The 144,179-nt window shown below is 33.7% G+C and overlaps 2 protein-coding genes and 1 non-coding gene across 3 annotated transcripts; 1 reads left to right on the top strand and 2 right to left on the bottom strand.

Annotated features, from left to right (window-relative positions):
• Window positions 1-17,233: 17,233 nt before the first annotated feature.
• On the bottom strand, window positions 17,234-18,327 carry LOC135128959 (uncharacterized). The gene is made up of 2 exons (XM_064056039.1): window positions 17,407-18,327; window positions 17,234-17,354 (listed from the first exon to the last, which is right to left on the bottom strand). The coding sequence occupies exons 1-2, from the start codon at window positions 18,302-18,304 to the stop codon at window positions 17,332-17,334; spliced, it is 921 nt and encodes a 306-aa protein (XP_063912109.1). The 5' UTR covers window positions 18,305-18,327; the 3' UTR covers window positions 17,234-17,331.
• A 48,388-nt stretch (window positions 18,328-66,715) lies between these two features.
• On the bottom strand, window positions 66,716-129,251 carry LOC135129261 (toll-like receptor 6). Its single transcript, XM_064056421.1, has 2 exons — window positions 125,002-129,251; window positions 66,716-67,559 (listed from the first exon to the last, which is right to left on the bottom strand). The coding sequence occupies exon 1, from the start codon at window positions 128,865-128,867 to the stop codon at window positions 125,019-125,021; it is 3,849 nt and encodes a 1,282-aa protein (XP_063912491.1). The 5' UTR covers window positions 128,868-129,251; the 3' UTR covers window positions 66,716-67,559; window positions 125,002-125,018.
• Window positions 117,906-117,977, top strand: Trnad-guc (transfer RNA aspartic acid (anticodon GUC)). Its single transcript has one exon. It is a non-coding gene; the product is annotated as a tRNA-Asp (tRNA).
• Window positions 129,252-144,179: the final 14,928 nt, after the last annotated feature.

Raw genomic sequence — 144,179 nt, 5'->3', positions numbered from 1 at the left:
TAAATCACAAAAAAAAAATTGGTTCGGTCCACAGTGAGACCTTTGTGGGATGTAACACCAAAAGTTTGAGATTTCAAATTGCCAATCTTAACTTGTTGATATCTCTGAGATAGAAACGAATGTAACCATTTGATTTCGTTTAGAAATTAATACATTGTGATTGAGTCTATCAAAGGACTTCGCGAAGTCTGTTTACATTAAATCAACTTGTAACATTTCTTGAAATTATTCATTAATCAATGAGTAATAGAGCTGCAAATTAGAAAGGGAGGATTTACTCTTAAGAAAACCATGCTGATGACTACATAGAATCGAAGATAATATACACTACAATTATACGAGAACTATTTGATATAGAATCTTTGGGATTGTCAACTGATTACAAACTCCTCTGTAGTTTTCAATTGTTGGCTTAACACTAGATTCTAAAATAAGAGTTACTTACAAAACTACCCTTCTACGCATCGGGAAACTTTGAATTAGATGATTCGAACAACAGAAATAACGCTATAGTCAAACTACAAATACAGTTTTACAGGAGTACATTATATAGCAAAACGTTTTGAGATTGTTGATGGCTTGAAACCCATCAGAAATTGCAACTTTTAAACCATTGTTACAAACTTCCAAATTACTTTGCTCAACACCATCGACGTCAACATTAGAGCTATTTACATATACAGAAGAAAAATATTCTGCAAATAAACATGAAATCTCGACACCATCGTCTTCTGATTTATCTCCAAAAGGGACTTATATGTAATTAAACACTTCAGGATCTTTGTTTTTATCATGAATATACTTCCAAAAATATTTTGGACTACATGCAACGATGGTATCTACTCCGTCACTCAAAAAGAGTGTGGCTGAGGTGTTGACAATTTGTAAAGATAATCTTCAAGTGGGCTAAGTTCTTTTGCTGACACAGATTTCTGATGTCTCTGTTAAACCATCGAGGTAAGGTTTATTGATTTTAATGGTTTTCTTTAGAATTCATACATGGTTCAATACCAGCAAACAGAATAGAGTAAAAATAAGAAAGTTTTTCCTCTAAGCTCAAACCATTAAAGTGTGTTCTCCAATCAACGAATGTCAAAAAAATATTTAAGAAACGATAATCACCTTTAATAAAGTCATATGTGGTAAACTTAAAAGGTTTCTGAATATTATGAAAAAGACCAACCATATACAGGGTGATGACTAATGAAATTAGATAACAGATCGATTGCAAAAAAACAAGGAAGTACTAATGGAGAAAACAAGGTCCAGGTAAAACATCTCTTTGGTTAAATTCTGTACTCATTTGGTAGATTCAAGAATGAATAAGAGAGAAAATAAGAATAACCAGCTAGAAGACAAACTTCTTCACACCTGTAGGGTTTGTTAGGGTGACTCATAATTATAAACCAACAAAAGGGTAGAACACGGTAAAGGGCAAAGAAATTAGACACGGATATGGAAGAAAAACGAAGTAAGTCACTCTAAAAATAAGCAATTACATTTAAAAAGGGAAAAACTTACAGATGAGGTTATTTTTTGGCAGAAACCAACCAGCAAACGTCACAGTTTGACCATTTATGCACTTTCTTGGTCAAGAGACAAAACCAGTATCTTTTTCTGATCTCTTACAATTTTCTGTAAAGTTCTCCTACTAACGTTCTCTTACACCATGATCGATTTTCACCACAAAATCTATTAACGTTTCTGTTTTACTTGGCCGACAAAATACTCCAGAAATACATTGAATATTCGTCTCTTTCTTTGAGTACAAGACTCACTTGACACGGATTCGAGTCTTCCTTTTGTGCTATTTTCACTCCTTCGGTAGATGATGGAAAGCAAATTATGTTCAATGTTATTTCAATTTGATAGTAAAATTCAAACATTTCTATTTTTGTTAAATAGTGCAGAAATAAAATGTTTTAATTCTATCTGTACAATCCTCTTTCACTATTTCAGATCACCAGACGAAACTTGACGAAACATCGACAACTATCATCTTCTAGAAATGCCACTCTTTTGCAAATTTTTTAAATATACCCCAACTATTTTCTCTCTCTTTACTCAGAAACGGAATGTTTCCAAATCTTTTGACGTCTGCTAGTTCTTTCTTCACCCTCATCTTAGCTTTTAAGAGAAATTGTTGTTTGTTTTTCTCCAGTTTCCCTTAATCCACAGTTTCACTAACACGTTCCAAATTCAAACACTGGCCCTACGATTGTTAAGTTTCCAGATTTAATATTGCTCGAAATTCTGCAATCTTAACAGTTTGTATTTATGACATATTCTCACTCTCAATCGTTCCTCAGTCCATATTTCCAAATCTACTACTGAACTTGCTCTGGCGTCAAACGAGATTTAAAATATTGTTTTTTTCTGGAATGCTTTCTTGGCACGATACTTCTGTTATCAGAGAGTTTTCTCATCAGTCATTATCATGACTGGAAAAACAATTTCCATCAAATCAAGATTTATCAATCACTTATCAATTGTGCAGTAATAATAATTGCTTTTCATTGATTAAGTTGTTTTTAATCAAGTAAATAAAATTCTGTACGTGTCCATTGACTATACAATTCGGCTGCGACTTACTTCACACTCGTACGATAATGACGGTTTTATACCACTTGTGACGGTAATATATTATCTCACCCGGTGAAATTGCACACGCAAACCTTAGCAAATACCTCTTATTATTACTAATGCCATTAGGGTAAATGTGTACAAGAGTACGCACTTAGTGTAAAACTGTCAACAACTTTTTAATTTTTTTGGATAGACAAATTTTATGATATGGGTTCGTTATATACATGTTTAGAGATCAGATATATTTAATTGTACGTCCCAAGACCACTATATTTTAAGAGTAATTTCAATTTTTGTCAAGATGTGTAAATGCGCACTCTTAGACAGTTCATTGCACAAGAGTGCGCATTTGATCGCTTATGAGTGCGCATTACATTTTATGAAAAAATATTTGTTTGTAAGGTGAAAATAAATGGAAATAAGTGACTACAGACTACATATAAAACGGGAGACCTATTTCTTCATACTCTAGGGGTCTTGAAAAGTCGAGAAAACGTAAAAATAAAGAGTCGGTCGACGGACTCGATTACAACGCGCTCAGGAAGTAAAAAAAAAAAAATTACCATAACCACCACCACACAACTTGAGAAGCAGTACAAATTAGTAGAGTTAAATAATTCATTATCGTATGATATGTATCTCCAAGACTATTAGACTACGTATTGCAAGCAATGCGCACTCTTATACAATACCTCGCTGCGCACTCTTGTACATTTGTACATAACCTAATGTTTTCAAAGTTAAAAGTTTTTGATGGATAGAAAGTATAAAACTGTTAGTGTATAACGAGACCTTAAAAGTTACAACTAATGAAAATTATTACTGTAAAATAAAAGAACTGGTACGTACCTTACAAAAAACTAAAACTATGAGCGGTAAAAATTACATCCACACAATGTGTGAACATAAAATCGTCAGTACGACCAAACTATAAACTATATTCAGGTCACTTTTGCACCTTTATCTCAGGTTTAGCATTAAATTCTGAATGGTATAACTTGATCTTACCCAGATGGCACTAATAAGCAGAAATCATCACTGCGTACTCTTATACATATTCGCACTCTTGTACACATTTACCCTATCATTATTGTCTAGGGTTTTGATGCAATAATTGCTCGGGTAGAAACCCACTGTCCAATTTCAATATTTATAGTGGCAGGGGGAAGATAAGAAGGCTTGGGCCTTTTTCTTAATTTATAAGACGCTCTCAGCTTGATCCAACGCCCATTTCTCTTTTTTCACGTCTCATGCGATATTTCAATTAATCAGCGCATTTCACTTAAGCCGATCGTTTTGTTCGTATGCAGATCGTCACTGCCCCTCTAATGTAAATGTTTGGATGTTGTATGAGAAGTGCCTGAAAATGTTTGTATGTTCATTAACTAAATTACGTTTATAATGTGTTTATTTATCACAGGCCAGACTTATGTCGGCTATAAACTTCTGTGTTTATGTGTCGTACACTAGACGTTTTAAAGATATTGCGTATACGCATAGGCCATGCCATACATTAAGTTTTAGACAAGATATGAAAGTAAATTTTATAACGTTCACTTTAAAGTTGTTCATCCATTTCGCTGTCAAAAATTCTACACACCTCGTACCGACAGATTTATAACAACATCGGAATTTGGAAACAACGATATAAAAAAGAAAATCACTATTGACAACATAATTAAACTAATTAAACAAATTTTATAAAATAAAAGTCTTCCGAGCCCCGTCGATTTACATATTTGTCATCTTGATAAGACCCTACAGCGGTTCCTAGAATCAAGGTCAAATTAATAATTTGTAATTCGTAGTGACAGGATTCTTTTAACACGACGGAATAAATTTGATTACTATCATCATTTTTGATGGAAGCATCGTAAAAATTATTTGGCATTTTATTGATAATTAACTTGCTTTTATGGATGTTAGAGTTTGAATATTTTAAAATAGTTTCGGGCGAATCTCTGAAAACGTTTTTAATTTTGCTGCTTCTGTAATCTTTAACAGTTTTAAAAATCGCTGCATTCTTGAAATGCCTACTACTTAAACTTTGTAAATTTATGTTTATTATGCAAAAAATGGAATTAATAAGACACGGACTGTTCAGCTACCCGTTCGAAAAATCTACATTAAGCACTAATTAGGAAACTTCTAGGAAAAATTTACACAACGTATGTAATGAGTTTTTTTAGCATTTATTTCTAGTCGAAAAAATGTCAGTCATTTTATTAAGTATTGACGGCAGCTGTAATGCATTATTAAAATAAAGGCAAAAAATAAAAATTGACAAGTCAGCTGTGAGACACAGTCAAATGATTTTAGAAAATATACGTTTTGTGTACTTTTGTCATTTAAGTTCCGGGTATGTGACACCTTTGTAAATGATGAACCTAATGCTAAATTATGGATACTTAGTACAATGAAAACGAATACCTATAATTCCAGTAGCAAGATGGTGAAAAATGGTTTGAACACCGGAAGGAAATGCCCAACGGGTATGAACAGTTACAGTAGTTTAAAGGTTTTGTCTGAAACCACTTCTCAGCTGGTTCCACACGTGCCCGGTACAACTTTAAAACTATTTCGTGTGGACGAAAACCACAAAACATGGGTAACCTTACAAATTTTTTAGAACCGTCTGTGTTAAGATTGAAGACGTCCGGTACTCAGAGAAGACAATCCAGCTCAATTAATGCTTAGAAATAATATTCGAATCATCTGCACTTAAAGGTATACACCATAACATGTAACAATATCGTCGATAAAAATAAGGAATAATGCCGGTGAAATTTGAGCCCTGCAGTACTCAAAACTACTTGAATTAATTAATATCGCTATGTTCAACATACGGTTTTCTTGCAAGCAAAATAAACATTAATAACTTAATTAAATCCTTGCATCTTATGTATTTACGTGCGGATTTAATTAGGTTATTGAGAACACCACTTATGATTCTATAAGATTATAACTTGCTCAACACTACACTGGCTAAATTTATTAAGGCGTCAAACGCTTTTAATAAGTCGATGTAGGATGTAGGTCACTTCCACTTAAAGATTCCTGTCAAGTGTTCCAGACACTGTTGCTTTTTTGTATTTTATTAGTATTAATGATGAAATAGTGTAGTATTCACAAAAACAACACAAGAATGAAAACTGAAACCAAAAACTCAACTCCCGACCCTTAATTAAATTATAGGAATATAATACTAAAATAGAAACAAATACTTAAATAATGTTCTTAAGAGTACAATTTAAATATACATAAATTTCATAAAAATGGCTATAATACAAATAATAATGAGAACATATTATAATACATAATAATTCACTAAGAGAAGTCAAAAATCTTGATCGCTAATAGGTAATTTTAAAGCTAGCGACTGTTCTGCAGGGCACCGTTTCCTCAGGCAGATTGTTCCAATAGTTGAAAATTCCGTTGGGGAGTAAATATTTTCGACCCTATGACCCTTTGTTTTCGTTGGAGAGTTCAATACAAATAAGTGTTTGAGACCCTCATGAGTGGATGTTTTTTCGAAGGGTTTGGATATTACATAGACTAGGTTGTTAGTTTTGCTGACGGTCTGTCATGTTATGTGAGGGCACCAAAACAAATCACTTGTAATAAAAATTCTCAGATCAATACATGTGGCGACTTTCATTGATTTTGAGTGCTTGATCAAGTAGTCTTGTCTTCAATTGATCTTGTCGAGATAAACATTATGCATTTATCATCAATTGATAAGCAAAATACTGCAGGTAACCAGTGCTTGGACTCCTTTTCCAATAAAGTTACTGTTATTTAGACGTTATATTGTGTTGTATAAAGTAGACATAATGTGGGTCTCAATTCGGAACCCTGAGGAACTTCACTTGATACTAGTTTTCAGTTACTAAAATCATTGGTGAGTCACTTGGTTGTATTAATTGCACAATTTTAAATTCTTCACTCTCGGAAAAAGCACCTGTAGACATGAAAAATTGTTATTCGTATTTAAGGGAAGATTCTTAGTTTACAATAGCAGTTACAAAATGGAAATAACATAAATGGCGAGGAACAATCTCATGCCTCTAAAATTATCAAGTTTTATATATTATATCATCAAAGCGTTCTAGGTTTACACACCAAACTAACGTATTTACATTGTAGCATCTACCGTGTGGATGGATTTATGATACTTTTGCTTTTTCGGAGAACTGGTTAAATTCGATTGTTGGTGATGGTGAACTGTTTGATATCAATTTGTTCAATGTTTTTCGAAAGGATCGTGATCTGACCACGTTACCTAGTGGTGGTTATTAACTTATTAAGGTGAACATGTGTTTCTTGAATAATAATAATTTTAGTAGGTTAATAAGATTTTTATACCTTAATGGGGAGATATAATAATATTAGATCATCTTCGTACCTAACAAGTCCAAAATTTTGAAATTCTTGTAGATCAAATTTAATTTGAAACACCAGTGTCACTTCTCTTAATGATTTTCTGAACTTTTCGGAATGTCCTGATATGTTTCTCACTAAGGTGGATACATACCATCTGCCTGTGGTATTTATCTGGTCTATTTCAAGAAAGGAATCGATTTCAAGGAGTGTCAATTCTGATTTTGTTTAAATTTCGGAAGTTTAAATTTTGTTTTATCGTATAATGACCTTGTTTTTCTTAATTTTCGTTTTCTAAGATATCATTGACCCTAATGAAGTTGTGTTCCGTACAAACCAAAACTGATAAGTATCCAGAATAGGATAATAATTAAATTATCAAAACTTTAAATTATTAAGGACTGAAATAAAGGAATCTGTCAGAGTTGCATATATGTGCTCAATATTTGTAGAGTATCGATAGTAATATGAAAAAGAATTATAAGAAATTTTGGGATAGTTTAGTAAAAAATAACCAAAGTAATTGATATATGAATTCGAAGATTTTTGCGAAGTGTTCGAACCAGCTTTTTTTTCTAATGTCGATACTTTTAATAATGCTATAATACCGAGAGAGCAATGAAAACACGGACAAAGACAGCTACAGATTTTTGACTTTTGTCTTTGTTAGAATTTTAGGCTCAAAAATGCATGGCAATCTCTTTTATCAGCCTCTCAGTACGTTTTTAATAAGTAATGCACAACCCTGTACTAATTAGTAACTAGCACTTGTTAACATCAGTTTTATTTTGGCAAATGACATATCCTTTGAGAGCACAGGGGGTGGGTGGGCGGGGCTAGTGCTTGGTAAGATAAGACTTATTTGGGCAAAAAATATTTCTGGTAGATTTAGGAATTGAATTCGTACTATGAAAATTTGCAATTTAACATCTTGAAATTTCATAAGTTTTTACAAGATTAATACTGGCAAAATCAGTTTTATTTTAACAAGTACCTACTAGCGCCACCCACCCGCCCCTTTTTTTTCAGAGGATATGGCATTTGCCAAAATCAGTCTTATCTCAACAAAGACTAGCCCCGCCCACCCACCCTAATTTTCTCAGGGGATATGTCTTTTGCCAAAATCAGTTTTATCTGAGCAAGTACTAACCCCACCCGCCCGCCCGTATTTTCTCAGAGGATATGTCATTTTCCAAAATAAGATTTATGTTAGCAAAAAATAATTATGGAAGATCCAAAGGAAATTGTTAATGTCTTCGTTGCATTCTTTTTAATGAATTTTAGTCAGACGATCAATACAAATACATAATTTCAGGGAATCTACTTTGTTAAGATTTAATGTTAATGCTCTCCAGTTTTGTGAAATAAATGCTTAAAAGGCTCTGAGAAAACTTAAAGCAACAATGACTGCTGATCTTGATCTTATCCCAGACCCTTAACGGTGATATTTAATTCTATACTGATGATATCAAGAAGTGGTTTCAATTCTAATACTTTTATAAAAGTGGTCTGTTCCACACGGTTTCGTTTTGGACCCGCTTCTTTTCATGTGTTTATGAATTATATAACGTATGGACTGACAACTGAGTGCGTTATGTTTGCTGATGATATCAAGATTTTTACTCAATTTAAATCACTGACCGACTGCGAAAAACTTTAGAGAAATCTTGAACTAATAATTCGTACTCTTAGTATTAAAAAGTACATTATTATTTTTTTTACTTGCCAAATCACTATAATGTTTGTTCGGTTTGTAATTGATAAAAAATTATCCATAATATGACACAAATTAAATTCTGAGACGATTGAAACCATCTTAACCATTTTCTTGGGAAAATTTTGAAATTGTTTTCACGTTTATTTGAATAGATGTCGCGACTGTGATTTCGGATTTGTAAATGGTGGAAAATTAACCCAATTTCACACAAATCCACAGTCGATTGAACCAATGTTAACCATTTTTCCGGAAAAAATTTTTGCAATTGTAAATCCACTTTTATGTGCATGAATAGATGTCGTGACAGCAACTTAGAATTCACAATTTGCGAAAGTTTATCTACAATTTGATACCACTTTTCAGTCGATTGTACCCATTATAATAATTTTTTTGAAAACATTTTGAAATGTGTAAATGTGTAAAAATATATAGCTATCGTGCCGGTGATTTCGAAATTAGCTGAAAATTATCTGCAATTTGACACTAATTTTCAATTGATTGAACCAATTTTGTAATTGGCGGAAGATTATCTACAATTTGGCACCAATTCTCAGTCAACTGAACCTATTTTAACATTTTTTTCAAAAAATTTCGAAAATAGTAAACCAATGTTCACGTTTATTTGATTAAATATCGTGACGGCGATTTTGGATTTGTAATTATCAGAATATCAACGACAATTTGAAACAAATTTTCAGTTGGTTGGACGCATTTTAGCAATTTCTTTTTGAAAACTTTTCACTTTTAATTAAATATAGGTATGTCGTAGCGACGGTTTTAACCATTTTTCCAAAAAAATTTTGAACGAATTGTAAATTCATCTTTCACGTTCTTACAAAATTTTAAAGATATTTTAGAAATATCTAGTATACAGTAAAACGCTAATCAAGATTAATTTTTCAGTCATTTCAAATTATGCATGATAAATGCTACTTAAATTTTATAAAATAACATACTCTTGTACTTGTGGTTCATGAATCTCCGTCGATTTTTTTAACAGATTTTCACCCAAAAAAATTTAATAAAATGGTAACAACTTTTAACAATTTAACTTAGAAAAAACATTATAACTATGTTTTCAGTTTAAGTACTACATTGATAATAGTCTTGTGGAAAGAAAAAATGTTGTCCGCGATTTGGGTATTTTGTTTGATAATAAATTAAGTTTTATAGATCACATAAATTTTATTACATCAGCTGTGAAGTCCCTGGATGCTGCAATCCGTTATTCTAAAGAAACTGATGATATCGTTACTGTCCATACCTATTCCTATTAGGAAAATTAAAATTTGAAACAATTGTGTCTCATCTCGGAAATACTAATACGTTCGAAACTTCAATATTCAGGACTAACATGATGAAGGATTTTCCACTGTATGAGGGTAATTATGCATTGAGCCAAGACAGTATTGATCTATTTTGCACTAACATTACATATTCAGAACACTATGAAACAAAGAAAAATTTGAATTTTTTTCTTACCGTTTTCTTTTTTTAATCCGCTCGAGCTTTTATCTTTATGAAAATAGTATTTCATTTTTTGTTTTTTATTGATTGAGTAACTGTAATTCAGTCTTGGCCTGTGGAGTTACTACTACTTTATTATTGTTATTATTACTATTACTTTTTCAACATCTTTCACTTTAACAGTTTTTGGAACTTCAGTTTTTCCTATAAATGTATACAATGAAAACATTCGTTCCTATTTTTTCTTGTAATTTTTACGTCAAGATTTCTAGTATTTTCTGTCAACCTACCTAGACTTTTAAGCTGTGTTCAGTGATATTTCTTTGGTGAAAATGACGGTGGATTTTGTCTCATTACTTTTGCATGCATACAATTTTAATTTTTTCCGATGATTTTGAATGATGTCAAAAATAAACTTGTAAAGTGTTAAATAACATGAACCCTAATAATATGTATTTTAAGGATGCTTACACGCATATAACTATCAAATATATCTACAACATTTCGTTGTTTTAGCTCACCTCTAGTTACGTATAATTGCGGCAGCTTGTAATTAGCAACCCAACACCTAGACAAAACCTCTAATGTTAGTAAACATGCCACTACAGCCAAAACAGATACGTCATTAGAACACACCTAGGAACTGATTAATCGAATTACAATTTTGTACGAATGTTAAGTATGTTTTTAGTATTGATAATTTCCGTATATTATAATTCGGATGTTAAGAACACCGAAACTGAACAAAAGTCTCTTGGGTGATTTCCGATTTTAACAAAAAATAATAAATGAATAAAGAAAAACAGAAACAACGACTCTGTTAAAAAAGTACAATTAGTTTATGTGTTTGTGATCTATCCTGTATAAAATTACGTATTAAAAGCTCACCGTCAATGCACAACAAACAAATAACGAACTCCATTTGGTAAGCAAAATGTTACTTTTTCTGTCAGATTTGTTAATTAAAATTCAGATAAAATTAAATCAATATTTTTTACTAGTATGTTTGAAGAAGCTTACGAACAGCTAAAATAAGCTTTAGATCTGCTACAAAATAGACCTAATTATGCATTTCGATAATTTTATTCACATCCCATTTACTCCATCTTCTTGGTAATGAAATGGCTTACTGTTGAACTAACGGTTGAAGATATCACTGTATATCGTAAGCTTCAAGATTAAATATATTACCCTCTGTTCCTTATCTCTACATACTGAATCAACAACGATTTTGACCGGAGTATTTTAGAATAAATGGGTGCTGGAAACGTAATTATTGAATCTTATTTGAGTGAATAATTGTATTTACTCTACGTGTCATTTTGTGTAAATTCCTTCAGGCGTTAATAAATTATTGCTACCATTTGACATGAAAAATTGACTGTGTCAGAATATAAAACATAGTCAATGCATTTTAGCCCAAGGACAGAAATCTATAAGGAATTTAAATTCCGGAACTCGTTTCGTCTAAAACTTCTTTAAATTTCTTTAAAGCAACTAGAGACAGTTTAGATAAAATTTATAAAATATCGCCTAGAGCCCCACACGGCGTCAAAATGTATTTTAGATCATTATTATGTTTCTCTTTCAGCGGAGAGCTTTGTAATTATTCTAGATTTATCTTCAATTATTTATTCAGAAAATAATATTTTAATAAAAGTGTTAAATATACCCACTTGTTTAATTATGAACACTTGATTAATCAACGCTTGTTTGAAGTGAGTTTTAGTTCAATATTTGGTGGGTAATTTTACGTCAAACAAAATTCTTCAGATTTGCGCACCAAAACTGAGCTAAACAACTGAAATTTTATTTATATAAGAAAAAAAAATACATAAGCGCTTTCAGATTTATAAGAACATTTTCAAAAAAGCAATAACTGATAAATTTAAGTTTGCTTCCTTTAAACGTCTGATTTAACTATGTAGTCTATAGTTAAGTTATCTTAATGTATAGGCATTCTTACTTAAATAAGCCGCCAATGTAATTCATTTAGAATTACTCTAATCTATGCAGTAGCATAACCTGAGACCTGAGATTGCCATAGCCTAAGAGTTTCCGTTTTCAGTACATACCAAGACATTTATCTACGAATATGATTTGGGAAAGAATATTACAAATAAAACAGGAGTTCCTTTCGCAGACTGCAGAGTTATATATGTATATTAGTCCACTTTCCGTCATCACTCATGCAAAACAGCAGTCACATATAAGGGACAATTCCCATTTTGCGTCAACTTTTTGGCGCCGTAAAAGCCAGCCTTCCAATATATTACCAAAATCGTCCAGCATCGAAATATGTACATGAAGGCAATAACATCAGCAATTCGGCCTTGTGTAAATGTTGCGGCCACAAGTTATATTACGTTGGGCTCTTATAAATCAAAGGCTGTCAATATGTTTACATTACCGGTAAATGGACGGTGGGTAAATGCGTTCCTGATTTATGGATATAGTGTAAATTACGCCATAAAAGTGCAACTAATCTAACATGTCAAGCCGAACCACGATTATCTGAATCTAGCTGCCCTCACAGGCCGCATTGCAGTTTTTGTGTATTAGCCGCTTAAGCTCGTTGTAATACATTAACTTTTAATTTCGTTTTACATGTTTTTCGGCAGAAATTTGCTTCGGGAAAGCCGTTTCCTCTTTTATGCATGGAGTTATTAAAAAAAAATCATTACGATAATATTCTTAATGGAAAAACCGGCAGGCGAGCAGGAAATCAGCATGATTGAACTTCAAAGTCTGGAACGATTTGTTTTTGATTCAAGCAGGGAATGTTCCTGGCAAAAGCTGGAAAATGATAATATGTGATGTCTTCATCTTGATGGATGAGCTATTATGGATTCTCACCTGCCACGCAATCTCTCGAATATTGAAGATATTCTCTTTGTAGCCGATAACATGATAAAATCGACGTGCCGTTTTAAAGGAGATTGATGACTATTGTATTTAAATTTATTTATAGCAGTTAGAGCTCTCGAATGCTATTTTATTCTGATCTCAGATATCATTTCCTTTTTTTACATTTCAAATTTAGACTATAAGCATCTGACACAGACTTTTATTTTTTAGTACGAAGCCATATGAAATGTGGCCAAAAGGAAACACGGTTCTTTATTACGGATTATTATGTTCTGGGTGTTGTTCCTCGCACAAAAAATACGAAGGTTCATTTTAATTAAATGAGATCACGTAACTTTCTGAACGTTCACATTACTCCATTCATATATTCATGATTAAGTCAATCATAGTGTCTTATTTTAAATTTCACAGCCTATTACAGATTACCGCATTAGCTGGTTATACTTTTACAGCGGATAAAAAATTTAGTCGCAATCTCGTTCTGTCAGTCACGTCTACAATAATTACCTTCAGGTGTATAACACGAGCTTCCGGAAAAAATCGTGCTGCCAAGTCAAAGGTACACTTTAGTTAAATTTAAATTATGAACAGTTTGAAAGTGAACTTTCAAATGTTAATTAGAGGATAATAAAGAAGACGTTCATATTTACAAACGAAATTTTATAATGCTTCCAGGTAAGCATTTCTGTGTGAATTCTTCATCGCGTATGAATTCTACAAAGGTAATCGTTTTCGATTTCAACGATAAGTTGAGATGAAACGCTCAATATAATCCCCTTTTTTATATCCGCTTTGTTGATTCATGACGATTTCTAAAGATAGAATATTTTAGAGAATTTTTAAAGTACATAATGCTTGATTTTACTACTGTTTTATTAGCGTATACACCGAATAGTAATTCCGAACCTGTAAAAACACTTACTTGGAAAATTGTCAGAATACTCAGAGTTAAAGCGATTTATTTATTATTTTTTAAATATGCAAATTTTGCCGTAACATTGTAATTTAGAAAATTTGCGTACTTTTCACAGTCAATTTTCTTCGGCCTTACTTACTACATTTTTCCCTTACATTTCAATTAATATTTCAACAACAATGGGATTTTCTTATACATATTTTCTTCTTTTTCCCCTTAGGATATGATTGCGTCTCAAACTACCTAATGATTTGGCTTTCAATGGTTACTGGTTCATAGGCATAAAATCCACTGTACTATTATAGTATGTACATACATAACTATTTATTACTTTCAAATATTTTTTTATTATTGAAGTTTCAATAATTTGAATTATTTAAGTTTTACCGTACTTCCAAAAAATATTTAATCTGGATTAAAATGCTTCTAGTAGAGAAAAAAAAGTATTTGCTTACAGTTTAGTTGTTTCTTCGTTTATACCTAATATCTAGTGTATGTGTGTCAAGGCTAAAACAAATAAATATATAAATAAATAAATAAATTGAGACTGATAGCTTAATTGCAAATTGGGGGAAATGTGTACATAGTAATTTTTACATTCAAAGTAGGCACTTAATGCAACATGTTCAGAGAAGAAATCCTTCTATCTTTGACCAACTGTTTGTCATTAAAAAAAATATACATTAAAATAAATTAATATTTAAATTTATGTGCGTAATGCCTTAACTAGTTTGGTGTTTGATGTGTATTTTTTCCGCAAAATGTAGTAGGATGACCGATATTTAGAATGTATTTAATTAACATTTTATAAATGTTTGCACTATGTTGTTAATTTATAATATATTAAAATACAAATTAGCGCATGATAAAAGCAATACATTGGATTACGTTCACACAGTTTTCTAAAAAACAACAGTACATTTTAAACTCTGAGTTATCATACAAATTCGACTTGAATTATTTTTTTAATTGTCTCATGTGCGACATCAACTTTGCGCCAGTTGCATAATTGTATAGCCTACGAGACTGATGAAGTTGTATTAGTAGGTTAGTACTGATAGATTGTTTCAAAATTCAGGTGATTTTTTTCCGAAGCAAATGCTATTTACTGGAACTTCATATTAAAATATTATAAAACAAAACTGACATTAATCGTAAAAAATCATGCTGAAGAAATACAAATTTTATGGTTATGGATTTATTTTTGTTTGCAGTATTAAAATGATAACAGTAAAATATTGTTCTGAATTGTGTAACAAATCTTTTAAACACTTTGTGTTATTTTGCTTCAGAAACCTCCTTATAAATACGACGAAATTTTTCATTAACCGCATAGTTTTCGCTTGGCAACATGAATTTTGATTAACATTTTAGAGCACGATAATAATCAAGAGATAAATATCGCTAATGAAGAAACCCTAATATTAAAGGATTCTGATTCGTTCATTAACAATATCTACACACGTCGCTAAATACAGGATGTTTCCATAGGTGTCTGCAATTTTAAACTAAATTATAGGGCTCTGAAGGCAGTGTTTTAAATCAATACATTTTTGTACATGTTATTATGCGGAAGGTCATTATGAAATTAATTCATTTAAACTTTGTTGTATAATCTAATCCACATCCTACGTTTGTAGTAGCAAACTGACTAGTCTGGTAAGTAGGATTGTATTAACGTATTCAAAAACTTTAGTTTTGTTTTCAACAATGGTTTCTGTATTTTTTGCTCATTATCCAATTGAAGATTAAGATAGTTTGAGCTGAACTATTTTCGAACTGAAAGTAACAAAGTCGTAAAAACTTTGAAGACAAACATCAAGGAAGCTTAAAAAATAATATCAAATTTGTTCCTTTGGGTATGAGATTGACTAATTTTTTCCTTGATTTTCCTTAAAAGATTCTGCTAAAACAGTCATGTCAGTTATGAAGTATATTGACTTCCTGTGGCTACATGATCCCGTGGTGAACACCAAAATGTTATTATCTTTTTTATAAATTTCTTGAACCGAAAAATTAAAAATACTTGTGAAAATTCTTTCAGATACATTTTAAAACTCTCAATCAGGACTTTGGAATGCTGAAGAAAATCGGTTCTTTAAAATTTTTTATTGTGAGCTCAGTCTGATCTATTAGGTTACTGCAATTAATGGAGGTCGGTGGAATCTTTAGAAAAGTTACATTCAAAATTTATGAATATTTTTCATTCCTACCATCATCCGTTACCCATTCGCCCGTACTTGATGCCTAAAAAAGTGGAAAGCGTTCAGCCAGTCGGTAGGACTATAGAATAGGGAACATTTCTAAATTAATACCCATCAGAAGATTCCTACTGGCTTACTACTCAGAAGAAATTTTCCATTATTCTTCGATACGAAAATTACTCTGAGTAAACGAAATGGAGTTTGAAAGTTTTCAAAAAGAATAAAGTGTTAACATGGCTGCTTAAACATACATTCTAACCACACTTTGTTGTCTTTCCTTGATCTTTATTTAACATAAAAGAGTAAGCAAACTTCCCTGACATGGTTAATTAGATTAAACAAAAGACTAACTAACATACGTTTCCTTGGATTTGAATTCGTATGTCTTTTCAAAAACGATGTTTAATGGTAAGTCTACAGTTCTAGAAAACTTTAAACAAAATTAATTTAATAACGGCGCGACGTTGGGCGATACATTTGGCTGGCCGACTGTGCAGTCTCAATCTCAGTGGCGTTTGATGCAATTCAGGGTTTATCTGATCAAGATCATCACGAAAATTGTTATGTTGAACAATCATTTTTAATTTTTAGAGAATTTTAATATCTAGAAGAATTCGTATAACTGAGGAAAACCTAGAAAAAATGGTAATTGTTATCAAGAATTCCTGAAGTTTTAGGCCACGACTACAATAGCCGCATACAAAGTGAAGTCGCCATCTGGAAGGTCACAAGACAACCTTGACTAGGTTTCTTTTTATCTGCCGAAAATTCTTTTGTTGATAGTTACTCAGTTTTTTCCCGTATTTGGATTTGTAAGTGGGGATAGGATTCTGGATTCTGGATTCTTAATTTATGGGGGCTGACCGTAGCCAGCCGGCACTTAGGCCTCGCCTTTGGGCCCATTGTACCTTCCCCAAGTCCATATCAGGGTGTTTTCCCGCTCCTCTACTCGTCAAGCCATCCAACTGCTTGAATGTACCTGAGTAATGCAGAGGGTGGAAACTCCCTGATATTTGCCATACTAGGCCAGATGTCCCCTAGTATGGATTCCCTGTAGGAGGCTAGGGCTGGACACTCACGAAGAATGTGCTCAGCTGTTTCCTCTTCTTCATTGCATCCACGACAGATTGGGTCTGTTACTACCCCTATCGTATGTAGATGTTTGTTAAACTGGTAATGTCCCGTAAGGAATCCTACCAGTTTACGCAGTTTGTCCCTTGAAAGTGAGAGATAAAATTTTGTCAACTTACGGTCTGGTGTCGCCATACAAGCTCTACTATGCCGACAGCTGCTCAACGTCGCCCATATCTGCTCATGGCGTCTATGGGTATATTGCTTTACGAGTTCGTTCGAGAGGGCGACCGAAGGCGTGATTGCCGGTTCGGGTCCCCAGAAGGGCATGCGCGCGGCTCGCTTCGCCATCTCATCTGCCCTCTCGTTTCCTTCGTTGCCACTGTGTCCTTTGATCCAACAAAGTTCCACACTATTCCTCTGCGTTACATACTTTAGCGTTTGTCTGCACTCCCAAACCAGCCCGGATCGAACCATACAGCTGTCCAGGGCTAGTAGTGCAGACTTGCTGTCAGTAAGTATGCGTATTGATTTGTTGCCGATTTCACGTTCAGCAATGATTCTAGCTCCCAGCATTATTCCCATCAGTTCTGTTTGTAAGACAGACGTGTGGGTGCCGAGAGGTACACTGATTTGTGCGTTCAGTTGTTCGGAGTAGATGCCGGCTCCTGAACCACTATCTGTTTTGGCACCATCGACATAGATATCTATGTCGGCTCGTCCTTCTGAATTATCATTCATTGATATTCTATATGTCTTCTCATATATTAATTTTGTGCCCATTCGGTCACAACCCATCCTTAACAAGGGTATTCTGTTGAACGCCTCCGTTAAGATCCGAGTGTGCTTCGTTGTGCGGCCTTGTTTGTTCCATACTCCCAGAGAGTGAAGTCTTAGAGACGTCGTCATTGCCGCTTCCTCTATGTAAAGGTTAAGAGGTGCTAAGCAAAGAAGAGTCTCCAGAGCCGCTGTGGGAGTGGTCCTCATTGCTCCTGTAACACTGAGACACGCCATTCTCTGAACGTGTTCAAGTTGCAGGGCTGTTGTTTTTTGTCTGGCTCTGGGCCACCAAACTAAAGCTCCATAGCACAGCATCGGTCTGACTATTGCCGTGTAGATCCAGAGGGCGATCTTGGGATTTAAACCCCACGACCTTCCCACCACCCTACGACATTGCCAAAGAGCCGAGCGTGCCTTTTCTACTTTATCATCTACATGCTTCTTCCAATTCAGTCGCCAGTCCAATACAACTCCCAGGTATTTGACTTCGTCCGAAAGTTGAAGCGTTGTGTTAAATATTTTTGGCATCTGTAGTGTGCCAATTTTCCTTTTCCTGGTGAACAGGATTAGTTTCGTCTTTTCTCCATTAACGGAGAGGGTATGTGGGGATAGGAAATAAAAGCCGAATATTTTCGTTAATTTTAACACGTATATTATTTCTTGCGCGGCTGCTCACGAGACCTACGAGATCCGTTTCTGCAGGTGGCGTATCTCAGGTGGCGCCCGACCAACCGCCCGCAGAAGGCGTCAATTCCGTGGCGCGAAGATCAGCCAGGCGTGTCAACAGCGGCACTAGTTGATCTATTAATCAATTTAACACTAATTTTCCTTATAAAATCACGCTTATTTCATTAAGATCCTTATTAAAAAGTGTCCGCCATTTTTTCAACAATTATCAGTGTGGTTTAATCACCTCCATACTAAATTTTTACCAAGGATGACTCGATTAGAAATTATATTGATCGCCCAATATATGTAGATATATACTGCATATTATTTGTTTTTGCTGATGATTCACAACGATAGAACAACAAATCTTCAAAAATAGCCAAGGAATAAAATAATGCGGTATTTAGTAATCCGACGAAACAGTAGTAGAGGGGCACAACTCTACTTTTGTTTTTAGTCGGCTACCGAACTAACATGGGCGGTGGAACGGCGCAGTATAATTAAAGGGACTCGTTGGAGGATGTATAATTTTTTTATTTTTTTTATGATAAAATCATATTAATATAGATGTATTACACATCAAACGGCGTTTTTTTCATGTTGTAAGCCCCTGCAAACAACTTAATCAACCAAAAAAAACCGAGAAATATCGTAAAAACAGAACCATTGTCTTCTGTATTTTCCTCTTTTTTGTATGTCAAACATTCTAGAATCGCTTGAAAATCCTCACACTGACAAAGTAACATATTTTAAAGGCCCTTGACATATTATACATTTGTTAATAATGTAATTTGTTTACATAAAAATGTGTTTATTAAGATCAAAATATGTCATAAATTAATTCAAACTACATTGTTTTTAACAAAAGCGAACAATTATTGAAAAAAATGGGTTTGAATTCAATACAGGCAAAAACCTTTCTGAAAAGGCAGACAGTCTACCCTAAAGTAATTATAAGCGTTCTTAATTTATGATAACAGATTCGAATTTATACATGTCGTCCGGATGAATGAATGCTATTGTGTCGATTAGTATGTTAGAAACTAATAGATTTGGAGTTATACAGGGTGTCTCAGAAAGAAGTACATTAATTTTAACCAGTAACAGAACTCGTGAAACGGAACAACTTTTTTATCTAGCATTTTTTCGAAAACTCAAGTCGAATTTCGAATTTTCCCACCCATATATTCACGAGCCGTCTATGTTCACCTTAAATAATAAATTAAATAATATCAACACTACAACAATGAAGAAGGTACCGTAGCAACCGTTTTGACACTGACAATCATTTTTATGTCAATGTTTTTATTAAACGTTGTCTCTTTAAAGTTTGTTTGGCACAGATTTCTAATTTATAGACGAAATGTGTGGAAATGGCTTTGTTTTTAAATCTGGAATACACCGATATCGTTTTAACGTACGGTGAAGCTCGGGGAAACGGCACTCGCGCCCAACGAATTTTTTCAGAAAACCTTCCAAATCGTCTGCCAAATGTGCGCAGTTTTAAGAACGTTGCAGCATTTTCGAGAGTACGAATCTTTTAAACCTACACCTCAAGATTGGGGTAAGTTACGTAGTAATAGAATTGCTAATATTGAAGAGGCTGTTTTGAAGAGTGTCGAAGCTCGACCGGGCACTAAAACGTATCACTGTCTAGTGTGATGTATAGGAGAGTAGTATTTGGAGGATACTCAGAGAACAAATGTACCCCTTTCAGGACCAGAAAGTTCAGTTATTGAAACTAACAGACTTACCACGTAGGCAAAACTTTTGTGAGTGGGTTAATAGAAAAATAAACGAACAAGCAAATTTTGTATCTCTGTAACAAGTGCATTTGTACGAGTGCACGTGCAACCTCAAAAAGGTCATTGTCGCGAGCTGATTTGTCTCGGCTGTTCATCATGGGTCGAAATTCTTGTTAACGACCCCTTAAAAATCACTTCTTCCAAACCTTCCCAGAAAATCCCAACAAATAGATCCATATACTTCCTTTGTCCCATCTAGCTATATCCTGTCCTCTCTGCATGTGGCACTGGACCCTCGGGTTAACTTTATAGTACCACATGTCCGATCTTTTCCGAGGGAGTCGTTAAAAAAAGTAAATTGAGTTTCAAGCGTGCCTAGCCCTTTTGTCGAATTTCAAGAAACGGCACAGTTTTATAGCGACCATGATGGATGGGGACAGAGGCAGAGAAGGGCTTTGTTTGAGAGATCCCGTTATCGAAATGGCGTGATGCGATTCCTCACTTTGTAAATAACTGTGTACAGATGTTTTGAGAAAACAAAAGGTTGGAAATTCGGATGGATGACGGACATAGATCTAGCCTACCACAGGTGGAATAAAGTTTGCAGTTCCACCTGTGAGAAACAGCCGAGTCATAAGTAAAAGAACGTTTGATGGGTTCGAGATCTATGTCTGGCTATCCTAGTTAAGTCGCGAGCCAGTGGCCACTCCAAAAAGCTGTTCGATAGAGTTATTTTATAATGTAAATGATATTGTCAGGGACTTTTGATAAGAATATGTAAATCGACGGCGATTTGAGCGGTTTGCTGGTATAGACGAGAGAGAACGAGAAAGCACTTCTTTCCAACACAGGGGGTTTCTTCATCCCATTGGTTTTTCTTTGTTAGCCCCTTGACGTCGGGTGGAGTCTCCACTCTTGGCGAAATTATAAAAAGAGTAGTTTGGTCAATTTTTGTCAGTTCTCTGGTCGGGATTTTGTAGTGCAACTCGTTCCTTCTCGTCGCGTTCTTTGTTTTAAATTTTGCTTCAAAGTGTCTTAGTGTTCATTTTTGTTCAGCGTTAAATTTTTATTTATCTTATTTTCTAAATTTGTGGAAGTCACCGCGAGCGGTGATCCACTTGTTCATTTTGGTTTTCTTGTGTAAATTTTTGATTAATTCATTAGTGTGTGTAAATAAATAAGGGTGACCGATTTTCAACTACGTTGGACTTTCTTTTTGCGGACTTTGCGGTCGACCCTTGCGTCTAATATAATAGTGCATTGAAACAGCGGTACTAGTGAGTGACTCCGTGCCCTCGAGCAGCGAAGAGGGAAGTTTCGAAAGGTAAGAGAATTCCCATTTTTCTGTGATGTGTGATTAACACTTCTCAGGTAGAAGACGAGATAAAAACACGCTACCCGATTAAAGATAATTTAATTTTTCAAAATATCATTTTTTTTATATAACTCACGCCCCAGCCTAGTTAGGCTGGTTACATCTCTTATACCATCAACTGATGAGGTCGGTTACACGAGGGAAGGTGTTCAACACCCACATTTGGGCCGATGAAATTCCGTACGCCCTTAGGGAGCAGGATTTTCAATTTCTCTCTAAATGTTTGTCACACTGACAAGATTAGGAAAATACGTATCCTAGTAACTGTTTTTGACCATAAATTATTAATTATAATAATTATTAGTGTCCATGGGTGACTGAGGATCCATGGGCAGGTAACCTTAATTGGGGTATAACTTTAACAATTTTTAACTTGATAATTAAAAAGTTCTTGACAAAACTCTACTAAAAAAAGTTGTTGAGTTCAGTGAGCTCTATAACTGATTAAAATTAATGTACTTATTTCTGAGACACCCTGTATAATTGTTAATATTTCTAGTCCATGGTATATTAAGAATGTAAGTACGTACTATTTTACTATTACTACAAATTCATTCTAATATTTTTAATATACATTTTGCCTTATTAGTAATAAAGCTACATAACCATTGTTTAACACATTGGTTTAACACGTATCAGCAGCTAAGATTACTACTAATCTCAGAAAGTAAGTGTTTAATAAAAGCCATACGTCCAGTAAATTCACGTTTAAATGCCAGGCTTATCTGAAATAATTAAATCATAATCCTAGCCAGGACAATCGTACTGTTACGTTGATCGGGTGATTAAAATCGGCGTGGGTAAACTCGACAATTTATTTCTTAATAACTCGAATTTACACGACTAATTACAGAGCAATTATGTACAAAATAATTTCGCTGCAACATTCACTGGGTTTCCTCGACACTCGTTGAACTCTACTTGTTAACTGAATTCAGCTCTCGTTGTCTGGCCTACACTGACTGCTCTCGACGATGGTTCCCATTTAAACAGCCGCGCGGTCCTTCTCGAAGGTCTCCGTCACCGCTTCTAGGCTTATTCTCGAACACCTGTCGCGACATTCGCTTCCAGGCTCTTCTCCGGCCGCCGTCGCGGACAATGAGTCATCGTCGCCGTATATACTAGAACCCATAGGCGTCATATCGGGGCGGCGTATGGGTTTATTAGTTCGTAACAGTAACAGTACGTGTGGATTTTTTTATTGTTAAAATTTTGATAAACAGTTTACCATGTTTCTAAAACGTTTGGAAGATTCCAGAGCATTCAGTTTTGCAATTTCAAAGTTAGATCATAAATTGTTGCTATACAGTTTTGATTTTTTTTCCAAAAATTTTGATTACAATGGTAAAAACTGAAACAAACTCATAAACCACAACTTAATAAATATTCTTATACAATTTTAAGTTTTTTTTCCAAAAATCTGTATGTCTAGGGCAAGAATTTAACACGGATTTATAAACCACAAGTGCAGGGATATGTTTTTTCATAAAATTTAAATCACATTTATTCAGCAAAATTCTGTGATGAAATCATTTTTTTTGGGAGAGGATAACCGTATACATTTTGATTAACGTTTTGCCATGCTTACGACAACCTTAAAACGTTTTCAAGAATTCAGAGCGTTCGATTTAAATTAAAAAACCGCAAAAAAAACAATAAAATAACCAGGAATATGTTTCATCATTTGAACAGACACAAAGGTGTTAATTTTTATACATTTCATTCCGAAGTTTTGTCCTGTGTCATTTTCAAATTGTGAGTATTCAATGAAAGAAAAATATTCAATTCCTTAAATAAATATATAAATTGAGTAGCTACACTTGTAAAATATAATTAATAGATTTATATGAACCTAAGTTTATTTTTAATATTTCAAATGAATAGTTTGGAAGGTCTATTGTCGCAGTATGTCGTAAATTGTTATCAATATCAACCTACGATGGTTTTATGCCCCATGTCCAGTAATTAATTATTATCTATCCCTGTTCCTCGTCTTAGCTCAGATAGATTTTAACAAGAGTGTTTAGGTCACATTTAGGGCAGCAAATGGCGCCTAATTCAAACTTGCCTGTCGTCTAACGTTCCACCTTAAGCTAATCAACCTTAGTGTAGGTCTGTCTAAACTGGTAAGAATGCTCAACGTTATATGGATTTTGTGTGACGACTATTTCTTGATTTTAGCTATTAAAAAAAAAACAAGGTAACGTGGGTCCACGTAATATACTGACATCAGAAAATGTTTTAATAAGTAATAATAAACTGTCAAATTTATCACCTATCGAGCATACGTAAGTATAAGAAAAATGATTATCAGAAGTGTACGTCATTCACCGTATCAGCTAAGCAAACTAGAAAAATACGAATATCATATATATTCTGTCAGTTTTATCTGGTTACCTGAGTCCAGTTAAAACCAAAAAGTCTTTTTTTTAATTATTATCGTCAAAACACGGCCGCAAAAAAATTTGTTACCTGTAACGTTTTAACTTCGTTCTTGTACGTTTGTATAATGTATAATACAGTAGAACTCTGTTATAACGTCCTTCATATAAAACGAACTCCTGCTTTTAACGAACGGATTTTTTGGTCCCGTCTAAATGCCCATATAAACAATGCATTTTTTAATCGCATACAACGAACACCGGTTTTAACGAACACCTGTTTATAACGTACGAAAATCTATAACTATACTGCTTATAACGAACTGTTGAACATAAGATCGGCTTTAAACTTCCTAGAAACAATTCCAGACGGAACACAACAACATCCGGAATGTAGCAGTCAGTTGTGTTTTAACTTCGTTAAGACAATGACGCTTAATAACAGAAAAAGATTTTTCGTTAACTTTGTCCTCAAAATTAGATATACATAATCGAAAAACTAGAAAGAGGTGCCTTTAATGTTGACCTCTGCAAAGAATTTCACCTATCCAAATCCACTGTGTGAACAATATGGGGACAACGTGAAAAGATCTGATCCCAAATCCACTGTGTGAACAATATGGGGACAACGTGAAAACATCCGATCTGCAAACTCTAGTAAGAATTTGAAAAAACTTAAGCGGCTTTGTGATCCGGTGAGGAAAGACATAGATGGTGCTCTTCTAAAATAGTTTAGCCAGCAAAGAGCTTATAATGTTCCAGTAAGTGGAGAAGTTCTTCGACAGAAAGCAGAAGACCTTGCAAAAGTAGCTGACAATTCACTAGGTGAGAAGATTTTCAGAAAGGACTACAGTTATTACAAATAGGATGTAAAAAACATTACTTATGAGAGTTAAGCATAGCAGACTTTTTCAAAAAATAAAATTACATATTTAAAACTTTTTTTGTGCTGAACAATCTAGTTTATTACATCTTTTTTAAAGTTAGTGTTCAATAGCAAATAAAACACAAATTTCTTTGGTTATACTTTTAGTACGTACAATCGTTTATTACGAACACAAATTGCTGTCCGTAGGTCGTTCGTTATATCAGAGTTTTACTGTATTTAGTACACTGATTGCCAAGTAATTATTTTTGGAAATTCAAAATACAGACGCTACTTTATCCAACACGAGATACGCAGTTACATGTACATCATTTTTTGGAGACAATGCCATTTATCCCTTGCCAAGAGCAAATTACCCTTCGGTATGTCTGTTGTATGTTATACAACACAATTTACATGTGTTTGCAGAATCGATACCAGCATATGAATAGGATGAAACGAAATGTACTCTCGCCTAACCAACGCCGCGATTTACTTGCTGCCACCAGTGCGTAAAAGTAAACCTTGCACTCGGATCGAAAAACTTTGGAAATTTGAACAAAAAGAATAGCGTTGTGACAAAACTACCCTCGATGAAGAGCGGGCCGTCCGCCACTCAAAGTCTTGTAGTGATTCAATAGGGTGGTATGTAAATGTGTCAGTTTTCACGCCCTGATTGACTTGAGAAGGGGATTTCGCGCACCCTCTTGGCAACCCTCTCAGTTACACACAATGACGCCCCCACCCTTATATGCTAATAATATTCGGTTTGTGCCCCGTCACATGATCACTGGCAGTGACACATTACGCCTGGACTTAGCCGAGGGCTTTTGTCAGGCAGTCTTGCTAATCAGAGACACGAGCTTGACGAGCACGAATTTCACAATAATCACCACATTACAATTTGAGCACAAACTTCGGTAACGAGAAACCGAACTCTCGTGTAATTTCTGACTTGCGATAATCAAACATGCACGGATCTGTGTTCAGAGGTACAATGAAACTTTGTCTGAATCAAGTGTTGACAATGTATTGCTGAAACATGAGTTCATCCAGGTTTAAGTGGAAAATTTGGAGGATTTATGCGGGCGGAGGGTTCAAGCTTTGTCAATAATGATTTGTACGGTGAATAACGCAATAAAGCGGAGAAAAATTGTTCCTGCTGACGAGTGGGAACTTGGCTGTAAGGCACAAGTTTACTGTAAACTGCACTGACTAAAACCGTGAACAGTTTTTGACCTAAAACTGTGTAAAGTTAATTTATACCAAACTTCCCTCGCCTTTGAAGCGCAATCACTGTCAAACTGACCATATTTCAGAGACGAGAGGTTTGGTGTAAAAAAAGTGTAAATATTTCCCACGTATATCCCACACAACAAATATTAGCGAATTTCTATAATTTTAGATAAATTAAACGATATGTTTTTGAGGCAACAGACGCAATTTTGATCATACTCTTTATAAACAATTCTCAAAATATTATACCGTTACTAAGAATATTTTAAACTTCATGCAGTACTTCACATGAGGGGTTATTGTTCGTTGAAACATTAAATTCATTTTATATTAACATGCCGCCATCTCTTTTTTGAAAGAATAAAACGGCTCAAGAGATTGGTGACGATTTGAGACGACTTGAGTAGAATCGCAAACATCTTTGACAAGATTTTCTCAGCAATCAAGAGTTCCTGTTGCAATATAAAAGTTAACATTGGGTCAAAAGTATTGACGAAAAGTTGTTACACAACACTTTTGAAATTAACAAGAGAATGAACATGTGCCTTGAACAAAATGGTGAACATTTTCAACATTTACTGTGATGTTTAACCACAATAAATTTGTTTCTTTTTAGTGTAATGAATTATTTTATTTTTTAAAAAGATATGAAGAATTTAGGCAACCAGTTATACAGTTTGGTATTTGTCGTGAGTCCTTGGGCATTTAGTAAAATCCGCATAAAGTGATAGACGACACCCTTCCGCGACCTACTTCAACCCTATAAGCACTTATAGAAACCCTGTATTATACTCTGAAGTTAGACATTTTTCAAAATGACCTATCAACATCTACCCTTGTAAGTAGAAACAAGTCAGAATGGAGAAAAAAATGTCTAAAGAAATTAAAATGTACTTCTATCCTCCTACGTTACGGTTTTGTCTCCTACGGATTTTTTTTGAAAAGTACTTAATTTTTATAAAAAAAAAGGCATACATAGTCTCCCTTCGGCCCTAAAGTATCCTCATACACAAATACAATTTTTTAGGCATACAAATGTAAAATTTGATTCTAAAATTTTTTTTTAGTAATTCATGTGATGTGCTGAAGTTAAGTGATCAAACAACAGGTAAAGGACCATACTGTCCTGTATGATGGTCGCGACAACTGTCAATTCTGGTATGTGTACACTGTAATATTACTACTGACACCAGTACTTTGTCAATTCTAAAACATAAAAGTGGACTAAAATTGGTTTTTGCACATTTCAGATGAAATTGGATTTGCAACTTACTTTCATATAATTTGGGATTAGCGATTTACAGTTGGTTTCGTAATTTCTAAGTTAAAGTAAAATTTTGTAGTATAATTTTTAAGTTTATTCCAAGAAAACCACTTACATAAGAAAACCATATGAGTGGTTTGAGAAACACATTATTTTTTACGCATTAAATAGGACTAAAAATTTTGACATGATGTCATCAATTTTTTGGTGGGGTAATCGGAAAATTTTGGGTAGCCTTTTGCCATTTATACGATATTCTTAGAAAACATCTAAATTTTCATAGATAATACTTACTTAGTAGTTTCAAAAAGTATCAGGTTCAATAAAAGTGACCAACAGACAACAAGCAAACAGAATAGGAAGACCTAGTTCATCATATTTTAGGAATATGAGATTTCAAAAACCATGAAAACGGCCATGTTTCAATTTAGTCCTATCACAATGTTGGTCTACTTTACGCTTGAGAAATCAAAACCACCAGTAGTAGTCTTTTTTTTAATAGTTTATTAAACTATGTCAATAAGGTTCATAACTACAGCTCCAAATAAAGGAAACACACCATGCATCTGATCGATTTTAAACCACTTCACGACGTGGTGAAGTTATCAGAACTTTGTTACATTCATGTACGTTTGGACTACCAAAAAACACAACTTAACCTACCTTTACAAATTAAGGCGTGGCAGTGCGGGACATTGCACCAGAAACAGTAGTGAGACCAGAAAAATCCTAAAGGTATCATCCTACAAGTCTTGTCCCAGCTTCTTCTTGCTTGAAGTTGACGATGTTATCCAGACCTACTTTTAGGAAGCGAGGATGACAATAACATTATCGAATCAACTGCAACTAATGATACTGTTATCGAATCGCTTCCCTCATGGATGGTAAAATTGGCACACATATACCTACCTTGTATTAGATCAAACGTTTCTACCAACTCTGGAATTCCATTTTTGTGATGTATGTTTAACTTGTGACATCGTGAGAGTTCTGACTCTTCTAAATATGGACTCAGGATTTAGAACTAAACTAGGTTTTTCTATATCAAAGAGGCTAGGCCAGTTATAATAATAATAATAAAACACCCTGTGAAGATAAAGACGAGAGTTTCAAGTTTCCATAGTTTCGTTTTTTTTTTTTAAATCAAAACATTTTCTTATTTAATTAAGTTTATTAACGAGAAATCTGTTTACAAATGAAATCGTAACTAACTAATACACGAGTATAATAAAAGTATATCATAAAAGAAAGAAAAAGTAATTTAATGATTAGTAATCATTAAGTATATTTATCTAACAAGTTTTATAAATTCCTCTTTAGTCACGAGTTTATTTAATCACGAGTGAAGCAAGTATTTAAAAGCGAGTGCTTAGAGATTATCCACTCGTTTTTTCTACGACTTCAAATTAAAACCATAATTTTCGAAACTCCGAAATTTATTACCCTACATAAAAAATTAACATCATAAATATCATAAGATTTCTCTTAAACTATTACTTCTGCTTGACAATATAGAACACATTATCGATGATTGTGAAAGATGAAACACACCATTTACACAGTTTAGCCTTCAGGGACTTTGGTGCTGTGCCACCCTCTATGTCATTTAAGGGCAGTAACATCAGGCTCAGAATATGTCAAAATCGTTTTGATTTGGTCGACAACAAATTAGTTGTATCGCATTTCGCAATATCAGGCAGTGTATAATGTTCCATTTAAAAACAAATCAAGATGACAACTTAAAATTACATTTTAGATACAGGAGTAAAATTTTTTTCTATTGCCATAACCAAAACCTTTCTTTAGCGTACGTAAATGCATGGCGCTAAATGATCTTCTAACCAGTTTCATAGTACGTGACTTTAGACAATTAAACACGGGCCGAAGATGTGTTCGGGCTCATTTTCAGTAGGTTCTGCAGTTTTCGTGTTCATTAAACACAGTTTCGCTAAAAACTGTCTATCCCTTGTTACTTCGGACATTATGTTGTTTAATAAGGCATTCCATCGGAAATTAATGAGGACGCCAAAAAAAGCAATTCTAAATAAGGAACTAATTTCTTTTCGCAAAACATTTTGTTCCCATACTCTCGAAACTTCGATAATTCTGATTTTAATTTGAAGTCGTAGAAAAAGTCTAGTATGTAGCACGTTTATAAACTTCTCTAAGCACTCGCCTTTTAAGCACTCGTTCCGCTCGTGCTTAAATAAATTCGTGACTAAAGAGGCGTTTATAAAACATAATATATTATTTTACACTGTTATTTAAAAGATCCATATGAGATCTGAAAGAAATGTAATTGGATGCGACAATTAGCTTACTTGAATTTTTTTAATATTTGCAACAAAGTTGAGTTTTGAATAAAAGTAATCCTAAATCCTTTATTCGTATATCTTATAATCAATTTAAGGAAATTGTAGAAGACTTAAGGATTCAAGATTGCTTTTTAAAAGGCTTTGACAATAAGACAGAAATAGAAATATTTGGACTTTGTTGCAAGGACGGTGTTCCTGGTGAAAACCCGGTCAGTTATAAAGAAAAACTTAAAGATACGAAATTTCCATGAAATTATAGATTTAGGGATTCCAGGTCAATTTCTAAAACGATAAATATTTGACAATAAAACAGAGAGAAATATTCGGAGTGTCCTTGGTGTATATCCGCTTAGTTATAAAGGAAGAGCTAAAGATAGCAAATTTCCATGAAATTCTAAAAAAAATGTTGGAATTATTGGTCGCTTTCTAAAAGTATCCATATTTGAAAATAAGTCAGAGACAAAAATATTTAGATCTTGGTACAACGTCGAAGTGTCCTTGGTGAAAACCCGGTCAGTTATAAAGAAACGGTTAAACAAGTGAAATTTCCTTGAGATTTTAGAGCATTTGGGAATTGTAGGTCGATTTCTGAAAGAAATAGATGGAAATATTTATATTTTAGTGTAAAATCGAAGTATCCTTAGTGCAAATCCGGTCATTTAAAAAGAAAATAGTTACAGACCGGAAATTTATATGAGTGAATAATAATGGTCCATAATAGGAACCTGTGGAACTCCTGAATTTACAGATATTGTTAGAGATACGCCTACCTATTTTTACGAAGCTGCAAACTAATAACGATTGGTAACAACGCCTTCAAATCATCGGTTATAGATATCATCAAATCCGATGTTTTAATTCATGTAAAATTACTTTATGATTAATTTTATCAAAAGCTTTCGCATTCGAGAACCCTTTGAAAATAGAGTCAACTCCAAATCCATCCTTTAAATAGTTAATAGTAACGTTCTGATATGCCATTAAACTTATTAGTAGGTACGTCCTTAACAAAAACCACGTTGTTCGTCTTGAGCTGATTGAACGAAACACACTCAAGAAGTTTAATCAACGTTAATCGATGCAAATATCTCTATAATTTGAAGTTATCTCACGACCTCCAGATTTGAGAATTGGGACAAAAATTGTTTTTTTAACGTTCGTTAAAAAAGTGTTACATTTTTCATTAATTTTTGTTTATAAAGGATACGTTTATTTCATCGCACTAGAGGGAAGCGTGAAAAAAAGTGTCATAGCGTTTCATTTTTTTACATATTTGAGTGAAAAAAAGTCTTGTAGAGTGTCATTTTTTAGCGGAAGACATTTAAACGTAAAACATAGAAGCCTGCCCTTGCTATGATAATTCACCAACACATTTGTTACAAATTAAAATGCATCCAAAAATTCTGTAATTTAATCCATATTTAAGTGGTTTCTGTTAGTTTTCTCCGTGTTTTGTGGTAATTTGTGTGCGGGCACAATGGAATCGGACAGTAATGAAAATTTCTCGTGCACCCCTAAAGAAATTGTCAAGAGGCAAGTACGGATACATTCAATATCTATGTTCTAAAATAAAAAAAAAATTGAGGTTGGTGGTTTTTGAGTTTTGCTACGAACGTGAAAAAAATTTTGTATGCAATTCGTGAGTAAAGTGGCTTTTTTCCCGCCTTCGGCTCGTGCGGCAAATTTTCCTTCTCGTGGAAAAAAGATACACTTTACTCACTAGTTGCATAAATAACTATTGTTACATGTTATTAGTAAAGAAAAGTAATTAATGGAGTGGGAAAAACGGAGCATTTGAGGATAACGTCCGCGTACGGCTTTGCAATCTCAACGAAGTGCAACAGCGTTATGGAAACATGGGACATCATAGTGGTAACCCGGAATGAAATGGAACTAATCTTCTCCAGGACTCCAGGAGGCAGCTGTAAATTTGGGCACAGTTTTTAAAGGTTTTGAAGATGAGATGTAATGGTGTAATACTAGGAAGACAACAAATTAATTTCCACTCAAAGAAGGAAGTAAAAAATATGTTTGTATAATAATTTATCACTCTGTGTTGCCAATATTAACAACAAAATTCTCCGTAACCAATAGAAAAAGACAAGATCGCTTCAAGTGTTAAAAATAAAATTAATTATACATAAACTTTACTGCTGAATGCCAAACGTTTGCCACACCAGAAGCCCTGAAACCGTTCTGTACAAGTTTTTGTGAATTTTAATATTACGTTGTCTTTTGATAGGTCGCACAACCCACACGCAGCGAGGAAGACTGGAAATTGCTGAAATGAAAAATTAAAAAAAACTGGAAAAATATCAACGCCTAAGATCCACTGCTTTTGAAGTACAACCAACGCAGCTGGCATCTGAAGGCGAATTTTTCAGTATAAATTTGTTTATTTAATCTTTGAGATGACGTGTAATTAACTTGCTAATTTGGTTAATATATATAATAAGAGTGGCCAGTTACCTACAAGTAAAGAACTGTTTACCACACAGATATAATTTTGATGTGATGTCAACACAGTGTCTCTCACTTTTGACATTTTTTTTGATATTGATATTGATAAATTGTAGTGGTTAAAGCTTCGAACTTTTGACAAGTCAAGTGTGGGTTATGGTTGCGAATCCACTCTCTCGATAAATTTTAAACTTAGTAACTCAACCCTGCTCGTCAGCAACGTACTCAGAAATGCGTTAGCACTATAATCAAGAAATAAACAAACTCCCTCATTACACCGTCTACTCCACCCATGTCTGTAATATGGCACCAAATCGCCCAATTTGCAACTATGCTGATGATATCGAAACATACTCTTGTTTTAAGCAGGCCTATTACGAATTCAGGTAACACAACGTATACTGTCAACGTCCATTATCTATACCGTACGCTCATTCGTGCACGCACCGTAAGCTCCTGCAATAGTCGCTACAAAGGTGTACACAGCAGTTTACGTTCACATTTACGCTTTAGTTAATTGGAAGCTTAACAAGAAAATAGAATAAACCATTAGTGTTTTCGCCATAAACACCATGCGTTGTAACTACATAATTTAATCAACACTGCAGTTGTTTAGCTGTCACGTATGTACGTCAGGCAAAGGATAATAGTGACAGCAAATCAATGTTATTAGTTATATCAGGACACTATATTGATTTTGAAGTCAATTTTGTGTAGTTGCTGAATGTTTGGATACTGCCTGTTTCAACCATGCGAATACTAAACATACCTTAATAAAATATTTATTTACGATTCGACTGATTCGGTAAACCTCATGTCGAGTGGCTACTGGTCGAGGTTTGGAAACAACCTTTTGCAACAAATATGTTGAACTATTTCATTTGTATGTTTATTTTTGGGTCGTTCTATTTGCCATTAGTGTTGTGATGGACTATAGAAATTGATGTAAATAAAGTCTCGGCTTCCTGTAAAATATTTAGTGCAACCTATGACGAAGTTGATTGCACCTTGCTAAGACAACTGTCACTAGTATCTGCATTTTTAATTTTAAAAAATTTTGTTATAAAGCCACTTAATTTTTTTATTCAGAATCCTATAATCATTTTCTACCATCTTTGGACATCTCTAATTATTACTATTATTAATCTATTTACTTTAGAATTAAGTTGAGTTAAATCTAGATTACGTGACAGACACGTTACCATAGATGATACATACATGCAAAATCTATAACAAACCGAAACAAGAGTTCATTTCCCTGAGAACTTGTTAGACATCAGCCACTTAATCACCCGTACCAGTTCACGTTTTCTCCACAAGAACGGCAATAATATTCAGCTTCCTAGAAAACAAAAAATTATGTTAGATGGAATTTAATAATGTAACTTAATATCGAGAAGTCGCAAGTGTCCACCATAACTCATCATTAATTAAAACGACACACCTACTAAAACTATAATATCCAGCACTAACGGAACCGCTGGAGAATGTTCATCGCATTCGATTAAATCAGGTGAAAGAAAGCACGGAGCGACGTCGTCGGCGTTTAATAAATTCCAAAAGCTCACAAACAGGAGCTTGAGTGGACAAGCCGGTGGTCATCTAGACGGCGCGCTTGAACTGCAGCGTAATTCTATATGACGTAATCCACAGTGGTCGAACCACTTGCAGCTCCAAGACTAATTTAGTGCAACAAAACGCAGCAGCGAAGCGAACATCATAAAGCGTTATCATTCCCGGATTCCGGAGCACGAGAGCTTGCACTTGTGCAGCGGCGTATCCGCAGTTTTGGGACACATAAAAGAAATTAGAGTAGAAATACGGGGAAAGGATGATAGCAAGTATTTATTAAAATTGTTATCATGCAAAATAAAAGCTCTGGTGTTCTCTGCTAGATAAGGAGTTTTATCCAAAACTGTTTCGTGGTAATTGTTTATGGTTTAGAAAAAGATTTTCCTAAATGGAATGCGGAGCACTACAACTTCACGATTTAATTCATTTAAAACTCTATAAAGAAAACTTGTAGATCTTGTTTTTCTGAATTCGTACTTACTTATCGTCGACCTCTTTTACCGTGGGTGTAGAAGTTATTGTTCGTCTTCATTTGTTGGTGTCTTTTGCTTCTCATTTCGCTTGAATCCAGTCCTTCTCGGTCTTCCTCTTCTTTACTTTTTCCTCTCACCAGTTCCCATATCACTTTCACTTTCTATTTTCTTCTATTCTCACTACATTCTGCAAAGATCTTAATTGATTTTGTCTCAATTTTTTGCATAACACATTTTACTTTTAGATCTTCTCTTATTTTTCACTTCTCCTCTTCTTGATTCTCGTCATCCCCTCAATTTTTCTTAAGATCGTCGTTTCACACGCCATAATTTTAGTTTTGAGCTATTCGTTTAAAACCCACTTACGTAAATGAGCATTGACGCTAAAACACCCTCATATACTTCTACTTTTGTATCTTGCGATATCTCTTTCTTATTAAAGAACTGGTAATATAGTGTTCTTTGTATCGCTGTCGTTTTGTTGATTCTGTTCATGATTTCGTCCCCGAATTCTCCTTTTGTTTTTGGCATTTTGCTCCTAGATTATTTTTCTACTTCTCTTATCTCCTCCCCTTGCTTATCTCCTTCCGTCTTGACCTTTTCATTTGCTATTGTTATTATTTCTGGCTTCCCTGTGTTTGTTCTCAGGTTATATTTTTCTAGTTCGTCTGACCCCTTTTCTATTCTATGCTTTAACAGTCTCTAGTCGTACTAGTTTTCTGTAGCCTAGGTGGGTCCCCCTCTTCCCTTCATTTATTTTCTTTGATGTGTTGGTCATTATTATTATAAATAAAAGCTAGCTCAAAATTCCTCCTTGTCTTACTCCGTTCTTAGTTGTTTTCCCTCTTTATTCTTATGATATTTTCTGTTCTTTTCCTTTTCTATTCTTCAATGTTTTTTTCTTGTATTTCCACCTGCTGTTCTTCACCTGTGACTAAAAGTTCTGCAAATCTTTTTCTATAATCACATCTCCTTTTTTCTGTTTTATGTTTCCAGTGGTGTCTCTTTTTTCTTTCCTTAGATTTTTCAGGGTAAGATATAGCATCGTTGCATCAACATTTGTGTCATTTTCGATCTTGACCCCAAACTGTTCCCATGCCTTTTTTACTGCTATTAGCATGCTTTTAACTTTCTCTTTTTGTATTTTGTAGAAGTTATAGTCTTCAACGTTTTGACTGTTACTTAAGTATGTTTCACAAAGGGTTTTCTTCTCTCCAACTTCTTCCTTTGTATTATTGTTATACCAGGCTGTTTGTCTCTTTTTATTTGTGTTTATGTTGGTTCGGCGCGTTTCAGTCGCCGCTCCTGTTATTATAGTTTTAAAGGTTTTCCATAATTCGTCCACATCCATTTTATTTATCTTTTCTTGCTTTATGTTTTTTTCTTCTATTTTCCTCTGGCATTCTTCCTTTATTTTTTGATACTTCAGTCTATCCACTCTTATATGTATTTACATATTCTACTGTTTTTGCTCCTTTTCTCTGCTTTATTGCTCCCGTTTGTTTAGTTTCAATCGATGTTATCCCTAGGTAGTGGACACTGGCAATTTCAGACCTTTTTCTTACTCTTATATTCTTTATTCGTTCCAATTTTTTCTTCTTTTATTATTACCAGATTTATTATTTTACCCATATATGCTATATTTTTATGTTGGTAGAATGTATTACACGCTATCATATTATTTAGCGCACAGTATTCTATTATTTTTTAGCCGATATTATTTATAGTTTCTTCATACTCGTCCTTCTGATTTCTCTGGGGTTTGTCCGATTCTCCCAAAATCCAAAATCTCCTATGCGCATTAAAAAACCTTTTTCGCCTCCTGACATGTAAACAAAACATTCACACACCTTTGACATGCCGCGTAACAATGACTTTACGCACCAAATATCAATTTACCGTTGCTTTACCGCCTTTGGGTGCCAAAGTAATTCAATATGCATTAGCCTCTAGAAGCTCTAATAAAAAAAGTTCTGTATAAATACTAAAAGAAAACATACTAGAATACTACTTTACATCATGTTTTGTTCGATCAAAACTTTTGAATTAGAAAAAATGAATTATATAAAAAAAAATTACATGGCGCCATCTCGTGGCTGTCGGTATTATAGATTCCTTCAGTAAACGTCAAGTCTAGAAACTGTCACAATTCATTTCCATTTCGAAAAATATTTTTAAAAACAAATATTTTTTAAAATAAATCAATGTCGGCGAAAAAATTTAATACAATTTTCGTGCGTTAGACATTTTGCAGGTTTCGGTCGCATGCCACCCTCCGCTTCGCGTCGGCCTCAACCTGCAAAATGTTACCTACCGCACTCATAATGTAAATAACTATTATAATCCTAGGTATCTTCTTTTTGTACTTCATTTCAAAATTTATCTATCTCATTCTTTGTCTCTCCTTCATTTGGTCCATAGAGCGCTATTACTGTATATATTTCATTCTCTATTTCTATTTCCAATGTTATTATTCCACCATTTATACTTTTCCATTCTTTTATTCGATTTCTTAATGTCTTATAAATTATGCAACCCACTCCTTATTGTGCCCCTTTGTTGTTTCCACTCCACTGTATGTCATCACTTGACCTTCCCCACCATCTACATCTTTGCCCTTCCTTTTTCGTTTCTGTTATTGTCAGTTTCTCCATTTTTGTATCTTCCTACAGTCAGTTCTATTTCTTTCGCATTTAATCCTTTCACTTTTCACGTCGATATATTCCATGCTTTTACTTTTTCTCTTTTAAGAGTCTCTATACAGGGTGATTTTGAAATGTGTGCATTAAAAAAATGGGGAATAGTTCACAATAAGATTTTTGTACTGGGTAAAGTTTACGTTCCAAAGTGGTAGTAATGTGTAGAAAAAATTATTTGAAATTAAATACGAGTATCTGTTATTATACACGCCATTGGTAGTCTTTCTTGACCTACCATAACTACTGTTCAATGAATGGCACCGAACGACTAGGATTAAGAACAAAAAAGCAGCACCACCTCACTACTGTACGTCATGCCGTGGTTACAATTATCGCATATATTTCGACATCATCCTGTACATATATGCGCATATTTTGACAAATATTTGTGCATGTAACCCCACTCTTTAAATTATATTATTAATTTCAGTACTTGTTTTAGGACTCCCCTGTATACCCTCTTTACCGTCACAATACTTCAGTTCGGAGTAGTAAACCCAACTAACACCCAAATAATGATCGTGCTGCCAAAAAGCCCTTTTCACCCAAAAAATAATAGCTTTTCATTTGTTCTCCTGTTAACGTAACCATAAGAGAACAAAAGCATAATAATTTCCCGTTTCAAATATGTACACGCACAGGCTTTTGGAGCACTGCAAAAATTACATATTTTATGATATGCTACGCCACTGCACCGGCGGTGTTACAGTGGCAGTGCAACACACACATTTCACTCTCTGACAGCTGTGAAACGTAACGTATGTGCGGAGTTAATTTGAAAATGGCGCTGGCCCCCGCGGATCTAATGCGTCCACAATTGATTAAACTGCACGGATTTAATTAATGGTTTATAATTTGCAGAACCCGTTAGCCATAATTTTGATCGTTATTAGTAAGTTACGATCTGTGACTTTTTTAAGGTTTTTCTCGAAATAGGAGCTTAATAGTTTGCATATGCGGCGACTGCTTAATCACTACGTGTTGATGGGGCAATTTATTGTTACTGCTTATAATTCCTGACTCTTCGGATGATCTAATATCTACACGCTCACACGTTATAATGCGAGATGTTTAAAGTAGCGACGGGCGCTGTTATTAAAACACGATTTATAAAATGACGTAATTATAGGTACGATGTAGCTGGACGAGTTGCTCGATGAATAATTACCCTGTCAACGCGGGCTGTTATGCGAAAAACACAGAGACCATACGTGCCGGTTCTCGTAGCAGTTTTGTTGTCACTGCTTCAATTTTGTTTTAATGATAGCCCAGCACACGGTATTTTATTTAGAACGATAATAATTTAGGTAGCATAGTTGGTTCATAGGAGTGACAAAGAGGTCGCAAGCTCCGAAATATATAATAAAATTAACTGGATAATAACTAACAATTTAATAATATAAACATACAAAATTTAAACATACGGATTTTAATTGTTTCAACAGTTAATTCAATTTTTTATGAGGCAATTTCATAGTTTTTACAATATACTTACAAAAACAGAGTAACGACGGTATATAACACGTAAAACAGCAAATGAAGGACTACTTAAATCTAGTTAGTTTAAACAATTATTATTATTGATTGACTGTGATCACATAAGAGGCTATTCATAAAATAAAAATTCATCCGGCCAGAAATGAATGTCTAGAGTGTAATTCATGAGATAATTTCATGACAACAATTCTGAAAAATACAAAAAAAATTTCTTTTTAATCAAACACAAATACAACCTTTTTAAAAATTAAAAAGAATAATCATTGAGAACATAATTACCACAAATTATTTTAGGACTTAAACAGGAACCGAAAGGAATTGTTAAAATATTATTTCAAGTTACTGTTGAATCACAGGATCCCTCGTATCTTAAATTTAATATTAAATTTTCGTAATGTAATCAAGTTGGAGATAAGGGCCAAATGAAGATGAGTTTGAATGTCCTGTAATTTTTATAAGTTCCTGATCACACACTCTACCTTTGATAATTGAGTTAAAGGAGTTGCGCCATTGGAACCATTCGTCATTTTGTTGGCTTTGATATCAGTCCAATGAGCCTTGCCAAATTTTGAGTCCGGTTAACGTTTTTCCATAACGAATTTGAGGTTAGGAATAAAAAATCTGTACCTAGTTATATTTTCGTTTCTTTTGTCCGTGAGTTTATTAAAGACAAACAGTTTCATCATCTTTGTTTTGCATCAACCGCTTACTGTCCGAACATTGCTTCAACCCACCTTTTGTGATTTTAGCATTATATGTCTTCTCTTGTTTAAAACAATTCACCACACACCTTCGCCATCCCTCTAGACCATAGTTCGGTCAAAATAAACATTTCAAATAACAAAAACTCCGACAGAGCTGAATTTTGGTAGAGACCTTGGGTACACCAGTAGAAATAAAGTGGCAAAAGTCTCCATAGATCCCATGTGTGCTAAAAAATTTATTCAAGGTTTAAAGTCAACATTTTTGGTTTTTTGGATTTTTCTCGAAAACGGTAAGTTTTATCAAAAATATAGTTCAGACAAAAATTGTAGACCATGAAATTATCTACAAAAATTATCCTTATACTTTCTTTCCTAAGAATCACCATTCCCAAGATATCGCTGTTCTAAAAGTTGAAAGAGTTGCATTCTACATGATATGCACACACATGCCAGGTATATACATGGTGAGACTCTTAATATAACTAAAATTCGTGTCTCTCACATGTATAAAATAACTACGAACAATATAATAAATAACTACTAACAATTCTGAGAATATACACTCAAAAGAAACTCAATCCCTTAGTCAGCCCCTTCTACTATAGATTGATAAAATTATTTAATTTTTAAAATCTGGAAAGGCTCAACAGCGAGCAGAAATATATTCTTCAAGCAGTTTATCTTTTTATCCAAAATGCCAAAACCATATTTTATTTTTACATGTATATAATAACCGGCTGCGATACTACATCAGCACTGTTCAGAAGGGGTAAAACATGAGTACTGAAATTACTTGAAAAAAGGACTTAACTGATTGCGCTAAAGTATTTGAAGAATTTGACGCGTCTCCTCAAACGATAATCACAAAAGGAATTCGTTTTCTCATTACGGTTTATGGAACTCCAAAAAAAAATTAGTTGTTTCGACAAGTATAGATATTTAACTTTAAAAAAAAAAAACGAAACAAGAAACAAGTACAACTATCTTGTGTTCCTCCAACATGGCTTCTGCTCATCAACACTTGTATCGAGTAGGTATACTATCAAGTTCAGACATGGCTAGGCTATCAACTGAATCCCGAAGACTGGGGTTAGAAATTAACAGATAATACTTTGGAATCGATTCAAACTACACTCCCACCTGCTCCGAAAAAACTCCTAAACACTATTTTTTGCAATTGCAAAAAAGGTTGTTGTACTAAGTGTGGCTGTAGAAGAGTAGAGTTGTTGTTGTCAAGGTCACTCTTGCTCGAATGTTTAATGGAATGCAACAGACGAAGATTCATGTGATATCGATGAAGAGACAACTGATTCATCTTCAGTTGAACAATTTATGAACATCCAGCAAGAAGAAGAGGAAAAAGAAAAAGAAATTGAAGAAGATATGACTGTTGAAGTCGAATTTGAAGAGTATGAATCGGATTAAAATGTTAACAGAAATTAGAACCATAGTTTAAATCAATCAACTATATCAATATCAAAATCAATAATCATCATGCAGTAATTACAGTATTTTCCCATAAAATTCCGTCATAACAGATCGTAGGCCTACTGGGGAAACCACGTTAAAAAAAAGCTCCAAGTACACTATATCACAGGTGGTGTGGAAATGTGTGCATATCATGTAGAATGTAACTCCTTCAACTTTTAGAACGGCGATATCTTAGGAATGGTCATTCTGAGGGAAAAAAGTATAAGGACTATTTTTGTAGATAATTCTAAGTTCTATAATTTTTGTCTGAACTATATTTTTGATAAAACTTACCGTTTTCGAAAAAAATCGAAAAAACCAAAAAAATTGACTTTTGACCTTGAATAACTTTTTTAGTACTTTTGACAATTTATTTCTACTGGTGTACCCAAGGTCTGTACCAAAATTCAGATCTGTCGGAGTTTTTGTTATTTGATCACTATTTTTATGTCTATTTTGACCGGACTACCAGCTCAAAGGATGTGATATAAAAAAAAAATCGTTTCTGTAAACCTTCTGACTCATCTGCGTTCCACAATTTTCTCATTTTTATAATGTTATCTTACTCAGAGCACTTGAACTGTTTTTTCTTTATTCTGGTTGCCATTGTAACTCTTTGTTTTTGGCATTTCTTGCATTCTTGGCAACCTTGAAAGAAAATAATGTCCGAGAAAAGATCAGAAACGATTTCATATTCTGAAAAATATTTTTCTTGGTACATTTTCTCTGTAGAGTTCCACGTGGTCTTGATGACATACTCTTTACAGTCTTCCTCCTTAAGTTTTTTTATATTGAACGCCCAATCTTTTAGGATGATTCCTAACTGAGTGACGGACGTAGAGTGAGCAAGCTCATAATCTCTTGCTTTTGGTTGATTTTGTGTTTTTTTGAAATGACACTAATTACTTTTTCGACCATATTTTCATGGGAAACACTACCAAAATGACTCACTTTAACTTTGTTGACATTTAAATTTGTTCAAACTGTAGTTCAAAAAGTACCACGGAAACTTGTTTTAAAAATCTTGAAAATGCAAATATTAATGAATAGAAACTTACCTTCCTTTTTATTCGATTGTAAACTGACAAATTTGACATTTCCAATGAGTGTATTTACATTGAAGTGAAATTAACATATACATATTTCCTTGCAACAATGTACCATCTTAACCATGTTCTAAGTTTTTTGTTGTGAAAAGATGGCTAGGTATATAAAAAAAGGCCAAATATAAGCCCCGCCCACACGCCCTATCTGAATTCTGATGATTTTTTTTTTATTCTGCAAAATCCTTATTTCTCTAAAAGAATTAAAGAACGTGTTTTTGTGTATCGTGTTGTTAAAAGAATACTATGTGTATTAATTAAACAGCAAACCAAAAATTATGCCCCACCCATACCCATCCCAAGCTCAATTGTGAATTTTTCATTCGTTGTCAGACCGAGGGGCGGAGCCTAATTGCAAAATCGATACTTTCCTACAAAAATTTGCTAATATAATTAAATTTTTATTAGATTGTCAAAATTGTGATGTCTAAAATGTCAACTTTATCAATGATTAAATAAAGCAAGGTTGTGTTTAATCAGTGTAAAACGTTTGCTATTGGTCAAAATTCAAATTCTCGTAGCTTTGGATTGATTGTGTGTATTAATCGTTGAAAAAAAAACCTTTAGGCACTCTTTGTACTTCCCGAGCGTAAGCTAGTAATTTTGTTACGTTACAACTACTGGTCACTGCAATTATTTGTCAAAAATTGTTACGTAACAGTTTTTCACGTGAATTAATTTTAATATGCTTATTATTTTGGTTGTGTTTGAATAATTATATTAGTCTAGTCAATGTCTATTAAGTTTATTTATTATAAGAAAGAAACCACGAGGGATCTAAACGATTAGTAACAAGTAACCTTATAGATCCCGATTTGGCACATACATAATAGGTCGATCAGCTGGAGAAAATATAGATAAAACTTTGAAAAATTTAAACTGAGAAAGTACCAACAGATTGTTTAGTACCTTTGTGCATACAAAAGCCTGCTGGTAGTGCTGGTACACATAAACGCTTCATAAAACGGAATATTGATAGTTTATGCAAATTTTCAGTGCCACATACACATGAACACCTAACATCTCGAACGGATTAAATTTCACAAATGGCAAAATTTTGACCAGACAATTAACGTTGGTCCAAATCAACACAATTAGTCCTTGAACACTATTGGTTGCACTTCTCACATGTTCAACAAGAAAAACAAATTTTAGGAAACAAATCAAGTGTCAAATACTCAATAAAACTGACAAACAGTGTCAATCATGAGCATATTTTGTACAAATGAAATAAATATGGAATCAGGGTAAAAGCGTAAAATTGGTTGGTTGTTGGTGGAATAACAACAAAAGTCCACTCCTCTTCGGCGTGGGTAAAACTCAACAATTTATTTCTGAATAACTCAAATTTACACGACTGATTACACACCGACTATGTACAAAATAATTCCGGCGCAACTTGGTTGGACTCTGTCTTCGCTCAACTCCATTCGTTAACCGAATAATGACCGTTCCCGACGGTGACCTCTATTTAAACCTATACGTTCCTATCGCTGGATCGAAAACGCCGCTTCGAGGTTTTTCTGGGGCCCACAATCGAGACTTCCGTAAATATTTAACTTAAGAGCGCATTTGGAAACCTGTACTAATTGCTGTATATTTTGCTATGCTGCATCTACGACTACTCATTCAGTTTTAGCTTCATGAAATCTGGCAGATTCGCATAGAATTATAGAAAACTCAAATTAATTACCATGGCTATTGTCAGTGTGATTTTTTTTTTAAAAAATCATTATAGTTAATTAGAGGGTATACAAGACGAAATAAAGAAAATTACTTAGTAGATTTTGTTGTTTTCGTCGACCGGAAAAGCCCATTGAAGAGGTCGATGGAATATTAAAAATTTAACTGAGGAGCGCAAAGCTTGAAAAAGCTAGTAGTAAAGAATCGATTGGGGTAAAAACTAGAAAACATTCTAAACAGAATTATGGGAAGATCTAGAATCGAATGAACTCATCCTGTTTTCAAGTTGTCCAGCTACGAAACTAGTGACTTGTTGATCCTTTTATTTACTAAACTAACACACTCTGTTTTAAGTAATAAATTGTTATAGACTCTACAGGCCCATTAATGAAATATCTTACAAATAACAGGGCTATTGTATAATTTTCCTCCTCACTTCTAATTTCAGATATACCGACTCATAAAACTTTTAAGCAGTAAATTATGTCTCATTCGTTAGACGTTATCCGGTTTCCATTTGTTCAGTTTCCACACCAGAATGCGAATTGTTAATTTTGGTGAATTATTGTAGGTTAAAAAAAATCTTTTCCGAGCGTAAACGGGAAGTATTGTATTCGAGTTAATCAAATGACTTAATGTTTTTTCGACGTTTCATGACCCCAAGAGTACGAAAAAAGTGGTCTTCCGTTTCTTTCTGTCTGTCATCTGCCTGTCGTCACTAAACAAAATTTGCCTAATCGTCGCCACCAAGACCGTCATGACGCCATCTGAAAAGGTCATGTATTAAAATGAGTTAAATGTTATACAACAATAGACTCCCACTCTTGTGGTGTACGAATAATCAAATACAAATTAAATTTTCTGTTATAGAAAAATAAGGACAAAACCAAATATAAACAAGTGTGTTTTCTTAACATAATGTTCTCGAATGATTGACGGTGGTTGAGTATGGGTGAGTAAAGCATGATTATATATATTAATGAATTCCGAAAAACAAGCTCGACAAGAATTCTAAAAAATATATAGTGTGATTAAAAAAGTTGAATGTCGCAGACAAACAAAAAATATTTAAGTTGTCAAAACACATTTATAGGATATCATATAGCTTCTTATACCGATAGAAATATCGCAAATAAAACGTAAAATCCTGTTGAAATAACTTGCGATCTTTTTGTTTATAATGTTCACTCTGTTAGTAAAAAGTAAAATCCTATTCAACGACTAGACTTTGGCCTTATTTTCCATTATTCTCTTTTGTCGGTCTTCGCAACAAGAAATTTTGCACGCAGCTATAAATAAATACCTTAACATATTGAGTAATTGAGTTCAAAGTTCAGTAGGTAATTGGATCATCGCAACAACAATACAACGTGGAAAGTTCTGATGACAAAACGTCAGTAAGTTAAAAATTAATAAACACACTCAGCTACGTGATGTACTTTTGATAAGAAGTTTCATACACTTGTCCAGTAACTTCACATTTAATAATAATAAACAAGTAAGTATAGTAAAAATACAGACAACACAGACAAATCTATCAGATTACAGTTAATTTTGAATTTTGTTGCGTGTAACGTCCATGATCTGGGTGTTTTATCGATGATAAAACTGGATACATTTTTTATTAGTTTGCATTATCCAATCAAATAGATCCTAGTAAACGATAAAACTTTGCCATGCGGTTTCATCGCCGACAATAAAACATCACTCTTGAAATGTATTTTATTGATAGGATTTTTGAATTTCTGGAACGATAATTGGGGGTAAACATTGATAAAAATCACGTCAAGAAACTCACACTCCCTATCATCTCCTAAAAAAAAAATTAACAACGGTTGTTATTGAAAGTTTTCGAACCTTTAGTAATAACTACTTAACGTGTATGTTAAAAAATCTGTTTCAAATATATGCTAAAAATAAAAAAGATGAGAATCAAAATCTGTTAAAAGCATGCACATACGAGTATATTACCATATTTGTGCAATAAAACTAATATGGAACACACAAATATTCCACATCGGTAGACTAGTAACTCAAAATATATTACATTACAGTTCATTTATTAAAGTGCATTTTGCATAAATTATTACATCATATTACTACAAAACTAATACACCAGTCTGGATAGAGTACTTCGATCTTCAAATGAGTTTCAAATGAACTCATGATGTAATTAAATGCATTACATTAAATGCTTTTCATAGAATATTCAGTAATCTAAACTTATTTTGATGTGCACTTACACATCATCTGTCAGCAGAATTGTTCCTAATCCATTAGTTAATTACTCGGCGGCAGTAAACATAAACAATACGAGTGCCCTTTCATTGCATAAAATAGTAAAGTTAGGAAAGTACATTAGCATAAATACATAACAATAGATAACACAGAACCTAATTTAAAATTGACCTTTGATTCGAAATTCCCATTACACACCAATAAATCATAACGAATCCCGCCGGTTTCCATTTCAATTCATTTACCTTCGAAAGTGGTCCTGATCCAATTTGTTATTGTGTTATCGACATTTACCGCTGAATAGAGGCTGTTTAAACTGAGATACTTTGAAAATCCCATTAATGTTTAATAAGCTGCCACAAAACTACCTAGCGCACAATGTGCAAAGAAAAAAAAAATAACCAACTTCCTGCAGCAGACTAATATTCGAGCTTACTTTAGCACGGAATGGACCATTTCTGTAGGTTAAGCCGTAATGCATATAATTTACAGTACATTAAGCGATTTTCCTCTGTGGCCCACTTCCGTTTCCTATAGTTCCTAGAGATCGGAACAAGATTTCCTTCTGCATCCTGTCGATGTTGTCGATTCGGCGTTCACGCCATAAATTGTTATAAACGCTCTTAAGACGCAATTATCCTCCGCAAGGTCTTCACAAGGATTAATCTCCTGGTTGTCTCATGCTTTAAAACTTGGAGCAGCATGTCCTATTTCAGTCGGAAGACAGACGTTTATTACATCTGATGTCAAGTCTGAAACTGATAAAATCTTATAATTCTTTTCTGCAAAAAGCAAACGCTAGAAAAATGTGCTAGAATGTGCAGAAACTTTGTTTAAAACTTTACAAATTGCATAAAACGAGCTCGAGGATACACTTTTAGATTAATTTTTTCTTTTGTGTGAGTGTTTTAAAGTTCGTTGCTGCAGCGAGTGTGAATATAATATGCATTCTGGGGAACTTTTTAAGTTTCGTGTGCTTTTGCAACACGGAAAGTAATTATTGCTTTAATGAATTCACTAAATCATTTCACGCGACAGGACATCTCACACAAAGAAAATGATAAAATCAAACATGCCTATGGTTATGGTTGTTGGCTACACTTGCAAATTGCTATCAGAAACGTTCACTGTTACGCTACTACACTATCACGCAGCTAGATAGACAAACAAACAGACGACAGACGGAAACGGGGGCCCTATTTTTTCATACTCTAAAGGTTATGAAAGTAAGAAGTAAAAATATTAAAACTGTGCTAAATATGCACGTTGGTGTCAGAGACCTCTAGGCGACAAAAGTTCCCTGAAAGTGTGTTAAATTATTAATTAATTTTAAATTATTCCCTGTGGCAAATGCTCGCATTATTCAATTTTTGTTCGCATAAATGAGTCATTTACAACGTCGTTGCTAATACTAATCCGATCGGTTTCCGAGCCCTTTATTCGGATTCCATTAAATTTCCAAACAGACCCAAATTGCGGCGGATCGGTCGCTTTTAACACAGTCCGGTCCTGGATTATCTGACACATGAATAGGGAACGTGTTGAAAAGACGGGATCTTGTGAGCAGCGGTCTATATTTGGTCATATTCGGTTTAGCCCTGTATTCTATACATGTCCTGTACGGCCTTTGAATAGGGAATCGCCGAGGATAAAAACACGGTCAATTCGCTCCTCGCTTGTCGATAGCCCACGTAAAAATGAAACAAAGGAACGAAAAAAACGACCTTCGTTTTTGTAACAGTATTAGTTTTTTTTTTATAAAACTGACACGCTGCGGGATTTTAATGAATTCAGATTTGGCGCACGACGCGTTGACGTTTTGATAACGGAAAAAATACGGATTTTAATTGTTTACAAAATATGAAAAATGCGGAAAGAATTCAATTTCTAAAAGAAAACCATTATCCGAAGCAAAAAGTGGATTCCGAGACGTTCACAAAGGCAACTAAATTGGATTTTATTTCATAGGCTTGGAGCATCAGCTGCGCATTTAAGTATAAAATTGCTGGTATTAAAACTAAAAATACCGTAAACAATAACTAATTTTTATGTCTTCTCTCAGCCATTTTTCAGATGGTCGCACTTTTTGTGTGACTCGTGTTAAGACGATACACACCGCACTTTGTCGTATCAAAACTTTAACCCTTTCAAATTATTGGTTCGAAGTTTGTAATATTTATGTTCCTGTTGGACCCGTATTATTCGTTTTAGAGTTGGTAGGACAACGGCAAAAACAGACGAATTACAAAATCACTACACTTGCTCCTGATAACAAAAAACCTTGATATTTCACGTAACTAAATAAATGATTTGGTTGTTTTAGATCGTTTGTTTGTCGATAAACAAAAGTACAAATACATAGAGTAGGCGATACGAATTTTGATAACGTCCCACTTTGAAGTTCAAAGGTTCTTGTCAAAGGGTTAAAAAATCTCAAATGTTAATAAAAAGAAAACAACATTCCGTAAACGTTGCAATATGAATGCAGGCCATTGTACTGAAACGCAATTATGCTGCACGCACTAACAATAAATAAGTAACAACATTATGTTAGCATCAACACTCCATTACCGGTTGATCCGTGATTGACCATAAGCAAATCAGGTTCACTAATTAAACTAGGGGCACACTCCTCACAATGAAATCGCCAGGGATATACCAACACATGCCTGAGCACAAGCCGACCTATGACCTTAGGGTACAGGGTAATAATATCTGGATGAGACGAACTTTGTTCTTTTCGTACTTTTCTAAATCAAATCAGCCAAATTTGTATTGAAATTCACTTCAGTGAATACCTACCTAAACGAACATTGAGTATGTATCGTACGTTCCAGTCGTCGTTCCCCTGTCGTCTATAAAAAAACCGCCTTTCTTTCAGGTATAAAAATTTTTCCTTACTGAATAAAAGTTGTTCTACGACAACAGAAAAAAAAATGTCTGGGAGACAGGAAAAAGTACGTGGGTTTTGCTAGATCGGGGTGTCGGCATGTGCTTAAAATATAAACACAAACAACATTAAATTATAATAGTAGAACCTAAAACAGTGACCAGTCGTAAGTAATGAATAGATACAATTTTACGGCTAAATAAATAAGTAAATATTTGATGTATACAAACACTATAAATGTTATTTATCTGATGACATTGTTTTGGATTTCAGATTTCTATATATCCGTCTCGATGTGGTAAATTATTACAAAGTATATAGCTGTATTTTTTAGCGGTGGAAGTAGAAATGTTAATATTACAAAACATACTTATAAAATATTGTAAAACAGAAAAGCAATCAATTTTTCACTTAGTCACTGCATCACCTTCTTGTTGATTCTTACGGAGCTTCCGCAACCACTATTTCTTGTCCGCTTCATGGTAGGCAACACTGTTACAATTTCCAATAGGTAACAGCGGTTGGGATCGTACCTGTCTGGGTGGGAGATATGACGTGACTTACAATGAGGTTTTATATTTTCCGTGGTAGTGTCTAGGTCTCATCTTAAGACGTCTTCTTTGTCCTATGGGTGATTTCATCGCAAGCTGAAACTTCCGTGTACTCACTTCCACCAATTTCCCTTGGACAGGGCTCTCATAAATGATTCATACATCCAATGAGGCATTGATTTGTTCCGCCTTTTCGGACTGTGTAACTGTCTCATTTGTTGTTGCTAAGTGTTTAATTAGTTACATAAACTACAAGACATCAACTTGACAGTTGTAGTCATACAGTCCAAAATTTAAAATCTGGTTTTGCGAAATTTTATTTTGTGATAACTTCTATCGTTAAAAAAAAGTAACTCGTCGCCTGAGAACTTGTTAGATCTACAGACCAGAGCGCACACAGGCCAGTATCGACTTTAAACGATTTATCTATGAGCCGACTTTCGTTAGAGCTAATCTGATACACATCCGCTACGAAGAACTAACCCGTTTCAACCATCTGGTCGGACATTTTAACTGTTACCGAATGACAAAATATAGATTTCCAATTTATCCGTTCATGCCCCCTGGAACTGATGATCTCTCATCTTACAATTTTATTGAATAAATGTTATTTAAATGTTACGCTACTGAAATTTTTCGGCTTTTGATTTTTTTTCATTCCTCAAATTTTCTATTTCTCAATTTTTATCATCTTCAGTTTTACGAATTTTAAATATTTCGATTTTTTAATTTTTCAGATTTTGATGTTTCTAAATTTTCAGTTTTCTGATTTCTGAAGTAATCTTTTTCTTATATTTTCCCATTTTCTGACTTTCTAAAGTTTCGATGTTTTCAATTTTTCAATTTTTCGGTTTTTCAGGTTTCTGATTTTTCAATTTTTCGATTTTCTAAACTTACGAGTTTTCGACTTTGTTTATTTAGTTTTTCGATGTCTCAATTTTTCAATTTTTTAATTTCTCAGTTTTTTTGGAAATTTCTTTCAGTTTTGAGATTTTTCAATTTTTCGATTTCTCGACTTTTCGATTTTTGGACTCCGGGATTTTTTGATTTCTCGATTTTTTACTTCTTGGATTTTCAATTTTTATCGTCAAACTTTAGATTTTTCAATTTTTCAACTTTTCGATGTTTTAATTTTTCAATTTTTAACATTTGTCGGGTTTTCAGTTCCTCTTTATTTCAATTTACCGAATTTTTAAATTTTCGATTTTTAATTTTTCTTTTTTAAAATTTTTCGATTTTTCAATTTTTTGATTTCTCGATTTATCGAATTCAGATGTTTCCATGTTTTGATTGGTCAAATTCTCGATTTTTCAATTTTTAACTTTTCTTCTCGGCTTTCGACTCCTCAATTTCTCGATCCTCCGATTTTTCGATTTCTCTATGATCAGTTTTTGAATTTTTCTTTGTTTCGATTTTTGAATTTCTCGGTTTTTCGATTTACTTTTGGGCTTTTCAATTTTTCGATTTTCCAATTTTTCTGTTTCGATTTTTGAGTTATCAGATTTTTCAATTTTTCAATTTTTTAAAATCTGGGGTTTCGATTTTTCACCTTTTCGACTTTTAAATTTTAGATTTTCGAATTTCTATTTTTTGATTTTTTGATGTTTGGATTTCCAGATCTTTGCGATATATTTTAATTGTTCAATGTTTTAAATTTTAGATTTTTCGATTTCTCGATTTTTTTATTTTTCAGTTCTTCAGTATTTCTATTTTTCAATTTTTCAATTTTTGAAGTTACTAAATTTTCAGTTTTCCGATCTCTGAATTAATCTATTTTTGATTTTCCCATTTCTTGACTTCACAAGGTTTCGATTTTTCAGTTCTTCAATTCTCCTATTATTCGACGTTTTTTTGAAACTTTTTTTGTTATTTGTAGATTTGGTCGCATCGATAGCTAGGTCATTCGCAACCTTACATGGTGGTGAAAGGCTTAGATATAGGTAAAAAAAAAACATTCTAAATGCACTCAAACAGGTGGATATCTTTAAGAAACGAAAGCGTGTTGACCAAGTTCGGGATGGTACTTCCTAGAGCTTTTTGGGTTTTTCAATTTCTCAATTTTCCAATTTTTTAATGTCTCTATTTTTGGAAATTTCTTTCGATTTTGGGATTTTGCAATATTTTGATTCTTCGACTTTTCGACTTCTGGATTTTTCGATTTGTCAATTTTTCCGCTTTTCGATATTGTCATCTTTCAATTTTTAAAATTGTAGATTTTTGGATTTCTCGAATTGTCACTTCTTCTGTATTTTAATTTTTCAATTTTCCGAATTTCTAAATTTTCAATTTTTCAATTTTTTGAGATATAGATCATCGAGATTCAAATGTTTCGATGTTTTCAGTGTTCAATCTCTCGATTTATCAATTTTTCCATTCTTAACTTTTCGATTTTTCGATTTTGGCCTATTTATATTTCGAAACTTCGAAAACTTGGAAAATCGAAAAATTAAAAAATAAATTGGAAAATCGAAAATTTAAAATTGAAATGTAGAAGAACTGAAAAATCAAAAAATCGAAAAACCCAAAATTTTAAAATCTGAAAACATGAAATATCGAAAAGTTGAAAAATTGAGGAATCGAAGTATAAAACAGTCGAAACAATGAAAAATCTAAAGTTTTAAAAACGAAAAATTGAAAATCTAAAAAGTACAAAGTCGAAAAATTGGAAAATAGAAGAAAAATCAAAGAATCGAAAAACTGAAAAATCACAAAATTGAACGAAATATCCAAAAATTTGGAAATCGAAAAGTCAAAAGAGCAAAGTTGAAAAATCACAAACCTAAAAAATCGAAAAATTGAAAAATCAGAAAGCGGAAAAATCGAAAAATTGAAGAACTGACGAACTGAAAAATCGAAACTTTGGGAAGTCAAGAAATGGAAAAATAGAAAACCAGATTAATTGAGAAATCGGTAAAATGAAAATTCAGAAACGTCAAAATTTGAAAAATTAAAAAATACTGAAGAACTGAAACATCGAAAAACCTAAAATTTAAAATACTGAAAAATTAAAATATCGTAAAATTGAAAAATGGAACATTCCAATCATCAAAAAATAGAAATACATCGAGAAACCGAAACTCGAAAATTTTAAAAATTGGATAATTCAAAAATCGTAACATCGAAAAATCGATAAAGCGACAAATTGAAAAATTTAAAAATTCGAAAACTGAGACATTGAGAAATCGAAAAATCAAAAGATCGAGAAATCGAGGAGTCGAAAAGTCGAGAAGTTGAAAAATCGAAAAATTGAGAAAGTATAGAAAATAAAAAAACACCAAAATTCTCACTAAAAATATGTAAAAATTAATACAAAATAGAACACAATGCTTCTAAAACATAAAAATAACTGCACTTTCCCGAAAAAAATCCATAGCATGATTACAGTTCCACTAGTATTGCTAATTTAGAACATTTTGTTAGTATCGAGCACAATTAAAGAATGAATTCTTAGTTAAAAAAAAAAATTTTCATATCAAATCGAATGAGACATATGAGATGTGACATTATGTTTGCAAATAATAGCATCTAAATAATAACCATTCCGCGCAGGAATTCTGAACGCTTAGAGTCGACATTGGCCTGAGTGCACTCCGGTCTGTGGATCAAACAAGTTCTCAGGCGACAAACGCTCGGGAAGTAAAATTTTGATTGTGTTTTCCGAAATTGTGTAAAATGTCAAATAATTGCCTCAAAAGTATGAGCAAGTGCAAGGCTATAATTATTCCTAGTTTCTCATTAAAAATATTCGGATCAACATTTCAGCAAAGACACCTATGTCAATTCTGACACGTGTAGTGTAATACTAAAAATAAAAAAATGGACACAGAAGGTTCAACTAATAAAAAAAAATTATAATAATGAACAAAATGACCGCGAATTTATAAACCACACGTACGAGAGTATATTATTTCATAAAATTTAAAAGTCATTTACTAAGCAAAATGTTAAGACGTTATTACAGTGTTGGTCGGTATGATGACACAAATTTTGGTTAGCGTTATACCATCTACACGATATTCCTAAGACGAATATAAAATTAAAGTTGTATCGTCAGCGAAAAGAATTGCTTTGGAAAATTTAGAAGCAGTCTCTATCGCTGATATAAATTAAAAATAGAGTGAGACCAATAACGGAGCCCTGACGACCACCAAAGTGTAAGGAATTATGATTAGCATTTCTTTTAAATTTAAGAAATTAATGGCTATAGGTGTTCTATTTTTCGAACAGAAAACCCAGAGAAGATGTACTTGCCCACGGCCTCTAATTTCAAGCACACAAATTTCTGTTTGAATTAACGTAACGTCACGTGTTTAATCAAAAAAACATTAGTCGAACGTTATTTCAACAGGACTTCCCTCACCCCTTATATACAGTTCAACAAATCCGGTTTCTTTGAAACATTAAAAAAATTTATTTTGCGAATTTGTTATAACCTCTATGCAGTAAAACAATGGGTTGAATTATTTACCTAAACTTGTTTGTTAGTCAATCAATCTGTTGAAAAATTGATGTGAAAATTTCTACAAAAAATACACTTTGTCATTATACTCAGAGGCGGTTCGTCAATGGAGTCAAATGGTCAATGACCCCCCAAATAATAACTCCTGAAAACTGTCAAAAATGCAATGAAGCAACGAAACAATTTTACCTGAAGACGAAAGTAACAGAAATAAAGTTTCAAATGTCGTAATTACTCTGAAGAATAACGTGTTAATTAAAACTTTAAAAGTGTTCATGATTACAACATTTTTAAATTTCACAGGTCGCTGGGGTTGCGAAACATTTATAAAAATCTTATACTTACCAGTTACTTTTCGGCTTTGTAGTCCACAGAAAGTAGTTTTTTTTTCGAAATTTCTTACCCTTTACTGACCCTTTACTAATAACTAAACGCAAAAGTGAGTGTTTCGGGATTCCAGTTAGCTTATAAAACATTTTGAAAAATATTTTGTCTTTCGTCTGTAGTAACCACAGTGATAAATTATAGTGACATTTGGTACAATAAAAAAAATGTTCTTTTCATCATGTTCTAGTGGCTGCCTGTCCAACTTCGTAGGCCTTTTTGTATATTTAAGTATTCTTGCATACTTAAGTAGTAGAGTTTTCGTCTAATAGTTTTACAAAAAAACTAGCAACAATAAAATTTAAATATTCTGAAAAAAACATCAGAAGATTTAGCTTTTTTTTAATCGTCAACACATCAGTTTTATAAAAAGCGACCAATTGAATTTAATGTGTTCAAATTATGCAAAAACGCATACATGTTAACTGTATTCTTGGTAGTGTCGTAAACATCTTCAACACTGTGAGAGAAAATTGTCTTGTGGAATCTACTACGGATTTTACTGGAGTTAAAAGAGATGGATGTACATGTGTGAGTTTGAACATTGTCTTGAAAAGGATGCGCATCCATTATAAGATATTAATAAGACGAAAGCGAAACGTCTGCGGTATTTCGTCTATGTATCCCAAATTAGGGCAACACATCTGACCCAATTAATAATTCAATCAAATTCGCGCGTTGTTAACGCGATAAATTCCACCTGTATAAATTTGAGGTTATAAGTTCGGCCATTTATCATTTACGGGATATTAGGGATCGCACGTTTTGTTAACCCATCTGAATACAAAGTTCTGTTTTGTGTTTAAAGTTCCAAGGCCATGTAACGTCTAGCCAAGAGATGGACACTATGATGTATGATGGTGGCACAAACAAAGAACTAGTCTTCAGCGTTGAATGTAACGATTCATCTTACTGACCACGACTGTCTTCGTTTATTTTTTTAAATGCTTTATTTATTACGGAGTCGCCAGTCAGTGAACGTTCGATAGAAATGATAACAGTTTAATTAAATCGTTTCATTAATACCGTGTTGGTGCTACACGCCAGTAATACCAACCTGTTTTCTTTTGAAGCTGTCGTCACGGTGTCACGATCCATATCGTTTTATAAACCGGACATGTGGCCATAATTTCATTATGGCTATAAATTAATAACAAAATTTCAACAAGGGCCAACACTAACGAACTAGGATCGGGATTCGTTCGTGAAATTACTTTCATTTTAAACTTTTAACAAGTCGGAATCAACGACATGGAAAGTCGTCAACCGTGAGATTTATAATCTGCGATAACAGTTGCAGTATAATTAGGCAACATATGCAAGTCACACGACTAATTTTTTACACTGTGTGAAACACGAGTACGGCTGTCATAAACCAACAAACAAACCCATTTTTTACTCGAAAATGAAGACTTATTTATGTATAATGTTTTCATACAGTAATTATGATGATGAAGTAATTCACCAAACGCAACAAATACATACGCAAACATAGAAATTACAAAAGGTAAAAACAATCCTCATAGAGTTAAACTATACATTCAAAAAGAATTTTTATTTATTTCGTTTTAGAAATTACTCCTCCAAAGTATTAGTACTGTTTTATTCCACGAGAAGTTCTTCCCTTTCATGTTTTTTAGCTTTTTCTGATGACTACGAAAGATATATTCATCATGTATAATGTATACATTTTTCCGGTCAGACAACGTTTTCAAAGTGAAATATTTAATCATTTGAATCAAAACTGAGATTTTTATCACACATATGTTCTTTAAAAATCCACATTATAATAGATTCAACATTTTATTTGTTGAGATCACGCCATCAATTTTCTGGAAGGGTGGAAGGAACGAAATGTTTGTGTTGTGATCACCAAATGAATGAAAATGACAATAAAAGTTTAAAACTAAAAAAGAAAAACTATCTTGGTAAAGAATATTTAATATTTTTATGTCGCCAGTGGAAATTAAGCTTACACCCTGTTTTTTTTTTATCAGCACTATCATCTGAATGGAAGGAAGATCAAGTCAGTGGATAAAGCCAGTCGTGCAGTTAGCACACAATTCTTTTACAGAACTACCCTGAAAATAATGCAAACTGAAAAGAGATACCTGAACTTATTTATGTCAGTTTAGACATATTTTTTGGGGAAGTTTTTGCTGTGACTAATATGACATTAATTCAAGCATTATCCAGGTAATAACAACACCTTGTTTCGCATACTGCCGGTGTGTTTGTATCCTGCTATCATACGTCTTTAGAATTATGACTAATTCCGACGCAAAATAAAACTGCTAATAAATATTTAGATTACCTACAACGAAACACTAATTATTACTATTCCTAGTTTGTTCATATGATACCTAATTATACATTCTGTGTGATTTATATTTTTGTTGCTCGTATCTTTTTACATAAATTATGATCTTTAGCATACTAAACACAAGCCGTTTGTGTGCTTTAGCCTTGTGCATATTTGCTTGGAGTATAACTGAATTATGTAATTCTCTTAGTTTTTTTTGTCACTGCTTGACACCTGCAAAAAATACAGAAGAATAATTTTTTCACAACGTAAAAAAACTTTGCTGTAATTTTATTATACAATGCGAAGGTCAAAAAAAAAAAATATTTTGTATTTTTATTGTGAAAATAATACATAAGTTATACATGGATTTTCACGTTCAATTTGCGATAAATACGTGTAATAAATATATAAATATTGAAATAAAATGTTGTGTTTCCATCTAATAGGTATTATTTTTTTGTCGCAGTCGCAGTCGTAGGAAAAATGTTGTATGTAGCATAAGCGAAAAATCGCATAACTCGTTCGTTCTACGTCAGCTTCGCTTCGTTTCAAAAATTTTCAAACTTGTGCTTAATGTTTAATTTTTCACTTTAGTTACATAAGCAGTGGATTCAGTGTTCCGATTAACTGAGTGAAAATGTGATTTTAATTCCTATTCCTTAAACTGAGTTAGAGAACCAAAGAAGTTTATACCAGTTTCTTGCGAATTGTTCAGTTTACTTTACTGTGTCACGCAAAAAAGTGAAGTTGTATTATTTGTGTCCAGCTGATTTATCCTAGGGTGTTTCTTCCTCATTCCGTGCCATCTTCAGCTATTTTGTATTTAATAGTTGCCACCCCGGTCATTTAATTCTTTGCTGTTTCCTCTCAAATCCATTTTGTCTTCGATCACTCCGTCCGTGACTGTTTTTTCCGAAATGTGTAAATACTGCGATAAATAGAGAATAGGAACTGCAATCGTGCCAAGAGTAAAGATGTCTAATGATAAAGATTTTACTCTGTAGAGAAATGAAAAAAAGAGACAGGTAACTGAATCTCTCATTATAACTGATAAATTATGGAAAAAGTTGACTTTGCTAAAAATTATACACTTACTGGCATAACAAATTTATTTACCATGTAAATTCACTTATTTATAATGTAAAAACGTAAATAACGATGTCAGCTTATACGTTTGTGCCACAATTACCAAATTTTTTTGAACTTTCGTCGACTCTTTTGGATTGTTTGGACGATAGTTAAATAACTGTAAATATGAATTTAATGACTTCCAATTATTTCAGGTTACAATAAGTGACATGAAATTAGGAATATTCCTAATTTTTGATTATTAATGTTCTAAAATATTACAAATCAAAACATTATGGGCAACCGTTTGCAACATAAAGAAATGTCAAAAAAGTCATACTATCAGGTAGGTAATAATCAGAGGTAGGCAACGCCGAAAACCTAGAAGAAGTAGTCACTGTTGTTAAGAATTCCCGAAATTGTAGGCCACGATTGCAACAGCGTTGGTGATCGTATGGAGAGGAGCATCACTTCTGGTATGCCGAAGTCTGGTAATAATACATAAGATATTGAAAATGTAATATATAATTTTAGGTTGTGACCATTTTCGGCATCCTCGGAGCATGCAGGATATTTTCTAAAATGACTGTGGGCAAACCACGAAATTGTGTTATTGGTTGTCAAAGCACTAAAACTAGAAAAATGATGAATGAAATTTATACAATGCGTGAATGTCTCAAGTTTTCCAACCCTTAAGAGCATACTGAAAATCGTGTGCTATCTTGCTTGTCGATTCCGGAACAGATATTTTGCAACTCAAAAGATATAGGAACTGAAACACTCTTCCAGTATAGCGGAGTCTTATGTTGAAGGGTCTATAAAAAACAAGCTTGATATTTCGCATCAAATTTTACAAAAGGACCACTGAAGCAAGTTTGCGCCACAAATTGCAGTTGAAAATTGTACTAATTGCAAAATCGACATTCATTGTGTAGACATTAATAAGTATTGCCAAAAAAACCTTTTCAGTAATCTTTTCGTCAAGCGTGTAACAAAAACGTGCAATAAAATTTTTATTTTTTAGTAGTAAGTGTTTATTTTTACCCTACGGGCTTAAAAGATTCTTGACTACAACACTACACTTTTTTCCTAATTAACAAAAACCAAATAAATACATTTTATAAACCAAATAACTCATTTTTTTTCTTTACCCCATCCCCCCTTGCCCCAGCCTTACTCTTGTCCTCTCCACTTCTTTCATCCATTCCACCCCTCTTCCGTCTTCATTCAATATCTCTGTCACACTCTCCTCTCTTTCTTTGCTCTCCTCATAGTCATGCAGCATGTGCTCTATCGTCTCTCGCCCTTCTCCACACATCCTACACATTCTCTCACCTTCGCTTACCCAAAACTTATTATTTCTTTCTTCATTTCCACACCTAACTCTCGCAATTATTTTTTGTTCTTTCGCGCTTTCTCTGTCTAGGTAAGTTGGTATTGTTTCTGTTATTATCTTTCTATAGTCTGCATTGTACCTAGATTTACATTCGCTCTTCTCTCTTGTGTATCTATGTCTCTGTCACGCATACACAACTCTTCTCTCTTACTCACCCGCATTTCTCTCTTTCTCTCTATTTCCATCCATGCGTATCCTAGTCTTTCATAATATCCTTGTCTACCCTTGTGATGTTCTTTCCCTGCTTCCTTTTTTTTTTCCTTCCAGCATTCATACAATATCCTACATTCCTCTCTTTCTTTCAACCTTTCATCATACTTTACAGTTCTTTTCCCAGTGTATACTCTTAATTTCTCTCGTTTACATTCTTCTCTTACTATATAGCCTGGCGTCTCTTTCCGTAGCCCTAACATCCACCTCAAATATTTTTCTTATACTGCTTCCATCTCTTCATATTCCTTCCAGCCCCATATCTCCACTCCATACATTAATACACTCCTAACTAAACTATCAAACATTTTCATCCTTCTTATTACGTCATGTCCAAATATCCTCTCACCTATACTCCACACCCTTCCCATTATCCGCATTGCTTTGACCCTTCTTTCTTTTATATGTGCTTTTACCGTATTAGATGTTGTAAATCCTAAATAATTAAACTCCTTTACTGTGTCTATGATTCGATCTTCCCAACGCCACACTTTTTCCTCCCCTTTTCTCCCTTTTTTTTCTACATTTACCGCCAGTTTCTTTCTTTTAAAGTATCTTTGCAGATTTTTTTTCATCTCATTCATTCCACAGTTATCCTTCGCCAATATTACCAAATCATCTGCAAATGCTAAACACCATACCTTTTCTCTTCCCACCACAATTCCTCCCACTTGTACTCTTCTAAACATTTCCTCGATATCGCTTATATAACAAGCAAACAGACTGGGACTTAATGGGCATCCCTGTCTGAGTCATTTCGTCGTCCAAAACATTTCACTTTCTATTCCTCCCGCTCTCACACTAGTCACTGTCTCTCTATAAATCTCTCTTGCTGCTACAATTAACTTTTCACTCAGTCCTCTTCTCTCCATGCATTCCCCCAAACACTCTGTCCACCGTATCAATCGCGGCTTTTAGGTCTACAAACAGTGCATATACCCGACCTCCTTCCTTTAGCAACTCTTTTTCTATTAGATGATGCAGGATATATACATTGTCCATAGCCCCTCTACCTCTTCTAATTCCCGCTTGACTTTCCGGTAATATACTCTTTTCGTTCATCTCTGTCACCAACCTTTCATTTAACACCATTGCGTACCGTTTATATGCCGTATTTAGGAGAGTTAATCCCCGATAATTCTCTACTTTTTCTTTACTACCCTTTTTATGAATTGGGTATATTTGCCCTACTCTCCATTCCCTGGGAAACCGTTTACCATTCCACACATCATTCATTAACTCGCTCAATCTTTCAATCATCCCATCCGTCCCAAATATCCACACTTCGTTTACCAACCCATCCCTCCCCGGTGCTTTTCCTCTCTTCAGTCTTCCTACTTGTTTTCCTACTTCCTCTACTCGAATCTCAGCCTCCCTTTCTCTACTACCAATCCCAGTTTTACTATCTTGCACTACAATTCTCTCTTTCTTTCCATTCAACAGTTCCATAAAATGTTTCTTCCACGTATTATAGGTATGTCTACAATAATCGTGATTTTGTTCTTCCGTTATTTATTTATATACTGCCATGCCTCTTGCTCAGTTCTTATGGCTTTAATTTTTTCTTCTTCTTCTTGCTGTATCTCTTCTTTCTTTTCTTTCCATCGTTTTCTATCATTATTTTTTGCTTGCTAGTACTCTTCTTTTATACCTTTCCCCTTTTCCCACCTTCGTAAACATTTCCTTGCTTCTGTTTTTAAATCTCTGCATCTGCTATCCCACCATCTGTTTCTCTTTTGTAAAATTCCCCTTTCCAATTTCTTTTCTTATGGCTGTTTTTTCAATTTCTCTTTTTAATTCTTCCATTTTCTTTTCAGTTCCTTTTTCTTTAAATTCCACTTCCAAGATTTTTTTTTTAATAATGCTCAATTCCTTTTTCATTCCATACCCATATCTTCTTCTCTTTTCCTACTTCATTTCTTAAGCATCCGCTCCCTCTACTTATGCCCCTCACTTTTACTTCTAGTGGCATGTGATCGGAATCCACTCTTTCTCCTATCTTGAATGTTTCTACCTCTTCTTCTGCTAATCCGTTTACTATTACGTAGTATATTACCGATTCCTCTCTTTTACCTATCCAGGTAAATTCCCCCTCCTCGTCCCCTTCCTTCACCCCATTCAAGACTTCCCAACCTCTTTCTTCAATTAATTCTCATAGCAATTTTCCGTCTTTGTTTTCTACTTTATCTTTCGATTTTCGTGTGTTTTCCCCGTCTTTTTCCCTGCTTTTGTTCCCTATTCTGGCATTAAGGTCCCCTCCTAACAGTAGAAATTCTTCTTCGGACTCTTCGATTTTTTCTTATATTTCTTGTTTCGTGTTTCTCATTCCTCTACTATATATTGTACAGTCAGTTTTCTTTCAACTATGCCTTCCATTTCTATCGCCCCCTCTTCTATTTCTTTTATATCTTTCTTCACTCCTGTTATGATTCCACCTTTTGCTCTACCCTTGCGTTTTTCTTTTTTTGCCCCTTGCAATTTCCACTGAAATTCCTTTGGCGACACGTCTTTCAGTTTGTTCCAGTCTCTCTCGTATCCATGTTTCTGTTAGTCCCACAAAATCAAAATTTTTCACGTAGTCCCAAAATAAATTATCTTTCTTTTTCAAACGTGCAATATTCCAAAAGAGTAATTTTAAACCACGTTTATGTTCCCCATTCTTCTTTCCCATTCCCCTATTATGTACAAAATCTACATTCTTAAACCTAAAGTCTTTATTGGTCCTATCATTACTACCCCTCCCCTTTGTGTTTCTTTCTTCGGTTAGTGCTGACTTGATTTGAGAAATTTTTCTTCCAATTTTCCTTTATTTTCATTCCATGTATACATTTTGTTCCCTACTTCCAGCTTCTTATATCCCACCCTTGTTGTGTACCCTTTTTTTCTTTCCTCTTTAGCTACCTCCCTAATTCCTTTTTGAATTTTTTACTCTTGTACTGTCCAATCATTATCAATATTTATTCTTTCCTCTCAATTTATTTTTATTCTTCATCACCTCTTGTTTTTCCTCCCAAAGCGTCTTAACCAGTATTTTCTTGCTTTCCTCTTTCCCTATAATTATTGTTTCCAACACTTTTACTTCTACCTCAATTTCTTTTGCAACTGTTTTTTCCCTTATTTCCATACCCGTAATTATGAAATTGTTTCTTCTTTCTTGCCTCTCTTTTTTACCAACTTCTTCTCTAAATTCTTCTTCTTTCCATTCTTCTCTTTCTCTTTCCAGTATTCCATTTATTGTCTGTAATTATTTTTTTACCCCTCTATTTTCTTCTCTCAGTTGTATCATTTCTTCCATTAGTTGCTTCATTATTTCCATCAACGGCTCTTGTCCTTGCTTTATTTGTTCTCTTTCTTCCATTTTCAATGTTTTTGCTGGCTCTTTGCGCGGCGAATCGTTTTCTCTCGTGCGGCACACGCCTCTGCTGTCGCTTCCCTCACTATCACCTATTTTTGGCCAGGCCGCAAAAATGTCACCAATCTTATCACTCTCAATCGTTTTCTGATTCTACATAAACTTGCTGTTTTTCTTGTCTCGCCAGTTGTACTCGCGTTTTTTTTTCTTTTACGAAATATTCTCTTGTGCTGTTTTTACTATCACGCACTTGTTACCCTAGAAAATCACTGTTTACTATGACTTTAACTTCAGCTGTTGCTAACAATGTGCACTCGCTCGCTGCTCAACTAAGAATCAAATTAAAAATAAAATTTTTATTGCATTGGTCAATTACACGACTACTTTTTCAGAGAAAATCTGTTCAAAAGCAGTTTTTGTCAGCTTTTGTAGATAAAATAACTTAAAAAATCCTTTGGCCCAAATGGAAGAGAGATAAGCCCTGAACGTTTAATTTTTCTCCTAGATATTCTAAAATGGAATAATTTTGGAAATTTTTGTTGATGGATGGTCTGCAACTAAAATCTTTTTATTACCATCCTCACCATCTACTATCTAAAAGTAAATCTTATTTATAAATTTAATTCTACCTATACTGTTCAAACTTAGCATCCAGTTTATCATTGTACCAATCTCATCATCATTTTCTAATTCTGATTTTGAATCAAATTCCTCCAAAGAAAACTTTCCCATGTTTTTTCCAGTCAGCCTTAAGTTCGGTACAATGTTTACTAAAATTACGCCACATTTCTGGATTACATTTGGAAAGGACCTGAAGTAATCAATTCTCGACCTTATTTATGGATGAATTTCAATATAGACAGTGGGGATAATCTAAGGGTCTAAGGACTTCATGACCAATTACTTATAATGTCTCGTCTATCAAAAATTGTTTTTTCCAACCAGTTCTAAAAAGAAAATGTGAATAGTTTGTCCAACTTTACCTCATAATATGGTATTAGAATCCCACATTTTCGTTGCAGCTGTTGAAAGCAGGGATAAGCTGATTGATTAACCACGCAATTTTGAAAAAGTGTCCCGTCCATCGTTTTGTGCTAATTTCTGTCATTATTTTCCGAATTTAATAAAAAGTTACATCTTTCTAAAAAGTCCAAATGACAATCCGCGTGCAAAATTGTAAATCTTAAACCTTCACTTGTGAATTTGCTGGAAATACTTTTCAAATCTGAAACATGTACCCAACGACGAACGGAAGAACAATTTTGGTAAACGCAAGTTCCTTCGACGTACATAAATGTTACATCATGGTAGAAGGAAACATGGTATAGACATCCGATGCACCAATTTAAAAATCGTCTGCGCATCAATTTGTGGCGTCAGATGGCATCAACGACCTTGTGAGATTGCCTAGAGATTTTCAGCTTGAGCTGTCATCGCTCTGTCAAATACGTCAAGTAGCTGTAGTCAAGTAGTTTGACTGTAGTATATCGGAATTGCAAGCAGCTTTACTTGTTCGCAAATTTTATTTATTAAATTATTTTTGTTATTTTGAACGTAATTGTTCGATCAATGTCTTTAAAATTTTATTTTTTGATTAAAATAAGATTCACGCTTTTTCTGTCAATTGAAAAGGGCAAACTAACAAGCATGAATGATACATATGAGATGTGACAGTAAAGAAATCACGTCCGTCAGTCATAGTAACCAACAAAAGAAAAAACATGGCTTACTAAAGTTTAAAAAGGACGTGACATGACGTAACGTGACATGGTGTGACCTGATATGACCTGGCCTGACCTGACCTGACCCGTCCTGACCAATGTACATTTAACTGGTGGTAATAAAATATTATGTTATAAATTGTTTTATATCAACCATTTTTGCTTTTGAGAAAATTATTCTGCAGAAACAGACCACTTGAAATTGGACAACAACTTAATAAAAAATCTGACAATAATGAGTTTTGTCGTTTTTTATTTTTTTCGATTTATTCAGTGCCTTTGATACTGTAGATTCCACATTCCTTAAAAAAGGTCTATTCTTTGTACATCACAGGATTAGCTAATTTTGCGAAAATACACTGGTAAAATGTGATGAATCCTCACCCTAATGTTTTTAACGCACGTCAACGAACTCCCTAAACATACCAAAAACTAATGATAATGAAATGAATGCCCTAATAACAACCTTCAAATAGTAAAAGTCAGACAAAATTGTGTCTTTTTAATGACTATTGATTTAAATATCGGATAATGATTAAACTACAAAACAACATTTTTGATGAACACTGTAACCTGTCATCAAGTTGTTCATGACTTAAAATTCACAATAAATCACTATCACTTGATAAAGGAATGGAAATGTAAAACCTTTGAAAACTTACGTGTACAGTAGATTTAGATCTGTTAATTATATAGATGCTCTGGGTAAACAGTTAAGCACTGCATGTCATGCAATTACTAATTTCGAGATGTTATCACCATATAACCTATTCCTGAGTGCATATATGCATAGTTCTGTTAGCATATCATTTATAATGTAATAATTTAACACCAATTTCGTGAGTAGAAATTGGATTTTAGGAAAATGCATGTTGTTTTGTGAAAAAGTGATCAATATAATTTTTTCACCCATACGACTTAAGGACATGATGATTTTTACTGCATAGTGTTCAAATTTTATTTATGAATATAAGTAACCTTATTGTTGTTGTCTTGAAAGCATCACCTTCCTGTTTCAATAACATCTCATGCTTTTAAATGTCAGTTATGCCACTCAAAGGACCGTTTCTATGACCCATTGCAATTCCTGTCTTTCTGTGTTATTTATTACCCGTTGACACTGAAATGAGTACTTACCAGATATTTTAAAAATACGTGTGCAGAGACGGGCTGAAATTCTTGGGAAATGTACGTGTAACTTAATTTGCTTTATTTATGTCACGCACATACTAATTAACCTTGTAGAAACTCAGCTTTTAATGTTTTCCATGTTTTATATTTAGTCACTCGAAATACTTACTTACTTTTCCTCGCAACAGTAATAGTGTACTTCCTGTTTCAGATGAAACTTGGTTGCATATGAATTTTTCTGTATACTGCCTTAATGTAAAAAACCAAAAAATATACTTGTTCTCTAATATCGGTTAACAAAAAAGACCAGTGGAAGGATGTAAACAACTTGAAAACCTCAGAACACTAAAAACAATAACTGAATAATTTATTACTGGTTATTAATTATAGTCATTGTTAACATTAGCTTTTTACACTTTCCACTAGATTTAAATAAACTAAATCAGAAGTGCTAATAAATTCGAATAGTGCCAGCTGTATTTCAATCACCACTACATTATACAAGCGTTGCAGAGTTTACAACTGGTTCTGATTTTATAACGTACTATTAAATTAATGAGTTCCCTCTAAAATACTGACAGTTGCATTGCAAATGCTGCATATTGCACAATATTACCATGTATCCTGTCTTATTCCTACAACTAACTTGCTGCACCATGTTTCCACTACTGAATTAAGCTACATATTGCGATTCTCGTAATGTCCGTTTTTTTTACTATTTCTAAATTATTTTGTTAAATTGCACAAAAATGTAATTCTGTTTATTAACTCTTGTTTTCTTAATTTATTAGTTATTGATTTTTGGGAAGCAGTATTATATGTTTAGCAACAACACCTATCACCAGCTGAGACGAAATTACAGACGGGGTTTCCAAGTCACGATCGGTCACTGTTTGATGAGCTAGTGCTAAACAAAGCTGGCCTTCCAATACCTGACAAAAGGAGTAAAAGAAAATATTTTAAAAATGCATTCTATTTTGGAATCTAGAGAATATTTGAACATCCCCATTGTACGACTTCTATGTACGTAATAAAAGCAAGGATTACAATACACACGATATTTCGTAGCCATAAATTTGAAATAATTCGAAGTAGTTTAGCCAACTGTTCGAGATGATTTATTAAATGAACATTCGCCTGTCCTCCAGCTTTAACACAACGCCTTCAACCCAACGAAATTTTTTTCTTTAATGTTTTCTCTTTTCGCGCTTGGCACGTTTTCATGCAATGTAACTTTTCTCATCCGATTTTAGACAATTTTATTGTTTGCTCGCAGAGATATTACATTCTTGTCTTTTTTATAAAATTTTTTATATTAAATGTCCTATATTGAGGTTTGTCAAACAAGCAAGCTGTTCATATTTTGTCCTTAGACGTGATGCAGTTGTAAATTTATGAATTCTGGTATAAATGAATTTTGTAGAATCTACAACATATATGCTTCCAATATTTTCTCGAAAAAGGTCAAAGGGAATAACCGAAATTGTCAACTTATCAATAAAACAAAAACTCGTGGGTTTAAAATTAAATAATTTTATTTGTATTTGAGTTACGTCTCGAATAAGCAAATAATAATGCTATTTACATAGTGTGCTTTGGGATTTCTGATCAAAATATACTTTTAAATTATTTATACACAGTATATACAGTCAATAATATTACAATATATTAAGTTAGGAATCGTAAATCATGGACGCCCGTCACGTGATCGTTTCGTTTCCAGCGGCACAATACCATAATAAAAAATAACCATTAATATTTGGTGGTTCGAATATTGATTGGTGTTTGACCAAAACGGAACGATCAAATGTTGGCTGGTCCAATCAAGATACTTAAGTCTATCAATATCGTTGTGGATACCGTTTATAAAATACTAATAACAAGTCCTTGTGTAGGAAATACATAAATCACAACCTTTCTGTATTACGCGGCAAACAAATGGCGTATTAAATAAAGTAAAACCCGTTTAAAGTGAATAATACATTACTAAATGGTCGACAAAACAAACGACTGTCACTGCTCTTCAAACTATGAAATATTATACATCAGATTTTTTTTAGAACACCTATTAATAATAAGCTCATGAAGCAGTATGTAAAGAACATTGATATATCAAGACCGAATTTATAAATTTCTCAGTTAAATTCGTTTCAAACTGTTTCAGTCCATTTTCATAAATTATAAATAACAACAATAATTAACTAGAAACGTATCCATCCGTCCGAATGGATATAATCTATTTAGAATACTCAAAGTTCACAAAAATATCACAATCACAGTCACCTCGTAGCCAAGGAAGGACCGTCCATCTCAGTTTTTAATTCGTCAAGAACGTACGCTGGAGTTGTCGATCACTGAAAAAGAAAAACCAAATTAAAATAATGACAATATAACCCATTAAACAAATGTTCCGCAGCAGTTCAAGATCGAAACAAATGTGTTATCGGGAACGAAATCGAACCTCTCCCACACTAAGAATGGAATTTGGAAACTTAATAACGAGTATCCTCTAAAATAGATAGTTTTATATTACACGACAGAGTGTACTCCGCATTCTATATAAATTAAACAGAAAACGGTCAAGATTACAACTTTTATTACTCATCGTTTATCATTCTATCAAATGACGTTGCTCTTTTAATCACACGCAATTAAGGCTCCTGGATTGTGAGTGTCGTGTTCGTGGTTAGACCTACCAACGCGAACAAAATAGCACTAATTTGTCAAATTTTCGAGAAAAAAAGTTAAATATTTCTCAGAAGAGACAAATGTAAAAACTAACTAGGCATTAGCAAAGAGCGTTTATTGTTTTCTGGTCTTTCTCATAAAGATGCGTTAATTTCAAGTCATTTACCTCAATATTTTACAACAATTATGTAAAAGGTCATAAACTTTAGTCACTAAATAACGATATAGTGGCAGATAATTCAAAAGTTAGGTTTTATGGACTTTTTGAAATTTTTTACAAAAATAGGTTAGACTTTCAAATAAATAAAACACCAATTCATCACTAAACTTTACCCTACCACGAGTGCTGTAAATGCTAAATGTGTGTCTTAATTCGAGACGAACTACAAAACTTTAATAATTATTGCATTAATTAAAATATGAATGCGAGACAGTCACCTAGTAATTAATCTTCTGAAAGTAATGTTCCAAAATTGCTTAAAGTATTACGAGAAAGGGAGAAAATTACCACAAACCGCCGCTAAAAATAATTCTCAGTTCAAGCCATTAAATCAGTAGGCGTAGTACCACTCCGTAATTATCTTGGAGTGGGTAATTACAATTGCGCCGCCATTAATAAAAACACCTTTGTCATAATTTACCTGTATTGTCTAGCAAATGATTAGACTAGCATGCAAGGGCAACAATTTATCACCAACACACAATGCTTGAATTACAACCAACAATCGACACCTGTTACCATTTGGAGAAACAAAATGAATTGCCTTTTTAATGCGTTTGTTCAAGCCCGCAATGTAATATTTAGCAACATTAATTACCGATTTCGCTATTCGAGTCGAGCGAAAACCACAACGCAAACAATGATCAAGGATGCAACAAGGTACAACAGAGAGCCAGAGGCGGTTCGTGAGTAAACATTCACGGGTTCACGATTTTTAATTTTTGGAGGGAAATCGGCAAATTCATTCATTCATTCAACTACCAAGCTGGAAAAATGACATAGAGGCAATTAATTTTAACAAGATTTTGACTCATTTGTTGAGCTTAATACAACATACAGTAAGCCTATTCTCACGTTCTAATAAACAACATCTCTATTTTTTACTTTCTTGTTTATGCGCACGAGCCGCCACTGGCCACAGTCATATTTTGCGGATGCAAACAAGAACCGGTAAATAATGGTGTGGAAGTTGGTGGAAATCGTCATTCGACACACGCACGCACTTTGCACGCAGCTGCGTTAATTGGTGCCTTTATTTTATGGCGATTCGTGATTCTGGAACGAATGAACATACTCCCTCTGACTTGTATTAACGTTCAACAATCCCATCGTTAAGCTAACAATGATCCTTCTTGGCTCTTTAATATGCGGAGCGCCGGGGTCCGAATTTATTAGAAATTTAATTACATTACATTCGGATATAATTAAACTTTCAACTAAGCGTATGGCAGTTGGCGTCTGAGGATTTTTATTAGGTAAGAATTCTACGTAATCTACTTAGAGATGAAGAGAACGCGGAGGTGTGGTAATTTTAATTTTCCGAGTTATTTGTTCGTGGATTTTACTGGTCGCTTGAACGTGGTGGGAAAAATATCTTTAAGAGTTCTAAATGGTGCAGCGTGGATTATAATCGTAATCGTATTCTTATTTGATTTAAAAGAAGAGTTGTTATTTATTTATTGCTTAAAATTTCTACGTTTCTTTTCTTTGACCTATCTCTGTGATGCTTTATGGATTTTTTAGTCACCGCAAAATATTGATTTATTAAAAAAAATGGTATAAGGTTATTAGATCGAATTTCCCTCGTCTCTTAAATACAATCAAACAAATCCAGCTTTTTCGAAAAATAATAAATTTTGTTTTTGCAAAATTTTAGTTATTTTATGATAACCCTTCAATGTAAAAAAATAAAAATAAAATACCAGTCACATTGGAAAAAAAGCACTCCGTAATGATGGGATTCGAATCTACAGCCATTTAATTTACTCTCTGGACCATAAAGCACTTGATGAACACGTGGAAAATATTGCACAAAAATTATTGTAGATAAAAATTATGGAATACACGAGTACAGGATTTCAGACATTAAGAATATTTCACACAATTTAGGTAACCTTAACACGCAACATAATGAGCGGACGTCATCAAATTGTTGGTAGGGATATTTACACGAATCTTAGTCACCATTTTACCGCCTACACGATCCTAGAATACACATGGGAGATTATATGTTTAATAAAAAACGACACAGACGACAGACAGACAGCCGACGGCACACGACAGACATACGGAAACCAATTTTTCATACCCTAGGGATCATGAAACGTCGAAAAACATTAAAGTAGCCAGTCGGCCGATGGACCCTATCACAATACTTCCTTCACTTACGTTCGAAAAGTAAAAATAAGATATCCCTAAGGTTCTATAATCTTGATATACAGGGTGTCCTAATGGTTAGGTGATGAATGTCGCGTATTTCATAACGTACTGAAAAAATCCTTTGGCGGAGTTTAAGAACTCAACATGTTTTAAAGTAAACAAAGTGTTCGATTTAAAGAACGTACAACAAAGACATATTTTTTTTAGTGAAACATCCTATATATTTTTTATTTTATATATAAAGTATTATTATGAACAAAAAATCAAATAGACGGTTGTTTCGATTAATAAGGAAAAATGATATTATTATTTAAAAATTCACAGCTCCATTATTTTTAAAGACGAGAGTTAAAAATTATGTACAATACTAAGGCACCCGTTTTTAAAAAATGTGTATTAAAATTGAACAAGTTTTACACTTATTTCAGGACGATTCAATTTGAAAACTGTCATTTTGTTAATTTAATTACCCTATATTGATTTCTACACATTTGTCAAAGCAAGATAACAAAAAAAAATGGTTGAAGGCTTTCGACAGAACTTCCCTCGCCGTTGAAGTATAGTCGGACAAATCCCGCTTCTTTGAAAAATTATAAAGTTTGATTTTGCAATTTTCATTTAGTGATAGATAACTTGTATAAAGTAAAAACCAGTGACGTAAATAACACCCCCACAGATACTGCACCACGGGATGCAAATTCCAACAAACTTCGAATGTTTGGGTTTGTAACTCGCGAAAAAATTCTACTATTAGCACGTTCAGATGCATGCATCAGTTGTTAAAAAAAATGAAATTGAACTTATTTTGTCTCCTCAATGATTAACGATTTACCGTGCTCACACTAACCTTAAAATGTTTGCAAGATTTTGGAGCATTCGGGTTTGCGATTTCAAAGTTAAACTGTAAAATGTTACTATACACTCTTGAATTTTTTTCCCAAAAATTTGGATGTCTAGGGTAAAGACTCAACACGGATTCATAAATTACATATCCAGGAGTATGTAATTCTATAAAATTTAAAAAACATTTATTATGCAAAATTGTAAAATGACGTTATCGTTTTTTGGGGTAGCGGCATAAACGAAAAAATTTTGATTAACGATAATCATACTTACGATAACTTTTAAACGTTTGCAAGATTTCAGAGCATTCGGTTTTGCAGTTTCAAAGTGAAATTTCAAAATGTTGTTATAGAGTTTTGATTTTTTTTTCATAGATTTGGATGTCTAGGGTAAAAACCCAACACGGATTCATAAACCACAGGTACAAGAGTAAGTAGTTTAATAAAATTTAAATAATATTTAGTGAAACAAATTTTACGATTAGCATTTTACCATCTACACGATATTCCTAATATACATATAAAATTTGACAACAATCGGTCCAGTAGTTTCGGAGAATATCTGTTTAATAAATATCCGGACAGAGGGCAGTTAGACAGACAGTGAGCCAGACAGACAGACAGAAAAGGGATCTATTTTTTCGCATTTCATCAAAAGGCCTTTAATTGACATCATTTTTTCACTACTTAGTGTTGGGTACATCAAATCAATCGGACTGTCATTACTCAAAATAATTTTCCAAGTATCATGATTATCTATAGTTTTATTCATTTTATATGATACAAAAATCTCAAAAGTTGTTCAAAATAATCTGACGACATGGGGTAATTTTTCGCCGTTTTTAAACTATCTAAATTGATATTTTGATTTTGTACGTCAACCTCACATTGACGTAAGGAATGTTTTAATGATTTTTCTCGAACTTAGACTGGACTTAATTGTATTATAGAGTTCGTAAGTCATTTTTAGAACACCATCTAGAGATTTTTATGTTTACAAAAAAACAACTTTCATTTATTCTTTTAATCGAAACAACCCTTATACGAGTACATATTTGAAAAAAAAAATGTTGCCCTAAATAATTTCTATCAGATTCTATAATTTTTTTTATTACTATACGGAAACTGCGGAATTTTTCGTCGCCAGATCGTTAGAACACCCTGTATGGAAGAATTGTGTATAAGTTATAAGGGTAACATAACCACTGAAAAAGAAATAATAGTAATATCATTAAATTCGTTCCGACCTTCTCAACAATAATCTGAAAAATATTTCTGATGTCTTGTTTTCTAATTACAATAGATTCGTGTTCACAACATTAGAACATTTGTTGAAGTCTTATTAATTAAAATGGAATTGAAGTTGTTTCCGGGACGTCGAAAAAACACCTCTATTTAAGATGAAACGGGTCGGTACAATCCAAAACCCTAATACTTTTCAGCGTTAACTGATTATTGTTTTTTATGAGTTGTAAATTTTATTTAATGACCAATTAAAAAGCACTGGCGGTAAATCACATAATAACGCTCCTCGCAACAATAATACAATCGGTAATAAAGCTGTGGATTTCAGCAACCACTCCCTAAAAATTATTAACCGGAATGAGTTGTGACTTTTCTACAATAATTATTACGAGATACAATCAAAATTTTTTCTTTGTCAAATTGGCAGCTTACCGGCTACTGTTTTTTCCTATTTTGGAGCTTTAGGGGAGTGCATTTGTTCACGCATCTCCAGCTGGTACCACCGTAAACCCTCATTATTATTGATTAACGAGGAAAAGTTCGTGAGAGAGATTTCCAGATATGCTAGTTTGAACGGATCACTCATTCAGACATAATTAAGTGTCATTCAGAATGCTAGCAATAAATTGATATTATTGTAGAATTTTTGTTTGTGAGGGCACAGTTTATGCGGTGATCGCCATTCAAAGATTTCGAGTTTCTGAACAATATGTTTCTTTTTGAATTCCTGGTTCTTGGAACACCTTGTGTTCACCTATTCTCGCTTCGACAATAGATTTGACGAACGCTCGGTTTCATGTGGTGTCACAAACAAACGAACAAAGAAAACGGCAAGTCGAAAAATAACTTTTAATAGGAACAATGGCTTTTCGTCCGACCATCGAAATTATGACGGCGTTAAAAGAGAGCAAATTGGTTCTCGAGTCAGATGCCTGGGAAACTTAATGGTCCACTTGAGTTTTAATTCCGAACCTTACTCTGGATTATTTCACTTTAAAGACACAGCGAGTCACTTTCACGCAAGGGCTGAATTTATAGGAATTTTTATCTAAATTGTAAATTATCACAACATAAATATTTACCCCCACGGTACGAGGAAATTACCCACATATTTCCCTTTGTACATAAAAGAGCTTATCTCTTTCATATTCAAATGACGTTCCTGTTTATTCTAATTCTATGTGGGACGGCATTTATGGCGGGGTTGCTCACTATCCACGAAAATAAATAGTGACTAATTTAAAGCCCTAGATAATACGGGGAATAGGACCTTGTTTAAAAAACGCTTACAACATACACCAACCCCGATGCACATGAGCAAAAAGATAATCTCATTAAAATAGCACAAAACACTTTCAAGGGTTTGTTTGGCTGATGGATAGTCGGCTAAATCTCCTCTAAGTGTCGGACCCTTCTTTGTCCTTGTCTTGCCCTATATCACCATCATTACCTCTCATCAGAGACGATTGTTTAAAATTTGTTGGGCTGGTGGTGGACTGGTCGCCATTGTTGCTTCGTGAACTGTTAATTACGTGCAGGATATGTAGAGCTAATAATGAATTAATAATGGCTGTGGGCTTTCACATGGGGAATGTCCATACGTCATTGTGACAGAGGCTTAAATTTACGAAAAGGTACAAGCGCGATTTAGTTGCACCCTTACTAAAATACTTCAAGCCAATTGTGAAGTTCGGTTATGAGAAGATATTGTTTAGAAACTGCAGCATTAACGCAAATTGGTTTAAGGTTTAAAATGTTCATCCAAATCTAATACATTCAGATACGTGTATTAATTAAGTAACAGTTTATAATAAAGTAAAAAAATAGGTACAATTAGAAAAAATCAATATCATAAAGTTCATATAACAACAAAAAAGGCTGTTCTATTTTGAAAAAGGACAGTACTGCTTTTAATACCTAATCTAACAAAAACAAAATCGATTTTTGTAGTGATTTTGTATAAATAACTTAATGTAATTTAAAAATACCAAATATCAGAAGCTAGTCCGACAGAATACTAATTCTGTAATTCAACAAACAATAAACTCTACTCATATTTGTCGAAATGTCTTAAGACTGTGTACTACGGCACCTACGAACAGTTATACACGTAACTAGCCCGCATTGCTTTTTTAATTATTGTTTCGTGTTGGTTTACATTGGGTCTCTAATTAAAAATCTGGGCGAGTGTTATGTCACCAGTTTTGTTTTTTTTACGTACGTCGTTTCCGAAATGAATGTTGAGAGCTGTCACCCACTTGTCGCATCGACTGTTGTAAATTCATAACCTTCAAATTGAGTTTGACATGGACTTGACAAACTGTCTACGATAGACCCCTATGAGAAAAACTATGCGACAAGTTTTCAAGGTAAAACCACTTACGGAGAAAGTTTCATAAATTATTGTGTTTACATAAACACAGAAGATAAATGTTCCGTCAGTGATATAATTTTGAAAGTAATAAAACTGTATTTTTCACTTTTTGACACAAAAGCACAACAGTATAAAAACTCGGTTTGGCTGGAATAATTTTGTTTTTTCTATAGCATCAAAGACCCTTGCAATGGAAATATACAGACGGTTAATTCCGAACAAAAAATTGGTCCAAATGTTACTTAGACAGAACTTCCTTCGCCCCTGAATTATATTCATACAAATACAGCTTCTTTGAAAAATAATTTTGAGAGTTTTATTAATTTTTTATGACAACCCATATACGCTAAAATATAAATAATTTTACAGTATGGTGCTCAAAGAACTGTACAACTTTGGTCCTTGACTTTTTCTTGTATCTCTAATAAGATATCGGGGAACGCGTGCTTAGTGACTCACCCTGTATATCCCGACGTAGAATTTTTCAAACATAGTTTATTAGTTTATTACGAACCTTGAACTCTTTAAACTTTAAATTAACATGAAAACTTTAATATTGTCGAAAGATAATACTTTTAACATGCTCATTAGAAAGCTAAATCTTAATTATCAAAGCCTAACTTGAACAGATCTTTAGATTCATATTTACAGACAATGAAAATCCTATGTTTAAAACCCAAATATACGAGTATCTACAAGAATCACGTCGATATGAATCGCATGTTTACATCAATGTAACGGGGGTGATGAAAAAGTTTTCAGATTGTTCAAAAAAAAAACATTTAATAAGACATTTATAAATTATAAATAAAAACAAAAACAAAACAAAAATCCATTAAAGCATAACCAACTAAACACTAGAGAAGTTCAAAATTCCGGCCTTGTGCATATAAGTAAGCTCGTAATGTTACCAAATTTTGACAATTTTTTGTAAAAGTTAGTCATCAGTACTTGCTAATATAAAATGGATTTGGATAATTGCATACCCTCTAAGAAAAGGGAGAGTGGGTGGGCGGGGCAGGGCTATTGCTGCTAAGATAAGACTGATTTTGGCAAATGAGATACTCTCTAACAAGAGAGAGGGTGGGTGGGCGGGGCTAGTAAGTACTAAAATAAGATCGATTGTGGCAAATGACTAAAAGTTTTAGCAAAAGAACCAATTTTAAAATCATAACTCCACCAAGACATGAGAAGAATTTTTTTACTGTTTTTCCCATTACATTATTGTATCCTTACATTTTCGAGAAAATGGGGTATCTCGTTCTTGATTTGATGAATAAAAAAAACTGTGATCGTAAGTTAACCGAACAGCGATCTTCGCCTTAGCAATTCAACATTTTTATATGATGTATATGGTAAAAAATCAACGCGAATTCATAAGACACAAGTATAGGAGTATTTATTTTATAAATTGTAAATGGCGTTTCCTAAAAACAATTTTGAGAGAACTTCATCAAATTGTTGGTGGGGGATGATTAGCCAATATTTGGTTACCACCTACCAGATATTCCTATTATATATACAAAATTTGTCAACAATTGGTCCTATAATTTCGGACTAAACACAGATGGAAACGGAAGGACTATTTCTTCCTACTCTAGAGAAGTAAAAAGGCCTATTGGTAAATTATTGAGTGATACACTGTTTTAACGATAATGAAAATTTTTGATACGTTAGTGATGTATAAACCTGCAAAGACTTCAAACTGCCATGTTAGAATTTTCATAGAAGTAACAGTTGTAAGTGTTAAACTAAAAATCATCAAACACTCAAAATCTCTACACAGATCTTTGAATTTTGAAAGTACGCAATATACTCTGATAGTTTGGGTAAAAGAGGTTGACAATTATCTATCATTTACAAAAACTTAGACGTGAAAATCGAAAATGTTGAAGGTTTTAACAATTCTCTTTACCTGAAAACGACTACGAATAATTATTTTAGGAGAAATATTATTTTTTAAGTTCAGTACTAATTATGCTTAAATATTAGGGAGTGATGGGAATTCATTTTTATTTTCACCCGTTATGAAAAAAAAAATGTTTGATTTCAGTAACTGGGACGACTTTTAAAGCGGTAATTGAATTAAAATAAACATATCAACTTGTGCTGAATAATATTTAGAACTCCAGCATTAAACCAGTGATACGATTGCGAAAGATGTGTGGGTTTTTCTTCTTTCAGTGCCGCTTGTGTCATTTCTAAATGGATTCTTCCCAGATGTTCGTCCCTAAATACTCAGGTAATAAATACTATTTGGCAGAAGTTGATACATCTATTACAATCCTGGGCCGGCTAAAAAGGCTATTGTAGTTTTGATGTTACTATTACATGAATTAACAGAAGTTTATCAGATGAGAAAAAATTAAAAAAGATATGAATCAAAGGAGATCTAAGATATAAGACGTGACCTAAATACGTTGACATTTGCAAGTAAACTCGAGACGATGTCGAGGATTACAAATATGCCCGAATCGGAGTCGAGATTAAAAAAACACGAACAGTAATTGCTGCTTATGTGCTTTTTACGTTTTTCTTAAATCTAAAAGCCGATTGGATATAGATAGTCAAATAATACTGTGAAATAAGATGAAATAAATTGAAATTGGAGACCTTTTAGTTTTAAAAGAAGCAGAAATGTGTAAGATACAAACATTCAACAAACTTAAATGACTAGAAAAAACTCTTTACAAAAAGAGGACTATGACAAGGTTCACTACTAAGGCTAACCCTTTTCTAAAAGTGCAGTTCAAAAAGTAGCCAGGACGACACTCTTGAGATGATCAAAATTCGAGAAAATATGAAAGTAGCCATTTGCCAGACGGACCCTGTCAAACACCAACACCACACAAGTCTAAGAAAAGTCATAAAAAAATTCTGTTCACCTACAAAAAAAAAAAAAAAAAATACAAATTTAGATGTTTTTTGTAATAATAAGATGAAGGAAATTATGGATAAATATATACGTGATATTTCCAACATTATTTTGAATAATATAAGTCAAATCAACTTCATATAACCAACACTAAGTAGTAGTGAATAAAATATCTATGTAAAAGAATAATTAAACTTTGAAAAAACTATCTTTGGTTTCAAGTATTTTTTAAATTATTTTTTCTTTGATCAATATCATCCTGTATATATCGACGTACAATTTTTCAGACCAAGTTTATTTATTCTTAAGACTTCTACTTTTATGTTATCTAAAGATAATGCATGTATGCACTTAGAATTACTTACGAGGCAAAAAAATAGATTCATAAGACTGGTCCAGTGATCATATTAAATAACAAATCATGCTATTAGAATCCAAAAGGTGTAAATTAATGTAACGGAGAAATAAGAGTACTCTTGTCTAATATAAATCTGTGGAAACTTGAAAGTATAGTGCATCAACGAGAATTGTGGTTTTCCGATTGTGACTCCTCCACCAATCTTCTCAACAAATGATTCAGCTTATTAAATGCAAATTTACGACAAAACCTCAAACTTATTTAAATAGCGGCTCTTTGTTGTATTTGGCTGGCAAGGTATTACATTAAAATGTTCATTGTTCACGGACAAAGGGCTTAGGAAAGTCAAAATCATAAAACCCCAATTTTAGTTGGATCACTATACATACTTTCAGTTTTTTTACGTCTTTGTTATACCGATGGTTTTAGCTAAGTTTTTGTCCAAGGGTCAAAAAGATATTCTTTCAAAATCAGCGAAACAAAAAAAATCTTACTAACACTGATACAGAAAATATATTTAGTCTAAAATCCAATATTTGTAAAAAACAAATAGTGCTTTTATTTTGAAGTAAATTCCTTCTCATAAGATGGTGTTGATTAGTTCAAAGCTTGATAATTAACTGTAGACGAACTTTCCAGTGCTGATTTATTGGTTTAATTTCAGCCTTCAGCATCCCTTATTGAGTTACAATGTTAGCTACAGTATTACTTTTAATCCTGGCGGCTAGTGGTAAAAATAGATCTTTAATTGCATTTGTGGTGTATTACAGTGTCATGTTTTTTTGACGTTTGAAGAAAAAACTTTCAACTCCCACTGTTTTGTCTGGATGATGCCACCAACTTGTTTTAATCACTTTTAAACGGTAGTTGACATTATTGTATTAAATATTCTAGCTTGAAGGGATGAAGCTGCTTTCGTAATCAGTCTTTGAGAATAATTAATTCGTTTGTAAGGTATTCCTGGCGAATATTAGAACTTTGTAGCAGTAAATAGTAAAATTATGAAGACTGGCAAACATGTCACTGTTAGAACAGAAAAGCTTATTTATGACGGTTAAAAGCGAGTTGTAATGGGCATCGGAGGAAACAGATGTTCACACCTTTTATACCTGCAAAAATGCAGAAATTTCTATCATTTTACTTCTACGGTCATTGTCACGTGTTTGAAGCCGTCATAAATATACTTATATGTTCTAATCGTATTTAAAGTCAGAAAAATGCAATTAGTGAAAAAATCAAGTTGGTCCTAGTGCATTTGGGTCATTTTCAAGACGAGAATGACGCACCTCTCCGCCTTTTTTTGCCAGGGTGTAAATCGATGATCCGACTTTTTGCGGGGAGAAATCGAGCGAAAGTGTCAGGATGATGCATTCCAAGGGTATAGATTGGTCAATGGCTCATGAGTGTTTATGGCCCGTATGACCGTGGAAAGTGCACCCCAATCAAGAAAAACAGCCGAGTGCCGAGCCAATTAACCTTATTGAGACATATCCGTCAAAGTCGACAAGTTATCCAAACAGCAAGTTTAATTAGTGTGAGGGTATCTTTATAATGAGACCCCGGCATAGTTTACGATTTTCCAATAATTAATAGCCACCCTCGTTATGGTTTATCGCTCTCTTTCTGGAACTGTAAATAACTCAGGATAAAGCCGAAGACATAAATAACTTTAACGACCTTTGGCCGATTTTAAAAATTTCAGACCGCTGGCGTTTTGTTAAAAACTAATTTATTTTCGTTTAGCTTTAATAAACGTCACCAAGGGTCGATTTCGTTATCTTTTTGTAGTTTAAAGGGCGATTTTCTCAGGCAATTTTGAAGCGATACAGATGGTTAGACAAATGTTGACTTCACCCTTGAAATATGATACACTCGACGGTATAATGTATGCATCCCCTCTGTACAGATATGCACAAAATTCCCAAGGAAGTCGACGGAACTTTGTCGTGTCGATGTGACCTTATCGACACAAAAAGTTGAAGTGTTTGCCCTGCACATTACACATTTTGTGCTGATCCCCACCTTGTGCTGCAATTTCCGATCCGTAGGAAAAAATACCAAATATACTCATTTTTTTTATAACTACACTCACTGTATAGTCTACTTTTTGGTTCCACTCAAGATATAAATAACTGTTATTTATGAGCTAAGGAAATAATTGCAGTTTCGAAGTATTTGAAAGAAAGTTTCAGTAATTTCTAGAGTTCCTCAAGACACCGTTCAGGGGCCTACACTTTTGTTATTTACATTAAGGGCGTGGTGAAGAATGTCAGTTGAAACATATTAATCTATGATCATTTCAAAATCTTATATCTTAAAATGGAGACCAAACTAACATCAATTTATTCTACAACTGGAGTTTATGGACCGACGTTTCTAATGATAGATATAATTACGTCGTGCTCATTTAACCAGCACATAAAATGAAAAAATAATGCAAATAGTCCTTTCGAAATATCTCCCATAAATTTCGTACCAACGAACTGAATGCAAGTCTGCTAGATCCGGATGATACATAATAATGGCGACGGAGGGTGGTTCTAGTCATAACGCCGTTTGAATTTTCCAAACAATACGTTTGACCACAGTTATAAAGGGTGAGCCCAGTAAATGCAGGGCTCAGCGATACGTATCATTGACTCACACAATGCAAACCCGCGATTTCGTAACGATAACGTGTCCTGTGTTTCCTCCTTCAACACATTTACGACATATGGGACATTATTCAAACCGGCTGAACCCAACAATTACAGGCATGCACGAGTTATCTCCAATTTTATATGTAATTTGATTATTGTATTCATAAATTCATAATGACGATTATTCATGGTTTCCGACATCCAGTCGAGCAGATTGAACAGGACATAAACCTGTCGAATTACGCAGTGATAAAGCGCACTTTTATTTATTTAACGTTTGTGGAAATTTTCATTAATTCGGTGTTTGTTTATGAAAACTATCCTAGACCCGATAAATTATTCGATTGTGTTTTTAGGATAATACTCGCTGGAATGGAAACGTGTTTGTTGCCACGTGTGGGGTTGAAATCGATAAACCGGAAGTGTCCTGTCATTTTCCAAACGCGTAGCAAAAATCGTGTGAACTCTTCAAAGAGGATGTCCAATCAAGTGAAAGCGTGTCTGTTCAGAGACGTTGATCCAAAAATATATTTTATTATTGAAGTACGCTTATCGATTACACAAGCTTTAGTCGAGACAAATTGGAACTAATAACTATAAGGTTTAAGTTGGGTTATCGCTCCAATCACATACATTATGTTTCAGTAATTGAAGAAAGTTGGGGTTTCAAAGTGGTATTCTATTATTGTTAGAAATATTACTTTCTTGAGTAAATTATCCAGTAATCAACTTGTACAAAACGTTTCTACGAACTAAAGCCGATGTAACTTGGTATACCTAATAATGGAAAATAATGTGCCATCTATTAAAGTTCTTTAACATTTATAAGACAATAGTATCAACGAACTTGGGTCACCTTTAAGTGTAATTAGTTTGTCGTTTGAGTCTGCACAAATTCCACAAACTGCTTAAAACTTTATGATGCACAATGAGAAGCAGCTACTTGTAGCATAAAGTTCAAACCATAATTCTGTGTGTTTCCGCCAAAACTTTTTTGAGCAAAAGATACATCCGAATAAATGCTGATTGCTTTAATTTTGCAGATATTATCGAGCATTTTTGTCGCACAAAACAATTTTGGAAAAGGCATGATACTCCTAATGAAATGACAAAGATGAAAACCAATGGAACTATATCAAAAAACTTAAAAAAAAATCCCAGAGCGAGTAAATTACTCAGAACAATGGAGCAAAAATAAAGAGAACGAAAACTCAAGGAAAATTAACTACAGCAGAGTAAAGAGTAAAAAGACGTCTGCACATTTATACTGAGAACGTAGAACAAAGAATGAGGAAAATTATGAACGAGATGTGGAAGAGTAAACAATACCGAACCAGTGGAAATTAGTCTTACATGTTTCATATAAAAATGTGATAAGAATAAAATTTAAACTGCCATTACGTGAGACATACAAGATCTATAGATGATATTAGAAGAGAGATTGAAAGGTATATTTCAACAAATGAGCTCGTGGATTTCAAAAAAAGTAGATGAAGTGCGATTAGACATTTAGTATGTTCACGATCACATTAAAACGTATGCAAAATTTCAAGGCAATTGGTTTTACAGTTTTTAAAATATGTAATTAACAAAATTTTGTATTCGGTTTTATTTTTTTTTTACCAAAAACGCACATGCTCAAGCTTAAAACAGGACTGAATTATATGAATTAGATTTACAGAAGATTTATTGGACAAAATTTTGAAATTATATTACAATTCGTTACTTTTTTTTTATCAAAGTGTTGGTGGAGATAATTAGCTTTACAAGCTACACAATATTAAAAAAAAAATTATATGTAGCCTAAAATTTCACAACAATCTGTTGAATAATTTCAGAGATGAAGTTGTCTACAAACGTCACACGGAAATGGAGAACCTATTTTTTCATATTCTAGGAGTCATAAAAATAAAAAATATATTTTTTTTAATTTTTGATGTTGCGCAGTCACTGATACTGATTTTTAATAAAAAATCGGGGTTCAAAACGTCTAAAAATATGAAAATGATAGAGCTGTTGACTAAAATAAAATGAAGTGAAAATTGAGTGAATCAGAATTGGTTAGAGTGATAAATAAAGTTAATATACAGGGTGGTGAGTCACTAAGCGCGCCCCTCTTCATATTTCATTAATTTTTAGAAATTAAAAAAAAACCTAAGATTGAAGTTGTACAGTTTTTGAGGACCACATACTAAAATTGTTTTCAACAATGCAGAGTGATCTTTTTTTGAACACCTTTGTCTTTTCAAATGGGACACCTATATATTTTTACGTAAGTACAATATCCTGATTGGCCTCTTCTCAGGTTTTATTACCGTAGTTTAGTTTCCACAATCAGATGCAACGTTGCCATGTGTTTCCAATTTTCTTGAAATTTTCTAGCAACGGAAGGGTTATTTAAAAATTGACATTAAAATTTGAGCTACAATATTTTGTGATGAGATAAAAAAAAATACGTGCTTTATTATGCGAACAATAAAACTGGGTGTCTCTAAAAAAAAAATAATTTAATAACAATCTTCAGATATCAATATTTCAGTTTTTGTTCATTTTTTCTTGAGTATTTTCAACACTTAAAGTTTAATAGTTGTGAAAACAAAAAATTGGGGGGTGTTCGATTTGAAAAAATTGAAATATCGACATTGGAAGTTGTAAAGTCTAATTTTTGTTATAAACACTCTGTATATTATAGTTTTATTTGTGAACCATTGCATTGCAAAATATCCAAAAAAAAAAACGTTACAACGTCGCAACGGATATAAAAGGTTAGCAAAGGCTAATAAGAATATGTTAACATATACAAAGTGATTCAAAAATAGCCCGCTACCGCAACGTGGATTCAACTTCGAGAAAAATTATTAAAAATTCTTTACGTCAGTTTTATAAAAAAAAATATCGATTTAGACAGACAGATCAAAAAAGGTGAAAAATTAGCAACTTTTGTCAAATTTAAGTTTTTTATAATATTATCAAATTAAGAAAACTGTGGATAGAAATGATTCTTCCAAAATTATTTTGAACAATGAAAGTCCGATCGATTTCATCTACGCCATACTACGTGCTCAATTAAAATATGGTCACATTTCTACCAAAAAAATTAAACTTTGATGGCCTGTTTTCGACATTTGCGTCAAAAGATTTTTAAAATTATTTTTGTTTTCTAATTAAAAATCCTTCACAATATGCCATAGAGTTAGTATGCTATTTTTTAATCACCCTGTATAGTAAAAGAAACCAAGTTGTGCGCTGTGCCTCGAAAACAAAACCCTCTACATAGTAGAAAATAATTCTAATATAGACTACTCAAACTGCCATATTTTTTTTCTATTTTTAATAATAATAAAATAATGTGGACAGCGCGCTTAGTGACGTACCCTGAATATATGTAATATGTATATTGACAACAGCGAACAGTAAAAAAGTTTTAGAAGACAAGGCAAAATAAGGCTGAGGAAAATGAATAACAAAAAATACAAGAACTTAAGGATTGTAAATACCAATACGATCGAAAAAACTCTTCTCATAGGCCGTGCAATTTATTTTTAAAATAATGATGTTGATACTGCACTTATTTGACCCTTTAGTTGACAGTTATTTGACCGTGACTGTCAAACTGAACAAGGACCGCGTTAGTTTTGCCAACATCATTATTTTGGAAGTAAATTGCACGACCTCGTAAAAGAATTCCTATTCCATCACATGGTGTTTATGGTATGCTTTCCCCGAAATTAAGGGTGAAGGCATACAAGAAATAAAAGCAACAAGATGTATGCGAGTTGTAAGGAAACAAGGTTTTAAAATATTTTTGAAAGAGTATAATAATTTATGTAAATGAAACATAGAAAGTGATGGAACAATTGAAAAAAGACAAAAATAAAACGCTATAAAAAATCAACGTAGAGAGCTCAAAGTAATACATACATGATAGTACCATATGATCGAAAAAAATCTCTAGTGAGCTATGGAATTATTATTTTTTATTAAAAACTGTGTTGACAAAATTTGGACAGCTGTCACAGATGTTCGTTTTTAAGGTTATGGGAAATTATTCTTATAATTCTTCTATTATATTCCCTTTCAAGCATTTTTTCATTACACTGACTGACAACACACCAGTACTAACAAGAAGTTTTTTTCGATCATATGGTATTTTAAGCCAAAAGGGAAAATAACTACGATTTTAACTACTGATCGAACTTACACTGGACACACAGTGAATTTTAATTTGATAAATTTCAAGATTTAAACATGATATTTGTTTTTAATTAAACGACGCCTCCATGTTCACTGTAAATTTTATAAATGTTTCAAAATCTCAGGATTACAGAAATCTAAGGTATTCCTAACTTTAATTGGTTAACTTGTCTTACTCTACATTCCTTTAGCAGAGAAGAGGATATCAAGAAGCATTGAAACGTTTGCCCTAAGTAGCATGTACCATTCGCTCTTTGTACTACTACCCGGAAATTTATAGTCACAATTAAACAAAAAATGTAAAGATAAAATCGTGAAAATAAATTTTGGGTGGTATAGACAAATCCACTCTATTAGAGTTTATATTTAAACAAACGATTTTCTACCGCAGTAGGGTCTGTTGTGGCTGCATTTTCATACTTTCTTGTTGACAATGAACAGAAGTGCTAACAAACATTATCCTGCCAGACTCGGTTTTTGTTTTATATTTGTTTAGCTTGCGTAAGGCCTGTTTAAAATAGGTATCTTGACGAAAGAATTATTGTCATGCGGCTGTTTGTTGCACATTTTGCTAATGAGTATGCTCCAATCACACAACAATTGCAATTTATTTTAGTTTGATAGTCAGATTTTGCAGAATACTACATTACGCAGCGGCGAATTGAAACTGTCATTTAAAATAAAAAAAAAATAGATAAAACTACATGCCAGTTTATTTTTGTATAGAACTCGCGTGTGTGTTGTGTATAGCCACACGAGATAGTTAGTTATATACAAATGCTTTATGTCACTAATATCTATGACACGTGAATTTTAACGTGATACGGTAATAATGGCGTTGGTGTAAGCGACGTACCCTTTGTGTTTAAAATCCAGCGACAAAATCTCAAACTCTCGAATATGAACTGTTTTGAATCGTTGCCAGGATCATTGCATACGAATTTTATACCAAGCGGAACATTTGTATTTTTATGATTCGCTTTATTTATTTAAATGTATTCTTACGACAAACTCTGCTGCCATTAAATTTATTATTCAGTAAAAACAATGCTGTAACAGTCGCTTCACATGAATGTACAAAAATTTTGTTTTGCTGTATTTAGATTAATGTTGTTGCGTTTTTGATAAAACAACATAGAGGTAGTAACTGTGGCAAAAACTAAAACCAGAGTAAGATTTACTAGAGAGCATCACGTTGTACACAGTGGAATAAATAAAAGAATAGGTTGTTGAGATTATGCAAAAATATATTACAAACCGGACTATCGTGTCAGGAAGGTTTTTGCGGTTTGCCGACAGATTATAGAATAAAAGCAGGGAATTAATGTGAATTTGAATGACGAAGAAGTCGATAAAATTATATCGTAAAATGAGATCAACGAGAGTTGCTGGAAAATCCACACACTGAAAAGAGAACAGAACCATCATTAATTGCGGCAGCTTTGAGAGCTAAAATCCTGCGTTAAAAATTGAAGTGAAAGAGCAACGTTTACGTTATTTAAACTTTTACTCTTCCAATTTACGTATAGTGCATCAGCGAGAATAGTGGTTTTACGATTTTGATCCTTCCACTACCCTCGTCAACGAATAATGCAGCTTAGTAGGTGCAAATTTATGACACCATCCCAAACTAGATAGTGGCTCTTGTTATGTTTGGATGGCACGCTTCTCCTAAACAGGATCTGCTTATCTTTCGCGGCATTAGTTAAAGATGCTCTTTGTTCACAAACGAAGAGCTTGGAAGGATCAAAATCAGAAAACCACTATTGTCGTTGGAAGACTATACGTATGTGGCTGCATTGCTATAGTTTACTTATTAATATGTCTGATCTGGTTTCGTCCTATCTTAAATACATGGGGAACATTATTGTGATTTCAAGAATTGGATTTTAAAAATATGAAGTGTATCACTTTAATAATAATATTTCGAGTTAACAAACCTGAGTCCATGGAGCCTCCTAATTTATATTCATGTCTAGTTACAGTTTTTGATAAAAAAAATAACTTGTCCAATTTTTAGACCATTTTAAACGGACACTTTCATGCATTTACTCAGCAAATTTGTAGATAACGTGATCCAATTTTGGGAGAGAAAAACAGATCAAAATTTATTAACCTCTTGCTGTCCAAACAAGAATTGTAAGTAAACTGAATTTCGCAGAATATATTTGTCAAATAGAATCAATTACAACACTTTCCTACAATATACTCGGAAAATATATATACAGGGTGGTCCAAATAAAACGAAACAGACGGGACCGTAAGCGTTGTACTTGATTATATTAAAAATGCTCGAATAGGTCGATTTTTTTTTTACAACGTTGCTATTGTCGTTGTTTGTATGGAGGTCCTTTACGTTGACATTCTTAACGAGTAGGTAAAAAGAGGTGATGTTTTAATGATTTTTCATAATGTATTTTCTCAGAAACCAATCCACCGACTTTAAAAATTCAAACACTGTTAGAAAGAGAATTAATATGGGTTCCTCATAAGATGCCTTTTGACCCATAGTGCCATTTATGATTTTTGACTTGATTGCCGCCCCTCGTTCGTGGGTGAAGGTAAAAGAACGAAAATAGTACCATTAGACGTCCCCCTTGAATCAAAAATCGAACCGTTCGAGTAATTTACAATATTTGTTTTTTTATTAAAATTCATACTTATGTTGTTTTAGTGTGTGGAAAATTTATACTTTCTTCTTCTCGTGAGTAAGCTACGGAATTATTGTAACAGCGTCTGCCTAAAAAAACTTAAGACTTTTTTAGTTTTTTTAAACTTTCCGGTGCAACCAGGTGTAATTTTACAATATACAATGTACTCCAATTTATTGCGAAATAATGTCAAGTATGTGGAAAAGAACTAAAAGTTAATGAAGAAGGAAATTAAAGTTAAAAAAGAGCATAAAAAACAATTAAATAACTGGGAATATATTTCATTATTTGAACATTGAATTTGTTCAGCTTTTTAATTCACTCTAGTGTATGTACATTATCCCATAAAGTTATCGTTTCAAATTTAAAACTTTCAAAGCAGGGAATTTTAGTCTTTGTCCACTTTGTTCTATATGTTATACCTAAGTTTTGATGGGAATATGGAAACACGCAAAGAGGAGGAGGCGCAGGCGCCTAATACCTCTCGCTGCTGGATAGCGACAATACTTTTGCGTATGTACATACAGTATAGTAGAAACGATATACTTCTGTCTTCGTCCAACACAGGTACGGAAGTGTAACTTTTCCCCTCTAAATTGTCAAGAAATGCGGACAGTCTTTACCTGCGTGCAATGTATCAGACGAAGACAGAAACAAACTGGATGTCGCAGTTTTACATCTTGCCAAAAGAGAATTTTATTGTAGGGATGCCGTATTGAAATTCCGGTTTCAATAATGAAAATGTTGAATCAAATTGCTCATAATCATTTCTGTTATGGCAATAGATTAATGCTTGTTATTATTTCTATGAAATATGTTTTAATTTTTCAACTCATTTAGATTTGTGTTCAATAATAAACCTAACAATTTTTGGTTAAAAGATTTAACTCATTAGACAAAAATGCTATGATTATTCAGTGTGCAAATGAGATATTTATGTCATCAAATGGAAAAAAAAACATCCATGATGTTTCTTCTACGGTATTTCTTCGCAATTTTTTTATTTCTGTTAATTTTGAATAAACACAAAGCCACTTTAAACTACAATACAATATTGAAACAAATTTAAATAGTTCATTAATTCTAGTTTTAGGTTTAATATTAAGGAAGAAAGTCAAAGACTAGAGTTATATGGTTTTTTAAATAGCATACACTAAAATTATTTTTATCTAATGCATAGTGTAACCATATAAGGGAATTGAGAGAAAAAAAATGCTCCCACCCCTCACTCACCTATATATAACAAATAAACCGAACTTAATTATAAACAACCAACGAAAATCCGAAAATGTTATATCAAAAGTAATAATTAACAGAAATGAAAAAAAAAATGAGAAAATTATGTACTGCCTAGCAATTCAACATACGTGTAATAGGGACAGCGCCTTTCGAAGCTTTCGAGTGGACTTTCTTAAAGTGCTAAAATTGGCGCGCAAACGCCTTGCCCCTTGGTGTTTTTTTACTCATTTCTCAGAAAATGAAAATAAAATAAAAATAAATGCACGAATTATGGCCAATCTGGCCTTAAAATTTAACACCCCCAATTATGAAATTTGATACACAACATTTTTTGTGCCGATTTTTATATAAATAAAACTGTTATTGTTTATATTATTTTTGGCGCCATATAATTATGGAAATTGAAGTAAATAAATAACCCTCCATAGTTGGAAGATGATACAACGCGCGTCGACCGAAAAACGGGAATTCGAATTTAGCTTGGTACTGAACATTTTTATAAATTAGCCATTACAGTACCTCTGCAGAAGTAAAAAATTGTGTCAAAACTTGATTCAATTCTGTGTTACTATTTGTGGTAGCGCCATAATTCGATTTCTCAAACTTCTCTACGTTGTAAGGACTTTCCACGTCTTCGTCCCTACGTGCAAAAGGTATAATGTAAAATTCTGGGTCGAGAATTTCCCACCCCACGAACTGGATACATGTTAATACGTAATTTAAAAATTTCCAGGCTAATGGTATTTTGAATGGAGATAGAGCTTCACCTAAGCCAAACATTATTATCATAATTTATTATGACACATTAGCCATAATAAGTATTTGCATACTTCGATAGCTTTCCCACAGTATCGATTCCAGTCTGTCTCTATGAAGTTTACAATGTCTTCGCAAGCAGAATACTTATTAGAAGGGCCAGATTGTGTCGGCATCGAATCTAAACTATATAAACGAGGATAAAGAGGGGGCCCTGAAAAGAGCTGATATAAATAACACTAACCGTACCCTTTTTAATTAATTATACTTGAAAGCATAAAAACCATACCCGGACGTACATAAAACCACTTAAGCCCCGGATTGTTTCAAAAAAGATTGGAAAAAGAAACACTCGACACGGTTAGCGATACGGCAATTAACAACGAGGGCTGCTTTTGAAAGAAAACGGAGGGCAAGGTGTGCAGAATACGGAGTCTGTGTGCGATATATAGACCATTGTAAGCAGATCCAGCGCCATTGTTCTGGGAACAGGGCCAAAACACTAGATGTGCGATAACAGACGATTTATAACGTATTTTAAATAATTTAGAACGTGGCAACCGCGTTGCCGTAATGTTAATTGCTACCGACGTCTCAGATCTTCCGATGATAGTTCCTGCGTTTTGAGTCTGAAAGGGGCGGCACCCGACTGACAATTTGAATTAGTATTAGAGGCCCATTTAACAGGTTGTTCAGAATGAAATAGTGGATCCGGAGATGAATTTTAAGTGGGCCGTTTTTGTGTTTCGCCACTTTAACGGTCATCAAGAATGTTAACGAGGAAATCGGCCGTCCATCGCTTTTCCTTGTAGTACCCACAGATTAAATTAATAATAAGGTCTGAATTGCGCCGTCACGCTGACTGGGCAGGTGCTTGCCGAAATGGTCGCGTGAATTGTTTCGGGAGAGTTTTTAATTAAAATCTGAGCAACCGAGAGGAATATTTTTGTGGTAAACTGATATTTTTCAATTAGGGTGACAGCCGTTGAAAATTTCGTCTTGGGTGACACAAAAAACAAACAGTCTGTGGGTAATAAGTTTTTTCCGACGACCGGGTTGCTGCTTTAAAATAACTAAACAGGTCTAACAAGAAGCGGATGTTCTGCATTAGGCTGATAATTTCCACCTCGAAAAACTTTAATAATAACTTTTAACGGGGGGCTTCATAACCATTTCTCACGTCCTGCGTTACTAATTTTTTACGATGTGTAATTATTTTATTCATGCTTTAACTGGCACTAAATACATCAAAATTGTTGGTGTTACGGTAGCGTTTATCAAAAGATTATTTACAGAACAAAAAAAATCAAAGTCTTTGTTGTGTGGCTTCTACCGTTGCGCCAATGACACCATTATCGTCGGATTACGCAACCAACCATACAAGTTGCATTTATTACGCTTCAAGAGTATTAGTGGCTTTACGATCATAGTCAAGGATTAAGTTGAAAGGGTTTGCCTAATATTCCTGAAATTCTAGAAACACAGTAATGTTATGATGCATCGTACATACTAAAATTAATATATTTGTCTCCACTAAAGAGTCAATGACGTCATTACAAATTGTGCACCTAAAATGCTCTTATAACTGTGATTTAATAATTCATATTTTTATTTCAAAATGTATTACTTTTTTTATTTTTTCATTTATCCCTCCAAAAAACTGAGGAGTATCTTTGTTTGGACAACTTAATTTTGAATTATCCAAGCTTCCTTTACGTTTCGAGACAACACGTTCCCTTCGTCTATCGGACAATGGCTTAACGTTAAATTAACAAATTGCTTTTCCGTGTTAGATAAAAGTTTAGAATTTTAAGTTTGTAACTGTCCAAAATAGAATTGTCTAAAAAAATCGACCTAATAAAATATAATTCCAACATAACCAATACCTAAGTATACAACATGGATGAAAAGAATCGAAAAAACTGATGAAGTTATATCTGAAAATTGTTAAAAAAATAAAAGTGTCTTCCAATTTCGCTGTAATTTTGTATACACATTAAAATTAATATATTTGCTACCAGAAAAAAATTAATGACGCTATCTTCACCAAAAAATTAACACACCATTCGTATTTAACCTTTTTCTTTATACTCGTTTCAGTTACATTTATTTGAAAAATTTATATAATGTTTGAATATGGTACATTTTTTTTTCCTTTCATCAATTTTGTTTCTATGTACCTAAGCCATTACAAATGTGAAATAATGCAAAAATTCCAAAAAATCCAATTTTGGAAAAAGTGGTCCATTAATTTTGTGGGAAGTGTATTATTTTATTAAATGAGTTTTTGAAAATTCTCTCCGGTTAATGATGGTATTTAATGTGCCTCAGAGGCGAAGGCTGATGAAAAAATGACGTAGAAGCTTGATGGTATGTTGTTAAGGAGAATCTGAAGAACTCGAAAAAAAAATGCTTAAAAATCCGCGAACTACATTTTTGACAATATTCAACTTCAAATTTAAAGAATTAACTTCGTGACATCTGTCTACCGTAAAAAACGACATTGTAGATCGTATTCTAACAAATTATTATTAAATTATTAATAACTCCTAATTATTTAACCGTCTATCACACAACCTCTTTATTAAAAGAGATCAGAATTATGAAGGTAATCCTTCAATTTTGAAACTTGATATTTGCAAAAGTATGGTGGGGGGATTTTTTAACCATTTTTTTGAGTTCTTCAGCGTCTTTTTAACAATGCACCATCGAGTTTATAAGTCATTTTTTCGTCATTCTGTATATATAAAACTATTTATTTCACAAGTTTACATACAAAAACGCTTTTAGCACCTTATTAACAACATAATTTTTGAATTGACTTAAAGTACTAGACTAAAACATGACCATTTTGGTGCTTAAAATTATCTGTCGATCTCTTTTATCTGTCATTTGAACTGTGACTAACTAATAAATAGATTTCATGAAATGTCTTGCGTGTCCTTAAATTCGGTCCTGCTCCACATAATACAAAAAAATAAAATAATACTTGTAGATAACATTTGTTTTTGTTACAAAGTTATCAATGGTCGCACTTATCTTAGAACTATTTAATCTTGTTGTACTTGTTTTATCTAGAAATCCGCCTTTCTTCAAAATAAGTAGATTTTCATCAAACAAACTATGGGTAACATTAGCCCATTTACGCGAAAATATCAACAGTGAATAATAAACAGCCCAACTTCGATTATTTAAATTTTTATTTAAATTGTTTTAGTAACTAGTGTCGAAAAAAACTGAATTTGAAATTTTTGTTCACACTTTTTTTCTTGTTAAATTAATTGGTCTACCTGTAATAAACTTACATAAATACAACATAAAACCGAAAACTTACGAATTAATTAAGATTTAAAGGAGATTTCTAGAACGTTGTTAAAATCATAGATAATAATAATAATAATAATAATAATAATAATGTTTATTGCCCAACAGATACAATCCAATTACTGGACAATATTAACTTAACTAGTAGCAAAATAAAATAAAATAAACAACGTAAAATAAAAATGTAAATAAGATCATATTCGTTCCCAAACTAAATTATTATCATACCCACAATTAGAAGCTATCCCTATTATAAACTAAATAAACGAACACATTACAGTTTACTTGGGAGAAAAAAAATATCATCATACAGTTTATCAGCATTACTGCACATATGAACTAACGGTGCCTTTCTTAGCAAATTCGTTCTAGAAATTGGTTGATGAAACGTGGCCATGTAGCTAGACGCAACACGTGGTACATGAAAATTGACTCGTTCCAACAATTCAGGACAATCTATCTTGCCACTTATCAATCTGGATATGAAACGAGCACTATGCTCTTCACGTCGATTCTTTAAACTAACAAATCCATGTTTCTGAAGGAGGTAATTGTAGTCTATGTTTCTTTGAGGATAAAATCCATCAATTTTATACGAAAGATACTTCAAGAAGCGACGCTGTACCTTTTCAACAGCAAGATTATGTATCACATAGCAAGGATACCAGACAACAGAGGCATATTCCATCTTGCTTACCACATACGCAAAATACAGACTTTTTAACAGAAGAGGATCTTGAAAAGTTTTTGATACCCTAAATATAAATCCAAGCATTTTAGATGCTGAGGTGGATATGTTACTGATGTGCTCCACAAATGAAAGGCGCGAATCAAAAAGAACACCAAGATCCTTTACCTCATTCTTCTTGCAAAGAATCCGACCGTTGATGGTATAGTCTGATTTTACCACATTTACTTTCCTACTGAATGTCATTACATAACACTTATCTGCATTTAATAACAACTCGGACTTGTTGCACCAATCTACTAATGTATCAAGGTTCCTTTGGAAGGTTTTAACATCATCACTGTTTGAAATGGGACAGTATAACTTCAAATCGTCAGCGTATGCCAAAACTTTACAGTTAAGTGAAAGAAGCAAATCATCAATGAAAAGAACGAACAGAAGAGGGCCAAGATTGGAGCCTTGAGGAACACCGGATGTACTTACAAAATTGAAAGAATGGTAACCGTTATACGTCACGTAGTTGGACCTACCACTTAAGTAGGACTCCAAGAGTTTCAAGAAGCTAGGAGCAAATCCAAAAGAACTTAATTTAAGAAGCAAGATGGTGTGATTTATGGAGTCAAAAGCACTTGAAAAATCTGTATAGATAACATCCACTTGTCCGTTGTTATCTAATTCTTCAGAGAGAAATTGTGTCAAAGTACACAAATTAGTAACTGTTGATCGACCAGGCCAGAATCCATGTTGGAATGCAGATACATGACTTTGGACATTAACAAAGATAGTTTTATACAACACTATTTCACAAAGTTTAGCAAAGTTTGATAGTATTGCAATCGGTCTGTAGTTTTTTAGATTAGTAGAATCTCCTTTTTTGAATACAGGTGTGATTCGCGCTCTTTTCCATCTATCAGGAAATGTGGATGACATTATTACTAAGTTAATTACAATTGATAGAGGCTTCGCAAGAATATATCTGGCGTCACGTACTAAAAAACTTGGTATTTGGTCGTCACCAGCGGTCATTTTGTTTGAGAAGGTTGACATAATATCAATTAGTTGCTCTTCAGTCACCGACGGTATAGTAAACGAGAGCTTATTTGATATAACATCAGATATTCCGATAATGGTTTTTGGCCGAAAGACATCAGAAAATCTTTTCGCAAAAGCGTTGACAATTTCTTGTGGATCTTCAAATTGTTTATCTTCATCAACTAATCTTCCAGGTATACGCGTCGTACCTTTTTGTAAGTGAACATATTTCCAGAAGTCTTTAGGATTATTCTTCATAGATTCTTCAATTTGGTTTAAATACTCACGATATGCTGTCTTTATTATTTGTTTGGAAGTGGATCTAAGCCTTTTAAATTCATTATAAAAAGTCATATTAGATGTTTTTTTCCATTTTTTCCAATAGAAATTTTTGAGTTTTAAAACCGAAATGATCTGTCTATTGTACCACATAGGATAGGATGATTTGCTAGGTAGAAATTTAGGTACAGACGACTCCAGTATACTATACAACTTGGTATAAAAGTGATCAAGTGCAACATTGGCATCTTCAAAATTTGTAAGGAAGGACCAATCAGTATGTAGAAGGTCACTGTATAACTTATTGTAATTGGCTTTCCGAAAATTATAACGTCGATTATTATCACATGGAAACCGTGGGAGTTTGGAAGAAATCAAGAATTCTGTTTCAATATGCAGAGCAGGATGATGGGGATCAGGTGGAACAAATGATTGTTGGTCAAGATTAACACTGATTTTGAAATCAGTATTGGAGAGAACGAAGTCAAGTAAACGATTGTTGAAGTTTAAGATATTGTTATACTGAGAAAGATTTACTGTTTGAGAAAAATCAAGAAAACTGTTTAATTTACTGCAAAACACATTACGTACTACATAGTTGGTACTGTATTGAGACAAGTTAAAATCTCCAATAATTATAACTGGTTTGTCCAAGATCAAAGCGCCCAGTGCTTCAAGAAACACCTCTAGATCGATACTAGACACATCCGGTGGTATGTATACACCAATCATGAAAAATCGAAACGAATGAACACTACAGCAACACATAATTATATCTATAAGGGGTACAAGCTCTCTTACTAAGGACACATCAACGGCATTGTAAGTTATATGATCAGCCAGGGCTATTAAGACACCACCACCAGTTTTACGTCCAGTGGTATTAAGATTTCTGTCACAACGAAGCACATTATAATAGGGAGGAAATAATTCTGAATTGTACAGTGATGAAATCAGCCAAGTTTCTGCAATAATTACAATATCATAAAAACGATCTGACGCACTTGTATAAAAAGATTCAATCTTTGACCGTAAGCCACGCACATTTTGGTAATATATGTTTAGAGCAAATGGTAATCTGCCGGGCGCCTTTAGTTTTCCGAGTGAACTATGTTTGGAATTCCATCTTTGTATTTTATTATAAGATTTTGCTCCCCGTTTGACAAACGCTCATGCAATTCATTTCTAACGCTTTTGTATAGTTCATTTTGCATCTTAGTACGGTCTCTAGATATGAAAATATTTTTCCAAGGATCAGTCGTTTTCAGGGACTTAGATGCACGAAGTACGGACACCACATCTTCTTCTGACGAAAGGGTAATCTTGATTGGACGACGCCGGTCTTGCTTAGTTGGATCATATTTCCCAAGTCTGATTGGCTTAAGATCCCCCAGGTCACCAATTTTTAAAGCTGTTAGAACATCTTTTACAAACACAGTATCAGCCTCAGATTGTTCAGTTTTATTTTTATTGATTAATTCAGAGCGCCCATAAATAATGATGTTGCATTTACGCTTATTCCTTTCTGACACCTCTTGGATGACTTTTTCTGTCTGAAACAGCGATGCAGAAGCTGCAGTAGAAGGAGACACAGTAGATACAGATAATTTTAATACTTTAATTTCTTCTTGCAATGCAACAATAACTGCCTTCAAGCTGTTGATATCACTCCCAATCTTGGCACAGTTCTTACAGGACCATGATAGACCCGACTTTTGATGAATTTTGCGTGCCTCTGCGTTTGTTAAATCAACGCATTCAATTTTGTAAGATTTTCCGCAGACACAGCAATTAACAATCTTACAAGAGTCAGCATTTCTGCCGCAGCAAGTACAGGAAGTGCTCATTTTTAGTGAATATTCAGGAATGAGGAAAAACAGGGACACACGCTTCACGCTGGTAGTGCCCTTTACAGCGACTTGTCAAAATGTATACAAACAAGATCACGGGCAACGGAAAGGTGTTAGTTATAATTTATAATGAATGAGACAATAGGAAAAAAGAGTCAAATTAATCACAATTAGTTGTGGATGAAAAAGAGCAAACTTACCGCTTAGTTTTTACAGCGGTGATAAGAATTTTATATCAGCTGATAGATAAACAACTTAACTTCAAAAACTACACACAAGTGAATATAAATTTCAATTAAAATCCAATTATTTGAGGGATCAACTGCACAGCCGACACGAATATTTATATACAGGGAGGAAAAAAATTACTTCAGTTTTAATAATGTCTAACAGAAATTTTCAAAATTTTTTTAGTCATTCAAAATTGGTCTCATGTTATTAGACAGAACTTCCCGCGCCCGTGAAGTACAATCAAACAAATCAAGTTTAGTAGTAAACAAAGCAGATTAAACCAGTGATTGTGTAAGAAAAAAGGGCCCACGAGGAAACGGAGCGGCATTAAACAATTCGGAGGTTTTTTTTGCGAAAATCGGGCGATGCTTAGAGTAAAAACTCAAGATAGATTAATAAACCACAAGTATAGAAGTCTTGTGATTTTTTTAAATTAAACAGCATATACCATGCAAGATTCGAAGGTAACGTCATCAAATTGTTAGTGGGATGATTAGACAAATTTTGATTGGCGTTTTCCCTACCACACGATATTCGTAACTTACACAATTTGACAACAATCGGTCTGGTAGATACAGAGATCATCCATTTGTCTGATAAAAACGTCTCAGACAGCAGACAAACAGACGGAGAGATATATTTTTTCCTACCTAGAGGTCATAAAACGTTGAGAAAATATAAAAGTAACCAATTGCCGGATCGACCATATTAAAATACTTCTTTAAGCTCGGGACGTGAAAATAGTATATAAAATTGATGACTAAAATGAAAAGGTAAACCACAGAAGGTTTAACACAAAAAGTGACTGTACATTTGTTATATATTCTAATTACATAATAGTTTCCGATACGGCTATGATTGCAAACACATATTTTTTTTATTGATAAGATAAGATAAAGCACACAGTGAAAAAAACTGTCAGGTGTGGGGTTCGAACCCACGCTCTCTTTCGAGAACCAGAGCTTAAATCTGGCGCCTTAGACCGCTCGGCCAACCTGACTATACCTAAAGCCTAGATTTGAAGGTTCAAAAACCAACAAATTCAGAAATGATTAGAATGATTAGATTAGATACGAATATGTATCACTGATAAGAAAACGCAAACATACTTCTCTCATAATGTTGGTAACACTCCAACTGGGTATTCGTTTATCCACTTGCCATACAAAGTGAAAGAGAGATAGAAAATGAGAGATAGAGATTAAGATAATTCAATTAAGTTTTTAAAATTTAGGACCGAAAATGATTCCCAATATATGAGAAAGAGTTCTCATGAAAATAACAGGGAAGGATCACAATAATATCTAATTATAGTGTATGTGTTATTTTATACAATTTTAATATACAAAATTTTGATGTGAGATCATAGCATTTCACAATCTACAGGATATTCCTAACATACCTCTAAAATCTAATAAGAATCGGTACAAAGCAGTTGAAGACAAAAGTGTCACAGTTCATATGACAGTTTCAGTAACAACCACAGTTCCTGTGGTTGTTACTGAAATTTTGATGATTCAGTGAACACGAAAAAACGCAGTTTCCGAAGGTGCATAATAATAGTGTTAAAATATCTTTATTAAAGATTTGAATTTTTAAAATATACGTATTTTTTTCTTTTCTTTTTTCCACTAAAATGTAAATTTTGTATTTTTATAAAAGGTATTATTATTAATTAATACATTGTACGTTAAAAATTCATTTATGCATAGATATGCAGAGAATTATTATTGCAACCAATTTTCAATCATGTTTTTTACGGTTCATCTGGATCGGTTAAAAGGCAAAATACGTTTACTGTTTAATATTTAAATTAAAATAACGATCGAAACAGTTAAAAATCAGCGTTTCATGTTATATATTGTTTTGATATTTGATTATATTTGTTATAGTACATTTAAAACCAGAAGTATGTTTAGTTAAATTTATGAAGTTGTAGCAAACGAAGTGTACCTATTTTCGTTGATGAATAAGAGCGTGATTCCAAAATATTATTAAAAATCTTCTTAAAAAGTATATGCCTTCTCATGCGGGCGGGAATTGTTGTGCTTCAAAAGGAAGGAAAGTTCGGTGTAAATACTGCACGTTTTTTTCCAATGAAATGTTCTCAACAATATTTGATGTGTTGAGAAGGCGGGAGAATATTAAAACTCCGAACACAGTGATATTGAATTCAAACGTTAAAGCAAAAGGCGCACTGCAAAAATCAGGCAATATTTACAATAATATTCAGAGAAACCGCCATTTACACCCCGGTACAATTAGTTGAATAAATTGCTCATAATCGTGTAGCTAGGGGTAGGTAATTTGGTTGAGAATAACTGGCAATTTCAAAAAACTGCAAACTCGGCTTGAAAATAAAATACACTAAAAATTGCGCCGTTAGGAATAAAGTAAACACAAAATTCTTGTAGGCTCCACAGACCCAAAGTACACTGTATACATTAGCTAAAATTGAAGGTTTATTTAAAATTAAATTAAGGTAAGTTTATTTAAAAAACTTTCATTTCACTTCGGATGACAGTTGATTTCAGTGTACATACACACATCCATCAAACTAAACACGCAACCCCACGAATATAAGTAGCTACAGATATGTAATTACAAAAGAAAAACCCTATAATTATTTATTTAGTTCAGAAATTATTACCTTCAACTAGTTCATCAAAACAGATCACCTCATCGCTTCTCCAAATCCCGTAATAGCGCACTCTCCTAATTCGAAAACCGCTACAAATCTTCTAACCTATAATTGAATCGTTGCTCGAAAGTATTAATTTGAAATTAAAAAGAAGCATAGTTCAATTTTCGTCGAATCGGCTAATCAGTAATCATAAAAAATACCGAAGTGCTTGAACACAGCCGTGGTAGAATCTGACAAACTACGTGCCTCTAAAAAATGTACACCAATCGATGTCAGACAAAATTCTTCTTTCTTCCGCTTATTAATTTCACGCTTAAAGATGACTGCTATACTGTTATTTTTAACGAGCATCTAAAAACCAGTGGGTATTAGATTTCCAATTTATAAATTCAGGAATGGGTAGACTTAACATCAATACTGCGGAAAATTTCAGCTCATTTGTTTTATCAGATCAACCCACGAGTTTATACCAGGCTCGTGACATAATAAAAGTGGAAATGTGCAATGAACAACACATTAATTAAAATTTAATTTATTTTAACATGTATCCGGGAAAAATGCTGCCAACTGGAACTCTCAGATGTACTCAATCGACAAGAATGTGCCGAAAATGTTTATTTATTTAGTCTCAGATTATTTAAATTTTTGTTTATTTTGGTTTTTTGTTGTTTTTAGTATAGAATAACTTACGATACGTCACTTAAATGAAGTGTTTTGAATCAGTTATTTATTGCAGCCCTCTTATCTGTCTTTCAACACTTGATCATCACTCCGTCTAATCAAGTTGTAGACCACAGGTGGTCCAAAACTACTTACACCCAGTTCATACAATTTCCTGTCGTATTTTTGATCGAGTAATAAACTTCATAGAATTATAGCAGTAAACTGGCAATAAAAGACGAATTAATGTGTTTACTTATAATTTTCAAAACGTTGTTAATCTTGGAAGTTATAGGAACAGCAGTTTCTGTCTCCAAAAAGACAATTTCTGAGTGCGGCAATTATCTCCAATCTTGCCATTCAGCAAGGATTTCGCCCTCTTTCATTTGTCATTGATATAAAAATAACAAAGTAACAACTTTTATTGATATCCCTCGAAAATATGTTTTCGTGAAGTTTCATTTGTATAAATGATAGAGTAGTCGCCTACGTATGTTTTTGTTCCTCTTCTGCGTACTCTAGAACGCTCCAACAGATCCGGATTTTTTCAATCCGTCAATCGCTTTGATTCGCTGAAAAATTCGCTCTCCGAATGAAGAGATCACAAGAGTAAAAACCAAATCGGCACTTTCAAATCAAAACAATTCAAAACAAATTAAACCGACATGCATATTTCATGAAAGAAATTAAATATAATTTGAATACAATTTCAAAGTGAAATTGCCTATTTACAGTGTAGCTGTAACATTACAGCACCAACGGCAATATTTTAATAAAATAATCCATAAATTTGGTTACATTAATTCGAGCCGTCAGCTTATTTATGTCCAACTATTTATTACGGACGAAAGGGCGTTTTTCTCCTCGAAATTCTAAATTTGAAACTGGGATCGATAAAAAGTGTAGGAAAAGTTATTTATCTGTTGTGGCGCCACAGAAAGATATAACGAAGTCGGTGCTCGTTCTTCACAGTTCGCTGCCTCCGACCAAGAATTTTTGCAACACACATGCGCTCTTTTAATGAAAATCTCATATCGAGTACAGTGCATGTGCTTTTCGCGGAAAATCGCTTTTTTCGTGGTAGGGAGACCGAAGCGCCAAAATTGCTATATGATTGGCACGAAGACGAAATTATATCGAACTAATGGCATTTGAATTAAGATTGCGGTATGTAGCTATTACTCAAAAACTAGCATTAACTAAACTACCTTTAATGACTTAATCAGACTCGAGGTCCATTAAGACCCCGCTTTTTTCAACTTAGCGGTTTTATTAACTGAGTAAAATGGTGAGACATATGAGCACGCCGTGGTTGGCTGTATAGGAAATTATTTTTGTTAGCCCCGAGCTAAAACGTAATTATTCCTGGCCATGTTAGAACGTGAATTTGAATATTTACAAATATGTACACGGTTATAAATAACTTTTTAATGATGATGTTTTACGGTAGTTTGGGACATGATTTTGCCGTCATCGTATGTTGGATCCTCTTTATAAGTGATACATGTGCCGCCTCTATCAACACGGCCCCGATTATTATTCTTTATTTCACAAAAAACTGGTACTTATTTTAAATTCTCGTTTATCAAGCCGCTAATATTAAATTTTTTGTCACAAAAGTGAGTGTTATTCACGTGCACAAAGTCACAATAATTATAGCTATACGAGTGATAAAAAACTTTGTGTGATGACTGATGAGGTACACATTAAATTTTTTCTGAAATCGGCTAAGTTTAAATATGCGGTTTTTGTAAAAAATGGTCTGGCGTCAGGATAACTGTCATAGTTAGATTTTAATGATGAACTCAATTTCAGATTTCTACAAAGCCGTACAAATTAAATGCCGATTTCAGAAAAGAGCACATATTAACTTAAATAAACATATAATATCATCTAAAAAACCTAAAAATGGAATAATGTATATTGTCTACTTTGTAATAAAAATAAAACCCACGTAACATTGTGACGCGCCTAGGTGCTGAAAGAATGAAAATCACAGCTCAAGTTATAACAGATTTTTCAGAATTATTTGGAATTGCAAACAGTAAGGAAAGAGGGCGACTTCGAGAAGCTATATTTAGTCTAAATTAATCGCTGTACGTATCTTTCGATACTCGAATATATTTTGACCCTTAAAATGCTATATCAACATAGGTAAAGTCTAACTCTGACTGTGGCAGAAATGATAATAGTGAAAAACCTCATTGTTAAGATAGAAGATGTTATTAAATCGATCTTTATTTTTTAAGGCATACTACATCGCGCTTTATGCGGAGCTTATAGATTTCATGGCCTTGAGTGAAAGTAACGGAAGCGTCTGAGTTGGATTCTTGAGGATTGTAGGGAAACTAATACGTAGTTAAGGTTTCATTTTTCTATCCGAGACCACACCATTCTAAAGTCATGTACATACAACACTTGGTAGACTTTTTTCATTTTCAAAAGTACATTACGTGTACCTATGTATTTATTTTCAGAACGTTGTATTACATTTTTTGTCAAGCTTAAAAAAATTGTATTGTTACTGATTAAATTCAACTGTCGGTCGTGTAGTGTATTGGGTAAAATTTTCAAAATCATGACGCTGCTTTTATTAAGTTATGATTAAACATATTACTTACAAATAATCAGATATATAGTCTTTTTTGTAATATATACTTTTAAAACCAGATCACTTTTCTGGAGATGAAAATTTTCCACTAATAGAGATAACAACTACACTACTACATTACCACAACTTATAAAATAACCTTATTTGTAGTTAATTTTATAAAAAAAATCTGTTTGAATTTAACAAAAAAGTCCGAAATGGGGAACGACAATTTCTAATCTTCTCACAATAGTAAAAACTAATTTTGTCTTAAATTCACATCTTTTTCTCAGTTTTGAGGTCTCGAAATTGTAAGGGATACTGAGTAGATTAAGTTCGAGAAAAGTACACTGCTGTATTGATCAAAATTTACTACAAAAACTGAACCGCTATTTTCGTTATCACAGCATTATTAGAACTAACTCTATTAACTATTGAATTTTATTGTTGTGGATTTTTGAGAGAATTTTTTCACATTTTTAATTTTTATTCTTTCGATTTTTTAAAACTGCAAAAATTCTTTTAGGAAAAGTCTAAATCTACAAATTTACTAGATTTGGCAATTTAACCTTTCAATTTGTCTTTGGTTGTGAACATACCTTACTAACAGAAATTCGGCTACGAATTTAAATATTAATACTTACACTACGATTTAGTAAACTACAACTTTCGTTAAACAAATTGTAAAATATTTTTCTAACGAATTTCAAAAACCCTAGGAGAAACGTAACGCTGAGAATTGAAATGTTTCTACAAATTATGACGCATTAATCTAAATCATTGTATTTTTTGAACAATGCAATAATAAATTTATTAATAAATTAATAATCAAATGACTGTACTGAATTTATTAAATTTTTATTATTAGTTTACGATTAAAATTAAAAATTAGCAAATGTGTAATAGTTTGTAACAACAGAAAACTCGAAACAGTTGGTAAAAGAGTAAAAAGTGGGCTCAGTGGGAACAAAGGACATCGAGAAGGGAATTCCCTTTAAAATAAATCGTTTATTTCTGGCTGAATTATTTAAATCCACTTTATAGGTACATCAGCAAATCATAAATGATTCCTCCCAATTCTGAAGAGACCCCGCAAATGATACTTTTAACTCGTTTATTGACTCTCACATTATTATGCGGATTGAATTGATTTTCGCTGATGCTTGGAACCTCACTAAAAGATTACATTTTTTAAGTAAATACAATTACAGTTTAGCAAAGAGTTTATAATTGAAGACATCAGTGTCTAATAAAAGACCACTTAAAATATCTGTTAGTCTATTGCACATAAAATTCAGGTAAAGAAATATTAATTCTAGATGCTTTTGCCGATGTACCGTCTTATAGATTTTTGTTTAAAAACAACTACTATCAACCACTTACAATGATGCTATTACATTAAACAGATTGTAGGTGCCCAGTCCAGACCAGTACAGTTAACAAGATAAACAAAGTTAAGGGAATGCATCACACCGAAAGTTATTTAAACGAATTCCCTCGGCCCTGGAGTACAACCAAATCAATCTAGTTTTTTTGAAAAAGAAATTGAAGATGTCGGGGATCGAATCACCAGCAAAGTGAACGCTCTACCATTAAACTATAGTCTCATATTTAACATTGTTTCGTATTATTCATTTACAGCTTTACTGTTAGAAGGGTTAAACAATAAAATAGTAATAAAAATAATCCATGTGGATTCATAAATCACGAGCATGTTATATCAGCAAATGTAAACTGCATCCACTGCAGAAAATTTTGAGGTGACATCTTCAAATTGGTCATGGAGATGTTCAGACAAATCTTAGTTAGTGTTTTACCAGCTACATGACATTCCTAAAATACATACAGTATTTCACAACAATCAGTATAGTAGTTTTGGAGATTTTCTGGATTGGTTGTAAGTTAATATCTACTAATAGATTTATTACTACCACGTTTTGCCTGTTTTTGATGCTTCCAACTATCAGGGCATGAAAATTCGCAAAAATGGAGTACAGAAAATCTTCCTTATTTGGAATAAACGCCTTTAGATCCACAAAAAAACGGAGTTTGTTGTGCCGTTTCTTGACGACGACCACGGTACGACGCCTATGGGTTTTCTAGTATGTGCGACGATGATGGGTGACTGACTCATCGTCGGTGACGGCGGCCGGACGGCGTTCTCTAAAGAAAACCTTGGAAACGGAAGTTGCGATGGGTACTCCAGAATAAGCCTAGAAGCAGTGACGGCGACTGTTCGAGAAGGATCGCGTGGCTCTTTAAATGGGAACCACCGTCGGGAGCAGTCAGAGTAAAGTCCTGATAATGGGAGACGTAAAGTCTAGTCAAAATCATTCCAGTCGAGTCGAAATTATTCTGTACATAATCACTGTATAGTTAGTCGTGTAGTTTCGTACTACTGCGAAATAAATTGTTAAGTTTTACCTACGCCGACTTCAATTATCGATCAACGTAATAATACGAATCAAGTATATTCTAATTTCGAAAGAACGTACTCAAAGAAGAGAGATTATTCACTTAACTTCTGTTAAAAATTTTGACGTGCTTATGAGACCCCAGAGGTTTATGTGCAGTGAAACAGCTGTCAAACGTAACTCCAAAATCTTCGATGTTTTCCGCTGTAATAGTGCGCCTATTGAATAAGAAAAATCAATGAAAAGACTGATTTGTTCGATAAATAAAATGTTGCAACATTTACTATTATTAATAATAAGTCCACGTAGATAGCACCGTTCAACGACTTTCGTAAGTTCACCTTGTAAAAACTCAGCCTCATGAAAATTTGAGATTTTAGAATAAATTGTCAGATCATCAGCGAAAGCCAGGATACTGCAATTCAAGAATTGCAAAAGGTCGTTAATAAATATATTGATGAGAAGAGGCCTAATGTTGAAGCCTTGTGGGACTCCAGACCTTAACAAAAAGCGGCAAAAGGTAAAATACATAGTTTTTACGGTTTGTTAAGTAAGATTCCAACAGTTTGAAAAAAGGAAGTGAGGGAGAACATCAAAAGTTCGGGAAAAGTCTGTACCTATATACTATGTACATCTATTTGTTCTCGGCTGTCCAGTGCAACACTTAGATCTGGAACAAGCACTGCAAAGTTTGTAGACGTAGATCTACCAGCTCTAAAACCACGCTGTTTTAAACTGATATGAGAACGAGTATTGTTGTAAACACAACTATATAATGCCTGTTTAAAAATTTTGTATATTTGAATCTATTTGAAAAGAAAATTTTCTACCACAATGAATGGAACTACAATAAGAGGAAAATATTTCAGAACTGAGAGTGCAATCATCTACCCAAGTTTCACTAATTACGGTAATGTCAAGTATTGGAAGCAAGTGCACAAGCATTTTGGTAATACAATCTTTGAGTAGAACACCTACTGGACGAATAGACGGTATCGAATTTTCAGGTTTTTTTATATTAGTAGAAATATCTTCAAAATTGGGCACTTTAACTTTTATAGAATTAGCTCTATTGACATTTGTTGCATCAAATTTGCCAAGACGATCTGGTGGAGCAGTTGGCAACTTAAGTTTTGATTCAGACATAAAATCACTGATAATTAAAGAACTAGCAACATTTTGTTCTTGTTTTGAAGTACCATTAGAGTTCTTAACGTGATAGGATGATAATATTGGATTCACGTTTTTTGCGTTCCGTTAATTCATAGATAATTTTTTGGGTGCAGCGGTACCTCTAAAAGTATATTTGAATTTCATCTTCTAACATATTAATCATGAATGAGTTAGGAATTTGATGTACACCCTGTTCACACTCTAAATATATGTCTTTTAGACATGAGGAAGTGGATCCCAAGGTTAAAGATTTTAGATCCTGCTGAGAAAGTTCTGAATAAGCTAGGTATATGCACGAATTTAGTACATGTATCATACTTATTATAGGTAGCACTTTTTTCATCTGTATGTAATAATGTAAATTATTAAAAAGAATAAAACAGGGATACTCTGCACACTTGCGGGGTCGTTTGCAGAGACTAACTGGACAAACAATAAGACCACGGAGTGGAAAACAGAAGGAAACAAATAAGAACAAAAAATCCGAACTTTTACATTAGGTTTACACTTACTCTGAGTTTCGTATCCTTTGTACAAAATATAAACAAATACTCGAAGCGAATGTCAACAAACATTTCTAAGTTTACAGCAGAGATGGGTTGATATTTCTTCAAACAACGTAAATCTATAAGCCGTTCATGTAAATATGCAAAAAAAAGGTTGAAATAAAAATTTTCACTTTTAACTTTCATCTTTGAATGGGCGGAACCATAATTTGTTATTACACGCGAAGATCTCTGGCGTTCTCGCTGTGTCGGATACGAAATGAGAGACGACATTCCCGCTCCGTCAGAATCGTTCTTAACACATTACAAAACTATTAACGGGCTCCTACAAATTGTGCGCATAGTGATTACCTCAACGAGGGATACTTGCAAGTAACAGTGAAAAATTGAGTCTGATGTGTTTTAATGCGAACATAAACTTAGGTTGATTGCAAATTCGTGCTTGAGGCCGTCCTGCCAAAGCTCCAGTTGAAGCCTTTGCAAAGTGGTTGGAAGCTCTCGTATCTGTCGCGGTCTCATAAATATGTATTAAAATTTATGCAGCGGAATTATTACCTGCCCTTTGCGCCTGTTCGACTCGAATTCGTAGGCACGATTATCTAGAAATCCCGCCCGCGGCGATGCATTTGATGGACGACCGAAGGTTGCTTTTTTAATTTAACTCCTTCGTTTCCATCCTCGAGGAATCATAAGATAATTTCGTCGCAAATTTCAGTTTCATTTGACGAGATTAAATTCTCTCAAAGGTAATTGAATTCCAGAACGGATTGCATTCAACTTTTTAATTAATACTTTTTTAATCGCATCAAAAACGACTCGTCTGATACGTTTGCTTTTTAATTAATTAAAGATTATTCAGCTAATCAATAGCAAGTTGCGTAATGCTGGCGTTCCTTTAATTAATTGAAATTGCCGTTTTAATTCGCCGGCTCCGTTTGGTTTTTCGCATCGACATGCCCGGTCGCAGGGCGCCTTTGTGACATTTCCTAGTCCCAGAACAAGAGGCCTATATTCGTTCTGTGGGCTTCTGTCGAATTGAAGCCACGTATTATCTCCATTCGACTGAATTTCATAAAGGATTAATGTATAAACGACTCGCTAATCTCTAGTTGGCTCCACCACAAACGTGTTCCGAACAAAGAACCTGGCACAATACTTGAGCTTTTCACATGCAAATACGCAGTGTTTGACAGATGCCCTTGTTAACGAAATTATCGTGGCGCACACTCCGCAGATGCTGCCCTTTTCAAGTAACCACTAAAGCGTAATTTTCTGCCGAACTTCAGGTGTTTTTCGCTTTTTGCTTCAACGATCAGAGGGAAATCGTAAGAACTCTGCCCGGTCTTGCCGCGGTAAATAAAGACGAGACGAAGCGGGAACGAGATAAATAATAATTAAAATTCCCTTTGAAATTGCGACGCCCCATGTTTTTATGCTGAATTCCACTTTTGATTGCGATTGTTTATTTTATTTTCTAAAATAATTACTCAACTGTGCCGTTGAGGAATAATCAAGAAAACAATTATTATTTCATTCAAGTAACTCGCCAAAATTTAATTTTGTTCCAACTTCTTTCGAGCAAAACTTTAAATAAAAACTGTCCAAATGCGAAAGCAATTTTTACTTTTTACAGCAGGTGTTTCGCAGGGATTTTACACAGACGATTTAAATTCCATTACAGAATTAAACAGAAAAGGGTTTCACGAGGTTTAAAAGCTGATGGTCACGCGAAAATGTTCACACATTAAACTGATCATTCACGCATGATCATTCATAAATTCACTGAATACGTCCTCTTTAAATAAAGTCTGCATATATTGTATTAATACCCACACAATAGTTTCAAGTATCACAGCACAAAGGAAATAATTGTGAAAACTACTTAGAAATTCCGTGCGGTAATATTGTCTACAATAATACCACCTCTCACTGAAACACTAATGGCAAAATAACGCCCTAAATAGAAACAGGCCTAAGCGAATTGACTGAATATATCACAAAAGCTACGGCTGCAGAGATTTATTAAATTAATTAGATTCATGAAATTTCTGAAATGAGGAGATACTTGGCACGAGGATTTCCAATATTCATTACTCAACAAATCCATTAAACATCATTTTCATCTACCGGATTACTTTTTATGGTAAACAGAAGCATGGAAATAATATTTGTTGCTGAACTACTGCTAATTTGAAAGGCACGAGCGTATTTTTAAAAATGTTTGCCTTTGTGTCCAGTATGTTATGTGCATACAAAAATTGCCAAAAGCTTTTTGCACGTAAATGCGAAAAATACAAATTAGCTAATTAAAAGCTGCATTTCCAGTGACTCTATCGTGCGTATATTTCCGATTGGCATGTGGTTTAAAGGCCGAATTCCACGTAATGTGGCATTTTTTAAATAAAAAATTATCAAAGCTCTCTTCGTATTGTGACTTTATACACAGCGAAAATTCTTCATTTCCTGGTTCCACGATCTCAAAAATGGCGAGGAAAGCAAAGGGACTACTTATTTATGCGCTGTATGAAAGTTGTAATACATTGTTAAATCTTTTGTAAGACCTTTTCTCTCATCTTACTGAATTTGCATTTATTGCTTACAATTTTAGAGTAATTGAGTTTGTGTCGTTCCAGCTGTAACAAACTCTGTTAACATAATTCCTTTTTTATCCGACCACAAGTGTAAGATGAAAGTGTCTAAATTGTGATTGGATGACAACTTCATACTCGGGGAAATTTTGAAACAAATTAAAATTTATCATTTTCTGTTAGACGAGATTTCGGTTTAAAGCTTTGCTGGCACTGTGAATAGTGAAATGGGGAAACTACGAAGGCAGCTTTAATTTCAGAGAGTCGCTTTTCGCGCCACTCGCACCAACTACTGAAAACTTATTTTCCATAAAGTTTTAGTGCAAAAAAATGTGACGTTAAATGTCATATTTTGTAAGAAGTTTTCGTACTTGACACGTTACGTAAATGGGAAGGTTTAAAGTGACATTTGAAATACCATTTCTAGGAATAACGGAAATTCGCAAGTGGTAGTTTTCACGGCTGATTCGACTTTCTGTTGCGGAAACGTCGGTGATTTTAATCTCCACGGTGTTAGTTTTTAAGTATATTCTTATTTTGCGGTCCGGAAAATGGGGTTAATAACGACATAAAATTAGTGGAAAAAACTGCATTGGTACACGTTGAAACAACAATTATCGCTAGAAAACGTGAGAAATGATGCAAAATTCAGATCTCGAGGGATTCACGAGTGTCTTTTCTCTGTGATGTTCCAGTATTTTCTGATTTTTGTTTCAATTTAAAGTAAAATATTTGCCGCTTATGTGAAATCGAAAATCTCGGTTACATTAAACGTCACAGGAATAATGTAATATTATATTCCTAAGGCGAGTCGCTAGCGTTGGCGCTTACGGGATTTTCAATACAGTTGGTATGAAATTTTAAACGTAACCTGTCCACAACTTTCTCTATACAACGAGAGAATGTTTACTTCTCGAGCGTAATCTAACGTATTGTAATAGGGTCCCTAGGGTGACTGGCTACTTTAATGGCTACGAAAAAGTAGGTAAACGGCAGACCTGTCGTCTGTCTCTCCATTTTTATTGACAGATAATGTCCGAAACTACTGGACCGATTGCTGTCAAATATTACATGTATTTTAGGAATATCGTGCAGACGCTAAAATGCTAACCAAAATGTGTCTGATCATCCCCAACACTTAATGACATTCATTTTTTGAGCCACCTGTTTAAGCAAATCTAAAAAATATGAATGTAATAACAAATTACAAGTAAAAAGCCATCATATTTTGCACATTTTGGGTAGAATTTATTCGGCAAATTTGGAGATATCGTTATCAATTTTTTGGGGGGAATAAACAGATTTGATTAACAATTTACCATTCTTACAATAACTTTAAAACGTCTACAAGATTTCAAAGTATTGAGTTTTGCAATTCTTGATTTATTCAATAAAATAAATTGACTTCACCAACTTTTTTTGAGTGACCCTGTATAAGCAAATCTACAAAAATGGGGTTCTTAATGTGATCAATAAAAAATTAATCGAAGGCTAAAAGTATAATAGCACAAATCCAGCTCTTTAAAAAAATATAAAATTTGATTTTACGATTTTCGTTTCGTGATAACCGCTGTAAAGTAAAAACCAGAGGCATAAATAACACCCCTTGTCCTTCAACACTAGGTAATGGCAATCTCAAGCGCAAGTGTTTATTTATGTTTATACATCGGAAGAATGTCACGTAGAATTTAGTTTGATTTGAATGAGTTTGTCTTCTCAAAACAGTACAAAAATTATTAATTAAACCACAATCGAACAAAATGTTTTGAATATTATAATTCTTGTTTTATCATTATTATATAAAGACGGGCGTATTCTTCACATTTTCGAGAAAATGGGTTAACTCGTTCTTAATTTGACTAATAAAAAATTTGTGATAGAATTGGACTATTAGCACGTTCAGATAACATCAGCGGTGGCATTTGTGTTAAAAGAAAATGACATTTAATTGATTTTGTCTCTTCAAAGAGGCATAATTAATTAAGCGTACTTGTTTTTTTTTTTCAAAAAACTGGGTGTGTAGCGCAGACACTAAATTTGAAGAACTTTTTTCGGCGAAATTCATTTTTTCATAAACGGAGAAATTTTTATTGATGATTTACCTTGCTTTCGATAACCTTAAAATATTTGCAAGATTTCGCAGCATTCGGTTTAGCAACTTCAAATTTAAATTGTGAAATGTTGTTATGAAAATTTGATTTTTTTTCCAAAAACGTGATGTCTAGGGTAAAAACTAAACACGGATTCATACATCACTCATACAGGAGTATGTTATTCTATAAATTTTAGAGAAAATTTGTTCGGCAAACTGTTATAACTTTTTTTTTTGGAGTGGCGAACAGAATAAATTTTGATTGACAATACCTACGGTGATCGTAAAATGTTTGCAAGATTTCAAAGCATTCGGTTCCGTAGTTTCAAAGTTAAATTGCAAAATATTGTTATACGGTTTTTTGTGGACAATCGGTTTTTCCACAAATCTAAATGCACAAGGTTCATAGTAGGAATGGATTAATAAATTGGCGATATAAGGATATTATTTTGCTTATTTAAAGACTGATTTATTTAGTAGAAATATGAAATGACGTCAAATTTTGGTTGGCATTTTAATATCTACACGATATTCTTAATAATACCAATAATTTCGAACATCACCCAGTCTGTTAGACAGACGCAAATGGCTGATCTACTTTTTCGTCCTCTGAAAGCTACAAAACGTCGAAAAGATATGAAATTGGCTATTCGCTTGGATCTAATTACAATGGATCACTTTTCAGAAGAAAAAGTCGTTCATATGATTAAATACATACCTTGATTATTTATTGACTACACACATAAAAATACACTGTGTATAACATACCTAATATCTATTAACATCGAATAGCTCTTAGAATATGAAAAATTTGGTCTCTCGTTTACGTCTGTATATCCTTATCAAAAATCAGAGTGGCGAAACAAAATTTTCCACATCTTGGAAAACTACATAAGCAATCGAAAATTTTGCACATGTTTTAAGATTAGCATGACCTCATATTTTTTAAGAATGCTTACAACAAATATATCAAATTGGCTGAAATTTCGAAAACATGGATACACTATGATCAGTACCTATAAAAATACATATATTTATTGCCATCAGAATGTTGTTGTAATCTTAAAAAAATAATCTTCTTAAAAATTAATCTTTACTTGATGCGTGCAGTATTTATTGTACTTTGGGGGCTAGGGAAGGTCATAATTTTACATATTTTGGTTGAATTCAGTTGATTTTAAAAAGAATTTCATGTCTCGAATATTTTCAACCAAAATATTGTGACACAATTCTATTAATAATAATATTTATATTTTGAAAATGCCCTTCAACATTTATGTAGTAAATAAATTTTATTGTGAACAATTTAACGCGACAATTCTGGTCAAAAATATCATCAATCTGTATATGAATTTGCAGTTTTTGTAGAAACCTTCAGGATATTTTCTTCAAATTTTTAAAAGTGACATTTTAAAGTCGCAATCTCTTTTTTGGTTTAAAATTTAAAATAAATTCTTTCGTAATTTTGTCGTCTTGTCACCAGTGGTTTGACGGCTAAATATATATCAGGTAATTTAGTGTTTACAGTTATAATAATAAAAGTTATATAGTTTTATGAAAATGTAAGCTTGGAAACTAATAAGATAAAATTGAAAAAATCAACATCGGGAAAATGCTTTCAAAATTGAAAATTAAGCAAAATATCTCAATCCTTCGATAAATAGGACACGATAGACAACAATTAATAGATACGTATTAATAATAATCTGAATTCTACTTCTTTGTCACTGTGGACGTATATTTTACGGTTTCAAGAAACATTGTGATAGGTAATTAAATTTGCAAAAAGATCTTTTCCTAGTGAATCTAGCACAAAAATGATGACATAAGTACTAATTTTGTAACAATATTCAAAAAGCAAATTTCGTGTAGATACTTTAGTTCAAACTTTCATTATACCTAATTTTGTTAACGTTCTTTTATACTAAACAGTTTCGTCACATAGTTTACGAGTTGAAACGATCGATGAAAGCTCTAATACGTTTAATTCATCGAAAAAATGCGAAAGTGTGCACTTTTTGTATTAATCAAACAAATAACAGCTGCCGCATCAAACATGAAATAAAGTTATAATAATAATTTAACGAGAACATTTCCCAAAATCTGCTGCGTAATGTAAAAGCGGCTAACTAGGTGGATCCTTTCCGTAATTTTCACGGCACCCAAACCTTCAACGTTCATATTACCTAAGTCGTTTTGATCCCTTCCCATCGCCCGGCTGGTCATTATACAATAATGGGACCGCTCCCGAAATATAGTAATCGCATCTGTCGTCTTTCAAGTGCAGGTATAAGTCGATGTCTCCAAGCGCATCCGGCTCTTTGACCGCCACTCGTTTCAACAATCGCACAATTTGCGATTTTATGCCCAGGTGAACCACTCGGGCTCCACGACATAAAAGACAAACGTCTAAACCAGCTCCAAAATATGTCTTTGTGCGGATTAGTGTTGATAAAAGAAGATGCGGTTGGATTGTCGACGTCCCCACGACTGCTGCTCCTTGAATGGCCGTTCTGCCATCGATTATTCGATTTATTCGAGACGTCTCACTAGCAGAAGAGCGACTTTTGAGCGGTTTTGCTATTCGAATTGCTAACTAGTTTTTTTACGACGATGAACGGCGACGCTCCGTCTATTTCCGGCTGAGCACGGAAATGACCTGCCGATAGTCAAATGATGATCAGTTCGTTAACGATCTGCATTGTACCAGATCGGAACGGTAATCCGGCAGCCCTACGTAGCATCATTTATTCGAGATCCCGCCCTTGTGCCGCCGCCGCGCGCTCTGACCCCGCCAAGGGTCGCTCGTTTTATGATCCGGACTTACTTCCAACGAAAATAAACCGTTTCTCGATAAAATTTTATCAATTCATCAGGCTAATGCAGGAAAGCCGTGAAAAACTCGACGTTATCCACCTCGACGAAACAACTTCAGACGAACACGTCGGAAGTTCCAGGACAATGCGAACGTGGAAATGCCCTGGGATCGAGTGACAGGTGCCACGTTTTCTTTTGGCACTTACCGGCGAAAAACATACAAAGAATTTGTGCGTGTTCACAAAACGTAAGACAATGCTATTTAACAATATTGAATTCAACTACAATCACAAATTTCTAGATATAGGGGTGCTCATGATTTAATTTATATTGGACAAACGATTTGAAACAGGAAACATATCACCTAATTTTCAAACACACTACTCATTAAGTTTCTTCATCTTGTAAATGCCTTTATTGTGGTCTAAAGAATTTATGCACCCACTATTTGAAGAGTAATCAATATTTCGCACAGATCAGGACGTATTTTTGACATCAGAAAACTAATTTATGACACATTTAAACCATTGAAACGAGTTTTGGCAGAAGCTAAAAAGAAGACATAATTCAGACATTAGTTACTTTTAATTATTACTTCCCCAGCCTAGTTATGGAAGTACTGTAATAGAGTCAATTCGACGAACGACTACTTTCCTGTTTTGGTGAAGTTTTATGACCCATAAAATATGAAAAATTTTTGATGGTAAACGATATTTGATTTTATAAAATGGATTATACTCCTGTAGCTATGGTTTATGAATCCTCCTTTAAGATTTAAAAATATTTGGTTTGATTTTTTTTTAAATCTAACAAATTAATCAATATTCCAGTGGGCGACTCTGGAACTTCTGGATGTCGAAATCAATAACAAAATATCTGTATTTAAATTTCCAAAATTGTTGAAACTTGGCCGAATTTTTAGTTTATACTTCAGTGCAATATTTTTAAATATTCGCTTTGAACATGTATATACTTTTCATCCAAAAAATTCCAATATTTCAGTGGGCGATTCTGGAAAAATTGTAGGAGCAAGCTGTCGAGAAAATGAGTTTGAAAGTAAGTTCTGGAGGTTGAAATGTATAAGATGTCTTTGGTAAATTTCGAAAATTGTCCGAAATTTTCAGTGGAAATTTTGGTTTTGAAAAACTTGCTATTTTTACCCTAAGCAACCAAAACTTATAACCTTTTATAATTTTATAAGAAGAACGCAAAATATCGGCCGTATAATTAGCTCCTATAGCTGTGGTTTATGAATCCTCCTATGTATATGTTTTTAAAACATCCGGTTTGATTTTTTTTAAGTCCGAAAAAATTGCGGTATTTCAGTAGACGACTCTAGAAAAGTGGTAGGAAATCTCGACGAAATAAGTACGAAATTAACTTCTGGAGGTCGAAATCTATATAAAGTTATAAATTCTTTATTTAAATTTCGAAAATTGTTGAAAATTTGGCGAATTTTTAGTAGGGGTAGGGAATTGAAAAATTTTGTTTTTGAAAATAAATGCCAAAAATTTCCGGATATAGATTTCCAGTGCAAGATTTTCAAATATCTATTTGCTTTGAAAACATTTTTTTTTTATCCAAAAAATTCCAATAGTTCAGTCGGCCATTCTGAAAAAATTACGGGAGCGAGCTATCGAAAAAGTGAGTCTGAAACTAACTTCTGGAAGTCGAAATATACTCATAAGAAAATGTCTTTAGTTAAATTTCAAAACTTGCCGAAAATTGTACGAAATTTTTAGTGAAAATTTTGTTTTTCAAAAACTCGATATTTTTTACCCTAGGCAACCAGATTTTCGTAAAAAATCCTAATTGTATAACATTTCATAATAGTATAACAGGAACGCAAAATATCGGTCCTATAGTTCAATTGGTTTGGATGGTACACGTTAATTGAAGTTTATAACATAGGTAACATACTCACTAGCTGTGGTTTATGAATCCCCCTTTAAATTTTAAAAATATTCGGTTTGCATTTTTTTTAAATCCAAAAAATTGCAGTATTTCAGTGGCCGATTTTGGAAAAATCTTAGGAAATATCGAAGAAATGAGACTTCTGGATGTCGACAACTGTAACTCTAAATCTTTAAATTCTTTATCTAAATCTTTAAATTCTTTATCTAAATCTTTAAATTCTTTATCTAAATCTTTAAATTCTTTATCTAAATCTTTAAATTCTTTATCTAAATCTTTAAATTCTTTATCTAAATCTTTAAATTCTTTATCTAAATCTTTAAATTCTTTATCTAAATCTTTAAATTCTTTATCTAAATCTTTAAATTCTTTATCTAAATTTCGCAAATTATTGAAAATTGGGCAAATTGTTCTTAGGGAGGGATTGAAAAATTTTGTTTTCGAAAAAATTGCCAAAAATTCCCGGATATAGAATTCCGGTGCAAGATTTTAAATATTTGCTTTGAAAATACATTTCTGTTTTATGTCCAAAAAATTCCAATAGTTCAGTAGGCGATTCTGAAAAAATGATAAGAGCGAGCTATCAAAGAGGTGAACTTCTGAAGGTCGAAATGTATAAGAAAATGTCTCTAGTTAAATTTCGAAAATTGTTCGAAATTTTAAGTGGAAATTTTGCTTTTCAAAAACTTGCCAACTTTTATCGTAGGCAACGAGATTTTCGTAAAAAAATCCTAATTGTATTACCTTGTATAATAATTTAAGAGGATCGCAAAATATCGGCCGTATAGTTCAGTTGGTTTGAATGGTAAGTGATAATTAAATTTTATAAAATAGGTAACATACTCCTGTAGCTGTGGTTTATGAATCCTCCTTTAAATTTTAAAAATATTCGGTTTGATTTTTTTGTCAATCCGAAAAAATTATGCAATATTTCAGCGAACGATTCTGGAAAGATTATAGAACTATCGCAGAAATGAGTCCGATGCTAACTTTTGGAGGTCGAAATCTATAACTAATAAATCTATAAATTCTTTAACAAAGTTTCGCAAATTGTTGAAAATTGGGCGAATTTTTCATAGGGGGATTGAAAAATTTTGTTTTTGAAAAAATTGCCACAAATTCCCAGATATAGATTTTTAGTTTATACCCCCGGTGCAAGATTTTTAAATATTCGCTTTAAAAATATTTTTTTATTATTATTCTGGGAAAATAGTAGGAGCAAGTTATCGAAAGAATGAGTCTAAACATCTTTGGCAAATTTTGAAAATTGTCCGAAATTTTCAGTGGAAATTATGCTTTTGAAAAACTTACCATCTTGTAACTCTAGGCAACCAGATTTTCGTAAAAAAACCCTAATTGTATAACATTTCAAAATAATATAAGAAGAACCAGGACAGGTAGATAGACAGACGAACGGAAATGAGGGACCACTTCTTTCCTAGTCTAGGGGTCATGAAACGTCGAGAAAATATGAAAGCAAAGATCGACAAACTTTTATATATTTTTTTTTGTATTTTTATATGCCAAAAATTTGAAGCAAGTTTAAGGATGTATTAAATTAATGCAAATTATTATGGCTTAATAAATAGATATAAAAACCCAGTTAGTCTTCTACAATTCAAAAGATATATCGCATAAACCACAATAGAAATAAGCATCCTCGGTAGTATAGTGGTAAGTATCCCCGCCTGTCACGCGGGAGACCGGGGTTCGATTCCCCGCCGGGGAGGACTTTTTTTTTAATAAAATAATTATTCTTAATTAATATTAATTAATTTTCTAACTGTGAAAAAAATGTGAATCGTTGAAAATACAAAAATAAAGTTATTTGGGCAACAAACAGTAAATTTATTATCAACTATATATACGAGTATGTATTATGTTGGCAATTTTTGAATAATTAGTTCGTTCATCCTAAATCAAGTAATTATTGATTTTATATTTATAGACTCTTAAATAATAGTAACACCAATGAAATTACAATGATTTCAAGTAAATCAATATTTTATCAGGCATAAAATATTCCAAAGCGCCCAAATTTGGCCAGATTGGTTTTTGAATTACTTATTTTTATTAATTTTACTCTCCATAAATTGCAGATCCATCGTACGGTAATCCATAATAAAGTGATACGTTCGATATTTCGGCATTTTATCTGGATACGATAATCAAACTAAAACAATAATTACTCGTATTCTTTCGTCTACAGATCAGTCAAGATACGTGTGTACAGGTTTTTCTTAATGTAAGTTAGTTGAAGTAAAAATTAAGTCTATCTTCCCACTTTACAAATTCGGACAGGATCCTAACATCCTAAATAAATTTAAACTGGTATTTCATAAATTCCTGTTGTTCAGATAATCCCGTTAAGACTCGATACAACGGCAGTTCGACCACTGTATAAGATGTAATCTTTTAGGTAAATTTTGTAGCAAATGGAAGGTAAATATAATTTGTTGTTTCTAAGGCACTGATATTCGTTCTTTTTTTAGAAAACGGAAAACTAGGATTAAAGATGTTATAATAATTTTGGTAATTTTTTATACCGTCTCACACAACATGTATCCGAGAGAGCAATAAAAACCACGATAAGAAAAATTCAATCAAATTGAAAATATGAGTTGAAAATGCAACAAACTTCCAAAAATCCGTGTCTGCCTTTGATCGTTTTTTTATTGCTCTCTCGATACAATCGCCCCTTGTGATATCTTAGTTACTTGACAAAGTAATAAAATGCAGAAATATGGTACATCAGGCACTGAAATAACAGTTTTCGGGTTTCGAGTACAGCGAAGAGAATCTGTTGTGTCATGGTAAGCCAAACAGAAAACATTTTCTATACACGGCTTTGTGTATACGTAAAATACCGACAAGTTTCCCCAGAATCAATAGAATATGATTAATTAATTTAAAAATGAGGATGTAGATTCGGTATGAAAAGGGTAAACCTCGGGGGAGATATCGATGTTTTCTCTTTGGTATTATAGCCAAGCGCAGCGGGGCGTTTTGTTTGAGTATGTTGATGATACGGATACTTTTTTCTATTGTCCTTTTCTTCATTATTTTCCCTTTTGGATCACACGAACGTGACAAATTCCAGTTTACGCTAGATATTGAAAAGGTTAACTGTTGTGCAGGTTAATTTAAATATAATGAAATATTAATTTGTAGTATTTCATAATTGACATAAATATGAAGTGAACATAACACAAAATATTAATTGTAAATTTGTGACAATTTGTGTGTTTTTCTGTAGCAGATTTTACTACTAATTATCGCACTATTTGATTAAATGGGTTTTGAAAACACTGAGTTAATCAATATCACATTGTCCTCGGAACTTTGCTTCTTAAGCGCTGACTAAGTACGATTCTAATTAAGGAAATTTATGTAAAATGGAAAAACTAAGCCTTCACAAAATTAAGTGAAAACTTGTGGATTTAACAATTATCAAATCCAGTTACTATTAAATGCGATGATTATTATTAAAACAACATATCAAAGGGAAGTAAGGTCCATCGGTAAACTACCTACTTTTATGTTTTCTCGATCTTTCATGACCTGTGCGAAGAAATAGGTCTCCCGTTTTCGTCCGTCCGTCCGTCTGTCTGTCTGTCTGTCGTCTGTCCGGATTTTTATTAGACAGATAATCTCCGAAATTAATGGACCGATTGTCGTCAAATTATGTATACATATATGTATTTCTCATCGTCTCCAAAATGTACACTTGTGATATGTGTAGAGTTTTCACCATCCAGATTTTTGGAAAAAAAAATCAAAAATATCAAAATATATTATTAATTATTTTAAGAATTTAAGCAGTGAAATCAGGAAGCATTTTCCAATAAAACTCTACATTTTGTTTTTGAACTGACGTCATCAATTTTTCGGAGAGAGTAAATAAATAAATTTAAGGCAATAAATAATTAATGAATGTCCTATAATCGCCCAATTGTTGTTTTCAATGTGTAACTAAAATTTTTAAAAATTTAATTCTGTAATCTCGCAAATTATAAACATGTGGAATATTGAACCTTGCGTTATAGACGTGTGTATGGTATTATATTTCAAGTAGTAATTAAGAAACAATATTTTGAATATGTAACCAGTAGGGATGTACCGACTAGTGGCCGACCGGTCGGATAAGCCGACTATTCGGCCGTTTTTCATCGTCGACTGGCAGTCGGCGACTGGTCGGCTAAACAGCCGATTGGTCGGCTTTTTTTATTAAAATTAAAATAGTATATAATACAATTAAACCCGGTTTACAGAACCTCAATTAAATATGTAATTGCGATTTAATTTTTAACACGGCGTTAAAGTACCATGTGACCGACTCTACGCCAATCAGAAGTCGCTAATGGCCTTGTTAAACGCGTGGTCAACTTAATCTCAGTTAAAATATCGTATAAACGGGCCTTAAATTCTGTTATTCTTTATTTTTGTACTGAGTTAGTACAAAAAAAATAAATGTTAAAATTATCCAAACAAATGTAACACATTTTTTGGAAAACAAAGGAACTTTTATTAAAATAAAACAAATTTTTAAGGTAGTCAGAGAAATAGAAAAAAAAACACACTGTCTGTGGCATTTATAAACCGGTTTTAGCAAAGCCGAACAGTCGGCCGACTAGTCGGTTTTTACTGGCCGAACAATCGGCTAGTCGGTTAGTCGGCCAGACCTAGAGTCGGTACATCCCTAGTAACCAGTTTTTTGGTCAACAGTTGATTAGTTACGGACAGACGACAGAGACAAAAACGAGAAACCTAAATTTTCGTATTTTCGACGTGCGAAACGCAGATAAAAAAAATGTGAAGATGACCGTGTTACAATGTTTACCTTGTGCTGGCACGGGAAATAGAAAAAAACTAGAAACACTGATACGATCAGACCTTCGACGGTTAACCAATGTAATAACAGACCAGACACAAAATATGGATAAATCATCCGCTTTTTAACTTCAGAATCCGCCTGATAATGAAAAAGCTTAACGAAACATTGAGTAATGGCACATCTGTTTAATTATCCCTCTCGAAATCAATCGTGAATTAGAATTGCAGCCCAGAAATTCTGCCAAAGCACACTTTAAAGTCGCATTTGCACAAGTTTCATGTTTGTTGACGATCTACTTGATGAGAAATAACGAATCGTCGATTCCGATTTCACATTTAAAATTTTTTTCACCGCATCATTGTGTACGCCAATCATCTGAAGAATAGTTCTAAAGATTTGTGACTTCCCGGACAAGTTTGACAAATGCCAGACGCTCATAATCGTGGCTGCAGAAAGGTGTTTATTTGTACGTTGTAGTAAAAGGAACCTCAGATCTTTCGAAAAAAAAACTCTGTAATGAGTCAGTCGTTTATCCAGCTATACCTTCTCACTAATTCGACATTACGAAGACAATGTAGAAGCAATTTCGAAACGGTTAGCGCACATATTGGAGCAATTCGGCAATAATTAACATTCCAAGTGTGAACGTGCCGCTGGGTTTGGGGTTTTCAATGGCGAAGAAATTACAGGGTAGGCCTCATGTTGTAACGAATTCGATTCGAGACCGGCCTGGAAATGTAATGGGGAAATCATGCTCCAGCTATGAGGTCTCGCCCCTCACCCATAACTCTCTAGTCGTAGACGGTAGCGCCAACTGCCGCGGGGCAATAATGTCGTAAGAAACAACCCCATAAAGCAAAAAACGCGAGAACAAGAGTGCCACGGTAAAATATCGCCAACGCTGCTCTGACAATTAATGCTGCGGGTCGAATCCATCGGTTGTATTCGTGTTGCATAATGTCCCCTCTAGTGGAACCCAAATATTTGTACAGTTAACCAGGCATGCCCACTCCAACGTAGAATTCTTTGGGGTCTGTTTACAGAGTACTTTACGCGGCACTGTACCCCATACATAATATGTGCACTCGAAAAATGTCAACCGATATTTTTCTCGACCGACCTCGACCCAAAGGACTTAGTTAAACTGAAACCTGCATCCTTTGTATGACTTTAGAATGTCTCGTTTTAACCCGATAGAAAACCGAGACGGTGAGACACACCGTGCTCCTCCTATCCTTTTAAAGCACAATAGTCGGGTCGGCCTATAGTTAGAGCTTCCATTCATTGCCACCGAAGCAAAAGGACAATAAGGCAGAAGAGGACAATCCCAACTTACTTCATAAAATTTAATTGCGAATTCACAAGGATTTGATGCTGGATTTCTATTATTTCTTGTTTACCCGTTTTACCTCGTCTTGTCGCTTTCATTCATTTTTGATTTAGGAAAACTCAAGACAGTAAAATCAACAACCGTGTACTCGTAAATATAATCCGGCAATAAAACAGTGGAAGATAAACCGCGGGAGCACCATCAATAACATTTATATACATACATATTTTCTGTTATAAACGTAGCAAATTATAACCTACGTTAGATCATGCATGATTTCGTAAATATTTCAAACCGTTAAAGTAGGTGATTTGTGACGTAGTAATAACCTGTGACAATAACATCAATACAGGACACGTCATTCTAATAAATTTATTAAAGCGATTCATTTACTATTTCAAAGACTTCATCGCTAAAATTTACACAAAGAAAAAGTTATATTTTTTTTAATGTAGCTCCTACTATTGTTTAAAATACACAAAAAAGGGCAAACGTTTCAAAATATTCATTTTAATTAAAACTGTTTACGTTGCCTCAACAGAAGTTTTTTTTAACATTTTTTAAGTTAAGATTTTTCAAGTAAATTCAGCGGATGTAATTTAATTTCAACTGATTTTAAAAGTTGGTTTATGATGTTTGCATTCTACTTTGTGTGATTCTACTTTTTTCTTGGCAAACAACAATGATAACGTGCTCAACTACCACTCTTCACGATAACTTATGGAAAACTGAGTTCAATCAAGTATGAAGTCATGAATGATGAAAGTTTAAAGTTAGTTCCATGCCAGTAGTTGGAGAATATAACTAGTTGTTCGAAAAGTGCTATAAACTCGTAGTTTAACAACTAGTTCGTGGATTCTAGTCTGTGCACAAAATTTAAATTGCCTGCCAATTATTTACATAATGTAGACCAATAAATTTTGTGCTTAACCTCAGGTATAATTCCTTTGTTGGCAATATCTGTGATATGCTTGCAAACATCACGTCTTTGAAATGTATTTTCATGTACTCTGTATTCAGTTTTCGTTAAAGCATTCGATTTAAATTTCAGTATGGGAAAATTCTAGTCTTTGCTTATTATAATTTTTATTACGGGTTTATCAATTACTGTCACGTACGAATATAAATCGAACATTACGTATTCTCGTATTTTTTTACAAAAAATTTCTAAACCACTCTGTTTACAATCCTGAAGAAACTAAATAAGTTATGTCGGTAAGTAAAAAAAATATGGTTGGTAGACGCTTCTGTTTCATTAAAAATGTAAGTTCTTTTATTGCAAGACTACATTTAGTAAGTTTTCGTGATGGATTTTATTTATTTGTACACTAGCGTTTGTTGCTTATCAAACAAAACATCAATGTTTGATTTGGTGTAAATTTAACTTTGTTCAGTAGCGTACGTGACGAATCTGATTTATTTATAACTATAAATAAATTATACAATCAAACAAGAATCTTAAAATCGCTGTAGATGTATCGGTTAAGTGCGTTGATCCTGGATCAATAAAATTACCGTTGTAATGTAAATTTGCCACTTGTTTTCTTAACATTAAGCTGAGTGAAGTGTTTGGAATGAATAAAGTAGTTGTTATTGCAAAGGCAGTGTGTAATTCATAATATTGATTATATGTATTTCCACGCTTATGTTTATTCAACATCAATTATACTCTCGGAAAAATCACGATTAAAATTAGTCGATAATAATATCAATGCATAGTACACGTAACGATAGAAGTCTGAATGCCGGTCGTTTCCGGGTCATTGATGTGTATATAAGAATAACAATATCTCAATTCGGCTTAATGTCGTCTTAAACCTAAGAAAAATTACATAAAGGAAATATAATAAAAAATATTAAAATATGTGCTAATTGAAAGAAAAAAGAATTTTACTTTTTTTGTGAAAATTATTAATGAAAGGTCAGCCCGAAATAGATTTATTGAGCTGAATAATTTTACACAATTATAGGACAAAAATCTCTAAAATATGGAAGTTTTTTGCCAGCGATATTCGGAGAGTCTGCTACGCTGTTCAATATGATGCATACTTCTCGAATGAAATATTTCTGTTATGTATGCTTATATATAGTTACTTGCGACAAGATTACAAGATCGTAAATTAAGTGCTTGGTCTTCTCCGTTCGGGTGGTCGATATTAAAATTACCCCCTATGATGTATCGCTGCGACATCTTTAAGAACCCTTAAATCGGCCGTAAAAACCTCTTATCTACTTTTTAGTAGGACAAATTTCGTCTTTGAAACGCAAGTACCCTTTAAAATTATTAAAGTTCGCCTGATGGAGATTAATTCTCTAGGGCAACAGACATCCAATTTGGGTTTGTATAGGGTGCGAAAATGAGTAACTCCCCCTGGTCGTTCGCGCAGACAAATACGCACCGACGGCGCTAAAAAAGAGGTGAATAATTGTAATTTCGTGAATTCGAAAACGTTCCGAAAACAATAGCGAACCCCCTGCGATCCCTAAATAATAATTACCCCGCTCGAACGGCTGCGAAACATCTGCAAAAGCTAAACGAATCGCATTCGAGTAAACAAGGGTTAAGCAAATATATATGGAAACACTCACCTGCGGCTGAACGTCCGCTACGCCCACAGAGGATGCGGCATCGTGCGTCCGTCTCTCGGCAGGCTGGCGGGGTGGTGGAGGAACGGCGGCAACTTCCCCGGCGGCGGCGGCGGCGGCAGCACCGGGCTGCGGGACCGCTCTATGTGCGAGGGCGCCGCCGTGGCGTAGATGTTGGCGGACCTCTGGTGCACGCAAGGGCGGCGGGCGTCGGGCATGGCGAACTGCAGCTTCTGCCAGAACTGGCGGTCGCCCCACTCGACGACGGTGTTGGTCTTGAGGTAGAGCCGCAGGTCGGGGTCGAGGTCGCGCTGCGGCAGTTCGCCGCTCACCACGAAGATGAGGCGGCGGCGCCGGTCCTTGAGCACCTCGTGCAGGGCGGACTTGAACTCGAACCGGCACCACTCGTTGTGGAGGAAGTTCTTGGAGAGGACGATGATGGTGCGGCGGGACGACTCCACGGCCTCGATGATGGTGTCGGCGACGTAAGCGGACACGTTGAAGTCCCGGTAGTGCAAGCACAGCCGGTACCCCGGGTCGCCGGACTCGAGCCCCGGCGCCAGGACCTGACTGACGAACGCCTCGTCCTTCACGCTGTAGCTCACGTAGGCGTCGAAGAGGCGGTCCTTGTCCTGCTGCTCCTCGAACGCGGTGGTTTTGTAGCACATTCGCAGGCCGCACCGGGAGTAGATCCACACTCGTAATTCCCGGCGGTAGTAGAAGGCCCCGCAGACGATGACGACGCTGGCGAGGAAGACGCACATCGTCACGAGCAGCAAGGGCAGGTAGTCGTTCATGACTTGGGTTTCGACGATGGCGCGGGTTCCGCCGGTGTAGGCGGCGCAAGCCGTCGCGTTAAAATCCGCCATGTGGGGGCCCACAGCTTTCGTTATATTATTGAACATACACACGATTTTACCCGCATCGAGGACCTTTCCATGGTTCGCCTTAAACCAGCCCTTGAACTTTTGCACGTAATGGCAGTCGCAGGACCATTGATTCTCCGCTAATCCTATTTCCACTAGATATGGATTTAGTGCAAATTGCCAAACCTCGAAAGAATTCAAACGATTCCCGTCCAAACGTAAGACTTCCAGCTGCTTTAACTCCAAGAACGTTCTATTGTCGATGTGATGAATCATATTCCCTTGCAAATACAATTCCCGCAGATTTTCCAAAGTTGCCAGCTCGAACCCCAACAGTTCCTTTATTTTATTGTTCTCTAAATGCAAAATCGTTAATCGACGCAAGCCGCTAAACGTGTGGTTGTAAACCGCTGCGATGTTCGAATTGTTCGCGTAAAGAATTTTCAAATTTTTCCTTCCGATGAACGAGTGACTGGACAGCTCTCCGAAATTATTTCCGTCCAAATACACTTCGGTCGCGTCCATCGGAATTCTGCTGGGCATCTCCGTGTAACCCACTCCGGAGCACTCGACCACGTTAGCGGACCAAGACTGATCGTGGTAACAGGTGCAGTTCGTGGGACAGGTCATCTCGCAATCGCACGCGTCGAAATCGCAACAGTGGCACAAAGCGAAACAGTGCGTTTTGTAGGTGCAAAGAAATTGCGACGACTCCGCTTCCATCAGCGGGAGATAATTCGTGTCGCGATTGTACAAGAGCTTGCAGTAAATGCTCTCCAAATCCATAACGCGAGGGTGTTGACGCAAATGGTCCAATTTATTGATGCGTTGCAGCCACTCCATAGTGCAGTCGCACTGAAAGGGATTACCCCCGATATAAAATTCCGGTAACGGTCGCTCCGGATCCACCGGAGTTAACCTCAAAGCGTTCAAATCCATGCTAACAATCTGATTCGCGTACAAATCGACTCTCGTCAAGTTTGTCTTCTTAAAGAAAGTGTGCGGTTCGACAATCGTGATGAGATTATCGTTCAAAAATAACAGTTCGATGCTGGCGGGCACGGCGGCCGCGTTTATCCTCGTCAACTTGTTAAAACTGGCGTCTAAAGTCTGCAATCGCAGTTGCATCTCTAAATTATTGCGATTGTCGAGCTCGCGGACGTTGTTTTTGTGCATGTCGAGCCACTGGAGTCCCCTCGGTATGAGCGAGTAATCGAACCGTTCGATTTGATTATCAGATATGTTCAACCACAATAAGCTCGGAATATTGGTGAACAATCCGTCGACATCCGTGAGGAGATTGTCGTCGAGACGGATCGCCTGGAGGTTGGGGCTCGACTCGAAGGAGCCTCTTTCCACCCTCTGGATTTTGTTGCGGGCGAGATTTAAAATTTGTAATGCGGGTAAATCGTTGAATGCGCGTTTACTGATGTTCTGAAGCTGATTTCCGATTAACCTCAAGCCGTACAAGTTACTCATGCCCCGAAAACCGGGCTCCTCGAGGGTAGAGATCAAGTTTTCGCCTAAATCCACCGTACGCAGTAGGCGCATATCTTTGAGCGCTAGCGGCACGGCTTTCAGTGAGTTACCGTTCAAATTCAAGTCCTGCAAACTGGAACAGTTTCTGAAAGCTTCAGGATGAATTCCCTCGAGAAGATTATTATCAAGCGCCAGCAGAGACAGAACGTACAGCCCGTTTAGCGAGTATGCGTCGAGGTACGTGATTTTATTATAGGAAATAATTAACGTGTGTAAGTTATTCATGGGAGCAAACGTGTCGGCTGGTATAGTTTCTAAGGAATTATGCTCCAAATTGAGGATCTGAAGCGTGTACAGGTCCCTAAAGAAAGCCGGTTCTAATTTCGTTATGCGATTATATGATAAGTTCAGAAGTACTAAGCGGATCAGACCGGCGAAAGTCTCAGAGTTGATCCACGAACTCGACAAAAGGTTTTTGGAAAGGTCCAACGCTAAAAGTTGTTCGAGATTCGAAAACAGTCCAGGGGCTAACACACTGATCGAGTTATTTTGAAGGTAGATTTCTTTAATCGAAGTAGAACAGTCTTTAAAAAGTTCAGACGGCAGCGCGACTACTTTATTATTGGAGAGATCGAATATCTGCAGAGCTTTGAGTCCGGCGATGGCGCGATCCGCCACCATCGAAATCTCGTTATTGTGGATATAGAGTTCCCGGAGCCGCCGGAGCGCACTGAACCCGTTCGCCGGAATCAAAACGAAATGATTAAAAGACGTGTCAAGTACCTGTATGTCTAAACTGCAAGGATGTGCGAACGTGCGTGCTGTTTCGGCACGATGCGGCTGATCGTCCTCGGCGACGCTGATCAGCGGTTGCGGGAGTCCGGGGGCCTTCTCCCGGAACCCCAAATCGCTCACGTCCTGCAGCCGGTTCTCGCTCACGTTGAGACCCACCAGGTTGATCAGTGGACAGAAAATATTCTCCGGAAACGACCAAATGTTGTTACAGCTTAAATCCAGCCGCTCCAGTTGCCTCACCGGAGCGAAACTATCCTTGGCGAAGTCGAGATTCATCGCCGGCCAATCGGTGTTGTGCGTCCGGACGGTCAGATTCCGGAGGTCCCGCAGACCCAGCAAAGTGCCGGCCGGCCATCTGCCCAATTTGCAGTGCTCCAATTCGAGCTCCCTCAATTTCGTCAAATGGACGAAACTCCGGTCGTCCAAACTGCTCCGGGACATGATTTCCGCATTGCACTCGATCCGGAGGGAAGTGGTGTGCTCGGAAGGGATGACACTAAAATTGGTCGTGTCGAATTCGCTGTTGATGGTCCTCAGATTGCACGTTAAGGCCACTTCGTCTTGGCCGCCGGTCACAGCGGACTCGCGGATCCACCACTGGCAGTCGTCGGGGGCTTCGTATCGTAGGGGTTGCGAGGAGGAGTCCGTCGGAGGAGCGTCATTACCGAAAACACAACTCACTAAACACACCACGAGTAGTCCCAAAGCCATCATCGCGATTTTTCCCATTCAAAAACGGTCTTTACCTCATCGCTTGAGCGCTATGTAGATTCGAATTTCCGGGGCGAAAACAACATTTCCGCACCACGGTCGCGACGAAACTAACTCTTCGACCACCCGATTGCCAACTAACTCGCGCCCCACTTTCCACACAACCGCATAGTTCACCCTCTGGCCGACAATCGTAAACAATGATAATAACGTTAACACAAACGTGTGAATAGACAGTTCCGGTATCGACTCGCTCAAGGGATGAAGAAGCAATAGTGCGATTTGGGTGTCGTCATCAGAGTCATCATCGTGTCGTGTCGACTTATAAATCTGGTATGTTCACGCCCGGAATGTGAACATACTACCACTACCACCTCGCTCCGAAGACGGTGATAGACTAAACTCCGGATGCTGGAACGTGTGTGAGAAGAGCATTCGTTCCATGAGCTTGTGGGGATCCGAGGGTATGCGAAGCTCCGCGGGATCAAACGAGCCTGGCGTCTGCGCCCCGCCTTTAAAAGCGCCGCTCGTAAAAGAAATTGTGCGCCCTATAGACCCCGTTGAATTTATCCTCTCGGAAAAGAATTCCTCGGCAAGTTATTCAAGATATTGAATATGTTAAATCTAGCGGACAATTGCCATCAATAATGTACAACACCGCGCTTATAGGCCGGCGTTACATGAAACTAGCGGCGCCGATAAACGATTCCTGGACGATTAAGCGAATCCTGAACGACGAGTAAACATGATTATGTAATAAGTTGGCATTAAACTAATGGTATTGAGATTACGAGATTACCATTTATCAGGAAATTTAATTCAAGTAACACGGAGCAAGTCGGCGTTTTATTACGAATTTATCACTATATCGAATTCTGTTTTAAATTTATTTATTACGCGCATTTCTTTCATTAATCGTTTTCGTTACATCAAGAGCAAAGTCAATGATTTCTGTATAACAATAAACAAAATTTCTGACATGTCTACGTTAAATGCCACCTTGAAAAATAATTTCAATAATTTGAAATAATTCGTCCTCGTTTACATTTTATAACCATTGGAATAAGTTTAACAGCAAATATTATAATTTAATCGTATATTTTATGGGCACAAATAACACAAAGTCAAAATATTTAGTTTTGTGTACAGTATTTTTTAGCAGCTGTTTATTTATAACGCAAATTGTATACAAAAAAGTAATTACTTTTCGAAAGAGATTAACTGATATGCAGCATTTTCAAATGCAGTTGCAATCGTTCGAATGTGAATCAGCGACAAATTATAAACTGAAACGAAATAATAGGTAATAAATTTTATTTTTAAATGTGAATAAAACCAGATGAATGAATACGTAAGTGTACAAGGTTTTATTTTTAGAATTAATTAAACGGAAACTTAGAATAACTGTATTTATCGTAAAAATTAATCTCGAAAAATCAGCATGTGGTTTTTCGAATTTTTTTTTAAGTCAACGTAGTAACAGCAGCGACTGGCAAATTTTATAAAATATCATTTCAGTTAATATTTTGTGACAACGCAATGCAGTGGATTAATATTATATAAACATAGTAAATATTTCACATTTTCAAATACGGTAAATTAAATTCCTTTTCCTAGGTCATTCACCATATCCAGCTGCATTTAGTCTGCACAATGTCTGAAAAACTTCTGCGTTGTGTTTCATTTTTACTTCCAAATTATATATTATAAATTACCAAGAGTCTAGATAAACTAAATAAATGAAACACTCTTTAGAGATTTTTAAGTAGGATAATACCAAAACGGTTAGATAAAAAGAATCTCACGGCAGCTAAATGGTCGATAAGACGACTGAAAGTGGAAAATGCATCCTGCTTCATGAAAAAAAAATGTATTCAAGATATATCAGGGTTCATCAAACACAGCATATTCTCCACACAATGATTCTAACAATGAAATTAAACAGTAAAAATTAAAATTTGGAAAAGATTTGTTTGTAAATTTATGGATTCTCGAAAAAAAATAAAAACTATGCGTAACATTATTACAAATAAAATGATAATTAAGATAACAAAAATCCATTATTATTAAACAATAAAGTTACCTTATTTCTTTAAAATTGGTGAGAGCCCTATTTCAACGATATAGATTTAAAAAGTATAATTACTGACGCCAACTACTAAGACAGTAATAATAATAGTTTCCTCGAAAATTAATAACTAAATTTAATAAAACAAAATAAAGTTATTATATGTTTCCGACAAAGTTTTTAGAAATAATGCATACCATTCATATATCAAAATAATTTTCCGTAAATATGAACCTTTAAAAATATATATGTTTTTATTATTTAACAATGAAATTAAACAGTAAAAATTAAAATTTAAAATTCAGACATTTGGAAAAGATTTGTTTGTAAATTTATGGATTCTTGAAAAAAAATAAAAACTATGCGTAACATTATTACAAATAAAATGATAATTAAGATAACAAAAATCCATTATTATTAAACAATAAAGTTACCTTATTTCTTTAAAATTGGTGAGAGCCCTATTTCAACGATATAGATTTAAAAAGTATAATTACTGACGCCAACTACTAAGACAGTAATAATAATAGTTTCCTCGAAAATTAATAACTAAATTTAATAAAACAAAATAAAGTTATTATATGTTTCCGACAAAGTTTTTAGAAATAATGCATACCATTCATATATCAAAATAATTTTCCGTAAATATGAACCTTTAAAAATATATATTTTTTTATTATTTAGCAAAAGTGGGGGTTACTTTGCCTTTGCATATACTTCCGGTTAAGCTATCAAAATTCTCAACCCGCTTCCTTTTAAGTGTCAACGTTTTAAGATTAAAAGTGCGTTTTAGAGTGAAGGATCAAACTTATATAAAATTTTACGGTTTATTAAGAAACAGAATTTTTGACACCGGTAGCAACTTTTTTTTCCATTAAAACTTAAATGTAGTGTCTTGTCTAAAAGGAACATGAGTGTTCTACAATTTTCACGAAAACTGGAAGCAGCTGCGAAAAAACTTCAAGACATACAAAGAACAAGAAGAAAAGAAAGAATGGAAGGCCGAATTGTAACTGAAAATGGCAATGTAAAATTTTTCGATTTTGCTGGGAATCTTTCATTAGAATGTCATTCTCAACAACCAACTTGAAAAGTTACATTTCCTGTTAGGGATTTTTGTACATGTCCCCGGTGAATATATTCAATATTATGGTTGTATATATAACGTAATAACCTTTGAGGTATCAGACAAACACCTTGCAAAAAAAAACAGTTTTGAAATTGAAGTTATTGGAACAAGTAAACATCATTAAAGCAAAAGTAAAACCTCCCAAAAAACCAAAGGCACCGACATACCAACTAAGAATTACCTACATTCATTGTTATCATATTGAATAAAATTATTTTCTACTATACTGTGTTATTACTTTTGTACGTGTTTTATTTTACTTTTATTTTTTTACGTTTATAAATTTAATTTTTTTTATCAAGTGGAAATGACAAATATCTAAGTACCTATTGTATACCTATCATTGGAATCTAATAATAAAAAGAATGTAAGCGTTCTCCTTCAAGGTAAAAACATTGGCGTTTACAGAATTACAACATCTCTATCCCTTCTCAAGATGTATGGCCGCGCAATTTTAACAAGGTTATATTTTTTAAATATTGTAGTTTTCAAAAATCGATATTTTAGTTTTTTTCAAATAGAACATCTTGTATGTCAGACTGCGTCAGACACTGCTTTCTATTCACTTTTTTTCTGTTAAGTATATTCAACAAAAATAACCCTATAGCAATTTTTTTCTGTGAATACTTCAATTGATAAAAAAACCAAAATGTTGGAATAACTTGGAAACATCGCATTACAATTTAAAAAATAGATTACGGTCATAAATACTAAGAAAGCAATCAGATTATGTAAAAATAAATAGAATGTTCTATTTAAAAAAATCAAGTTGTAGGTATGTTATGTCTCAAAAGCAGAACACTTTGTATAAGTGAAAATAATTTAGTGTATGATCCTCAGACAACCGTAGTTTTTTGTCTTTGAGAACAACGAGCTTATAGTGATTCAGCCTGTATATTGCTACACTCCATGGAATTTCATTTAAAATTGATTTTTTTACATAAGATCATTTTATAAATTTTGTATCAATGAAAAATCAAGTAATATTATTATACTCAGAATTTAATTATCTTTAGAAACACCGTATAAGAATAACAGAGTAAGTAGTTTTGAAAAATATCTAAATGAGTGTCGTCACGTCTATAACATAGATGTATCACATTTACATACATTATGTAACAGGTGGTCAAGAAGTTTTGAGATTAGAGTTGGCCTTAGAAATATTTGTAATGTACTCCATTTGATTAAACTGCAAATGTCAAAAATTGAGATTATTGAAATACAAATGCGGTAAATAAACTTTTACAGTTTAGTCAAAGACATGACAAATATTTCTATGACCAATCTGAAAACTTTTTGATCACCCTTTACTAGAGTTTGTAATAAAGAGACTCGTTTAGCTTTTATGAAAAACGAGAAAACTGCAAAAAATAGTGACCGATTATTTTCAGTCCCAATAGACTCATTTCTCTTTTTTTTTATAAGTTGAACTCTGTGAAGTCCATAAAAAACTGAACGAGTTATTCTTGTGAAAGAATTATCGATGCAAAAGCTTGTGCTTTGCCTCGAGAAATAATGTATATTTAATATAAGTTGTTTGATATATTTTTAGCCTATTTTTGAAGCATTGCATTATTTTTTGTAGTAGAATATTCAAAAAGAGAAAAAGTGTCTCCATATCATTCAATCATTTATAGACGTCTATACTAGTTATTATTATTATTATTATTAAAAATATTCTACAGGACGAACCCAATTACAGATGATTTACGGACTGGCTATCTAACCAAATGTAGCATATTCTTGTGATTATCGTTTATATAGACGGTGATTCACTCTCCTCGATAGCTCATTAGATAAGTACATAAATGTCGAAGACTAAAACTTCTTAAACAGTAGGTGTATATGCGAAAACTATTTTTTCTTTCGATGTGTGTGTCTAAAAAAACAGGAAAATCACAAAAACTATCAACTTTAAACATCGAAAATAAAAAAATAAAGATTAAAAAACACAGTAAGATTCAGTAACAAAATACAGAATGTTCTGTATGAAAAAACTGAGATATGACTCTTCGACTATTATATATAATATTTTAGAATTTTTTACTGAAATTATTTATTTATTTATCTATGCATAAAATAAAGCTTAAGAAGAGACCAATCATGCAAAAATATGTAGAACATTCTACTAAATTGTTCGTGTGCCGCAAAAACAGAACACTCTCTATACCTTAAAATAATTTCAATGTATTCGTAGAAGTTTGGTCTTTTTGTCTCTACTAATAATAATATTACTGAATTATTACTCTTACTTATTTTTAAAGGAATGTAATGGTTTGGATTTTAATTGCTACATTTTTTGTAATAAGAGTAGTGCAGAAATTAGTTATTGACGCAACTTGATAAATTACATATAAATTACAGAAAAAAATATAATACAACCAATGCATAAATACGTTGTATCCCGACATAAATCGTTGGTTACTAGAATAAAAAAAATATATTAATGCCAAAATTAAATTAGAGTGCTGTTTCCATCTATCTGAAGGGTCGTTGACTTCATGGTATAAAGTTTTATGAGGAAAAATTTACAGTACTTGATTATTACGATTTTATTGGTGAAACACACATCCCAAATAATATATTTTTCTGGTTTTCAATTCAATGGAGTCCAAAGTATGACAAAAAGATAATATTATAGAAACCTCTTCTAAACATTTTCTAGGCCTAATAAATGAATGTTAGATCAATATACTTTACTGCAAGTGTTGAATTGATTTCCTGATTAACGGCGAAAAATTAAAAATGAGAGTAGGTACTTTTTTTTTCTAAAACTGCCATAAAATATGAAACCGAACTTTAATAACAATTTATCAGTATCCTCATGTTGAGTTTCGAAATTTGACTTAAATGTAAAAGGCGGCATCCTGAGTAACCAACTGTGATCCCGACTTTTCTTGTACATCACCGGAACTATTAGGTAGTAATGAAGCCTCTTTGAAACTGTTGCCAGCAGCTAAATCTAAAATAAACTCTACCACAAGACGTATTTGAAAGTTATGGAATTGCAGACACGAAAGAGTTTGATTCTAAAAGAGAAACAGAACTCTTCGACCGCTTTTTGGCACAGGTCGTCAATCACTCTTCAAATGTAACAGTGCCAAGCGTGTTAATGAGTATTTTACAATGTAAAAAAAATTTTAGAAATACACCGGCCACTGCTTTAGAAGATGTTTTGCTATTTATTATATTTTTCCGTCATGTTATAAATGGTAATCTTCGAGTATTATTAGTAACGTGTATGTGTAATTTATTATTTTAACATGTCCACAATTAATAATAAATAAAAGATAAATATGCAACATTTTCAAATTGAACAGATCACTGCACATGAGGAGTTATAGCAGACAATATTGCACATTGATATTGTTGCACTGAAGTGTTTTATTTGCTAAATAATTTTCCTCTTGCCGGTTGTTACATATAAAACTTTGTTTTGTCATGATGACAAACACTTTTTAGCGGCAGCAGTGCTCTTTATTGCATAATTCGCTACAATTTCGTGCAGTTTTAAACCAAAAATATTGAATCTCAATTTGCAACTCACAATAACCGCTACAAAGCGGAATTAACGTTTAAAAGTTTTGGTAGACTAAAATTTCAAAACAATTATTATCGTTTAAAATAGAGTGAATTGCTGGTGTTCTGAATGACTTAATTGTTCCATTTACATTTCCTACTTAAATTAATTATTTTTATTTACTCTCTGTATATATACGAAGCGGTTTTTTTTGTTCTGTACACTTTACATAAAAACAAAAACACCCCTCTTTCCTTGCCGTTTATGGCGGCGTTCCAGCACCCCACTGTTTGAAGATTCTTACTAGGTATGTTAAACAGAACTGAAAATTATATCAACTTAACTCAACAACTTAAGAAGATCTGAGCAACTAGCTATCTTAACATCAAAGAGAGCCATTTGGGTAACGACACATTCTCCCGTCTAATTCCTTCCGTGGGGCGTGTTTGTGTTGAACACCACACAATTTTTTCTCGTCGTGTTTTGCAACGTAAGCGTTCAACGTACGAAAGCCAACGCCAAAGCCACAGACATAAACCCGTTCGCAAAAACGTTTTTCTAGAGCGAGTCTAACAGTTACTCGAGGTTTGTAAAACACGAGTTAGATAGAAGTATTGGTGGTGTTGGGCGTCTGAACAGGGGGTAAGTAACGTAATCGAGTGAAGTCGGGCGAGGATGGCCGGCGAAATAACCCCGGTCGTTTGTCACGATTAGCGCGGGAGGGCCCGGAGCCTGCCCGGAGCAGCGTCCGGAGTGGCAGGTGGCGGCTCCCGCGGTCACCACTGTATTACTTTCCGACTCCGGGCACTGATTTGACCGGGTAAACACCTGCCGACTAATGTCGCTACTTCATCGCCCATAAATTCGGGCGGCCGGAGGCGGCGGTGGCTGTTCTTCGTATATGGGGGCGGTGCGTTACACATACATACTAAAGAAAGTATTGCAAATTTACGATATAGGAAAGATGTGTCCAGGGATTATATAAACGCAATTGTATCACAGAGAAAGTTTATTTACCCACATGGAGAGTAAGTGTGGATTAAGAGGACTCGCTAGAGGAGGTGGAACAATTTTTTCCTTTTATATCCATTATACATCAAACTGCAGCTTTTTTCAAGTTCTAAATCCCTGAAAACAGTTCAATCAACCAAAAAAATAACCCATATCATAAAAAATACTCCACTGTGTTCTGTTTTTCCTCTTTTTTGTTTGTTAAACGTCATAGAATCGCATGAAAATCCTCACACTGACACAGTAAGGTATTTTAAAGGCCCATGTCATATTACATATTTGTTAATAGTACAATCTATTTAACCAATAATGTCTTTATTAAAATCAAAACATACCATAAATTAATTCAAAATACGTTGAATGATTTTAACAGGTTATTAGTGAAAAATTAATGATATAGCTCTCAGCGAATTTTTTGACAAAAACGAACATTTATTGAATTCAACACGGTTTGAATGGTTAGTTCAAGGTCTTGGCTGATTTTTCTAATTTATGACAACAAATTCAATTTTATACAAGTCGTCCGGAAGCAAACTGCTATTGTATCAATTTTATTACATCAGAAATTGGTAGATTTGGAGTCATATAATTGCTAATATTTCTAGTCCATGGTAAATTAAGAATATACATACTACAAATTCATTGTAATATTTTTAATGCATATTTGGCATTGTTTAATACGTAACATCAGCTAAGTTAGCTACTGAAAAATTGAAATTTTGAAAAATTGAAAAAATGAAAGAACGAAATACTAAAAATCGAAAATTCGAAAGATCCCGAAATTGGAAAATTCCAAAAATTTCAAGAAATCAAAAAAAAAAATGTAAAATCGAAAAATTCAAAAAATAGAAGTGTGGAAGAACTGGAAATTCGAAAAATCTAGACATCGAGAAATCAAAATATCGAAAAATCTAAAATTAAAAAAATTAAAAATTAAACAACTGAAACTTCGAGAGACGAAATATCAAAAGATCGAAAAATGGAGAAATCCAAAAGTCGATAAATCGAAAAATTTATAAAATCCAAATTGGCCAAAATCAAAAAATTGAAAATTTAAAAAAGGAAAAATTGAAAAATTAAAGTTAAAAAAATCGATAAACTGAAAAATCGAAACATCGAAATCTCGATATAAATCGAAAAATTGGAGAATCAAAAAAATAAAATTCGAAAAACCGAAAAATCTGAAATCGAGAAATTAAAACATCAAAGAACCAAAAACTCTAAAATCAACAAATAAAATTATCGAAGAACTAAAAAATAGAGAAATCAAAAAATTAAAAAATTGAAAATTTAAAAAATTGAAAAATTAAAATATTGAAAAACTGAAATATCGAAAAACTGAAAAATAGAGGAATCTAAACGTGAAAAAATCGAAAAAGTGAACATCTGAAAAATTAAAAATTTAAAAATCGAGAAATTTAAAAATTAAAAATCTAAATTTTAAAAATCGAAAAATTGAAATATCGAAAAACCGAGGAATCAAAAAAACCAGAATTTAAAAAATCGAACAGTTGAAAAATCGCAAAATTAAAGAATCGCAAAGTTAAAAAATCGAGAAATCGAAATATTCCTAAACTGAAATGACGAAAACATTGAGAACTTGGAAAATCGAAAAATGGAAAAGCCGAAAAGTCAAAAAATCGAAAAACCGGAAAATCGAAAAATCGCAACAGAAAAACTGAAAAAATGAAACGTTGAGAAACGAAACGTCAAAATATCGAGAAATTAAGAAATGGAAAAATTTAGAAGTCAAAATAGCCCCAAATCGAAAAATCGAGGAGTTAAGAATTTCAGAAATTGTAAATTAAAAGTAAACAAAAAACGATAAATCGAAAATCAAAAAGCTAAAACATCGAAAAATTGAAAAATTGAAAATTAAATAAACAGCGTAAAAACAATAAAATAACCGGGAACATGTTTTATCACGTTCCATTCCGAAGTTTCGTCCTGTGTCAAAAAATTTTAAAAATCGAAACACTGAAAAATCGAAATACTAAAAATCGAAAATTCGAAAGATCGGGCAATAGAAACATGTGAAAATAGAAAAACTAAAATACCGAAAATCGAGAAATCCAGAAATTGAAAAATTTCCAAAATGTCAAGAAATTAAAAAATCGTAAAATCGAAAAATTGAAAAATAGAAACGTGGAAGGATTGAAAATCAAGAAATCGAGAAATCAAGATAACGAAAAATCTGAAATTAAAGAAATGAAAAATTAAACAACTGAAACATCGAGAAACGAAATATCAAAAATCGAGAAATCGAAAAAAGTTGAAAATTTAAAAAGGGGAAAATTGAAAAATTATGGTCAACAAAATCGATAAATTGAAAAACCTAAACATCGAAAACTCGATAAATCGAAAAATTGAAAACTCAGAAAAATAAAATTCGAAAAACCAAAAAATCTAAACGAGAAGTTGAAAAATCGCAAGATCGAGAACTCAAAACATCAAAGAACCAAAAAACCTAAAATTAAAAAAGAAAAATATCGAAGAATTGAAAAATAGGGAAAAGAAGAAATTAAAAATTTTTTAATATAAACAATTATTAAATTAAAATACCAAAAAATTGAAAAATCGGAAAGCCAAAAAAATCGAAAAAGCGAAAAATCGGGAAATCAAAAAAATTAAAGAATCAAAAAGTTGAAAAACTCCAGAACTGAAATGACGAAAACATTGAGAATTTGGAAAATCGAAAAATAGAAAGCACAAAATTTCAAAAATCGAAACAGAAAAATTGAAAAACTGAAACATCGAGAAACGAAACATCAAAATATCAAGAAATCGAAAAGTAGAAAAATTGAGAAATCGAAATCGCCCAAAATCGAAAAATCGAAAAGTCAAAAATTCAAAAAATTGTAAATTTAAAATAAACGAAAAACGATAAATCGAAAACCGAAAAGCTGAAAGATCGAAAAGTCGAAAGAATATCAAAATGGATCCAGTTTTTTGCCCAAATGGCGTCACAATAAACAAGTTTTTTCAGAAGCGTGCTCATTCAGCGAAAGGTCCTTCGCTCGAAAATATCAAGTTGTGGCCCTTATATGTGGCCATACAAGTGCACAATCTTCGTGTAATAAGATGCACGTACTGTTTAGAAATTTTGGCCATGAAAAACTTTGTTCGCTATAGGGGTGAGTGAAACGTGGTTCGACCTAAATCTCACTGATGAACAGTTTTGTGTGTCTGGTTATAATTTAATTCGAAAATACCGTGCAATTTGCGGAGGTGGAGTCGCACGCACTTTATATAAAGGATAGTTATGGATATGATGTTTTGAATTTTGCTGAAAATGCTAGTAATAATTCTAACATAGATTATATTCTAGTCAAAGTTAAGCTTAATAATTTCTTATACTTGGTGTTTTGTTTGTGCAGACCTCCAAAAACTCTTACGATGTAATTCTTTTTCTAAATTCCAGTAATCGTCCTTATTACACTTTTATGGGGGATTTTTGAGTTTTTATGTATGACTTCATTTGTTTTATTCTTAGGTTACTCAAGTTATTTATCAGTATGCACTGTTAGCTAACCTTTTGTACTGTTGTGCAATAAACTTTATCTGAATGTCGATAAATCGAGAAATCGAAAAACTGAAAAATCGAAAATTTTATAATTTGAAAAGTCGAAAAATTAAAAAGTCGAAAAATGAAGATTTGAAAAACTAAAAATCGGAAATTTTGAAATATCAAAAAATGTAAATTAAAAAAAAATAGAAAAATTTGAATACCGAAAACTTGAATAATCAAAAAAACTGAAAAATCGTAAAAATGAAACATCGAATATTCAAAAATTGACAATTACATTTTTTTCCAAAAATTTCGATGTCTAGTATAAAAATTCAACACGGATTCATAAACCACAAGTTGAGGATTATGTTACATTTTAACATTTAAATAGCATTTACTCGACAAAATTGTAAGGACGTCATCAATTCCTGTTAAGGGGGCATGAACGAATAAACTTTGATTAACGATTTACCATGTTTACGTTAGGATAACCTTAAAACGGTGGCAAGATTGCAAAGCATTCGATTTTGCAATTTCAAAGTTATGTTGTAAAATGTTGTTCTACAATTTTGATTTATTTTGCACAAATCTGGATGCTTAAAGTTTTTACCTTAAGAGGAGTCCTTACGCTTGGCGTTTATAGATTTTCAGAATATAATATGTATCTCCGTTATTAACAAACTTATTGTTATGAAATTTTAAATATAACATGTTAACACTTTTCACTATATAGCGCGAGGACAGTTTAAAAAAAAACAGTTTTTTATAATTTGGCTAAAAACTATTTTCAGTTTATAAAACTCTATAAATTGCATGGCAATTATTGTTGACTTACTTTGTCGGGAATGAGATATAAGAGATGAGAAAGAACAAAAGATTCTTGGACACAAACACTTTTCACTGTATACTTTTCCAACCTCTTGTTTTTCGAAAATACACAGAACTCGACAAAATTTGTCTTAATTTTTATTTATCAACTTTACGGTAAGCTAACTAGCACAAAATTACCAAAATTTCACTCATGTTTCCACAATATGGTTGATTTTTCCATCGAAGATATATTTATAATAGATATATCAATCTCCACCACAAAATTCGTGACTCCATACCATCCCAGATTACCATATCCATCCATCACTGGTTGTGCTAAGGCAAAAGGTACAACAGTTCTTGATTGTATAACCCCACCAGTGCCAAGACCGATTTTTTTCCATCGACTTTCAGTTTCGAATTTCTATCCTGAACACTTTGCAACTGTGAGCATTGATTTGACCGGACGGACACCTACCGATCAACATCAGTCAAAGTTCGCAGGACCGGCGGCGGTGACGCGTCGGCTCGTCGAATGTCGCGGCGGTGCATTTTATCCTCAGACGGACGAGTACATATTGAATGTCTGATCCCGATGCCGGTGAATCACGCAACAGATTGGTTTTATACAACGATCGACTCGACCGTGTAATCATAATCCTAAACTACAAAGCTGGATGCTCCTTTGCAATCCTCCGTGCATCATCGTGTTGCGCTCTCCCCAAAGTAATTGGATTATGGGCGAGAAACGCGCAGACATATATATGCACCGGCGGCGGCCTGTTTTATGCCAAAGGAGGCAAAAGATTGAAAAAGACGACGCTCTTTTCATGAAATTGTTTTTCACGACGACAAAGCTAATCTAAGCATCTGCTGAAAATTGTCATACTCCTGGAATGCATATTGAAACAGAAATAGTTGGAAAAGCGGCATACGTCGTGCATTGTTGTACAAGTCGGAAAAGATAATCAAAAGGTGTTTGTTTTCACTCGTTTTAGAATTCGTCAAAATTTCATAAAAATAAAAATGTTGGGTATATTGCTCAACTGCAGCTATCCCTTGTATTATAGAATTGATCACAAAATACTAAAACTGTGAGAAGATTTCATAACTTTTGCAGAAGAAAAATCCTAAATATCTATAGTTCGCTGGAAAATCAGTGAAAACATTTTACGCTTGACATAACATAGGGAGATGTACAATTAACTGTTTTTTATCACTTCTTCAATTTCTTTCTTTGCATAGTTGTCCTTACAATAGTTTATTCTGCCGATCTTAATTTATTTCCAGAAATACATAAACTAACGTTTACAACATATACACTATATGTAACAACTATCAATTAGAAAAATCTATAACAGTATAATCGTAGAAAATAGGAACAGGTCAAATTGGCCGAATTGTATTAATTTGATTCTTTTTGGAAATAATATTGAAAAGAATTTGAATTTAGAGATTTCGAAAAACACCATTAGCTTTTTGAGGACAAAACAGATTTCTTCTATCAACCATTCGTATCAACAAATCCCGCTTCTTTGAAAAATTGTAGAAAAATTTTGTGATTTTGGTTTTCTGGTAACCTTTATGTATTACCTGTTCACGATCTTTATATAGTAGGGTTGGCCACGAAAATCTAGTGAGTTTGTTGGTATTCGATGCAGACGAATAAAAATTCCCTGGACTTTTTTCGTTAGGTTATGTTTTATTAAATTAAAGGTTAAAAAATACGCCAGAAATATAAACATTGTTGCCGATACTTTCAGTTTTCAGTAGCAATGACCAAGTTAACGGTATCCATTTCTTAGAAACCATAAAATTTTACGCTATTTAAAACAGTTGTTCGGCTTTTTGTAAGTAACGAACAAACACTAAAATTTCACTTAAACATTGTTTTTATATGGATGGGGGTTCTACATACGATTATTGTTGCATGCCACATTTAGCATCTCATCTTTAATTCTCAATCATCAGTTCGTTCTGCACGCCCACTCTTCTTAGAAATGGAAATTTGGACCTTTGTGAACAGCCTATTTCGATATCTTCTAACTTCTTTTTTCACTTTTCTAAGATTACTAAAAGGGTTGGTAAAAGACAACAACCTTGCTCAGTGCTTTGATGGGTTTAGCTCTTCTGAAACATTTTTCCGGCCTTAAATTGAATGCTTTATCTATATAGCTATTACTAATGCTTACGTAAGTGCTCTTTATTTGCTTTTACTAAGTACTTCCAAACGCTTATTAATAAGAACGTTACTATACGCCTTCTCCAGGTCCATGAAGAGTTACAAAAAAAAAATAAAAATGCTTAAAATTTGGTGCAAAGTAACAACGTGGATGATCTAACTAAAATTATACTTATTTTGACTTATTTTGTTGTACGTCAGATAGTTTTTCACATACTACTTTGGTAAATTTAGAACGAAAGATGCGTGAAAATATCACCCCCCCCCAACCACCACCCCTTCCCCCCCAACAAGCTACAATTCACTCCATTTCCATTATTTCGCTATGAAAATCTGTATCATCACCGTCATTTTCAAATTCAGATTCTGAATCAGATTCACCTAGCGAAATAATGAAAGGGGCTAGATTCGTACGAAAGATTTCCCATATTTTTTGCACAATCTGCCAAAATAAATTGTTCACAATGTTTACAAAAATTTTGCCACATGCTTGGAGTACATCTACAAAGCGCCTCAAGCCATAAATTCTCCACCGTATTTTTTAATGAAGGTTGAGAATTTATATGTTTATTGTAATAGTTCTTGCAAAATCCCCACGCCATTTCAATTGGATTATATTGACAATGGTAGGGAGGTAATCTAAGAACTTCATGGCCACTTCCTCTTAATGTCTCGTCTACCAAATATCTTTTTTTCTATTATTTCTGAAGGGTTTAATTAAATCCACAACTGTTTCTTCGAAAATTTTTTGTCAATTTCAACACTATGTTTAAAGAGCCATTCCTGCATTTCACATTTTTTACTAGAAAAAGTGGGTGGTTTATCCAACTGAACCGAATGATACGGTGCATTGTCTAAAACCACCACACATTTTTGGTCCAACTTTGCCAAAGCAGGAATGAGCTGATTAACCAACCAATTTTGAAAAATTGTCCCGTCCATCGTTTTATGATAGTCTCTATCGTTATTTTTTTAATTTAAAAAATTGTTACAACCATCCAAGAACCTCGTTGAACAACCAGCGTGGAGAATAGTAAACCTTGATCCTTCACTTTTAATTTTGGTGGGATTGCTTTTTAGATCAGTATCGTGCACGCAGCGA

This window comes from Zophobas morio, unplaced genomic scaffold (assembly GCF_036711695.1).
Source record: "Zophobas morio isolate AGI-343-1 ecotype UQ-CSIRO unplaced genomic scaffold, CSIRO_AGI_Zmor_V1 ptg000014l, whole genome shotgun sequence".
Classification (NCBI taxonomy): Eukaryota; Metazoa; Arthropoda; class Insecta; order Coleoptera; family Tenebrionidae; genus Zophobas; species Zophobas morio.
The sequence above is the reverse complement of the archived record's forward strand: the minus strand, read 5'-3'. Positions and strand labels throughout refer to the sequence as shown.

Bases quoted from the DNA above. Each gene is read 5' to 3' on its own strand.
- LOC135128959 (XM_064056039.1), bottom strand. From the start codon at position 18,304: ATGCTGTGCTATGGAGCTTTAGTTTGGTGGCCCAGAGCCAGACAAAAA. The intron at 17,355-17,406 runs GTATGGCGACAC...CTCACTTTCAAG, and splicing joins CTGTCGGCATAGTAGAGCTT to GGACAAACTGCGTAAACTGG.
- LOC135129261 (XM_064056421.1), bottom strand. From the start codon at position 128,867: ATGGGAAAAATCGCGATGATGGCTTTGGGACTACTCGTGGTGTGTTTA.